Source organism: Phyllostomus hastatus, unplaced genomic scaffold (assembly GCF_019186645.2).
Source record: "Phyllostomus hastatus isolate PE091 unplaced genomic scaffold, TTU_PhHast_1.1 phas_contig_1, whole genome shotgun sequence".
NCBI lineage: Eukaryota > Metazoa > Chordata > Mammalia > Chiroptera > Phyllostomidae > Phyllostomus > Phyllostomus hastatus.
In genome coordinates, this window is record NW_025333498.1 from 15,233,608 (window position 1) to 15,377,786 (window position 144,179).

At 36.3% G+C, this 144,179-nt stretch overlaps 1 protein-coding gene across 1 annotated transcript; it reads right to left on the reverse strand.

The window, feature by feature from the left end:
* Positions 1–47,817: 47,817 nt before the first annotated feature.
* On the reverse strand, positions 47,818–107,731 carry MTX2 (metaxin 2). Its single transcript, XM_045831376.1, has 10 exons — positions 107,477–107,731; positions 81,858–81,905; positions 80,816–80,862; positions 61,216–61,288; positions 57,581–57,657; positions 56,213–56,305; positions 55,685–55,723; positions 55,173–55,298; positions 54,012–54,088; positions 47,818–48,281 (listed from the first exon to the last, which is right to left on the reverse strand). Exons 1-10 carry the CDS (start codon positions 107,514–107,516, stop codon positions 48,098–48,100), a joined length of 804 nt encoding a protein of 267 aa, XP_045687332.1. The 5' UTR covers positions 107,517–107,731; the 3' UTR covers positions 47,818–48,097.
* Between the last annotated feature and the right edge of the window lie 36,448 nt (positions 107,732–144,179).

Here is a 144,179-nt window from a genome sequence, read left to right on the forward strand (position 1 = left end):
CAAAGAACAATAAAAAAGTTCTTGGAAATGATAACCACTAAGATAAGGGGTACGGAGCAATAGAATGTTTGGAAGATAATGTTGAGAAAAATTCTAAAAAGATAAATATATGACCATGGAAGAAATAAGATGAAAATTTAGAAAATTTGTTCAGGAAGTCCAAACTGTGACTATAGCAGCTTAAGAAAGAAAGTTCAGGGAAAGAGATGCAGAGGAAACCACTGAAGAAACAGCACTAGAAAAGAACACACACAAGAGAAAGATGTGAGGTTCCATATGAAGAGGGCTCAAGTACCCAACATAGTAAATGAAAAAAAGGCTGATTTCAAAGCTTGTAATCACAAAATTTCAGAATTCTGGAAACAGTGAGGAAATCCTGGAAATCTGATGCAAGACCACATGCGAAGGATGGCACAGAAAATGTTAACAGCAAAACTGGAAACCAGAAGACAATGGAGCAATGCTTTCAAAATACTGAGGGAAAATCATTTGCATACTAGCATTCTATTCTCAGCCAAACTATTGATCAAATGTAAGGATAGAATAAAAACATTTCTGGAAATTCAAAGATGAAAAATGATCTCCTCCATATTTTCTTACCAGGAAGCTAATCCACTAGACACTTCACTAAGGGGTGATAAAACAAGGAAGAGGAAGATTTGGGGTCCAGGAAACAAGGAATCCAGCACAGAGAAAAGCAAAGGGAATCTACGAGATGATGGCAGAGGGAGCTGCTAGGGCAGCAGCCAGCCTGGACTGGAGCAAGGTGGAAAGGGGATTCTGGAGACACGTATCGGAGAAAAAAGCTATTTGTTTAATTATCATTACAGAACAATTACCCCTTTGTCCAGGATTTAGAACTAAACTACAACAAAAACAGAGAACTAAGCAAATGAAAAAGAGTTATTATTAATTTCAGGGGAAATAACAAAGTAGACAATAAAGGAAATGCTATCATATCATGTGGCTCATCTGTGAACAAGATGTACTTAGTCATAAACGTCAAATGCTGATCTAACCAAAGTGAGTGGAGGTGTCTAGAGAGAGGAAGGGTTGTCAGCCAAACCTCGTCATTAAAGGTAGGAAACTAATAGGTAATACCTAAAGCTGAAAAAAAATTAATAACAGTGTAAGGATGTGATTCAAAAACATGATCATAAATACTAAAGAACAAGTTAGAAGATTGAAAAGTGGTTGCACTGAAGGGGACTTGAGAGGGAAAGGCTGAGTCAGGGGCTGCTGTTCTCAATTTTTTTTTAGATCTTATTTACTTACTTATTTATTTATTTATTTATTTATTTATTTATTTATTTATTTAGAGAGGGAGAGAAACATCAATGTGTGGTTGCCTCTCATGCACCCCCAACTGGAGACCTGGCCGGCAACCCCAGTATGTGCCCTGACTGGGAATCGAATCGGCAACCCTTTGGTTCACAAGCCGGCACTGAATCCAGGGCTGCTGTTCTCAATTTTAAGTCTTGAAAATAATGTGCCTTTTAAAGCTGTATCTATGTACACCTTTATAAAAGTTTAAAAAATAAAGGGACCAAAATAAGTAGAATCAAGATATCAAAATAAATGCATATTTTAGAATCAGATGCATTTATGATAGTGAATGCATATTTCAAATTTAATGACAAACTTGTTAAACAATCAGATTTTACAATTTTAAGTTAATAAACTTTTTTGAGGAAGAAAAATGAGAGAATTATAATGAAATCACATTGCCACTATTAAAAAGTGCTTCTTAAGACAGGTTCATACATCAGGTCAATTCTAAAATCTTAAGTATTTTTTATTTTTTAATTACATATATCAATCGCTCTCCCCAAGCATGCGTTCACTGAGAAGCAGTACTGGGGAGAGGGTGTAGCACAGAATCTCCAGTCCTCGGAGGTGCAGGAAATTTACTTCCCATGTTCTCCAGGTGTCCATGTGGTAGAGTTCTCCATTGATTTTTTTTCAATTCACTTTTTGAATAGTTGTTCCCATTTGTAAACACAAGTATCCAAACAGTAGCTCACAACACATTTCAACTTAGACACATAAACATTTTGGTGGGCCAAAAGAATGCACTTTATTCAAACAATAGATTAAGGATGAAATAGTGGTTTCAAGGTCGCTTCTGACATTTAAAAAGGGCTGAAGTATTTTTATCCCTTTGCTGCCTGTAGTATCTCTAGATACCTAATAACTTTGAAGAGACGATCCAAGCATGTTATATACACTGAAAGCCCCTCCAATGCAAAGTCATATTTTCCTTTCTATTTTTCATTTCTGGATGCTGGCTGCAGTGAACAATATAATCGTGTTCTTTTATTGATTTTCTTATAAAAATGTATCCTTGTTAGATTCATTGATGACTATACATTACAGAGGCACCTGATAAAATTTCATTGTGTTATTACCACCACACAGGAAATGCTCTTTGTTGGATGAAAATAACTTCTTTCAAGGTGAAGATGAAACTGGGTTTAATGCCGAATTCCAGAGAGTGCATCCTTATTTGAAAACCAATCATCTAGAACTCCCACCCTCAAATCAATTCAGTATTATTTTCTGTTGAGAAGATACACTGTATCATTCTAACTTGACCTCAGTTTTTCAGTTTTAAAAAAAGATTAATTTTCCACTTTAAACATTTAACAATTTAAAGCTTTAGCTCTTCAAAAGAATTCTGATTCTCTTAGAACTGCCCTGTGCAATGCACCTCCTAAATCACTCTAGATAGTTTGTGGTGGCCTGTGTCTGATTAACTTGAATTGATTTGGGTTAGAAGACTTGTTAGAACAACTCAAGTCAAATAGCGACTTTGTATTTGCAGGGTTGTGTAAACATATAACCCATAGTTATTTTTCATTTTTTTATTTGAAGGATTATAATAAGAAGTCCTCATTTTTACTAAGAAATGCTAAAATATTCTCTTTTATTTTACCAGAATTATAGGCTTCCTGAAATTCCTAAAGAACCACACTAAAATAACAGAGAATATATTTTTAAAAATTTATTCAAAGGTTATGAATTATTCCTAGAGAGTCCAACTAAAAAGAAAAGAGAACGTTCCTACTGTCACTTAAAGACTGGATATGACATACTCTTACAACATCACTTACTTCTCAGTTGAAGTCTATCTCAGTCTTGCTGTTCTAATGGAGTAGATCATGGAGATAGGGTTTTTTAAAAATAAAGTTAAATTTTCTTCTTGGCGAAAAATGATTTTCAAAAAGCAATTTCTCACCTACAATTAGAATAATTATTAATTTTAAGTAATAAAAGTGTTTAGAATTCCACATAGAATAAATGACAGCAAATTTGTGAATACACGAAGAATAGGACACAAAGCCAGCGCTCTGCCCCACGACAGAGGGCCTGAGGAACCGCGACACCCCCAGTTCAGTCCCATCTGAATCAGAGACTATTTTAAATCAGTCTTTTTATTTCTCTAAATCACCCATGATAGCTCATTTGGCTCACAAGGCACTGCTCAAAAGAGATTATTTAGGGACCTGATTAACAAATAGAGAAATGATTCATAATTAGCATGCCAATTGCACATGACTGGCTGCTTCCCCAGATTTAAAATAGCATGCACACTACACTATGCTTTGTAGATTATTAATTTATTTAGCAAATCCTTTCTCCAGTCTAGAAGAGCCCACATTTCTTATCTTGATTTTCAGAGCTCTTCTGGCTAAAGAGGTTTCCCTGCAGCTTGTAGGCAGCACATTGGGTAGGTTTTCAAACAACCAGACCAGTCTCCTGATTACCCCACTGTCTTTGGCTTAAACCAGAATATGTTACTTGTCTATCTGCAAGCCTTAAGTGTTCCCACTTGAAAAATGGGAACAAGGGTCTGCACAAGTTCAAGTGAATCAAGAGTTCAAATCGAAATTGATGCTAAAAAAGATGACAGGCACAGAACAATTTTCTCCATAAATCATTTTGAGGGACTTCTGACCACAGTAACATCCCACTCGCCCAGTGTATAGAATGTGTATTTAAAAAGCTAGTCTTTCAGGCCATTCAAAAAAAAAGAATTCACTTAGAGACTTATACACAGCATATTTTATTCATTAAATTATTTTTACAATACCCTGTAAATGAGAACTTAAAAGTGCTTAAGAAAATATTATTCATTCTGCAAAAGAGTTCCTATGGCCTAGAATACAAACGGGTCCCCGGGGACTGACTTAAAGCTACAAGCAGAAGGAGGCAGAGGTCATGGCCCTCCTCCCTCCCTGACAGCCCAAACCCCTCACACTTGGCCTGTCCACTCCCGAGTCGAGTGGGGCCATCCACTGGGGCTTCTGCAGCCTGAACATGACCAAGGTACTTGGTTTGAACAAGGCAGAAAATCACAAAACTACAAACAAATTTGCTACAAGGAGAAAAAAATGTGCTTTGCTTTCCAGATTTTATTTTAAAACATTTATTCAGGCTTCTCTATGATTTCAAGCCCCACAGCCCAAAGGCATTAAACGGTATTGAAGCTTAATGGCCTGAAAAGTTGCCGTTTGAATTAAAGCACACCCAGTTACAAAGAGGGGAGGGGAGGGCATCTGCAACTAATCTGAAAATTCCATCTGATCCTGGACTTTGAGGACGCAAAAACAGTCAGCAAAATACAGTCCTTTCAAATCACATAGGGGAGCATATGATTTCTAGGAGCTGGGTTTCTATACCAAGGCCTAGTTAAGGGTATTTTTCCATTCATGAGGAATAACCTCTAATATAGAGAGGTTTAGATAGGTATTGAGAGGGAAAAAAATAAGCTTGTCCAGATTCTTTTCTCACTGAGCTATTCACTTATTATAGAGGCAAATTCTACAACCTTTCATTTTATAGGTACATGGAGCGTTTGTTCCCACCCAGATCAGTGGGCTCCAGAATAGGACCGATATACTGGGTAGAGGTAGAAAATTCTAATTTTTTAATTTATGTGTGCTACTTTGATCATCTTTTAAAATTTTGTGTTTGGTATATGTAAAATTCATGTGACATCTCCTAAATAAATAAATGTACTTATATTGTACTTAATTAAGTAAATCCAGAGACAACTTCTCTAAACACTGTATCTGAGGCACAGTGAAGTTGTTCTAAATCTTAGTCCACAAAGGAACCCCTTGAATGATGCAGGTGCAGCCCCCATAGCTCAAAGACCCTGATCAGCCAGACCTCTACCCACTGGATTTTCTCTTACTGCATCCTGCTCTTTTCCCTTTCACTTAAAAAAAAAAAGGTGCTATTGTGCATTGTTTAACAATGGAACTACAACAAAAGTACCAACAGTTGAGTCCTGTGCAAATCTTTATTATCAACTGTCACTGTAAAACATGTACATTTGTGTTAGTGCAAAAAAGAGCAACTCTGACATGAACGTGTTCCACCAGACATCCCAGTTACTATGGTGGCAAAGATTGTCTCAGGGCAGAGACATGCTCGCTCTCAAAGTGGACAGTTCTAATATCAACTTCAATCTGCTGTTTTTGAAGAGCTATTTTTGTCTTTGTATAAACAGGATATCAAGTACAACTTTCTTTTGTTGATTAAGTGTCAGTATTTCCTTTTTGGAGTGTAAGTGGCCTGAATGGTTATTTAGAGGTAAGAGAAACAATGCAGGGAGCAGAAGAAAAGTTCCAAAAAACTATAATTAAAATCCTTCATGGGAAAAGAGAAAATATTGCATCCATGAAATAAGAAGAAGCTACAAAAATGGAATAAGTAACAAGGATGAGTCTTTAGGAAAAAAAGTATATGACAGCCAAAAGAAAAAGTCCAGTAAGAGGACTGGAAAATAAAGTCAATAAAATCTCCTAAGGAGATAGACAAAGGAAAATATAAGAAAATTCAAGCATCAAGCCCTGGCTGGCATAGCTCAGTGGATTGAGCGCGGGCTGGGAACCAAAGTATCCCAGGTTCAATTCCCAGCCAGGGTACATTCCTGGGTTGCAGGCCATAACCCCTAGCAACCGCACATTGATGTTTCTCTCTCTCTCTCTCATCTCCCTCCCTTCCCTCCCTAAAAATAAATAAATAAAATCTTTAAAAAAAAAGAAAAAGAAAATTCAAGCATCAATGTAGAATATTGAACACCTGATAAATAAAGCTAGTAAAAAGAAAATAGTTGGGAGAAGATTCTCAAATAAATAGTATAAGAAACATTTCTAGAACTGAAGTTTATAAGTCTGAGAAATAAAAGGCCCTCTGAAAACCTAGCATAATCAATGAAAGATGTCCACATCAGGAAATTTTAGACTACCCAAGATAAAGGGAAAATCCTGATCGCTTCCATGTGGGAGACTGGTCCGCCCAGTACACACAAAGGATCAGGACCGAAAGCGGCATCCGACTTCTCAAAAGCTACCTTGGAACCTAGAGGACAATGAACCACTGAAGATCCTATTCAATTAGAACTCCATCACCAACCTATCATTCCAATGTGAGAGCAGAATGAAGATATTTGAAAATATGCAAAATATCAAAATAATTAAGACTCCTGTCATTTTTTCTCAGGGACTCTTGCTTGAGCAAATCAAGGAAGAGAAAAATAAACACTTAAAGAAAATAGGGAATCTGATGTAGAAAAAAGGCATGGACAATCCCAAGACCACAGGCCTCCAGAGCAACTGGCTCAGATTAAAGCAAGAAGACCCAGGAATCAAGGGAGATATTTCCCAGAAGTAAAAAAATCAAGAGGGAGGATATAGGGGGAACCTGACAGAGTATCTGATAGGTTAATCTTGAGGGAAATTGGACTGGCAGACTTAAGAGAGTATGGAAAAACATAATACTAGGCAAAAACATATTACTGGGTACAAAGAAAACAGATCCAATGAAAATCAAGAAAGTAGCTCTAGGGAAAGTGAAAGCTTCAGTGAGGAAAGAAACGTAATCATGGTACGCTCTTCGGCTGAGACAACAATATCCACAGTCATAATTTATAAACTCTGAATACTAATTTAACCTAGAATCAGAGAAAGAGTGGGTGTGGTGTAAGAGAACTAAGTCCCCTCTGCCAGAGAAACAGTCCATTGGTGGTGATGCCTCAGGAGAGATCCGCACACACGTACTTAGACCTTGTGGAAGTTATACCAAAAGAAACAACTAAAAGAATCAAAAAGCAGCTGAAGGGTGGGCCACATATATAATAGGTACATTGTTAATACTGAGAAAGTAAATAAAGTCTCTAACCTCTCCAAAAAGCATTATTTTCCCATTATTGCTTGATTATTCTTCTTTTATACATATTCTTTTCCAGTGTTTCCCTCTAGTTCTCATTTTAAAAATGAAAGAAAGTGGCTGCGAACCAAAACATCACAGGTTCAATTCCCAGTCAGGGCACATCCTGGGTTGCAGGCCATGGCCCCCAGCAACCACACATTGATGTCTCCCTCTCTCTCTCTCTTTCTCCCTCCCCTCCCTCTCTAAAAATGAATAAAATCTTTAAAAAAATTTAAAAAGACATAAAAAAATGAAAGAAAGTGACTCAGAACAGGTTTTAGCCCTCAGGGATCCTGGTCCAAACCATACTCTCCACAACTCACAGACCACACACATATACTCACCCCATGTGCACCTGACAGCTCCATAGTCAGCAGACTCAGACCTGAAGTTCATGGTCATACATGACCAAGGGCCATGGCTTAATATGGGCCAAGGCTTAATATGGGCTCATTCAGAAAAAATATACTAACCCTACAGTTAAAATTCTGCCTGAGGCAGGAAAGTGATACCTGGTTCCTGGTCCCCAAACACAGGACCTCATCCCCCTGAAAAACAATGCTATATCAGAAAGGTCAAGGTACTTAGAGGGAATGTCAAAGAGGGAACATTTCTTAGTATTTGAGAAACACCTGCATAGGACTTACTCTTTGCCAGGTCTGTTCTAAGTTCTTTACAAATATTAACCTGTGAGTTACATACTGTTATTCACAATGAAAGATGAAAAGATGGAGGCCAGAGTGGTTAAGTAACTTGTCTAAGATCACACAGCTGCAAAGTGATGAATTTGATCCATGCTGTCTGACTCCAGTCTGTGCTCTTATGCCTCTCTGCAAACTCCCTGAGCCAGAGATACAAAGCCTACTCTCTATCTTTCTAATTCCTAGTATAATTAATAAGCTGCTTTCATTATTTGAAGGAAGAGAGAGTATGGGTGGGGAAAGTGTTTGAGATGAGCCCAGAAGCTACCTTTCCGGGCAAGCAGAAGAGCAGAAACTACAACAGGGAAGTCGGGGAAGCGGGGTCTGGGGACAGTGAGAATCTGGTACTCCTTGGCCAGAACATGCTTGGGGACGGGTAATGCCGGTAGCCAAAGTAGGGGGAGATGACGCCAGGCCTGGAGGCCACTCATAAATAGGAAATGAGCCAGAAGTAGAAGTTAAAGTCTGCCTGAACTGGTAAGAGGATTCTCTGGCTGTCTGTGGATGCAGCACATTGGAAAATGAACCAAATCACTCTCATCAGAGAAGCACATAAATAGCATTTACAGACTTTGGCCTCCTTTCCCATTCAACTCAGTTATGTTCATAAAAGTCCTTCTGTGAGGAAAGGATCACATTCAACAGACTAAAATAAGGAATTTGGCCCCAGTTTTTCTCCTCTTTTTACATTGAACTTGACTGTGGGCTTAATATACGTGAGACGTTTGGTGGGGACCTCTGCCACCAAGGGCCCTTGAGAGCGCCTGACAGCACCGTCTGCAGAACTAAGAGCAGCAGCACTTCTCGGAAGCTCCAACAGTAGGGGGAAAGATAAATGGGGGGTTGGCAGTGGCGGGGTGAAGCAGAGGAGCCAGCATTAGTCAAGATAAAAAGAAATCCACAATAGGAAGGTCAGTCACGCTAAGAATAACTGTCCTGCAAAAACAAAACCAGGCCAAATATAATGTCTCCTACCTCAGCCAAAATCATCTGCCTTTTGAAGTCAGTGTTATGTTCCGGTATTTTTTTCTCTCCCTTATTCCCTATAGGTTGTTCTCAGGTAGGCCATTCTCTGAGAGAAGATATATGTGAACATGGTTTCATTTGACATCTGTTTTCCAACTATTAAATTTTCAGTGGTTATTTTTAGAACAAAAGATTGTTTAAGAAATAATTAGGTGCTTATGTATGATACAGATTAGACATTTTTAAATGTTTTTAGGATTATGTCTAAAAAATTCAAACTGATTGGAAAGTAGGGGGAAATAATGCGGATTTGAAGTTTATTAAAATGACCAAATATATAGAACTCAGCAATACAATGTATCCATAGGTACCTCGATTTCCCCATTTGCATACTGTGCTGCTGTTTGCAGAAAAGGACTCCCCTGACCCTCCCAGCCTGCAGCCTGTGAGGCCAGCACGATCAGCTGGGTTCCCAGCGGTGGTGATGGATTTGCTGCGATCCACCCTCACCCTTTCTCCCGTCCCCACCCTCCCACCCGTGATGAATGGGCACCATTACAAGATGGCGACGGGGGTTAGCAGTGCAGCCTCGGAGAGCTGCCTCCCACGGGAGAGACGGAGAGACGAGCGCCGGACCTTGGCCTCTTTTGTGTGATGCTTTAACCCACTGAACCAATCGGCCACAGGAAAGTAAGGACGCTTATCACTGACTTGCCAAATGGAAGTGCTGTGAGAATATACTTTTTTTACAAAAAGAAGAAGGACAAAGGAAGCTGTGAGAGGCTTTGCTTTCACCGTAAAACAGCTATTTAAATACCAACTGAATATTATAAATCAGGAACTGAGGCAGTGGCAATAAAAGCTGTTTCTTTAAGTCAACAACTGGCTAGAGACTACGTGTGTCTACAAAGGAGGTTTCTTAAGATCATGATTATTTGAGAATCATCAATACTAAAACAGCAGCAACAGAAAGTGTTTTTCCCTTAGTTTAAGCACTGCTTGAATATGCATTATATCCAGCCAAGCAATAACTGAACAAATTCCTCTCTCAAATTTCCCCAAGTTCAAGTATACGGCTTTGAGCACACCACACGCTTTATAAAACAGCTTAGCTTTAAGTGTGCAATAATCGCTCATTTCCTGGCCATTAATTCAGACATGATGCAATCACTCAAAGGCATCCATTTTCCTCTGGTACTATTTTGGGGACTGCTGCCCTATTGTCATCCCTGCCTTAGACCCCTGACTTAGTAGTCTTTTAATTAGAGCCCCCGAGAATGACAGGCAGAGGCAGCCTGCCGAGGGCGATCCATCACACGGCTCCCTCTGCTCCCTGGCCTCCTAGATGACAGTGTATAAACAGGACATCTTGGATATCAAGATAGCTGCTTAAGGAAACAGAAGAACAAATGGTGACCACCTTGTAAGCTACTTCCCTGAGATTGGAAATGCTGGTCTAGGGCTGTATTTACGGATACCGTATTTTGCTTAAACATCCAAATAAATTTTACCAATGATGTTTCTTTGAAAGATGTTTTCTCCGATCTCACCCTCAAACAAGCTGATGTCATAACCTAACAAGCTGATGTCAGGTCCAAGGTGTTAATTCATATACTTAAAACTGAGCAATTGAGCCTATTTTTAATGGACCTGCTTTTTAGCTAAATCCTTTCCATATTGGTCAACAGCTATAGTCCCAACCCTGGAAAAGAAAAAAAAAATCAACTCAGTACCAATATGCCCTGTCATTGCCGCTACAGAAAGCAGTACATATTAGCCCACAGAGTGTTACCATTCAATCATGTTTTTCAGGTAAAACTAAAGGAATTATTTATGCCTGACCAAATATAACCTTATTATTCAGCAGAGAAGACATATAAGACCCAAGTTATGTTAAGCTGGAATGCAACTCTACAACTGTGGAGGGAGCTGGTGCATGTGCCAGGTGCTGCATCACACACACTCAGCCCTGAACCGGAGAAACTCCTGGTCAGAGGGAGTGGTGCTGGTCAGGCTGAGGAAAGCAGCAGCGTGACACCTGTAGAACCCAAGTGTCTGCCCCAGAAGATGCTAAGGCTAGAGCTGCTCTGCCTAGATTTGACTCTCAGCTCCAACATTTAGTGTGGAGTGCAACCTTGGACAGTTTGCTTAACCAGCTGTATCTCAGGTTCATCACTATTTTGATGTGTTTCATTCTGTCCTCTGAGTGTGTCTGTATGTAGTATACACATATACAGCAGCAAAGTTGAAGTCATATTTTTGCATATTTAAATTGTTTTCATACACTTAAGATTGTATGAAAACATCAAAAGCATTTTGATCAGAAGCATCAGAAGCATTTTCCATATCAAAATTATTTCTGAAGACTTTACAGGAATACAATATATATACATTAACTTATTAAGCAAGTCCTTAATGTCAGATACTTATATTGTTTCCGTTTTCACTATGTATTCTTATCTTCTAAAAGAACTTAATAGCATTACATTAAATATTACATGAAACATTTTTAAACCTCAATAAAGTTATCTAAAATCCAATGGTTTAAGAGGTAATGATCCCATAACTCTTTTATTCTTGCTTGGATATGTCCTAATCTGGGTTTTTTTTTTAATAATAATAATGCAGACTTTAGAAATACCCTGCAATAGAAACTAAATTCAATGTCGAACAGTGAATATCAACTGACTTCCTAGTCTACTGCCAGGCACTGGTCTAGGTACCAAGGATACAGCTGAACAAGACAGACCCACCTCTGCTTTCATGGAGACAGAAAAACAAACGCACAAGTCAACATATAGCACATCAGAAGGTGATGAAAGCTTTAGAGGGAAAGGTTGAGAGGGAGACAAGTAATGCCTGAGAGGATGGGGGAGGTGCCTTTTTTCACAGAGTAGCCATGGAACACCTCACTAAGGAGGTGACATCTGAGCAGAGACCAAAGGAAAAGAGGCGGAAAAGTAGCCCAGGCTGAGTGAACATGAAGGAGCATGGAGGCCCACTTGGCTGGAGCCAAGTGAGTGGAGGGAATGTGGTAAGAGATGTGTTCAGAGAAGTAGCAGGTGCCAGATCCTGTGAGGCCTAATAGGCCTTTGTAAGGGCTTAGAGCTGAGTGGGTAGGCCTGAGTTCATAATGGGTGCTTGTATACATAATCTGAAAGTACCACTTCTAAGATATGATTCCCAAAATAACATTTAGTATGTGTTCTATTCATACCAAATGTATTTTTACAGACCTTCTTACTATTTTAAGCCCCCAACCCATGTCCTATTGGATTGTTCTTATCCAAACAGCTATTCATAGGTGGCAGAGCTCTGGTTTTAGAAGCTTCACTGTTTTGTCAAGGAGAGAGCAGTATAAAGGCTAAAGAGAAAAAGCTAGAGGAAGTATACATTTTCCAGGTTAAAAAAGAAAGAGCTTCCACAGAGATTAGAATTAGGACCATCTGGTATATTATAAGCGTCCTCCAAGAGAGCACAAGAGAAAGTTCCTAGATTATAGATGACACTAAGAGAGCCAAAGTGTGAAATGCCATTAGAAACATAATAGTAGAAGAGTCTCTCAAAACTGGGATTTCACATAACATTGAGAGATGAGTGGCAGCTTTTAGGAGAAGTCATGCAAAATGTCCCTATGAAACTCCAGGATGCGAGCGTTCAGTTTTGCCATAGAGTTCAAGGGCTTTCTCTACAGACACTGCTCCTCTGCCATCGATGTGTAAAGTGAATAAATATGGGATGGCCTCAGAACATCTAACAAATAAATATTCTTTATTTGAGTAAATATATACTGAACACAGATGTGCTGAGTGCTGTGCTTTCTGTTGAAAACACAAAGCTATCGTCTCACAGGGTGACAAAATGATAGAACGTGATAAATCCTTTTCTAGATAACACCACATGATGCCAAATAAACAAAGAACACATGGTCTAGATGGTCAGGGTCAAGTAAGGTAAAAGAGATAGGAGTTAGCTGGATGAAGGTGAGTTGAAAAGATTTGGTGTCCCAGAAAAATAAATTATAAGAGGAAAGTTCTGTGCAGAGGTAGAAGGTGTTGACAAGGCTGTCTGTGTGGTTGAAACACAGAGACAGAGAAACAGAGTCTGGAAGTGATGAGGGTGAAAAGGCAGATACTTGTTGCTGCCCTCCTGGGCTCCATGATTCATCCCTGTCTGGAAAGGTGCATGCAGTTCTGGTCCTTCCCCTCCAGAGGCACACATGGCCAGAAGGTTAGATGAAAGGCAACTAAAATAATCACATGGATAAAAGCAGTTTTCATAGAAAAAAAGACAAAAAATTAAGACTTCCTACCCAATAAAATCTAAAAAATTGTATTAAAACCTCTGGAGTTAAGATAAATAATGAGTAGGGTAACATGATGTACTTGCTCATCAAACCCCAGTGATCGAATTCTAGACAACATCCAGCCCACCCAGGCATGTCATGTATTAACCCTACCTAAAGTCAATTTCTCCTAAACTTGCAGAGCCTCAAAAATGGGCCTTGGAATTTGTATTTTAACAAATGTCTCATGGTTCTTACATTTAGGCAAATTTGGGAATAACTATTCTAAAAGTAGAGGCTTGAAGCTCCTAGGGTGAATAATATTAATTGCAAAAAGTTTTCCACCTGGCCTGCTGTTTACTTTGCATGTACCAATCATCACTGCATCAGAGAGCTTGGATCCCCCCCTAAAGGGTGGTACCGATGGCTGGAGCTCTTTGTGAATAATGCTTCTGACCCCAGATCTCACCAGCCTCACAGCCTATGGAGACCATATAGGTCCAAGCACCAGTGTTTGACTGTGACTAGTTCAATATCCCAAGCACTTATGCAAAATGTCAGCCTCCTTCAAAATGTTACCTGTGGTTTCCCCAAGTTGTCTCACAGAAACATGTCCATCCGAAGTCCTCCTCTCAAGAATCATCATGGAAGTTGTCAGTCCACAGGCCACTTAAGGGAGTCACCACATGGCAGCTGCAGCTCCTGCTGACCTCCTGTGTCCTCCTCCTCTCTCTCCAAATGCTCTTCTCTGAAGTGCCATTCCCTCCTTCAGACTTTCAGGACCACAACGGCTGGAGGGAGAGACTGGGACTGGTGCTGCATTCTCATTTCCCGACCTAAGTTTTCGAAGGCTTGATTTTTACCTGCTTGTCAAATATGGATTTTCACATTCATGACTCTCACTTTAGGTAGTATTCCCAACCACATGAGAGAGGCATTTTTAATTATTTTTATTTTTTAATTATAGTTAACATTCAATATTATTTTATATTAGTTTTAGGTATATAGCATAGTGGTTAGATGATTATATAGTTTACAAAGTGATTCCCCTGGTAATTTTGATACCCATCTGGCACCATAAATAGTTATTACAATATTATTGACTGTATTCCCTATGCTGTACTTTACATGCCCATGACTATTTTGTAACTTCCAATTTGTACTTCTTAATCCTTTCACCTTTTTCACCCAGCCCCCAACTCCCTGCCATCTGGCAGCCCTCAGTTTGTTCTCTGTGTCTATGAGTCAGTTTTGTTTATTCATTTATTTTGTTAAGAAAGAATTTTAAAAACCTATCTAGAGTAGAAATTTTTTGTCAAATTTCAGCTTGATAGCATTTGAAATATGGAATCAGTAAAATGATGGGGCTTCTGCATCCTCTGAAATTCTGGGAAAAGAGTATGCCTTTCCTGGTGTTTGTGTAAACCAACTGCAAGCAGAAGAGCTTTACAGCTTAATGAATAAAGAAAGCAGAGGCTGCTAAAATTTACTTGCATTGCGATAGTTTATAATAAATGAATATGCTCTAAAAGCTTAATTAACCAGAATCACAAATGCAACTGCTTTATAAGCCAAACCTAATACTCAAAAGGTTTAGGACAAGTCATATTCCATCCCTTGCTCTTTGGTCATTTCACTGCTTGCTAAAACCTTCAGCAAAAGGCAGAGGAAAGATTTCAAATCAATCAATGACAGATGTGGATTCCCCTACAGTGTGAGAAGTCTGAAAGAACCCCTTCCTGGATAATGTACAAGACCAAGGGAAGTTTCTGTTGGGCAAATTTTTTCATATGCTAAACAAGTGCAACAACTGTAGAAATGGCATTTACAATGGAATAAAGTTTACCAGTCAAGATCAGGACCAGCCCACTACAGCCAACTGACTTCTCAAAATAGATAGGTGAATTTCACCTTGGGAAAAGAAGCCATCGCCCAACAGAGGCACTCCCATGCTCAACCCGTTATCTTAAAACACATATTGCCCTTATGTGACAAGTGTGCAGGTCTTTGATAATGGTAATTCCCCCACTCCGATGCTTGCCCAGGAATGGGATGTGCTCACTCTATCACTTCTGTTTCTCCACATAATTAGAGTCTGGCCACTTGTGATATGGATCCTTATTTAGAAAAGGGAATAGTTCCCTAAAGATTTGGGCCCTGGTCAATAGGTACCTATCAACCACTTTTCATTATTCAACATTTTGTACTATAAGACCCTTTTCAAAATAAATTATGAGGCAATATATTTGTTCATCTGGTGTGTTTTTAGGCTCTAGACACATCAATGTTTTTCTCTTGTTTCCCCTTCAATTCACTGGATAATAGATCTTAGTGCTGAAATGTTTCTTTCAATTAAACTTGCAGTAGATCTAAAGATTCAGGATTGTAAACTCATTACAATGGGAGAACAATACCATTGCTGGTGGCCCTGGATACCCAGATGTAAGGGGGGAATTCCTTATAACAAGTTTCAAATTTAATCTTTGTGTGAGAGGATTCAATTCCTATGAAGAATATGAAGTCAGACATCAAAATTCAATAAAAGGCACTCTGGGCATATAGAGTCAATACTTGTGAAGTATTTAACAAAAGCCAAATAGTGAACTTGGATTTGGGGAAGAAGATTTTGTTCCCATTGTGACCTGTTGGAGGTGAAATGGAAACCCCTCGTCTCACAGGAACCAGAAAGTGGCCACATAACCAGCTCGGAGAGACTGTTAACGCCCTATGGATGGGGGGGGGGGGGGAAGGGGGGGGGAGAGAAGCCTGGCAGGTATGTGTGTGTTGGGGTTGGGGAGGATGTTCATTCCCAGAATATTTCATGATTATTTAAACACTCAGAAGGTTCTAAATGCTGGAGAGGTGAGTTTTACCAGAGCCTCGGGCAGCATTTCCATGCAGTTGTCTGTGAGAACAAACACACAGGTCTGGGCTTGTTTTAGGCACCCTTCTGTGCTAAACACAGATCTGTAAATAGGAGCACTATAAGAATATTTTTCCAAAAACAGCCCAACAATTAGAGTTGCCCTATTTAAAAAATAAAAATACTGAACACCAGTTACATGTGAATTTTAGATAAAAACTTAAATTTTAGTGTATGTCCCATATAATACTTGAGATATACTAAAAATATATTCCTTCTTTATCTGAAATTCATTTAACTGGGCATCCTACATTTTATCTGCTAACTCCACCAGCTCCCTACCACAAAAAAGAGACCACACTTGAGTCTACAGATAGAAAAGAAATTTGAATTAATTTACCTGGTTAAATATTACCTAAAGACCAGGAGTCCTAAGGTAGAAAGCAGACTTGGTACAGAGAAAAACCTTTGTTCTTGCCTAAAGTAGAAGGTCATTGCATGTTGGGATGATGCTTTTATCTTTGTTAAATTCTCTTGAATTAATACAGTAGAAAATCATACTACTTTGCATTTTGTAGTTGCCTGCAGAAAAAGGAGTAATTTCATCTTTATGGGAGTTTGTGTGACAAGGCACTAAGTATGCACCACAGCTGTATTTAACGTAGGAAAATAATGGACTGTCGACGTGGCCCTTATGATTACAGGTGGGCAAACTTGAGGTGGGTTTATTCATTGTTTGGGGTTTAAGGCTGCATAAATATAGGTGTTTGAGGGTCTCCCTCTTACATTAGAGCAAATCTAATGCAAACAAGCTATTTTTAAAGTCCTTGATAAAAATTATATATATATTGGACAATCAGAATATGTGTATCTTTTTTATATAAATAGCTGCCTGTAAAGGCACAGAACACCTCCGATTAAGTATTAATTTAAATTAAGAAATTAACTTGTACTAAAAATACCAAGGTGACTCAAGACCAAAGATTGTCATCTATAATTAATTCCCAAATACCTGGACTATCTTTGAGACAAAGGAAATTATCCAGCCATCTACTATACTTCTTGGTTATTCTGATATTTTTTAGTATACATAAAATCCAATTATTTCTAATTATGTTTCAGAAAATCAGAAACTGATCCTAAAATAAAAGTGAGATCGAACTTCTTTATTACTCACATTAATCTCCCTCTATTTATGTAGAAACCTCTTACGCACAAGAACATCACTACTTTTTCTGTCCCTGCAAACAGGCAGGGCCTGACTCAACACAGACCCACTCAACACAGGAAGTTGTGTTAAGTGGGTGATTCAATGATCCAAACAAGATTTGTTTGGAAAATAATTCAGATATAACATGCAATACTAAAAAGTGTCAACTGCCTTAAAACATTTTAGCATAGGTTTTATTGGGTAAGATTTGAAATGAGGTGGTTTTTTTCCCTATATATATAGTTGGCACCTACAAACAATAAAGGCAAGCCCTAACTTTAGATTTAACTTTTTAGATTCTACTTTTTAGATTCTAACTTTAGAATCTAACTTTGGCTTTAGACTCTAGCTCTAATATCTCCAGAATGGCGCCCTGGCTTTCCGCGCACCCGGGAAGGGTCCCATCTGCCTCTGTCAGAGAAGAGCAGCGGAGTCCCCGGATCCATTCATGTCTTCAGGAAGACTGCCCATGGAAGCAGGAGCCTTACCTACTGCCCTCCACTTGGCTGGCTCTTGTTACTAGTAACATTCTATAAAAAAAAAACAAATATGTTATTTTTATTTTACAGTAGTCTAATTCCAAATAAAATGAAATAGAAATTAAATGTGCATTTCTTCAACAACACAGTGGTAATAAAGCCAAGATCACAGCTTTAACTGCTGGTTATGTCAGTGGCACACTACAGAGAAAGAGCTCTCTATTCACCCCTGCATTAATGATGCCTTTGTAAATAAAAGACAGGGGAGAAGGGAGAGAGTATTAGGCACTTTATATCTAACCAGCTCAGCATCATATTAGAAAACATTACATGCTCATATTACAAATGCAGAAACTGACTCTCCAAGGTCAGAAAACTAGGAAGCAGCGGTGCTAAGGTTTGAACCCAGGTCTGATTGATTCCGAAGGCTGCGCTTTTGCTAAGGCATCATGATGTCCTCCCTCCACCAGGGGCAGATAGCTTGCAGCTGGCCATCACTGCTAGTGGCTAGTCAATTCAGTGCACATACCTGACTATGAAGGCAGAAGGGGTGTCATTTCCTGTTTGAAAGGGCAGCAAATTCTGTCTTTTATGGGATGAGAAGTGCCAAAGTGAGGACGAATCAGCTCTCTCTAAAATCTACAGTGGGGCACACAAGATCAGATTAGTACAAAAAGAAGAAGATATATAATTTCTTTCACTGTTATTTCTGGATTTCTGTTCTCTGCATTTTTTTATACTAGCTTGCTAAAACATCAAGGTTAATGCCGCAGTTAGGTTCCAACTTCCCAATTGACCTTTATCCCAACTATCTTTCCATGTAACACCCGCTTCAGAAAAATCAACCTTTAAAATGCTCCTGAAAGGAAATTTCTAAAGATCTGTACTCCCTGAAAAATCAGTACCTCCCACTCATCTTCCACACACTTCTAGAGTTAAATACATAAAAGAACTCATGTCCATAAATAGGTGAATGGACAAACTGTAGTACATCCATATGATTTATAAAATGGGTCTCAGAACATAAACAACTGATACATGTGACTACATGGATGAATCACACATAGTGGTTTTTTTAATATATTTTACTGATTATGCTATTACAATTACCCCATTCCCCTCCCTTTTATTCCCCTCCACCCTGCTCTCCCCCTCCCACTCTCATCCCCACCCCCGACCCCCAGTTCATGTCCATGGGTCGTACATATAAGTTCTTTGGCTTTTCCATTTCCTACACTGTTCTTAACCTCCCCCTGTCTATTTTGTACCTACTGTTTATGCTTCATTAATTGAGAGAAATCAGACACCGAAGAGAACATACATGATTCCATTTATATGCAATTCTAGAATAGGAAAAATTAATCTATAATGGGAAGCAAATTAGTTGTTGCCTGGGACCAGGCATTGGGTAAGGAGTGAGGATTGATTACCAAGATAAAAAAAAAACCTTGGGGGATGGCGGAAGTGTTCTATACGTTGATTTGGGTGGTATTTTTCTAAGTCGGAATACTGCACACCTAAAGTTTACATCACTGTACAGCAGTGCCCTCTTGTTCATGACTTCCTTTCCAGTTTCAGTTACCAGTGGTCATCTGAAGCCTGAATATATTAAATAGAAAATTCCAGAAATAAACAATCCATGTGTTTTAAATTGCACCCAGGTCTGAGTAGTAAAGATAAAATCTCTCACCGTACCGCTCCATCCTGTCCGGGACGTGGATCACACCTTCGTCCAGCACATCCACACTGTATATGCTGCCTGCCTCTTAAGTCACTCAGCAGCTGTCCTGGTTATCTGATTCACTGTTATGGTATCAGAGTACCAATTACTTTCATTCAAGTAATTCTTATTTTACTTAACAATGGTCCTGAAGTGTGAGTAGTGATGCTGGCAATTCAGATATGCCAAAGATAAGCTTTAAGGTGCTTCCTGTAAGGAAAAGGTATGAGTACAGTATAGTAAGATATTTTGAGGGAAAGAGACAACAATCATATAACTTTTCATTACTACAGTATATTATTATAATTTTTCATTTTATTATTGTTTATTGTTGTTACTTTCTTACTGTGTCTAATTCCTCAGTTAAACTTCATCGTAGGCATGTATGTACAGGAAAGCACATGGGTTTGGCGGCTTCAGGCAGCCACTGGGGGTCTTGGAATGTGTCCCTCGTGGATAAGAGGCGAATACTGTATGTAAATTTCATCTCAATGAAGTTGATTTTTTAAATGGGACTGAAATACATTTCTTATCACATTAGTAAAATCAAAGAGTTAGAACACATACCTTGTGGATGCAACTGTGAAGGGAGCAGGACTCGCATGCATTCCCGGGGGCAGCCACAGGGAGTGTCCCCAGTGCTCTCAGAAGACCTGCGCAGTTACCCCTGACCCACGTGTATCACTGCCTGAAATCTATTCCAAAGGCATATTAGCAAAAATATGGAAAAACATACATAACTTTTCATGAAAGCATTGTTTGCTCTGCAATAAGATGTAGAACAATGGGGAAAAACCTAAGTACCTAGGGAATATGGTATATTCAGGACAGAGATACAAGCCAGACTTCTCTGAATATGCCTTGTGCTTCATTTACACATGTATGAATAGTCTTATGTTTACTAGTTCTTTTCACTGAAAATGCCTAAAACAATGCCCGACCACAGTAGCCGTGAGCATCTCGATTGTATTCTCTAAACACCACTTTCCACCCCTCTCCCCCAAAGAGGCAGAGTTTTTAAGAGAGACAGCTGATCCCAGGTCTGGGAAAAGAAGTATATAAGTGGGTCACAATAAAAGCTGAGGGAGCCACCAAATACTGCCCCAGTCAAAGGGTCTCAGAAGCCAAACCAAACAACCTCCCATGGGCCAAAGATGTGACAATTTGATCATCAATTTGATGATGGTTAAAGCATGAATTGAAAAAGCCAATTTTTTAAATGATCATAGTGATACTAAAAAATAAATACTCATTGTACCAGTTCATTAATTTGAAAACTGGTAAATAAAAAGAAAGAAAATGCCATTGGCAAATCCAGAATGCAGAAAAGACTATAGGACAAACACCTAGTTTCTTCAACAACGAATGCCAAGGAAAAGTAAAGAAAGACAAGGAGGAGTTCCCTAAAGATAATACAAGAGTAAGTGGCTCATTAACCTGATAACAATATGTAGACCTTCATTTGATCTTCATTTGAATAAACATAATTTTTAAAATACATTTATGAGACAACCAAGGAATAAAAACATTGACTGTACATTAGATGATAGTAAGGTGCTGTTGCTGATTTTGTTAAGTGTTATAATGGTATTTAACAAGGTTTCAAAGGAGCCCTTATCATTTAGAAATACATATTATTTTTTTTCTTTTTATTATATTTATTGGGGTGGCATTGGTTCATAAAAGTATATCGGTTTCAGGTGTACAGTTCTATAATACATCATCTGTATATTGTATTGTGTTCACCACCCCAGTCAAGTCTCCTTCCAGCACCATTTACGCCCCCTTTATACAATCTTCTGCCTCCTGGCTCTCCTGTCCCTCTGGTAGTCACTGCATTGTTGTCTGTGTCTGAGTTTTTTGTTGGTGGCAGTAGTGCTTAATCCCCTCACCTTTTTCACCCAGATCCCCAAACCCCTCCTCTCTGTATCTATGAGTCTGTTTCTATTTTGTTTGTTAGTTTATTTTGTTCATTAGACTCCACATATGAGTGAAATCATATGGTATTTGTCTTTCACTCACTGGCTTATTTTACATAACATAATACTCTGCAGGTCCATCCATGCTGTCACAAGAGGTAAGAGTTCCTTCTTTTCTATGGCCAAGTACTATTCCATTGTACAAATGTACCACAGCTTTTATATCCACTCATCTACTGATGGTCACTGGGCTGCTCCTAAGTCTTGGCTATTGTAAATAACGCTGCAATGAACATAGGGCTGCATATATTTAAAGCTGATACAGGTCAGCTAGAATCTGATTCAACTCAATGGCACACAGAAACAGTGAGAGTGTATATGTACTAGGTCTGTCTGGAAGAAGCCCAAGCACTGTTAATTTAACAAGAACAGTTTGCATGACATCCATGTAACCTGGCAGCCAAGGATAGTGGATTGGAATGTGCATGCATGAAATGATGACTTCAGTGTAGTAGTCACTATAGATGCCACTGAGGGAGCACATGTACTATGTGGACAGCACATTCAAAATGACTGAGTGAGGAGGGCAATGAACCTGCATCAAATTTTGCATTAAGTTTCAACATTCGTCTGTGGACACTACTTGGATGATTGAGAAGGCCACAGCTGTGGGCAGCTAGTGACTGGCAGCTTCATCACAATGTGCCTGCTTGTACACCAAGTCTCATAACAGAGTTTTTTGGCAAAACTTCAAATCACCCAGGTGACTCAACCCCCCTATAGGCCATATTTGGCGCCCTGCGACTTCTGGTTTTTCTGAAAACTAAAATCATCTTTGAAAGGGAAAAGATTTCAGACCATCAGTGAGACTCAGAACATACGACAAGGCAGCTGATGGTGATTGAGAGAACTGTGTGAGGTCCCAGGGTGCCTACTTTGAAGGGGACTGAGGTGTCACTGTCCTACAAACAATGTGTCCTGTAGCTTGTATCTTCTTCAATTAATGTCTCTATTTTTCATAGTGTGTGGCTGGATACTTTCTAGACAGACCTTGTAGACAAGATCATTTGTGAGATCATTACTGTTAAAGCTGGGCAACTGGGTACGGGGAGTTCATCACATTATTCTTTCTAGATTTTTGTATGTTTAAAATATGGCATAATAAAACATTTTTAAGTACCATATGTAAACAGTTGAAAGTAAAAGAGAAATCAAGATGTGGACATGTGACTAAAAATAGATGTCAGGTACAAGAGTGAGCAGACTTGGTAAAAGCTACAACTCAGCATAAAGAACAACATTCTAAAACTCAATCTATGCAAAAAATTAATAAAATAATATTCGATAAGTCATGTTTGATCAAACACAAATAATCAAGCAAGCAAGCGATCACATGATAAGGTCATGAAGTCCCTGGAGCAGAAAGAGGAGAGCGGCCTGTGGGCAGCAGGGAAAGGTGCCCAACCAGAGCGGAGGCAGAGGCTGGAGACCAAGGTCCTGAGAGAACGGGTAGTAAAACATAATGGAAGAACAATGAGAATCTGAAACCAGGAAAAAGACAGTGGAATGGAGATGATGGGATAAATTCTAGGGATAATTCCTAAGAACAGTGGATAGTACTTGACATTGAGAGGAAAAGAAAGAAGAGCCAAAGATGATTCAATTCAATTCAAGAAATATTTACCAAGCACGTGTGAGCCTAACTTGGTCTCAAAGACCTGGCAGTCTAATTGAGGAGGTAAATAATGAAAACAATTCACTGTACTAAATACAAATGTTTTATACTAGACATTAGCATGAAAGTTGCAAGAGATCACAGATAAAGGAGCAAGTGAATAGATGGTGATATTAACTGAGATGGGGAAAGTACTGGAAGAACAGCAGTTTAGAAAGGAATGTAGAATTTGAGATGCTTATGGGACATCCAGTGAATAGTCTCAGTGGGAGGTTAGACACAGAATTCATACATCAGTATATAGGTAACAACTTCTAAAATAAATGGATTAGTTAAGTTTGTTGGAAGACAATTTTTAAAATGCCATCTTTACAATTTGGTCCTGTAAATACAATTTGATTTTATCAACATCTTCACGAAGTTTATATATTTTTATTTAAATCTTTCCAGAATGCTGAGGAAAAAAATTCTAATTTAATGCTACTATAAAGACTTGCTGAAATCATCTGAACCGAATGTCAAATTCCCTCATGCACCATTTCAGTGCATCATTTAAGATAAATTAAAACATTTCTTTGTAAATGTTTGCCTCACTGCACTTATCAGTATAGATGTAAAAGAGCATAGTGATAATGGTTACCTTCAATGAGAAAAAATGTTAGTTTGAAAATGGAAATGTAATAAATCTTTGTTTTAAGGGCTATGTAATGAGAGAAGACAGATGCAGCTCTGCTGATATACCTTAGTGGAAGTAAGTTGTCCAAATGAAAACAAATCATATTTCTCTTTAGCAATGTTTGTACTCAATTTCTGAATGCCCTGTTTTAGAATTTATCATTTTCTTGGAAACTAGGAAATTGAGAAACTGCCTCTAAAGTTCATTTATCAGTTGGTCCAAATATACACAACAGGGTAGCAACACTTAAGTGTCTACAACATTTGCTATGTATGGTTAAGCTGCAACATGCAGTTTTCAACATCAGTTGACATCAGGAACTCAATAAGTAAAAATGCCATGTGGCATTAAGTTCATACTATAGAAACAGGGAAAACACCATCTACTATTTCATCACCATTTATGGTCATTTTCCTAGGTTGAGAAAGAACTCTAATATTATCAATATACTCATACACTATACAAAATTTAAGGTGGCTATGCAATATCATTGAGCATTTGCATATTAACTTCTTAAATTTAATAGAAAACATAAGAAAAATTCTTAGGATGCACCATTTTCATCTTTTACCTGTCTATAAATCCTTATACCTGTCTGTAGATTCCCATAGTGAGAAGCGAAAGTCTATATTCTCAAAAATAACCTCACCAACTTGAACGATGAACTAAAGTTGAGTAATGGTATAGACGGGAAGGTTTATTTAACTACCACCTGACAAAGATATGCATGGAAGACTGCCTCAAGACCCCCATCCCCTATGATGCACGTTTTTATTTTTATCTAAGCAACGTGCATGATACAGTACATGACTAAACATAATCCAGTTTGATTTGTGTTGCCGTGGTTGTCCAAGGAACAAATCTGTAAAATGACAACATGTGAAAGCTTAACACAGTGATATAAAATGGCACTGGCATGGTTCATATCTTAAACTGACAGACTGATGGTGATTATTGCAAGGACAATGCCCTGCATATGTCAAACGATTTGCAAATAATTTATGTCACCTTCCCCTCCATTATTGTTTTTGCAGAGGACATAAACTGTGTCACCGATATTAAACTGTCTGCAAAAAGAGCCGAGCTCAGCTTTCTCCTCTCTGAGAACGCAGAGCCATCTGCACCCAGACAAACATGCATATGGCCATCATTTGTCCAACATCTTACACAGTGTGAAGGTTTTTTACTTGAAATGCCAACCTGGGTGGCAGATGATGTATGTGTTTCCTCAGTCCTGTGATTACCAGGCCCGCACCGCTGTGCCGCGCTCTCACCTCATCAGTTCCACAAGCTGCACTCCAAGGTGTGTGAGGCATTTGCAGCAATATGGCTTCTGACATGCACGGAGGTGGAGGCGTCCTGGTGTGAATATCTGACTCCAGATTTTGTTCCAATCAGGGTCAAAGTCTGACCCGCAGAAATTGGTGTGGGTAGAGATTTAGGAGTAAAAAACGGCAATTTGAAAACTGGAATGAATATATTTTGATAAAGGGGAAAGAAAGCAAAGGGCATTCCCAGCCCTCAGCTTAACTGCTGTGCCAAATGCCTTAGAAATGGCCTGCATAGTGTTCCTTTGGAAGAGAATGCCGTGCAGGGCATGCTTGTTAGCACCAGTTGTAAATAGAAAGGTTACACCTGCAACTAGAAGGTGTCATTAGTTTTGGGATTTGCCAGAACTGTGAACAAGAGAGAGTAGAAGGAATCGTCACCCTGCAAAACGACATGACAAGGCAGCTCTGCTCCAGCCCTATGTCACGTTTCAGGAGCCTGTAAAGAGGGTTTTCTTGTATGTGTATGTGTATGTGTATGTGTATGTGTATGTGTATGTGTATGTGTATGTACATACACCCACAGGATATGCGCAAGATCCTAAAATATAATTTCTGAACTATTAAGACCTTTTTCTTTTCCTTTAAGAGCTCTCCAGAATTCAGATGTGTGATTCAAGGCAGAATACAGTGTTTTCGTTTTGCTGTGACCCTCTGCTTTTATCAGGGATGGAGAGGGAGCGATAGAAGCAAACCAAGGCTTTAAACCAAGTTTAAAGATTGTCCCAAAGGGATCTGTTTAGACCTCCAGTAGCTTTTACAAAGCCACACATTTTGAAGAGTTACCTGTAAATTCCTCAGAAAGGTGTGGACTTATTTTCCTATAAGATTCACATGGACATACAATACCTCCTGGCCTCCCTTTTTCAATGACAGGTGGGTAAGAAGACTAAGGGAAAAGACGGCAATTAGTTCTCACCCTCCATCATTTACCATATTTGGACACAAAAGTTTTCAAGCATGGACTTTGAAATTCAACCTTACTTCAACCAAAAAATACCTAATTTTTAATAAAAAGAAATAATTGCTCAAAATAAATTTGCAAGAGAAAAAAGATCTCTGTACTTACCAAATGAAAACATACCCTTCCTAGGACCAGTTATGTTTATGAGGTAAAATAGAAGCCACCGAAACATCTTAGCAGTGACACAATATGATATGATTTCCAGAGGCTGAATTCTCTCAATTGAAAATAACAGGCAGTTAACAGTGTTTCCATCAATATTTGCCACTTCTGATTACCTGTAATTCTTTCGATTAATGACAAGGGGGAAGAAAATGGAAACATACCTATTTTAATAATCAAATTGTAGAGAAATAAGCATGATGGATTTTGTAAATCTACATTTGGGGGGTGGGTTGTAAGATGTGCTCAGCAGCCCCTCAGGAGCTTGTCCTGACAAGTGTGATGTGCACGGATTCCAATGACAGGGTCCAGCCTGGCAGAGCCAAATCACGCCCAGTTTACCCCGCTCCAGGCTTTTTGTTCTCCTATGCCCTAAAGATAGCAAGGGTATGGTCATTAAACCTCTCGCTTATGTACAGAAGATGTTTTGAGAGATTCATTAAATTAGAATTATGAAAATTGAATGTCTCTTTAAACTGCCTATTGGACCTTTCCATTTGAACGTCCAACTCCTCATGTCTGAAACTGGCCTCTGCCTTGTCAGTGTATCATGAATTTGCTTTTCTAACAACTATTCCTTTTCTGCCAGTGATGCTACTTTTTATTTTCTTTTTTTCTTTAGATTTTATTATATTTTTTTTAGAGAGGGAAGGGAGGGAGATAGAGAGAGAGAGAGAGAAACATTAATGTGCAGTTGCTGGGGGTCATGGCCTGAACCCAGGCGTGTAGCCTGACTGGGAATCGAACCTGTGACACTTTGGTTCACAGCCCTTGCTCAATCCACTGAGCTACGCCAGCCAGGGCTGTGATACTACTTTTTCTATTATCACATCTGATTAGCTATTAGCCCAATAACCTTTCCTTCCAAGTTTTCTTTGTAAATCAGACCTGCCCCCCTATTTCCTTTTTCTTGGCAGCTTCCCTATCCAAGTCCTCAGCACCTCAACTTAAATTAATGGAATGGCCTTTCATTTTTGTCTCCTAGTTACAGGAGGAAATTGTGCTCAATGGCTAATTTCATCATATCTTATTCTTCTCCCCAATAAAAGTAATATCTTGGATTTGTTGAATACTTCAATATCCACATTAATACATTTCTTTGAGCTTCACACCAAGCCGGTGAGGTGGGCAGAACAGGCGTTGACATTTCTGTTTGGTAGATAAGGAGGCTAAACTTGCAGAGAGGGACTTGCCTGAGGCCATACATAGCAACCAACTGAAGCAGGAACCCGAGTAAAGGCTTTTAACTCCAATCCCAGGCCAATTTCCATCACATCATTCTGTCTACGATAACTGCATGTTGCCTAAATGTGGAAATTGCTAAAGTGCACTCAAGACCTTTTATAATCAAGTCCAAATTTACTTATAATTTTATCTTCCGTGGCTACCCTACAGAAATCTTCTGATCCAACTGCATTGATTTATCTACTGCCCATAAATATCCTGGGCACTTCTTGCTCATTCTGTGACCTTTCAATAAAAGTCTTCGCCTAGTCAAAGTCTACCTACTTACCTGTTAAAATCCAATTCAGTTTACTTTCTTCAACCACTCCATTCCATTCTATAAGCATTCCATTAATTGTCAATTTTTCCAGATGTTTAAACTCAGTGTAATTTTTTTGAATACTAATTTAACCCTATTGCCCTTCTGAGGACTCCATCTGATGCCCACGTGTATCAGGTGATCTTTACACTCTGACTGGTGGGAACATAAACAATTTTCAGCACTCTATGAGCTCTAAAGATTGCTCTGCTTGTTCTTTTCCAACAGTAGTTCTTCTGCCCACCTCCCCCACCTCCCCTCTCCTTCTTCTCCTTCTCCTTCTTCTCTTCCTCCTCCTTGCCCTCCTCCTCCTTTCTCCTCCCCCTCCTTTCTCCTCCTCCTCCTTTCTTCTTCTTCTCTGCCTCCTCCTCCTCCTTCTTCTTCTATATAAATGTCATTCTTGGACTTCCGGCAAGATGGAGGAATAGGTGGACGCACCGTACCTCCTCGCACAACCAAGAATAGAACAACAATAATTTACAAATATAATATCACTCACAACTGTCAGAGGATTTATCTGAATGGAAGTCGGACAGCCAAGAAGTTGAAGTAGACCCATACATCCAGACTGGTAGGGGACGACGAGCCGGGCGGGCGCGGGGCTGGTGTGGGTCGGCGGCGCGCGGAGGTCGGGGGAAATTTGGCACAAAATCGGCGCAACAGCCAACCAGGGCACAAGAACGCAGCGGTGATCCCTGAGTACGCAAGCTGCGACTGGGGGAACCAGTGAGGCAGCGATTGTGGACCAGGGCAGAGCTCGCAGCCCAGGATCCCAGAGAAGGGTCTGAGCCCAGGAGAACGGAACTACCGCCATTGTTCCCACCTGTCCCCAATCCCACCCCCGCCCCCACATATAACATCACAATCTAGCGACTGGGGTGCTCAGCCCCAGTGAACAACTAAGGCTCCACCCCCCCACCGTAACAAGAGCGACCAGACCCGTAAATAAATAAATAAATAAATAAATAAATAAATAAATAAATAAATAAATAGGAGAGACAGGGAAAGACATGTTTCCAGCAGAACAGATCAGTCCCCCAGGACTCATCCTTTTGAGCGACCAAGAAATAGCCAATCTATCAGATGCACAGTTCAAAACACTGATGATCAGAAAGCTCACGGAATTGGTTGACTTTGGGCACAATTTAGATGAAAGGAGGCAGGTTACCATAAAAGAGATGCAGGAAGATATGCGGAGGAGAGCCAATAGTGAAAGGAAGGAATCTGAGTCTCAAAACAATACAGTGGACCAGAAGGAAGATAGAATCAACCAAGCAGGAAAGCATGATGAAATAAGAATTCAAAAAATCGAGGAAAGGCTTAAGAGCATCCAAGACACCTTTAAACATTCCAACATCCGAATTATAGGGGTACCAGAAGGGGAGGAGCAACAAGTGGAAAAGTTATTTGAACAAATAATAAAGGAGAACTTCCCCAATCTGGCAAAGGGAACAGTCTTCCAAGAAATCCCAGAAGCTCAGAGAGCCCCAAAGAAGCTGGACCCAAGAAGAAACACACCAAGGCACATGATAATTACATTAGCCAAGGTAAAAACGAAGGAGAGAATCCTAGAAGCAGCAAGACATAAGGGGACAGTCACCTACAAAGGAGTTCCCATCAGACTGTCAGCTGATTTCTCCAAAGAGACCTTACAGGCAAGAAGGGGCTGGAAAGAAATATTTCAAGTCATGAAAGACAAGGACCTACATCCCAGATTGCTCTATCTAGCAAAGCTCTCATTTAGAATGGAAAGGAAGATAAAGTGCTTTTCAGATAAGGTCAAATTAAAGGAGTTCATCATCACCAAGCCCTTATTTTATGAAATGCTAAAGGGACTTATCTAAGAAAAGAAGATAAAGAAAAGACGTGTATAGTAAAAGGACAGCAAACTCACAATTATTAACAACCACACCTAAAGCAAAACCAAAAGAAACTAAGTAAACAACTAGAACAGGAACAGAGCCACAGAAATGGAGGGCACATGGAGGGCTAGCAGCAGGGGAGTGGGAGGAGGAGAGAGGGGAAAAGGTATAGAGAATAAGTAGCATAGAATGTAGGTTGAAAATAGGGGGAGGGCAAGAATAGTACGGGAAATGTAGAACCTAAAGAACTCACAAGTATGACACATGGACATGAACTAAAGGGGGGGAACGTGGGTGGGAGAGGGGGTACAGGGTGGAGGGGAGTGAAGGGGGAAATGGGACAACTGTAATAGCATAATCAATAAAATATATTAAAAAATGAAAAAAAAATAAATGTCATTCTTTTTCTTTATGTAGTGAATCACATTTATTGATTTGCAAAAGTTGAACCGGCATTGCATTCCCAGAATAAATATCCCACTTGATCATAGTGCATGATCTTATTGATGCATTGCTATATTCAGTTTGCTAATATTTCATCTGAGGGTTTTAGCATCTATGTTCATCAGGAATGTTGGCTTACAATTTTCTTTCTTTGTAGTGTCTTTATCTGGCTTTTGAATTAAAATAATGCTGGCCTCATAAAATGAGTTGGGGAGCCTTCCTTCCTCTTGAATTTTATGAAATAGTTTGAGAAGGAGAGGTATTAGTTCTTCTCAGAATGTGTGGCAAAATTCACCCGTGAAGCCATTTGGTCTAGGACTTTTGTTTGTTGACAGTTTTTGATGACTGCTTCCATTTCACTAGGTATAATCTATCTATCTATTTGATCATATTAACAAATGCAGAAAAAGCATTTGATAAAATCCAGCACCACTAATGATAAAAACTCTCAGCAAAGTGGGATTAGAGGGAAAATACCTAAACATAATAAAGGCCATATATGACTTTCGCCAGCATCATATTCAACAGGCAAAAATTACAAGTGTTCCCCTTAAAATCAGGAACAAGGCAGGGAGGTCCACTTTCACCTCTCTTATTCAACATAGTACTGGAAGTCCTAGCCACAGCAATCAGACAAGAAGAAATAAAATGCATCCAAATTGGAAAGGAAGAAGTAAAACTACCATTATTTGCAGATGACATGATATGGTACAGAGAGAACCCCAAAGATTTCCCCAAGAAGCTACTAGAACTGATAAATGAATTCAGCAAAGTAGCAGGATACAAAATTAATATCCAGAAATCAATTGCATTTTTATGTGCCAGTAAAGAACAGAAAGGAAAATTAAGAAAACAATCCCATCCACAATTGCTACAACAATAAAATACCTAGGAGTAAACCTAACCAAAGATGTAAAAGATCTGTATATGGAAAATTATAAGGCACTGAGGAAAGAAATTGAAGAAGATGCAAATAAGTGGAAGCACATACTGTGTTCATGGATAGGAAGAATTAACATCATTAAAATGTCCATACTACCCAAAGCAATCTATAGATTCAATGCAATTCCTATCAAGATTCCAATGACATATTTCATAGAACTAGAACAATATTTCAAAAATTATATGGAACCACAAAAGGCCCCACATAGCAATAGCAATCCTGAGGAAGAAGAATAAAGTTGGAAGAATCATGCTACCTAGTATCAAATTATATTATAAGGCCATAGTGATCAAAACATCATGGTACTGGCATAAAAACAGATGCATACATCAATGGAGCGGTATAGAGAGCTCAGAAATAAACCCACACCTTTATAGTCAATTAATATTTGACAGAGGAAGCAAGTGCATACAATGAGCTAAAGATAGTTTATTCAATAAACAGTGCTGGGAAAATTGGACAGATACATGCAGAGAAATGAAACTAGGCCACCTTCTTATACCATACACAAGAAAAAATTCAAAATGTATCAAAGACTTAAGTGCTATACTCAAAGCCATAAAAACTCCTAAAAGAAAACAGGCAGTAAGATCTTGGGTATTGGTCATAGCAATATTTTATCGTATGTATATCCCCAGGCAAGGGAAACAAAAGAAAAAAAAAACAAATGAGACTACATCAAACTAAAAAGTTTTTGTACAGCAAAGGAAACCATCAACAAAATAAAAAGACAACACACTGAATGGGAGAACATATTCACTGATACATCTGATAAAGGGTTAATATCCCAAATTTATAAGGAACTTACAAAGCTCTACACCAGAAAACCAAACAACCCAATTAAAAAATGGGCAAAGGATCTGTACAGACACTTCTCTAAAGAGGAAGGGTCCATCAATAGATGAGTAGATAAAACAACTATGGGACATTGACACAATGGAATACTACTCAGTTGTAAAACAAGAAGAAAATTTTACCCTTTGTGACAGCATGGATGGACCTGGAGAGCATTATGTTAAGTGAAATAAGCCAGTCAGAGAAAGAAAAATACCATATGATTTCACTCATATGTGGAATGTAATGAAGAAATGGAACTAACAAGGAAAATGGGGACAGATGCATTGATGGAGAGCAGAATGACAGGTAGTGGTGGTGGTGGGAGGGGCGGTGTGAGGGAGCGGAGGGATTGAGCCCAAAGGGAAAAGGACTCTTGGACATGGACAGCAGTGTGGTGACTGCTGCTGGGAGGGAGGTGTGAAGGGACTACATGGTAATGGGAAAAGAATACAATAAAGATTAAATAAAAAAATAAATAAAAGTCATTCTTTATCTCTTCTGGGGTGAGAACAACTACACCAATAGTTGTTTCCTGAGTCTTGGTAGAGCCTTCACATGCATGTGGTGATCAATACTCAATTGAAGTCTAGCAGCAGAGCCCTTTGCAGCCCTCTCCAGTTCCTTCTCCACACAGTTCTCTCACCTCCAATGCTCTCTACGTGGTGAATTTCAGCCACCTCGGCCTTCTTGAACTCTGAACTCTTGGCTGGTCAACTCGGGGAATCTACTGGGCTTTGCCTGGTTCCCCTCTCCTGCGCCTGGAAATGCTAAAAAACGATGTTGGAAGAATTGAAGAGCTCATTTTGTTTCTCTCCATGCAAGGATCACTGTCCTGAACTATTGTTTCATGTCTGAAAACCATTGTTTCATATATTTCATCTGGTTTCTTTAGTTGTTTAAGGCAGGAGAATAAATCCAGTCCCTGTCACTCTCATCATGAGAGGAGGGGGACATTCTGAGATAGCACTCTGCATTGAAAAGATTTCTCTGGGAGTCACAATAAAAATAAGCTTCTCTTATTTGGAATTGTCAAAAAAATGAATGAACAAAAAACAACAGAAATGAAAATGTATCCTTTCTAAAATAAGCCCTTTGGCAACAGTATTTCATTCCAAGTAGAAAAAGTAACATGCATTGATCCTTTAGAGTGAAACCTTTAATTTATACACATATGAAGAGCTAATTCAATATTTTAAAGGTAATTTCCCTACTTAACCTGTTTCAAGCTCATTTTAATTTCTTAAAGGTTACAAAAAAAAAACATTGCTTCAAAAGCCAGAGATATTTTCTTATGTACTATTAAAATAGAAGGTATTTCTCCATCTGTGTTGTTTGGTCACACAAAAAAATATGTGATTGGATTTGTTCATAGCCAGAGAGAGAGGTGGGGAGGCGGGGGGAGAGAGAGGGAAAGGGAAAATAAACAGAAAAACTGGTCTGAGCAAGCTAGTACTGTTTTTTTTTCCTTACATGCCCCACTTTGTATTGGTAAGACCAGATAATGAGTAGCACTTTTTCTTTGTAACAATTCATTAATCAGAGAAATGATCCTTGCTAGTGTTTAGATGTTTTACTTAATTTGGTACCTCTGGCCTGCTGCCCCACTAGTGCCAAAATTATTATTTCTCACCCAGCAGGTGATAAATAACAACTCAGTCATGATTAATACTATGAATCCTTCAACCTGACTAATGCAAAAAAAAAAACTTGAGACCTACAGAACAAGTGGGTGATAATTGTTGTGAGAACTGTGGAAGCTCTGCTCAGCTTGTGAGGAAAGAAATCCACAGGAAATGGAGCGTTTGCTAGCAGTCCAGCTGATCCTAGGAGGCTTCATTAAGCCCATCTCAGCGACATTCACCATTTGAATACCAGTGTTAGAGTTTCTCCCTCCCAACACGAAGTTTTAAGTATCTTCAGAAAAAAGAAACCGCTAACTCATTTTTGCATATATTTGAATATTTATTGAACAGATGAATGAATAATAAATGAGAAAACAGGATTCTTGCCCAAGTACTCATCATTGTTACCATGGGTCATTTGAGAGCTACATACGGTTCTCTCTCATCATTTCTCTAACAATGCAATTGTGCACAAATGTAGTTTTGCTCAAGCCCATAGCAAAATTAACATTCTCTGCTGGCAAAAAGAAAACTTTAGGTAATGGCCAGTCACTAAGGCCACATGGCACCAGCATCTTGATTTTGTCACGTAGTAATAGGTACCGAGGTAGCCTAGCAGTAGTCTTCAATTAGGCAGGTGGTAAGAGGAATATGTATTGTTGGAAGAGCTTCCCAGGATATTCTTTGCCTCCTGAGAAACTTCTTTAAACGGCATAATAGATTTTAAGTTACAGGTCAATGAATGGCAGTCAACCAGTTGAATATAGCTTACAGACATATTTGTTTGGCAGGAAATTTGTTTTAATTTTTCATGTTATTTTAATGCTTTAGGTGGAAGCTTGCATTCTTCAGTTTGGCACAGCCCCACTATTTCTATTGTCTTAATACCCTGTCTGTATCATTCTAGTCATCACATGCCTGGCTTCTGAATTGAGTGTGTGATCCCTGGCTAAATGGGGAGGTGTTAAATAGTAACAACCAAGGTGGGGGAGTCAGGGGAGACAAAGAAAACAGCTTCGATGGATTATGTGGCTAAATACCGAGTGGGGAAAAATAGGTTTACCCTTGTGGGTGTTGTAAACCACCTTTTGCCCCACCCTGTATGTCCAGAGATTTTCAAGAATCACAAAGTATCTAAGTATCAATTAGTTCCTTCAAAAATATTTCACCTCTGCCCTTCATCTAAAGAAACAATGCCTGGCATGAGATCAAAGTCATTCAAAAACTGTAAGTGATATGGAAACACAGAAGGGGGAATGTAACCCAGCCTAGATCTCAGGGTAACTCGTAAGAATAGTCTTAACCAAGGTTTGAAGTACGTGGAGAAAAAAACAGAACCTCTTCCCTCTTTAACCAAGTATCTCAAAATTCTTAATAACATTTCTTTTTTTTTGTTTTGTTTTAATCCTCATCTGAGGATATGTTTATTGATTAGAGAGAGTGAAAAACACCGATTGGTTACTTTCCCAATGCACCCAGAAATCAAACCCTAACCTAGCTACATTCCCTGACACAAGGTTGAACCCCAACCTTTGGGTGTGCGGGTCGGCACTCCAGCCAGCGGAGCCACCCAGCCAGAGCTGAAGTAGTTTCTTAAACTGAAGTTCTAGACTAGTGATTTAGCACTGATTCTCTCTTTAAATTAAGAGGAAGCAGAAAACTTAAATCAATGACAAAAATATAAATTGAATTGGTAGTCAAAAATCTACTTCCCCCCCAAACACAGCAAATTTGGGAGAATAATAATCCCTATCTTATAGATTTCAGAGAACAGAAAGTGTGTCACCCATTTCATTTCTTTAACTCAAATTTATTAAAATATAACTTTCATAGAATAAAATGCAATTTGATGAGTTTTGACAAATGTATGTTGTAACACCAAAATTAAAATACAGAATTTCTCCATTCTCCCCCCAACAAAATATTCACTTGTGCTTGATTCAATAAAAAAAAAATTCCAAAATGAAAGACCTCATCACAGGTAACCATTGATCCGATGTCACCAAAGATTAGCTTTGCCCGTTCTAGAAGTTCATGTACACGTACATGTATATTTCACTTCTGGCTTCTTACCTTCAACATATGCAATAACCCAGGTTATTGCCAGTAACACTAGTTTGTCCCTTACTATTATTGAGTAGTATTCCATTGTTCGAATATACCATAACATCTATTCATCTGTAAATGGACTTTGGATATTTTTCAAATTTCAGGTTAATATTAAGCTGCTCAATATTCACGTACAAATCTTTATAAGGACATGGTTTCATCCCTCTAGAGAAAATACTGTAAGTGGATTTGCTCAGTGGTTAGTAAATGTACATTTAAGAAACTGCCAGTTTTCCAAGTGCTTGCACTAACTAATGTTCGTGCAGCAATGCATGAGAATTCTAATCATTCCACACCTTTGCTAACACTTGGTAATGTCAAACTTCAATTTTATCCATTCTAATGATGTGTCATGGTACCTCCATGTGGCTTAATTACATTTACTTGATGACTAATGATGGTAAGCTTGTTTTCATGTATTTATTAGCCATTTATACATTATTTTCTATAATATCCATGTGAGTCTTTTGCTTGCTTTTTAACCTGGTATGTCTGTCTCTTTATTAAGTTCTAAGAGTTCTTTATCTGTTCTGGATACATTTTATCAGATATATTGTTGCAAATATTTTCTCCCATTCTATGACTAGGCTTCATTTTATAAAGTGTTTTTAGAAGAGCATAAGTTTTAAATTTTGATGAAGACAAAAAGTTATTTTGCAACATTGTCTTTGTTCGTAAGTGCTTTCTGTGTCCTACCTACACAACCTTTGCCTATCTTTAGGGTCACAGAGGCTTCTCCCTGGTGTTTTATTCTGGAAGTGTTAGAGTTTTAACTTTTACACTAGGTCAGTAACACATTTTGAGTCCGCTTTGTGTATGGCTGAGGTAAGATTTGTTTCTTCTCCATTTGATGGTGAATTGTTTCAAAACAATCTGACTAAAAAACTATCCATACCCTTCACTGAATTATCTAGGATTGTATTGGTTTTCTGTTTCCTGTCCTTTTATTTTCTCTATTGTTTTTTATAATTCCTGTTTTATTAACATTCTTTATTATTTCGTTCATAGTATTTATCTAGGAGTTAATTGCTCTTCTTTTTCTGGATTCTAAAGGTAGAAGCTCAGATTAACTGTAAACTTTTTTTTTCCTTTTCTAATATGAACATCTAATCCGAAACTTTTCCCCCTAGGCACTGCTTAAGTTAAATCCCACAAATTTGGGTGTATTTTCATTCATCCTAAATTCAAAATATTTTCTAATTTCTTTTGTGATCTTGTCTTCCACTCTGGGTCATTTTGAAGTGTGCTCTTTAATTTCCAAATACTAGGGATTATCCATGACCTAAATTCACTCAGTTACTATGGGTTGAGCCCCTACTATAGGCTCAACAAGTAAGCTCCCAGAGATAAGGGGCTGGGAACTCGTCGGAGAATCTTTATCCAGACTATTTACCTTGCACAGTCCCTGGCAAACTAGAGATGTTTACTGAATGACTAAGAATAAACATTTTGGGGGATGTAAAGATAAAATTTTATTAGAAATTAACTCTCAAGAGTATTAATCTAGTGATGAAATAAGAATATACCATGAGATAAAGACTACATGGATATCCAAGAACTTGACAAAATAATGCTACTTGGGCTGTCCAATGAGAAATTCAACACTTCTAAATTCTCCAATGGAACAGATAACGTATACCTAATCTGTTAGTGTCTTTGGTCAGAAAACAACTTTCAACATCATATAATCAAATGACTGCCAGTACATGATACCCTGGGTTTCCTTATATGAACAACGTGTTAAAATTGTTTAAATAATTCCTGCTTTACATGCAGAAATACTATATCACAGATTATTAACTAATTTTCAAGTCTATTTAAAACATCAAGTATTTAGCATAAAAACAAGATAATCTTTCCTATTTAAAAGCTTGAACATTTAAAAATATTAATTGCTTTGACTTCATTATTAGCTTTGCATTTTCACTTTTAGACTCAAGGTGTGGTCCATCATGAGACTCTCACATGCTTTTCCTCATGCCATTTTCATTTTGTCTTTCAGTTTCTTTCCTTGTGGCGTACCTGAATATACTACCATGTGCCAACTGTACTTAAAGAAATTTTTTAAGTTTTCAATAATGTCCTTGAAATATACACCTTGCTTCTTTCAACAGAAAAAAAAATGGGAACAAAATTCAAACTAAATGTGTACAACAAAAAACTAAAAGTTGCAATATCCTTAGTGTTTTATTTTTAATTCTCTCTGTTTTACAGGTCTGAAATATTACACTGATGAATGTATTGTGTTAAACTTGGTAAGCCAACATTTGATTTAAAGAAAAAATGACGCCCTGGCTGGTGTAGCTCAGTGGATTGAGCGCGGACTGGGAACCAAAGTGTCCCAGGTTCGATTCCCAGCCAGGGTACATTCCTGGGTTGCAGGCCATAACCCCCAGCAACCGCACATTGATGTTTCTCTCTCTCTCTCTCTCTCTCTCTCTCTCTCTCTCCTCCCTTCCCTCTCTGAAAATAAATAAAATCTTTAAAAAAAAAAAACTACAGACCAATATCCTTCATAAAAGTAGATATAAAAATTATTTAAAAAAAAGAAAGAAAAAATGACCATAAAATTCCAATTTTTACAATTATTAATTTGGGTGTTTTTTTACACATTATTATTTTTTAAACAATAGTATCTTTGGTTTAGTATTAAAGCCAATGAAAAAGCTAGTCCCTAGGAACAACTTTATTCCTATGAAGGGTCTTTTGAATGTATGTTTAAACTAAAATGAAATAACTACATATTCAAAATTAACAAAATACACATCATATGGGAGCAGAGAAATTGACGTATGCCCTCCCCTCAGGAACATCAACTTCATAATTACTGAAAGTACATATATTAAATATTTGGGTGTGAAATTCATGAATGTACTAAATATCTAATATACCAAACTTAGGACATTGATCTAACATTCAGTGTAAATAACCTATCACCAAGATGTTCACCTAGGTAATATTTGTAGTATGACATATTTGGTAAAGTTTTCAAAATAGTATATGCAGAGTGTGTTTTTTAAGATACAGCCTTTTACTATCTCACAATGGGAGAAGGTAGGAGTCAGGAGGGAGATACATTGTTTTTCAAATTAGAAGCAATAATACTTTTTTATTTAATATAATCTGATCAGTAGGTAGGTGAGGGTAAAATGAACGCTATACATCTTTAGTTTTTAAATAGGATGTGAGTACATCAAATAAACTATGTTTCAGAACTTTATAAAATTAATAATTATGATATAAACATATGTATTTAGGATTCTAGCAAATAAGTGTATCAATTAACTGGCGCTAGAATTCTTCATTCTAATTATAACTGATTTTAATAAAAATAATCCTGAAGCATTACAATATTCTATAACACCTTCTAATTCATTCTGAGGCATTAAAATTATGCCTGATGCAATTTCACTGTTAATTACATTCTACTGTATTTTAATTATTGAAAAACTGATAAACCATGTAATAAGAAATACCATAACTTACTATAATAAGCTTACTATAACAATAGTAAAATTTTATGAAAATTTTATGAAAAATTTTTCAAGTTAGAATTTAGTATGAGAGATGTGGCATTTTCAGTCAGTGAATTTTCTGTCAACAGTGTTTCTTGATTTTGATAATTTTGAGAAATATATTGTCAAATTATCCTTTTAAAAAGTATATTTATACTTGTCCAAACCTATGGAATGTGCAATACCAAGAGTGAACTATAATGTAAACTATGGACCCTGGCACACAAGGATTGGGAGGATGTCCCAAACATGGCACAAAAACTCCAATCATAAAAGAAAAGGCTGCTCATCACTCTGCCTATATAAAAATCACAAACTTTTAGACATTAGAACACACCATAAAGGAAGTGAAAACACAAACCTTAAACTAAGAGATATTTGTAATACTTATTTAACCAAGTAGGCATTAATATCTATAATATAAATACAATTCCCACAAATCACTAAGAATAGTCAAACACCCCGATAAAAAATAGGCAAAGCCACTATTAAGTCATTTCACAAAAACAGGAAAAAAAGAAAAAGGAAATGGCCAATAAACATGTATGTGTGTTTGTGCATATATACACACACATATATACATATATTTCAGCTCACTAGTCATCTGGAAAATGCAAATTAAAACCACATTGAAAAAAATTTGTCCAATAATTCCAAATGTTGGCAAAGAGGTGGATAAGTGTAAGTGTGTAAACTGGCATGTGCATTTGGGAAAACAATTTGGAATTACCTAGTAAAGTTACACACAAACATGAAAAACCTGCAATTATACTCCTACACTGACACCCTAGAAAAATTTTTGCACACTTATACTAGGAGATATAAACAGGACTGTTCATAAGCAGCACTTTTTATAACAGCAAAACTCGGGACACAACCATAATGTTCACTGACAAGAGAACAGAGAAATAGTGTTGTATTTGCATGTAAAAGAATACTATGTAATAGTGAAAATAACCACTCCTAGATGCAACAAAATAAATAGGTGAAATTTAAAAATGTAATACTATGTGAAAGAAGCAAAACAGAAGAATATACATGGAGTGATTCCATATGCATAAATATCAAAAACAAAAATAATAAATCATGGGGATGATTAACACAAAATTCACGATGGTGGCAGCCTCCAGCAGTGGGGCAAGGAGCTGCGAGCAGACGGAAATGGCTCAGTAACACCGAGAGGGCTTTAGATACTAGTGACATTCTATTTTCTTTTTTAACCTAGGTGTGGATATCACCTACATAACACTTAAAAAAAGAAAACGTATATTACATCTTAAAAAGCAGACTTAAATGAACTTACTGCAACGGTTATTAAATAAAGCATATTTTTAAAAAATGGAAGGACAGCAGGAGTGGTTCACAGGTGCTTTTTTTATTTTCTTTTATGTTTGAAACTTTTCATAATGAAACCTGTTTTAAAAAACTCAGCACTTTTAATTCTAAATGAACACTTATCTCAAGAAGATAAAGCAACCTAGATTTCCAGGTTTTCCACTTTCAAATGCAGAAAGCTAACCTGCCAGTGAGGGATTCGAAGCCTGGCAGTGATCGTGAGGGAGAGGGTCCATTCTGACACGGGCGGAGCCGCGGAGCAGGACCCCGGGCATTCTCTGAGACCTTGGAGCCACACCCAGCTGACAGATGCAAGGAACTGAATTATGCCAACAACCTCAATGATCCTGGAAGCAGATTCTTTCCTCCAGACAAGAACTCAGTATAGTTGGCACTTAGATTTCAACCCTAGAAGACCCTGAAAACATTAATCAGCTATGCCAGGGCTTCTTACCTCGAGAACTAAGAGACAATAAATGGGTGTTGTTTCAAGTCACTAAATAATGATAGTGATAATAATAATAAAATGTAGAAAGCTGAAAAGAGTATTACTGATTCCATTCTAGCAATAATAATAAACACCAATCTGCAAATTCACCCATTTTTGAACTCAGGGGTTACAGAGCCAACTAACCCAAAGCCTGAGAGAAAGAACATGAGTACTTGTTTACCTAAAACAGATACTTAATGACAATGGTAAGAAGAACCTGGCTAAAACTTTTAATTGTTAAAAGCTGAGTGTGGACTAACCAAAAGACTATTAAAACCCTGGAGGCCACAGACAAAAGAATTTACACTCGCTCATTGATTCTTCTCCAAGGACAGGAAGTTCATGAAACAAGATAAAACAAAACTGGAGACTGAGTATCTTTTGTGGTCTCCTGGAGAAAAGCATCAGTTGGAAGAAAGAGACTCAACCCCACCTGATGCCTTCCCCTCTCTCTCACATATGGAACAAAAGGCACCAAAGAACTGACTCTTACCTCATCCCAAGCATTAAAATTAACTCAATGTGGATTATACACTTAAATGATGTAAGAGCTAAAACAGTGACACTTCTAAAAGAAAACACAGAAAATCTTTAGAACTTTGGATTAGGTAAAGATTTTTTAGATATGACAATAAAATCGTAATACATAAAAGAAAGTCTTGATAAACTGGACTTCAAAATTAAAAATTCTGGCTCTTCAAAAGACACCACAGAGAAAATTAAAAGATAAGCCATAAACTGGAAATAAAGTAGTATCAATTATTTGAACATAAGCTCTGATTAAAGATATATATATTGTAAACTCTGGGTAACCACTATAAAAATTTTTAAAGGCATAAATAATAAACCAATAGTAGAGATAAAATGGCCTCATTTAAAAATCTCAATTAATCCAAGAGAAGGAGGAAAGAACAAGTAGACCTTGCCAGGTGTCTCAGTTGGTTAGAGCATCATGCTGTGACCACAAGGTAGCTAATTCAATTCCTAGTCAGGGCACATGCCTAGGTTGCAGGTTTGATCCCCAGTGGGAGCATGTATGGGAGTCAACCAAAGGATGTTTCTTTCTGACACTGATGTTTCTTTCTTTTTCTCTCTCTCTTCCTCCTTCCCCTCTCTAAAATCCTTAGGTGAGTATAAAAAACAAACAAACCTAAAACAATCAGAATAGAAAATACCTGGAAAAATAGTTTAATCCACCTCTACCAATAATTACATTAAGTATAAACATACTAAACACACCAATTAAAAGACAGAAATTGCCAGGAAATCCAAGATGCAACTCTAAGCTGATTATAAGAAAAACATTTTAAATATAAGGATATAAGTAAGCTAAAAATAAAATGATTAAAATACACAGACCTTGCAAATACTAATCTAAACAAAGCTGAAGTAGCTCTATCAGATAAATAACTAAATTAACTGAAATGACTAAATTAATATAACTTCAGTGCCAGAGACATTACCAGAAATAAAGGATAGTACATATCAATAAAGAGATCAAGTTCCAAGAAGAAATTATATTCCTGAATATACATATAATTAACAAGATATCGTCAAAATGCATGAATCCAATTGTTAGAAAGGGGGAAAAAGCCACAATTCAACATTCCTTTCTTAGCAACATAGAACACTTCTCTCTCAGCAGTATAGAAAAAGTAGACAGAAAATTAGTAAGAATATAAAAAACCAGAACAACACTATCAACCAATTAGACCAACTTAACATTTATAGGATACTCCACCCAATAATAGCAAAATACAAAACTCTTTTCAACTGCATGTGGAATGTTCAACAAGATAAACCATATTCTGGACCATGATGTAAACTTTAACAAATTTAAAAGAACTGAAATGTGAAGTATGTCCTAGAAATAAAAACAAACCAGAAATCATTAAGAGAATATCTCAGAAACTCTCAAATATTTTCAAATTTTAAAAATATACTTATACCTGGCTGGCATAGCTCAGTGGATTGAGCTCGGGCTGCAAACCAAAGTGTCACAGGTTCGATTCCCAGTCAGGGCACATGCCTGGGTTGCAAGCCATGACCCCACAGCAACCGCACATTGATGTCTCTCTCTCTCTCCCTCCCTTCTCTCTCAAAAAATAAATAAAATCTTTAAAAAAAAAAGTAAATCATTTAAAAATATATATATATATACTTATAGATCTCTAAAACATATAAAGAACTCACATGATTCCACACCAGGAAGACAAATAATCCAATTTTAAAAAATGGGCAAAGGACCTGAACAGACACTTCTCCAAGGAGAACATACAGAAGGGGGCCTTAGACATATGAAAGGATGCTCAGCATCGCTAGCCATCAGAGAGATACAAATTAAAACCACAATGAGATACCACTTCACACTGGTCAGAATGGCCATCATAAACAAATTAACAAACAAGTGCTGGTGAGGTTGCAGAGAAAAGGGAACCCTAGTACACTGTTGGTGGGAATGCAGACTGGTGCAGCCATTGTAGAAACTGTGGAATTTCCTCCAAAAACTAGAAATAGAACTGCTTTTTGATCAAGTGATTCCACTGCAGGGCTTATATCCTAAGAATCCTGAATCACCAATTCAAAAGAACCTATGCACCCCAACGTTCATAGCATTATTTATAATAGCCAAGTGCTGGAAACAGCCTAAGTGCCCATCAGTAAATGAATGGATCAAAAAGCTATGGTACATTTACACAATGGAATACTATGCAGCAGAAAGAAAGAAGGAGCTCCTACCCTTTGCAACAGCTTGGATGGAGCTGGAGAGCATTATGCTAGGTGAAATAAGTCAGGCAGTGAAAGACAAATACCATATGATGCCACCTATAAGTGGAACCTAATCAACAAAACAAACGAGCAAAATAGAACCAGAGACATTGAAATAAGGAACAAACTGACAGTGACCAGAGGGGAGAGGGGATGGGGATAACTGGGGGAATAAGGGGATGTGCAAATCAAGGGACAATGTATTAAGGATCTATGGGCAGGGACAATAGGATGGGGACTGACTGTGTGACCAGGGTTGTGGGAAGTAGAACAACTGTAATTAAACAATAAAAAATTTAAAAAATACAGTTATAAATAACCCAGGGGTCAAAGAAATCACAACGGAATTAGAAAACATTTTGAACCAAATGAAAATAAAAGCACAACATCTGAAAATTCCACTCCAAGCAGTGCAGTGCTTGCAGGGGAATTTACAGTATTAAATCTTATATTAGAAAAAAAGTTTCAAATTGGCCTAAGCTTCCACACTAACTAACTATAAAATGATGAGCAAGTTAAACCCACAGCAAGTAAAAAGAGGGCGATAATGATACGAGCAAAGAATAAACTGAGAACAACAAACACAGAGAAAAGTCAGTGAAGCCAAAAGTTAGATTCTTGGAAAATAACAAAATTGATAAACATTTAACTAGCCTGACCAAGAAAAAGAGAAGACAAAGATTACAAATATGAGGAAGGAAAGGGAGATTACCAACAGAAAACCTCCAGGTCTCAACAGATGCATTGGTAAACTGTACCAAACATTCAAGGAAAAAGTAACACCAAATCTAAACTTTTCCAGAATATAGAGGAGAAAGGAGTACTTCCTGACCCACGTAGTGAGGACAGCATTAACCTGAAAACAAAACCAAGTAAAAGCATTACAAGAAAACTAGGGACCAATATCCATACAACAATCCTGGAAAAAATACGAAGAAATCAAATCTAACAATATATTTAAAATATAATATATCATGACCATATGATGTTTATCCCAGAACACTAAAAGCTGATTCAATGTTTGAAAATCAATTCAAGTTAAGTCATCATTTCTACAAACTAAAGAAAAAAACAGATCATTTCAATAGATAAAGAAGAACCTCTCATAAAGTACACCATTCACTCATGATTTAAACACTCACATACACACACACTTAGCGAACCAGAAATAGAAAGGAACTTTCTCAACCTGATCAAGGTCACCTACAAAAACCTACAATCATATTTAATGGTGAAAGACTGAATACTTTCCCCCTAGGATCACAAATGACGCAAAGGTGTCTATTTTCACTACCACTGTTCAACACTGTACAGGACGTCCTTGTCAGTGTGATAAAGCAAACCAAACAAATAAAACCCATAAGCAAAAGGCATATCAATTAGAATTTTTAAAAAACTTACTGTTCACAGAAAACAGAATTGTCTAAGAAAACCTCAGAGAATCTACTGTAGAGTCTTATCACAAATTCAATGACCATAATTTGGTAAAAATGTAAAAGAATCAAAAATAGAAATCTGATACATTTTTAGGAACTTAAAATGAACTAGGGGAATATTTCTAGTGTATCAGTCTAGATATAGTCAACTTCTTAATACTTTTTAAGAAAATAAAATTTACAAACAATAAGAAACAACTAGTTGTAATACTTTAAAAAATCAAAATAAGCTCAGTTATTTTATCTTCTCAAATTTTACTTTAGAAGTGTAGTATACCTTGAAATAGCTCAATGTACAGCCACATTTTACCCGTTCTCATTACATAACAATCATGCATATAAGTTAGAAAAATACTACTCCTCATCTGTTCATCCAAAAAGTATCAAGACATTATTAGTAAATCTCTCAAATTGACATTTCATAACTTCTACTTTTCCTGGATTGAGGGTACCTAATACAGTATCTACTTGTCTAATATATAACTGTATATTAGACAAGTACTGTATTAGTGCCAGCCTGCAAACCAAAGGGTTGCCAGTTTGATTCCCAGTCAGGGCACATGCCTGGGTTGAGGGCCAGGTCCCCAGTAGGGGGCACGTGAGTGGCAACCACGCACTTGATGTTTCCCTCCCTCCCTTCCTCTCTCTCTAAAAATAAATAAATAAAATCTGAAAAAGAATTCAGTACACTCACAGCAAAACAACATTTAACTCTTTGGTCAGCATTCTATAGTTTTTCAGTGAAAATTTTTAGCTACAGCGACTTGACTTCACGAACCGAAATTTAAGAGATAAAAAGCAGGTGATGGAATTACCATAATGAGATGTCAAGGTTTCTATTTTCTAATGCATTGTTTTGATGGTCATCCATTCACACAACAGGAGAGAAACTAGACCTCTCTGAGAAAGATCCATAGACATACAGTCTTAAATAACAGTAAATATCTCAACTTGCAATAAACAACCATTGTCTCCCAATGTTCCTCATATTAAAGAATATAGCCTGTTGTAATAATTAAGATTAAAATGTCACCAACCATGCTGTAATATCTTTAGATCCAAAACACTCAAGAAAAAAGTCTAGATTTTACTTGTTCAATTAAATGAGCATTATGGTAAAATATTTTTTAGAAAGCATCATTAAGTACAAAACAAATACCAAAATATATACAGAAAAAGCCTGCGATAAAAATTGTACAAAACACAGGTAATTTGAAAATTTTATTTTAATAATAATAAGATTACAAAATTAGCTCAGGAATGCTATAATAAATAAAAACTGTAGTCCAAAGAGAGGACCCAAAGTTTATGTGGGATCTAGACTAAGGAGAACATAAAATGCCCCTGTTATGGGATAATTTATAATCTTAAAAAAAAAGTACAGTGTTCCTTAAAAGCCAAACAGGTGCCAGAATGCACCTGAGTTGGATTTGAATCCCACCTCTACCACCTGCAACTCTATGGCCTCAGACAAGGAATTTTACCCTTTCTGCCTCCATTTCCTCCTCTGTAAACTGGGGATAAAAACCTTTGCATTGTTTTGTAAGGATCAAATGAATTAAAAATGCTTGGTACCTAGAAAGAAAATATAGAAGTACTATTATTCTAGACATTTTCAAGAAATTATTTTTATATCTGACTCTTTATAGAATCCCTGGTTTTATATAAAATATTAGAAAATTTGAAAGAGACAACATATAATCTTTAGTGTTTATATATAAACTCTTATTGATACTTCTGTAAAAACTATCCTCTCTTTCTCACAAAAGGAATAAGCCAGCATTATTAAAATATTCTTGTCTCAGGGGCTAGAAAGAAGTATTCAAAGTCATGAAAGGCAAGGACCTACATCTAAGACTACTCTATCCAGCAAAGCTTTCATTTAGAATGGAAGGGCAGATAAAGTGCTTCCCAGATAAGGTCAAGTTAAAGGAGTTTATCATCACCAAGCCTTTATTATATAAAATGTTAAAAGGACTTATCTAAGAAAAAAGATAAAAAATATGAACAGTAAAATGATAACAAACTCATAACCATCAACAACTGAACCTGGAAAAACAAAAGCAAAAACTAAGCAAACAACTAGAAAAAGAACAGAATCACAGAAATGGAGATCACATGGAGGGTTATCAGTGGGGAAGGGGTAGGGGAGAATGGGGAAAAAGGTAAAGGGAATAAGAAGCATAAACAGTAGGTACAAAATAGACAGAGGGAAGTTAAGAATTGTATAGGAAATCAGAAGCCAAAGAATTTATATGTACGACCCATGAATATGAACTAAGAAGGGGGAGGGATACTGATGGGGGAGGGGGTGCAGGGGGGAACATGGGACAACTGTAATAGCATAATCAATAGAATATATTTAAAAAATAAATAGTTTTGTCTCAAAATAAAGTTTCAAAGAATAAGGTCCTTGAAACTTTCCCTTTATCAAATGTAAATTATAGTTGCTCTGATGTAATGTTTTTAAATTCAATCAAGTTTAGATATGAAGAATGCTCTTAAGTGATAATCTGTTCCAAGATTTAATCACCTTGTAATCATTTTTGTCACTTTGTAGTCACATTTTCCAAGAGGATATGTGTTAAGAACATTTTTCCTATGACTAGGTTTACCATGTATCTAGCGAAGTAACCTTGGGAGCAGGAACAGAAATTAGTTGCCTTAGAAAAGACACTGTTCATTCCATGTACATAAAGTTCAGAGAGTGGCTTTCAGAAAGATCAAGTAAATATACCAGCCATACAGTTGTTAAGGGTTTATTTTTATATGCATACATTTCAAGAAAACAAAAATTTCAAGATACAGAATTTAACATCAAATGAAATCATTCGGAATTATTTCAGTGTATACATAAACAACAGTATAAAGTACATGTATAAGATACACTATATAACTTGTTTCTGAGGTTTCAAAAAGCAGTGTTTTGGTTTTAAAATTCTGATAGCATTATTATGTCATTCAAGTAACACATATTTCAAAAGTTAAATTTTTTATAATAATAACTAAATTAATACATAACTCTAAGACAATCTGATAGATGAGCTGCCTTTACCACGATCTTCAAAAAAGTGCTGTTCAATTCTTCTACAAAAAGCAAGAAGGTTGCTATAGTTTTTCACCTTCTCAGAAAGTTCATCATTGGTCAGCTGTGTGGTCAGAATAGTGTACAGATGGCCAAATACCAGTGCGTCTAGTTCGGTAGGCCTAGAACCAAAGTAGAAATGAGAGTAACATAAACAGTATACAACTTGTATGGTGGGATCTATACCATTTTTAACAACATTTATTCATCTATTTAAAAGAAAAAAAATCACAGAAAGAAATAAATCCTACCCCAACTTGATAGAATTTATTGTTTTAACTTATAGAGTTTTTTATAAGATTTGAAAAAAGTATTTTAAACTATTAATTGCTGGTTGTGTGACTTGCTTTTTGAAGCAGTAGTATTATTAAATGTCTTAAAATAATATTGGTATAATCGATCATATTAATTTTATTCATTAATTTGTTCACTAAATAAATACAGAAGCTCTCTAATGTGCCAGAAACTGTGCCAGATGCAAGATATAAAAACACCACATTCTCAGACATTGACACAAAACACAGATTAACACAACACAACTTAGTAAGTGCTTTAATCGACGCATAAACAAAATGTTATCTAAGCACAGACAATTTTGCTGTGGTGCTGGGACAACACAACTATACCTGATTACACAATCATATATTATAAAAATGATTACAATATGATTTCATTTGAATTTGACCTCTTTTAAAGTAACAGCTTTCTAAAAGAGACATAATCATGAAGACGGCTTCAATAAAAACTTGTCTAGAATTTTTCCCTCTAATTATGTATTACTGACAAAAATGTGAAATTTGTCTACCTCACTACTAATGATCTATAAATGGGGCATCACCAATCATTAAAATAATTGCTAGTACAATAAATATCACAAAAAGGAGAAAATCTCTCATAATTATGAACTAATTACTGTTGTTAGCTCCAAGGTAATAAGCTTTACAGAAAACATGTGTTAGCCCACCTGAATGAAAATATGCCACAGTAATCCTGTTTGGCAGAACAAATCTGGGGATCCATCAAATCTAGGTGTGAATCCTACTGCTGCCACTTACTGGCTGTGTGGCCTTGATCACTACTGATGAATGAACTCATGCAGTTCCATAGCTTTAAATGCCTCTTCATCCACTAATTCCCAGATATTTATCTCTAGTCCTAAACTTTCCCCTAAACTCCAGAGTCACACATTAAACAAATCAATAAAAGGTGATGTACTTCTCATACCACACTGCAACTGTGTTTATTTAACTATCCCTACCCCCGTTATACTCCAAGCTATTTAAAGGTAACACTGCACATATCTTTAAATTCCCAGTTCTTAGCAAAATATCTAAGAACTGAATCTGTATTTGCTGAATAAATAAATGAAACAGAAAAGAAAGCATCCTACCTAAGGTGTGTAGAATATTTACTTTTTCAATAATACTTATTCACAATTAAGAATACTTAATTTTTCAATAATACTTATCTTTCAAAGCCTTCTCTTTCTTTTGACACATTTATGAAGGTTTCATCGAAGTCAGAAATACAGTCTATGGCCATGTTTAAAAGGGAAGACAAAGGGATAGTTTAAAAAAAATCACAAGTGTCCTTGGACTTAATAGCACCAGGACCCTATCACTAAACTATCAGTAACAAATGGATCCCTGAAAAGAACCAAGGATGTAGAAGGTGGATAAATGGAGAGGTGAGACATTCTGTGAGAAGTAATATAAACACCAACTCTACCATATCCCTAAACAAATTTCTTAAAAGATAAATCTTATCTCACCAAAGCAGAATTTATTTCCCTAATCCTTCTTTTAGGGTTAAGTACCCTTTGCTTCTTAGACTAAAGGTCAATATATTCCCTGATGCAACTTCTAACAGTGTAGATGGGCATCCTTTCTCAGTAAGTGAAGGCACTGCATGAGTTCAAGTATACATGTACCTGTAACCTAGAGCGACCTAGAAGTGCCCCTGAAGTGGTCATAATGTTATTAGCTGAAAATATACATCCACATAACCCAATGGTGCTGAATTGCATATAGAAAACAAACATACAAAACTGATCTAAAGTAACTTAAGGTAGCAGCTTTGTGGCAGTTACTTCAGAACATCTAACAGGGAGCAGAATACAATATACAAAGTTGACCAAAACACACACACACACATTTTAATGCATATTTGTTTTCATCCTTACAAATCTCAGCTACTTATATATATTGACTCTGACATACATGTAAGTTACCAATTACCTCAAGTCTTTCCTATGGTAGTGGTTAACACAATTATATACTATTGCTAAAACTCTCAGACCTATACACATTAAAGTGTCAATTTTACTATATGTCAATTAGACTATAACAAACCTGACTTAAAAAAAGCAATAAACTCAGAAAAATATTTGCAACTGATGCAAAACAAGCACAAAACAACACACCTGACCCAATATTTTGACTGAATTGTTTAATCAAGCCAAGATCTTTAAGTACTTCCAGTTTTAATTACCTTTCCTATACCACCTGGAGAGAAAACATAACATTTCCGCCCTTCTGCTTGCTAAGTAGCTAGTGGATTGTGACTTGGATATTGATAGCAACTCTCCCCCTAAGACTTTTAACATCTTTCACATGTACTATTGGTGCATTTATCTTTATACACTTTAAAAACATTTTTTATCCTTTTACTGATTCTAGAGAGAGGGGGATGGAGGGAGAAAAAGAGGGAAAGCAACACTGACGTGAGAGAGGAGTATCAGTTGCCTCTTTCACTTGCTCTAACGGGGCACTGAACTGGCAACCCAGGCATGTGCTCTGCACAGGTGTTGAACCAGTGACTTTTCATATGCCCAACCAAACCAACTGAGCCACACCAGCCAGGGCTCTTTATAGACTTTTTATTAGATAAATATTCCAGGGTGACAAATATGTTTTTAAAGTCCAAAGCAATTTGTTGTCTTATCTTGCATTATTATTCCTTCCACATTTTTGTTCATTATCTAGTCTTTCACGTGAATATTAAAATAAAAACAATGCTGTAAATGTGAATGTTTTCCTAACCTTTCCCATTAAAAATCTCTTTTTTGCTTTATTATAATCCCATATTTTTTCCTTCTGACCTTTCACAGTCTAGTTTCAAAAATATTAATTTTGTCCAACTGTTCCCTAATCTTTTTTCCAATTACACTGCTAACCTGTTGTGTCTTCATACTACTAGAAATAATATACATATCCTTTATTTACATCCTGGCTACTAATCTTTAGGATTGTCATTCAAGTTTGTAAATCTAGCCCCTTGCCATCAAAGTTTTCCATATTTTGCCTTTGGATATTTTTTAACTATTTCCCATTAATTTTCTTAACTGGTGATTTCTTAATTGAATAAACCTCAATAAAATCCTATTCCTCCCTGAAATTCTTCATCTTCAATATACCTTTCCATCTATATATGAAGGTATCTTTTCAAATTTTCCCACTTACTTAATAGTTACTAGCAGTATTTTTTAACTCCTTTTCCAATTTGTCATTCAACCTAACCTAGTTTTAATCAAGGTTTGGGCTTCTTCTAGGTAACAGGTTCTGTCAGGAAAACACAGACTTGTGAGGAGCTCATAAATGCTTTAGAATAGTATAACTCTTTCTATCCTAATTATATTTAGAAAATATATTTTTCTATTCTTTCTTCCCCTTTATTAAAAAGGTCACACAGAAATATCACTTTAAGGAAAGTTTTATTTTTTCATTCCAACTCTATACTTGAAGGGGAAAAATGACTTAATAGTCTTTGTGTAGGCGTCTTACTAGATATCACATATCAGCAAGATAGCACAGTATAGATTTTGCTTTTGTTGCATTTCTGAAATACGATTTAATATGTAAAAGCTACCAATACTATATATTTTGAAGGAAACAAAGGCCAAATATTTTAGTATCTACCTTCTATTATTTCCAATATTTTTCTAATTTATTGTTCTTTTACTGGTCCACCATTTAGCTTTGTCCTCTTTTCCCAATTACTGTTCTCACTACAAGACATCCCTCCGCCACCTTTTCCCTTTCTCCCATGAAGTGAAGCTAGAGGGTTTCTTTCATAAGCCCTCTCAACATCCCCCGTAGGTAGAGAAGCTAGAACAAAAACTTATTCTAGTAGAAGAGGGTAAAGGGGGGACACACAGGAAAATAAAGTAACCTGCCACAGTTTGGTATATGCTAGAGCCAAGGACAGAAGTCAGGGCCTCTGACTTGGAATCCAATACCATCTGTCTTGACTTGAGCCAGTGCTCTTTTCACTGAGGTGTCACATCTCACAAAACAAACACTCCTGCCTCAAATAAAAAGAATAAGAAAAATTCTGCCACAACAAAGTGAAAATACCAAGTTACTTTTTCCTAAATAAAGTGTTTACTAGCATGCTAATATTAATGAACAATTGGGTAAAATTAAAAACAATCTATTCCATTCATTAGTCATAACTTTAGGAAAACTGTTTATCTAGGTTTCATATAAGATAAAATTATTGCCAAAACCTATATCTTAATATCAATTAAACAGTTTCTGAATAGGGAATTTTAGTTTTGTAACCATTCTAGATTTTAAATTTTTCATTACAAGTTTAAATATAATTGTGCCCTTATGAAGAAAAAATATTCTAATATTTCCACTAAATCACATGTCAAATGTTACTTTGACACTGAATTTAAATAAGAAAAATAAGTTAGTTTCATTCTGCTGGCTTCCCATGAAGGCAGCGTGTATAACAAAACTAACTCCTAACATAGAATGATGCACTTCAAACAATAAAACACGTTTCTAAGCTTTCAACTCATGGAGCTTTTGAACACTATCACCTATCTTGATTGATGAACAGACTCCAATTTTATTTTCCTACCAACTACACATAGTATAGACTAACATAACTTAAATATTCCAAACTATCAAACAGTCATTTTTGCTACAAATGTTAATCTCTCTACAAAATGATGTTGGATGTGGCTATAGAAGACCAATGCCTATAAAGATATATAATAAATAATAGCAAATAAAGCTTTATAAAACTTATCAATTTAAAAAGCAAAATATTTTATTAAAAAGCAAAGAAAAAGGTTAAAATTTCTAAGCAAACCACTGAGATTCAATGCTAATTTAAGCCTATCTTACACTGGATCACAGGATACACTAAATACGTACACAGGATATGCTGATTTTGATACACTAAAATTATAACTTGAAAATAAAAAAATTCATTCTTTGCCTATACTATTCCTTTCCAAATTACCAAAAAAATAAAATCTGTCTTAGTGAAACATAAATTAACCTATGTACATAAATATTTAATCTATATCATTTGTATTCATTTCTGTGCTTTACAAATACTTTCACTAACTTTTAAAAAATAAGCTCATGATTGTGCTTGTCCACCCAATACTATTTTTTTTATTGTTTGGTTGTGTTTGCTTTTCTAGTCCCTAGGGCATCACCCTATACAGACAATGTAGTTACACTTCACATTCTAATAGTACTTTGCAAGTTTAGAATTCTGTTAATTAAGGTGTCATATTTCCCTACATAGCACCTTGAACTACCTCTAGGAGAACCTCTATCCCGTGGTACACTAATGACTGGTTTACATATTTTTCCTTAAGAGAAATTCTTAATGGCAAAAACACATTTTAGAAATCTTAGTCTCCCAGAGTCTAGCACTACACCTGATACCCAAGAGGTGCTAAATGTTTAATAAAGGAAAAAAATAAGTTTAAATATAACAATCTTTTTCACAAACATTTCTTGATTAAACAATTCCTCTATGATAAAACAAGTTTGTAACTTAACAATATAGAAAAGAAACTAACTTTAAAAACTAAAATTTCTTACTGCTTATTGAAGAAATACGGTTGTGTTCCCAGTCTCTGGGAAAGCGCCTGACAGCACTGGTCCACGTCTTCTAGGACCTGACACAGCCACAGACCCCAAAGGAAAACATCTAAATTAGCAAAACAGTAACATGTGTCTAAAACAAGTTATAGTACGATTTACAACAAAAATATAAGTTTAGGTAATCTTTTACAATGTATTTATTTAAGTCAGGCTACAGGTCACATATAACATAAATAATACTTTCTATAAAAGAAATATGAAGAAAATTGGAGAGCTAATTTCCTGTAAATGAAAGTACAATTAAGTTACTTATAAGGATTATTATCAAGAAAGTTTTTACCTCAAAATTTCACTCCCTACAAAAACTGTTTCCCTGAATCCATATACTCAAATGACTTTACATGTATTTTTTAAAAACCTGCCTATTAAAGATGACACTGCTGACCCACCATGAGCAAAGCATTTCAGCTGTGTTCCCACTAGAGGAGATGGCTTTTATTTACTCCAGCCCTATTCATTTACCCAACCCCCCTTGTGGGTAATGGCACGCAGAAGTGAGTTGGCTGCCTAGCACTAGGGGTGGCTGTGGAAAAGAGACACTAAGTAGTCTAATGCTGTACAAGCTCATGACCTTGACAAGATTTTTATTTTTCAATCTTGCTACTTCAGTAAATTTAAGAACAACAACAACAAAAGAGATATATTAAGCACTGTATTTAACAGGGTTTTTTTAAAGCCCTAATGCTGCAGATCAATATTGATTGGCATAAAAGATACCCGCAATGTATTGTTGAATACATCAGGTAATAGAGTGGCAGGTATAATATGATCCCATTTAAGGAAAATGTTATCAAGAGACATCCAGAAAAATGTTTTCCAAATAGTTAACAGTGGCAATTTCTAGGTGGAAGGATTTCAGGCAATTTTTATTTCCTTTTTAGACTTTTCTCTATTATATAATTTGTTTTACAATAAACATGTGATTTTTATAAAAGAAAACTATTTCATATCAAAGAAAATGAGGGCAACTGTTTTGTTAGTTTTTTATTATGTTGGGATTTTTTAAAGTACTATCAATATTTAAAAAATTAATTTCTAATGCATTAAAGGTTTATCTTAAATGCATTAAGGGTTCTGAGAACTTCAGTCTGAACTGACCTGGTCCAGAGTCTTGTTACCCCATCCAATGGCTTTCATCTTGCGTTTGACTTCCCACTGTTTCTGATAGGCCAAAATGTGGTTCAGGGGCCAAGGGTAAGGAGATCCATACCTAGCATGTGTGATCTAAAGCAAAAAGATTTTGTTAAAAATGTAATTCTTTCTAAAAACAAAGACTCTTTTTACAAATAGAATTTCAGGGAAATAAATTGTCAGAGAACACAAATATAACAATCTGAAAAAATACAGAGCTCATAAGCTGAAAAATTAAAATTTTAAAACATTCCCTTTAAAAATATATAAACTTTTATGTACTTTGCAACCATTTATATCAAACAATGACACATAGCTTCCCTAAAATGTATGTGCAAGCAAAATTAAAGTAAGTGAAAAACTATATCACTAATGGTATAAACCCACAATGTTTCATTTATGAGCAGGGACTTACAATTCTGAGCAAAAGTGTTTTCTCATTAAATTTTAATTAAGATAAATGCTGCAGAACCACTCACCTCCCCTACTGTAGCTTCATCACACCACTGAAGATACAACTAGGAACAAAAGAAACAGTCACTAAACTTTAGAATACCAAAGAGAAAATGGGTAAAAAGAAAGTTATTTCTTACCATGGTGATTTTTTATAAGACAACTTTATAAAAGACATATGTATGAGGGTTTTCTTCCTTCACTACTGTTGTTATATATAATTATTAAATTTGATAGTGGTACTTGATAACATTTTTTATTCATATAGTACATCTCTAAATACCATTAAAGTATTTTATAACTATTACTCAAGTAAACTTCACATGCTGAAGTCAAGTAAGTAGGCAAGAATCACTCCTTTTTACAAAATTAGAACTGAAACTGTCAGGCATTCTGTTCAAAGATAATGATCAAACAATTTGGGTGAGCATCCTAGCCCAAGAACAGCTTGACTATTTTCCTATTTCTCAAGAACTTTAAAATAACCCATAAGAAAAGATTATCTTTCACTAAAAAACAAGCTTATTTTCAAGACCTATTGTTTTCTAGTATACCTCTGCAGTCAACAGCATATTGTTGACTAATTCCATGTAGGCTTTCATTTCTGCTTTTTGGACTTCATCCAGCCCATCACTAAGAGAATGGCCCTAAAGGGAATTTAAAAAAATTCAAGAGCATCATATTAAATATACAAAAACTTTCAGTTATCTTACTACCAAGGAATATAGCATCAGTCTTTTTGCAGCAAATGTTCATTGGATTAATTTCTAAACTGCCTTCAAAAAGATAATTATTTTATATGAAAAAATAGTTAATATTCTCTTGCCACAAAATATTAATAAGCAGTATGTACAATTATAAAAATAATGCTTTCAATGGATAAAATTATATTATCAATTATTTCACAAAAGAAAACAATAATGGTCAGTAAACTTTGTTATTTTAAGTAACCTTATTACTAATAAATGCCAAAAGATTGACATATGTTACTCATAAAGTGGTCAAAAATAAACAAAGGTATAGGGAAATAGATACTAATTTTTAAATTCTAATACACTATAGTAATAAGTGAATACATAAAATGGTATAACCTTTAATTCAATCTGGCAATCTGTTTTAAGATTTTAAAAATGCATACCCTATAACATCACAATATCTCTTAAGAATTTATCCTAAGGAAATAATCTGACAAGTGTACAAAGGTATATACAGGAATATTTATCTTAGCACTCAATAATAACCAAAAATTGGCAACAACTTGCAACAACTTAAGTGTCTATCAATAAAGACTTAATAAATTATAATACATCCATATAATAGAATACTACATAATTTAAAAGGGTAATTTATACATAAATATTTATATATATGTATATGTGTGTATGTGTGTGTATAGTCATTAACATGGAAAAATTTCCAAACATATTGATGATTTTAAAAGGCAGGTTACAAAATAACTAAAAATAATATGATCTATGCTTTTCTATGTATACAAAGAGAAAAGAAAGTCTTGAAGAATTTTCCCCAAAATGTTAATGGAGGCTGCCCTTTAATAACTATTAAAATCTAAACTGAATAATTCAAATGGACAAATTAATACATCTGACTTCTAACAGATCCTATGTCTCCCTTCTCAAAGGTTGACATTTTTTTAACAACCTAACAGTTTTCATTTATGAACAAAATTCTCATAAGTTAAAAAATTATCTACCATTTTATAAAGATCAAATTACCCTTTGGCCATTGATTTGCAGTATCTTTAAAAAATAACATTTTAGAAATATCTCTCCAATAGTTTATATTGGCACTTTTAAAAACCAGGTTAAAATCAATGTAAATGTTAAGTCATGCTAAAGAATGATGAATGACTGACTTATTTAAGAGTGGCTGTGATCAAATGCATTTAATATCTTTTTTATTACCTTGGCTTTAACAAATTGGACTATTGGACCAAGTTCTGATACTACTTGATTTCCTACATGAATAAATGGTACTTTACCTGTTGAGGAAAAAAAATGTGAGAAAACATTTTAATAAGTTAAAGGTTGTACTAATAAACATAGGAAATCAACACAAAACTGGGATTTGTTTCATTAATGCAGAATTTCACAACACTCTAACTTCTGAAAATTGCAGTTAAACGTGGATGTTAAATTCTATAAATTTTTAAACACTGAATATTGACTAATTTTAAAATGAAAGAAAAAAGAACAATTTGAATTATTCATTTCCAGAGTTCTCACTTATGTAAAATAACAGACCACAATATTCCCTTTTCAGAACTAACACTACCAAATCACTATATAGCTGTAAATATTATTTATTCAAATTACATAAGCCAAGCCCAGACACTGGTTCATGACCGCTGATAGATTTCAAAGAAATTCAACTAGGTCTTCTCTTTGGAGTATAATGAATCAATCCGTATTTAAAATTACATTTAAGAAGATTTCTTTCTACATCTTCTACTTCCAAGTCTCAGGTCCTCATTAAGGTCAATATTTTAAGCACATAATGATATATTAATAAATGTCTCTGAATCAGAAATATCAGGAAGAGAATTAACAATCCTTGAAGGTATGCTAGTTTATGAAGTATTATACAAAGTATGTTCCTAACATGGGGGACAAAAGAACAAGTAGGATGCTTATAAAAACTGGCTTCTCTAAATATTGATAAACACCACATTAAAAATTAGTACATTCCTATAAATACTAATAGTTGATGGAATTATGAGAGATGATGAGAACAAAATAGTCTCTAAATAGAAATAAAGTTTACCCCCAAAACTAGATAATAAACCTTGCTGTCAGGCCTAGTTCAAATAGAGTTCACATTAACAGCAGGCTTCTTCATGGTCCTTTTCAATACATTCACTCCTCTCTGGCTCAGTCAGCCTGAGGGTAATGGATGAGATGCAGAGCACCAACAAAAGCGTCATCTGCATCCATAGGATAACACACTACAAAAGAAAGCCAGGCCTTTTGGAACACAACAACTCAATAGATGTATTTAGAAGACATATCCATGTTACCAATACAGAAACACTGAATTCCACATTCTTTTCTTCTACTATTATAAATCTTGCAGTAAATAAAAAAAATTCTTATCTGTGCATTGTTTTTTAACTTGGGATAAAATCTTTATAACTACTATACTGCTAGAAATAGTTCAGGTCCTCCAACATAAAATCATCTGAAAATGAAAACTATTTATTAATGAATACCCAGATTGAAGGGTATTTCTGGGATGTAACATTCTGAGAGCAAAGTATATTTCTCATTTTCAATAACCAGTTTGTGGTTCTTGGAAGAAAGAGGTCCCATTTTATTTCTTTTCTTAAAAATACTTTGAGCACTGTAGGTTTTGAAACAGGGAAGTAGTGTTGGTAGTCAACGGAGCAATTATATACCTCTGAATCTAGAGAGATATACAAAAGGCAACAAATTAGAAGTGAATAATGTTTCCTGTTACCTGCCTGACTAAAAGTGGAGCCAACATCATATCCTTATTATCAGGCAAAAGCGTAATAAGACAGTTATTCTCTGGCACCAACCAAAGGTTATAAAAGAAAACAAATAGGCAGAATAATCACTTGAGGCAGAAATATCATTTTCAGAACTTTTATTTCTAAAGAAAGCAAGAAGATGTTGCCAAGCAAGTGTGTAGATTTCAAGAATATTAGAAAAAGAAAAGACCTTGGATGTCATCTAATCCAACCATCTCACATTACAGATGAAATCACTAGTGCTTAAAAAAGAGAAGTCAAATTTCCCAAAGAAACTGTTAGTATGTGACAAAGTCACAGAAAGATTAGAGTAAAAATTTCCTAAAAACTTAGCCAAGCAGTCTTCTGACTATTCCATGATGCTCTTTGCTTAAAAATTTTTCCACAAGGTCAAATAAACAAATAAAATGTAACACATTCCCCTGATCACTCCAAATTATATGATGAAAGAGAATACATATAGAGATATAACATTTAAATTTCTTAATAGAAAGTGCCATCTTCATCTACCTAGAAGATCCCTCCTGTGAATGAATATGTATTATTATAGTCTTTACAATACGTATCTGTTTGTCTTTTATTATCTATAAAATAAGATATCTACCTAGGTGATACTTTAGTATAGTTATTTTAGGAAACAGGTAGATATGGCTTCTCCTTATTTGCCTAAGAGATCAACTTTAGTATTAGATTACTAACCCTTTTATATGTATTTCTACACTCTTTGTATGACTACATAGAGGAAAAAGATAGATGAAACCAACACAATTCATTTCTCCAGAATTCAGTGAGGTTTATAAAACCTATGTATAAAATTAACATAAAATGAGTCAATAATGACCTTCAAGAATCTAAAATATCTATGTTTATAATTCTAGAAATTATCTCTTGTAAATGTCTTAAAATGTATATTCATAAACCTATAAATACAGGGTAGGGCAAAAGTAGGTTTATAGTTGTGAGTACATGAAACAGTTTATTCCTCAATTTTTTTTTAAAAGGTACTAAAATTTAATCATTCATAAAAGCTGTAATTATTACTGTATTATTAATTACATTATTAATTAAACAATATTAATTATTATATTATATTATTTCCCAGACAAACTACTATAAGCCCACTTTTGCCCCACCTGGTATAGACATATTCACTTAGAATTCCCAGTGTACATGGAGAGGGCATCTTCACAGCTTTTGACAATTATTACTAGCCTTAGTAACTTAAGATGAAAACCATTTAATACAAGTTATGATTACAATGAAGAGACAGATAAATGTTTCCCTAAAAAACAATTTAACACACTTATGCCCATCTGTTATATTCAACGAGATTTATTCATAAAGAAATAATTCTGTGTTACTATTGCTCCAGCAAAACCAGTTAACAATAATCCATATCAATTCTATTTAACATTTACTTATCAGCTTTGTGGCATTGTTTATGTTAAAATTATCTGAATCATATATATTTTAAATTGTGCTTTACTAATACATGACACACAGAAAAGCAATACTGATTATGAAAAATAGCAGAAAGGCTAAAATCTTAATGAAAAGTATGTTAAAGCCCGTTAAAACAAAAAGAACTGGAAACCAAAAACATTCAGGGGTGACATTAAGATCTATGACAAGTTAATTTAATTATTTCACAATCTTCTTCCATCTTTATAATGGGAGAATATAATTTAAAGAATATAATATAGAGAATATAACTGGATTCCTTAATATTAAAATTTGTTTTGTGAAGAGGAAACGGTCCTATGTAAATAAGAACAGCAAAATCTGAGATTTTGTATTTTCTTACTGTCTACTATTTAAAACAATTCCTTAACTTTCCAGTAACCACCCATCTCTGACCACAGAGCTGAGATGCACAGACACGCCCACCACAATACTGTCAAGTTTGCGATTGTTATTTTATAAAACTATAGGGAAATTCTTCAAAGGATAAACCAAAAATATAGGTATTTTAAAAATGTAGGTACAAATTGGATTAGCCCTGCAATCTTATCAGTGCATAATATTAATGGAGAAGAAAAAAAAACTTACCAGATGGAGACATATATTCTGCATTTGCCCTACAAACCACTTTGATAGGCAGATTACACATTTGCAAAAAGGCCTGTAAATCAAGAGAAGTATAGTAAGCCTAATGAAAACATATGCATATTTGAACACAACTTAAAAAATTTCTTTTCTAAACTTAAGAAATGGCTAATACAGTACCACTTTATTGGAAGAAAATAAATCTACCAAAAGATCTGTATGCCAAACAAAAATAAAGTGTTATTTCACCGCTAAAAAAATCAATATAATGTAGACATCAGTAAATGTATAAAGCTTAAGCATTTATATATATAAGGAAGAAAATGTAAATTATCCACATTTATTTTACTGTATTAGTTTATGCAAGTCAACAATACTTTATATTGCTTTAATTTTCTTAAACTGATGACAAAAGTTCACATTTTATAAGGTATTACTTAATTTCACTATTCTTGCCTTAGGAAAAACCTCTCAAAATGTTATTTCTGCTACTTCAAAGTTCTCCCCAATAATACTAAATATCCTAACATGTAGTTTTTATTCCTTATTAAAGATATAATTTATTTCTACTTTGTTTAGAGTAACAATAATGTTATAAGCAACTTAAATATCTAACAATAAGGAACAGGAACAGGTATATCATTTATGGTAAATATGAACCATGGAATATTATGCAATTAAAAAAAATCACTCTTTTAAATAATTTTCTATGACCAAAAAAATGTCCACACTACAATACTAAGTGAAAAAATATAAAATTCTATTGATTGTATATAGACTTTTAAATGTTTTATATATATAAACTTTTCTTATATATGAAATTTTTTTATATGTAAACTTTTAAATGTCTTTAAGATGTCAGTAAACTGCCAAACCTATATGCCTTCTGACTGGTTCTCTCAACTACTTTTTATAACTCTCAAAGCTTACTCCTCCTTCTCTCTTCTATGACATCCAGGCTTGTTTTTCTCACTAAATTTACCTACCTTCTTTCTATAAAATTATTCAATTGCGGAAAGCATAGCTTACAATGGTTTTAATTACCACATACAAATTAGAAAACAAACTTTTTATCTATTTTCAAAACTGAGGGAACTACTATAAATAGCAAATGTCAGCTGAGATAAATTAATAAATAACAAGGCTATTACTTACCTTATATTAAGATTATGAATAGACCAGCCTATCCTACCCAATAAAGATTTCTCACAGGGGCTGCCTATTACAATTCCTTCCTCAGTTCTAGATTGGAAATCAGTCTTAAGATTCTTGCAAAGTAGTAAGAGTGTTCAACAGTGATTATTATCTTATACAAAGTGCTCCATTTGCTTAAAGGTATGTCAATTCTCTTCTTCAAATTTGTCTTCCCAAAACTCCAGTCCTCTAGGAATGCTCCTCTCTAAAAATAAACTCCACATGAGTCTGATTCCTTCTACTTACACCCTGATTCCTACATTGCTCTGTAACTCATGTCTGCATGTCTGATGTCACCAAGTAAAAGTAGTATCTTAGCCGAAGAATAGATTTGAATTTTTTGTAATTCTGTACCCACTCCCATCTCCCTCATTTTCCTACAGCCACCATAAAGATAGTGCACTACTTATAATAAGCATTCAGGGTTTAGTGACTGAGTAACCAAAGCTCTCAGGGTTTATCGTGGCAGAGGCTCTTAATTATCCCCCTATACATGTTGCCCCCTTCTCTACAATGAACCCATGAATTATATCTTCACGTATGGCTGCCTGAAATAAGAACTTTATTTCCCTGGCTCCCTTATAAGTTGGTGTGGCCAACGTCTAAATTCTCATCAATGGGACTTATTTGGGTAACTGCTGAAAACTTTCCTAAACAGGAAACTTTTTTCCTTCCTGTTGACTAGAATGTGCCTTTAAAGGATGAATATAGTCAAACTAAACCGTGAAGTTCAAGTTCATTGTTGGAGATGGTAGAACAACAAGAATAAAGAAGCCTAAGTATCTGACAGCCATGTTGTCACCAAACCTGTATTACCTGTGTTTATCAGGAACAAAACAAAACTAACAATTTATATTTGAATTTTTTGTCACTCAGAGACAAACTTAACCCTAACTAACTGACCAATAATTACTTTTTCTAGGTTTAAGCACCACCTCACCCAACAAAAGCTGATTCCTCTGTGTCTGTGTAAGTGTACACACAGTCCTCTATCATGTGCACTCCTGATTTACAGTGATAATAGTGCGCTTCTTGATTGACCTGTAAGAACAGACTAGGGATGTGCTTCTCCAAATTCAGGTCTGCACGCATCAAAATCATACAGAAGGCTTGTTAAAACAGTTTGCTAGGAAGAGAAGAATTAGAATAAACAAAACAGCTCTTTCAAGAAGACTGGATGAGAAGGAAGAAGAATTAGGAAGGTCAGCTCCCTTCCATTACATTTATATCTGTACTGATGGTGAAAGGCTGGGCTCAGTAAAACGCAAGTGGGGAAAAAAAAAACAATGAAAATAGGCTGAAATGACGAGAAACAGGCAGAAAAGCAGACATGCAAGATCCCTGAGAGGATAAAAAGGTGCAGGGATTCCATTACAATGGAAACGAGACACTTTTTCCATTGTAATGTAAGGGGTGGTGGGCATCAGTGATGATGCCTGCAGTATAATAAGGGGGAAGATCAAGACAATGAGGATATGTTCACATTCTGTGAGAAATGAAAGGACAAATCATCTGCTAAGAATAAGGGACTTAGCGGGAACTGAAGCCATCAGAAGAACAAAAAGAATTTGAAAGAACTGCATAATGTATCTTCTCAAGGGTCTGAATAATATTCCATTGTTAGTTAACAATCATAATACTATAAAAAATAGTAAATATGATATTGTATCTTGCTAAACTATATGTATAATGGCAACTGTACTAATCAATATTCCAAAAATGTGTATTTCACTGAAAAGATTAAGCAAAATTATAATGTTCTGTAACCAAAGCCATACCTCCAATTCTATGAATTTTTTACCCCTTTACTGTAAATAACTGACTTAATTTCATCCAATAAAACAACACTAAACTTACCATATACTTCAATTGATGGCATAACTCTGATTAGCCAAAGATTATCTTTACAGTATTTATTATAATTACTTTTCATCCCTGACTCAAAAGAAATTTTCTGAATTAACCTGTACTTCACCAAGAAGTCTGATGTCACAAACACAGTACTTTCATCCAAACTTTAACAATGCAAAACAAAACATTAAAGAATATAAAAAGAATATAAAAAGTCTAAAACCAAACCAGGCTTTGATTCAAACAGTATTTTCCCTTTCTCTTATAGGATGGAAGCAAATCCCCAAAAGTTGCCAAAGTAGACAATATTTTCACCTTTCATTTTCATTTTAGATCTCTTATCAGTACCCCAAATACTCCAAATGAAACAGGCATAATATAACAACCTAAAACACATTTTACTTTCATTTCAGAAATTGTAAGCTGCATGAATTTATTCTTAGGTAAATACAAAGGAAAATGTAGTTTTACAATAATTATAATAATAAAACTGAGGATGACTCACGAAGTCCTATTCCTTAGTTGGATATTTTATTCCAAACTAATTCAAGTGACAGGCAATATAAAATATTTAAATCAGAAACTTAGTACATTCTATCAGAATAATAATCTATAAACTGTATTGTCCAAATGATAGCCCCTAGTCATCTGTGGCTATTAACTTAAATATAAATGAATTAAAGTTGCATAAAATTGAAATTCAGTTCCCCAGTCATACTAGCCACATTTCAACTGCTCAAAATCACATGTGGCTAGTGGATACCCTATTTATTGGACAGCACAAATAACAGAACATTTACATCATTGCAGAAAGTTCTATTGGACAGAGTGTGCCTGTAACAATGGTAAATTAGTGCACAAAAGACATCTTAGCAAGAAAGGCGGGCATCATCTCAAAGTGATTAGACTAAATATTATTCAAAACAACCTGCATTAACAGTACAGTGTCCACAAACCCTGCAAGTGATCAATCAACTTCTGTTAACAATGACACATTACACACTGTAACATTTTCAGTTTCAGAAATATAGGATTTACTCATTTGCTGAGCAACTCCAACTGCTAAAATGGTCAGCAAAAGCTAAGATTTAAAGAATGAATCAATTAAAACTACATCCTATATATTCATTCTTTGAATGTAAATTTACTGAATACCTAAGCACATGGCATGGTAGGTAATTCTTTTAAACACACACATATGCACACACAGAACATAATACCCAGTACCTGACTTCTAAGACTCTGAAATTTAATAAGCTTGATGTTTAAACACATTAAATAAATTAATCAAATTCTTAACATTAAAAAAATCACTGAAGAGGTAGGGTGTCAATTTTTTTTATTTTCTAAAAAAATAAATAAGTAAAGGGAAAAAAGTAACACCAGATCATTGATAACTGATTAAATATGATGGATCTGCCCCGGCTGATGTGGCTAAGTGGATTAAGCACCGGACTATGAACCAAGGGGTTGCAGGTTCAATTCCCAGTCGGAGCATGTGCCTGGGTTACGGGCTGGGTCCCCAGTGTGGGGTGTGCGGGAGGCAACCACACACTGATGTTTCTCTCCCTCTCTTTCTCCTTTCCTCCCCTCTCTGTAAAAATAAATAAATAAACTTAAAAATAAATAAATAAATATGAAGGATCAAACTTACACGTTTATCTCTGCAATCCTTCAAAAAAAAAACAGGTGAAGAAAGAGAAAACGTATAAACCAAGAAAGACACAAAAAATGGGAGAGGAACCAAAGCAGACCAGAGATATCAATCCATTTTTGTAAGATGGGAAGCAGCCACAGCAAGGCAGAGGACCACTGATAACTACGAACATACAGAGGAGAAAATCAGTTAATTTTGCATCATAGCAATAAGATTTGAAAACTGAAGAAATCAAGGACCACAGACAGCAGACATGAGGGAAAGAAATAAAAATAGGAGGATTGGATGAAAGTCTATATAAGCCTGAGATAACTCACTAGCCCACCCCCAATCTGGTAGGAGACAGAGAGGTTCAGTCTCTAGAATAAACCAATCAGAGAGACTTCTGACTTCAGACCCAAGCACAGCAGAGTGGGGAGAAGCAGGAGAAGGTGTCACACTGGAAAGAAGGTTAAATGAAAGTAAGTATACACTGACTTAAGAGATCCACAGCATCCCTGATGGTCAAGTCAAGGCCTTTCTGAATTTCTCTGTAGAAAATACCTACAAATATTGATGGTAGAGGTGGGGTAGGATTGGATAGTGGTCAAGAAAAATGGCAGCTCACTGTGCAATCAGTCTACAGGGAAGCCCACATGTCAAAAAGCCCCTCATCTCCCCATCAGCTTCGTAGTGCCTCACTCTTAAATATAAATTATTAGCAGAGATCAATAGATGTTTGAGAGAAGCCTCAAACATAGAGAGCCAAAATAAACCACAAAAAAAAAGGAATTGAGAGGAAACAGAAAATGCAGAGTACAGAAGATGTAAAAGAAAAATATTGGCTAATATTTATTGAGCACTAACTACATGCCAGGTACTTGCATTAGAGCTTTACCCTATGAGGTAGGTATAACAAATATCTTCATTTTAAGATAAGAAAATGGGTACAGAAATTAAGGAATCTGATCAAGGCACATATGAAGACAGGGAGGGAGGGAGGAAAGAGAGAACAAAAAAAGCAGCAGCAAAGCACACAAAGAACTGAGCAAATAGGTGACACAATGACTTAACAGCATCTCTAAAAGCTAGAATGATAACACAAGGCCTTCAAAATTCTAAGGAAAAATACTGTCAACCTAAAATTCTACATGTGGCCAACGTACCAGTCAAGTGTGGAGAAAGAATAAAAATATTATCATACAAGCAAAGTCTTTAAATTTTTATTTTCCATATACCCTTTCTCAGGAGGCAGGCTAATGAAGGATATGCTGCACAAAATAAAAATAACAAATCAAGAAGAAAAGGACATGGGACAGGCCCAGAAAATAGGGGTTACAATCTAAAATAAAAGCAAAAAGAGCCCTGGCAGGGTGGCTCAATTTGTTAGAGTGTCATCCCCATATGCCAATGTTGTGGATTCAATCCAGGTCAGGACACCTATAAGAATCAACCAATGAATACATGAATGGGCGGAACAAATCAGTGTGTGTGTGTGTGGCAAATCAATAAATAAAAATTAAAAGAAAAAAAGCAAAAAGAGTTCCCTGGGTAATGATGAATAGCAATCATAAGACGACAGCTCATGCCCTGGCTGGTGTAGCTCAGTGGATTGAGCGCGGGCTGCAAACCAAAGTGTCGCAGGTTTGATTCCCAGTCAGGGCACATGCCTGGGTTGCAGGCCATGGCCCCCAGCAACCGCATATTGATGTTTCTCTCTCTCTCTTTCTCCCTCCCTTCCCTCTCTAAAAATAAATAAATAAAATATTTTTTAAAAAAGAAGAAGACAGCTCTGAAGCCAGATAAGAAAGGAACTGCTCCAATTAAAGTAGTGACCAAAGGTTTCAAATGTAGTATTTCCAAGAGAAAGAGCAGGAGAGAAAGGACCTGATATGTGTGACCTTTGTAAGGGGGAGTTTTACAGTTCAAAGAGTTCAAGGGAGAAAACTACCCAAATGAATTAAATAAAGCAATTATTTACCCAAGGGGGTAAAATCATACAGAAAGAATATATTCATAGTATACTGAATACTGAATATTTTAAAATGAAATAATAACACAAGCATCTTACCTAGAATACAGAGGTAAATACCTGGAAAAATAACACAGCTGAAAAGATTGTAAACTGGTTGTCTCTGGGTATCAGCACTGAGGTGGGGTAAAGGTCGAATACTAGGCTGGTTTTTTGAGGATAAGCCTCTTATACCATGGTGGGAAGGTAAATCGATCCAACCACTCTGAAACTGTTTGGTAATATCTATTACTAAGCATAGCCTACCCTATCAACCAACAATTCCACTCCCCTTTATACTTATATACCAAAAAGAAATAGGGCATATAACCACTACCACACATGTACAGGAATGTTCATATCAGCTTAATCCATAATAATCAAATATTTGGGAACACCTCAATGTCCATTAAATGAGTAGCAAACTGACTCTAAAATTCCTAACACCAAGACAAAAAGGATATAAAATGTCACCAATTGCTATTATGAGAAAGGAAAAAGTAAACATAAAAGGACTACACATTTTGACTCTAACTTCTTTAGAAATAACATTCATTGAGAACTTTTAAATCAGAAAAAATTCTAGAACAGTCCCAGCAGATGACACCTGCAATACTCCATGAAGATTCTAAACTCTATTTTTCAGTAATCATTTCTGAATCACATCTTCTGAAAACTATGGCTCAGTTTTTTCATAAAAACTGGTTTTGAAAAATAAATATTTTATTTATATATAATTAAAATAAGGCTGTAAATCTAAAGTAACAAGAATAATCTGTTCAACCCTAACAAATATCTTAAATCTTAGATTCAAAAGTTGTTATTGTAGGTAACAATGCCACCGCCTTCATTAGATTATAAAACTAGCAGCTTATATGTTGTAAGAAACCTTTCAAACGTTGACGCTGACAGAATATCAAGAATATAGACAGGGATCCTATTACACAATCCTTCAGTAACATGGTACAAAGCTTCCTCCTGCTTCTCATATCAGATTCCTCTGTCTTCTGAAGCTAGCTTTACTGTTAAAATTCCTATTTATGTGCATGGTACATCACTGGCAGATAATGATTATTAGCTCAATGAACAAATAAACAAAATGAAAACTTGAACAATACATCAAATCACAAAATAAACAAAGAGTAGAGAACTCTAAAACTCAGTAAATCACCCTGGCTGGTGTGGCTCAGTGGATTGAGCACCAGCCTGCAAACCAAAGGGTTGTTGGTTCGATTCCCGGTTAGGGCACATGCCTTAGTTGCAGGCCAGGTCCCCAGTACGGTACACACAAGAAGCAACCATGCACTGATGTTTCTCTCCCTCTCTTACTACCTTCCCCTCCCTCTAAAAATAAGTAAATAAAATCTTTAAAAAAAAAGAAATATAAAGCAGTATGAGGGTATTGCTATTATGAGGGTATTCCTATTACATGTAGAGTGGTCAGATAAGGGCTTACCAGTAAGGCCACATTTAAGCATAAAACTGAAGAAAGGGAGCAAGCCATGTAGTTATCTAAGAGAAGAGCTGTTCAAGTTCAAAGATGTGAAGCAATCTCGTGCTTAAACTGGCATATGCGAAGAATAGCTTGAAGTCCAGTGTGACAACCGTGAAATAAGGAAGTGAGTGGTAAGAGGTGAGATCAGAGAGACAACCAGATCATGTAGGACTTACAGATAAATTTTAAGAACTCTGGCTTTTACTTTGAATAAGATGAACAATCACTAGAAGGGGCTGAGCTGAGGGCTGCTGGAATCTGACTTACATTAAAGGATTACAAACAGCTAACAGAAATTAGACTGCAGAGAGTAGAAGGGTGGAAAAAAGAACTAGTTAGGAGTGTTTTGCAATAATCTAGGCAAGAAGTGATAGGTAAGGCCAGGACCAAAGTGGGAATGATGGAGGTGGTAAGAAGTCAGATTCTGGCTGTATTTTCAAGGTAGGGCCAAAAGGATTTGATGATAACTGGATGTGGATACAGGAAAGAGAGAGGACTCCAATGATGACTCAAAGTTTGACATAAACAAGCAGAATGTCGGAACAGCCATTTACCAAAAATGGGATGAGCAGGCTTTGGTGGGAATAGGGGGACTCAGGAGTCTTTAGATGCTCTCCTCCAGTTATGACTTCTCTATTAAGAGTTATGACAGGAAATGACAACTCTGCTCTCTTTTCAAAGGCCTAGAGTTGCTAATGTACAACTATATTCTTTGAAACCAGACAAGTAAGTTCTATCCAAACATTGGGCGGCCTAATCTTAAAGGCCACCATATCTCTTTTGTGGACACAAGAGACAGAAATACATACAGATCAATATTATCTTTGTCAACACTTTCCTGCAGGTCTGTAATGTCAAGGTGTTAAGAAACTACTAGAGCTACAGATAAAACACAGAATAAAAACACAAGGATAGTTTTTATCTTTGGTCATTTCTGTCCCCTGCATCTACAGACCACCAAGTGAAAAGTCGGTTTAACTACCTAGTTAAAACAGAAGCTTTAGGAAGCTAAAAAAGCCATCTGATTAAAGCAAAAATCTCCTGAAAATTTACTGAGAAGTGACTGACACATGAAAAAGCCACTGTCGGCACGAGTCCTTTAAAATCTCAGCAAATATGGCTCAATCTTTAGGAGATTAAAGTTATACATAATCATGTAGGTCTCATAATTAATATAAGTAGGAAGGTAGAATAGCATTAATGAGCAAATCAAACAAAAACATCTCAAGTATTAGGCATATCTAGTTTCTTCAAGTCTTTATTCATGCAGAAATATGCTAATAATATTCCAGAAAGAAATCTGGGGATGAGTGAAATTAAATTTTTTTTAAATATTGCAGTGCTTATCTTTTTTTTTAAAGATTTTATTTATTTATTTTTAGGGAGGGAGGGAAGAGAGAGAGAGAGAGAGAGAGAGAGAGAGAGAGAGAGAGAGAGAGAGGGAGAGAGAGAAACATCAATGTGTGGTTGCTGGGGGTTATGGCCTACAATCCAGGAATGTACCCTAGCTGGGAATCGAACCTGGGACACTTTGGTTCCCAGCCTGCGCTCAATCCACTGAGCTACGCCAGCCAGGGCTGAGTGAAATTAAATTTAAAGTCAAAAACTCATTCACTTTTTTTTTACCGAAAACAAATATGATAGCAAGGAAATAGAATCTACAATATTAAAACATTCAAATATCAAATATCCTTTGTTTCAATTAATTGCATTATATTTTTTAAAGGTAACTAAAACACTCAGCTCAGAAAATGGTAAAAAGGGCTCAACCCCAGTTGAATGGAAACAGCGTGCCCTTGTCCCTACATTTGTACAGGGAGGATGCTGCCTCACTGAGACGCTATCCTTACCATCATTTCGAGCAACCGACTTTCTGTTGCTGACTCATAATCCACACCACTCTTACAACTGGACAGACCATTAGCACATTCCCACTCCTTAATTGTCACTGGTTAAGTGCCTTAGCAGAACTTAATGGATCCTAACAGAATATAGATTTAAGAAGCAAGTTGTTTAAATGGAAGACTAGAGTATCTTTTGAAAAATGGGAGTCCTCTGCATGTCTTGAGAGTTAGTATAGAACAGAATGGAGTTAGTAGAGCAGAAGCCTCCCAGTGAGATCTCTCTGAGTGGAATCTTGGTGACTGACTGTGTTAGCTTGAGAAAGTTCCTTTTCTTTATAAGCTTTCTGACTTCTAAAATGAAAACAATTTATTAAGCAGATTGAGGTGCTATATGTAAAATACTATTTATAATGAAAATAACAACAATTATACACTAAGATAAATATCTCTAAATAGATATTAAAAGGATATAATCAAAAGCACTTTTTATGAGAATAAAAAGTAAATATACATCTGTTTTCAATATGTACCTCATGATATAAAATATTTTCTAACAAGGTAAAACAAGTGAATAAAAATACTGACATAAACTTTTACTTTATGAGTAATTTCTCAAAGTAATACACGCTGATGAGACTGATAAATGAACTGATATAAGGCCTCCACCTCCAGAAGGCAACCTCCATTAACACATACTGACTGACCGTGTCTATCTTGTCCACTACTTTATCCTTGGCATAGAATAGATTTTCAATAAACATTGGCTTAATAAATAAGATATTGATATTCATAATAACAAATACAAAGATAAGTTAATATAAAACTAGTAACCTACAAGAAAGTTCATTGCTTTAGAAAATGAGGTGTAACTCCTATTAAGTTCAGAGGTGTTTTTAAAAGTCAATGAAATTACAAATATCAATAAGCAGATAATGTTTTAGAAAACCATAACAGGAATTCAACTTAAAAAAATAGCTGTGCAGAAATCATAAGAAACTACAATTCAACAAGCATAAATAAGCTTTAAATAGAGCAAATATGTTATCAAAAACATGAAATGCCATTGACAACACTGACTAAAACAGATCACATCAGAGGACCTTCCTTAATACAACTCTCACCTGAAAACTACTCCTGGAATATCTGACTCAGTTTTAGAAACATCAACATCTGACAGCTGTAGGAAAAAAATCAAATTCAGAAAGAAAGCAACAAAAACAATAACCAGAACAGGAAAAGACACAAGCTTTCCCTGTTAGAATAAATATAAATAAAAGTAAGTTGTAGAGTCAAAATTAAGCAAAAGAGTTATAAAATAGGCAAAAGAACAGAAAGAATAATTATTGTAACCCAAGAATCTAGTGCAATACCAGTTGCCTGGCTAGTAGTGCTCAATGAACAATTTGGGAGTAAAAAAAGAAACCACTTTTTTTCTGAGGTCCTATGATGAATGTCTTAACGTTTTGTTATTTACAGATAAATATTCCCAAAAGAGAAAAATAACAATAACAGAAAAAACCCACAATTTAAAATTCTTAGGATAAGCTAAAGAGTAAATGGGAAGGATATAAAATGTATTCCTTTCATTTTAATAAAATCATGGTAACTCAGCATTGAATCATTTACCAAAGAGCAGTAGCAATGATCTTCTTTCTTTTTCTTTATTCCAAAAACAAAATAAACATCAGTTTTACAAGTAAAATATATAACAATATTCCTTAATTGTACTTAAACAAGAAAGTCATATTGCTTCCCAATAAAGATATAAAAATAATACAAAATTTTAAAGAACTGTCTTTAATAAATCTTCAAAAAATTGGGTGCTTTATACTAATTAACACTGTAGAATTTAAGGAATTATAAACAAAGCTTCTAAAATGTACGTAAATCACATTAATAAAGCTATCCAAATTCTAGATAGTGAACAATCAATCTATTTTCATAGATAGTGAACAATCAATCCATTTTCAGTCCAACTAGGTAAATCTATCTTTAGACGGCAGACCTTAGGTTTTTTCGTTAGGACAAAGCTTCTATTCTTTTCATAATTAAATCTGAAATATTTTATATAAAGATCCATCAAGGACTATTCTAAAGCATGCAATGCCATTTTGAGGACACAAAATGAAAATGGTTCTGAATTTTAACTCATATCTTGTTTTACTAGGACACAAAGGAAAAGCTGTGATGACAACTGAAGAATTATTTTCCACCTTACTGAAGAGGCATGTTTTAAAATTAAAACCCATGAACAAATCTATCTACAAAATAATTCATTTTTATATCAAACAGCTGCAGACCCTGTAATTGAAATAATGTATCTAAGGTTACAAATTAAAAGTGTTAGGTATCATTCTTGAAGTGACAAATTAAGTACCTAATCCAGTTAAAGTAATAGCCATATTTGTAGTTTAACATAAATTAAGACCTTAATTATATTTGTGACTATTTTAAACAAAATAACAAACTCCTTTGTACCTGGGAATGTAATTTATAGCAAAGCCAGGTTCATTTTCCAAACCAATCTATTTCACACAGCAGAAGTACTGTGGTATAATGGTATAATGTAATTCTTGTTGTAGAATGTTGAAAGAGTAGATTCACTAAAAGCACAGAAGAGGTTTGAAGATAAATGAAGATGCTATTCATTCAAGGGTAATTTCATCTTAGAACTATATGAAAGATGTTTCACTCACACGGGGTAGTGTACGGCCTCAAATTTAAGTGTATTTTCAGCTCAAATACAATGCTGCTAGATCAATTATGTTGATACTGTATATCTAATAATGAAGAATTCTAGCCTTTTTCTGTTGAAAAAACAGACTGTCATTTTTTTTCATCCTAACTGCTTTATTGCTCCATTTAACAACAGATTTTAAAATCCTTCTTGATATTTACTTTTCAAGCAGAAAAGTATGCAATTGATATTCTATGGTAGCTTGCAAACTCTCAGAACTACAAGAACATGAATTTTTGCTAAGTTAAATAGATATTTATATTAGCAAACCATCACCCTGTATAACCAATTTCCATTATTTCACTAATTACTAAAAATAACAACTCTAACAGCCACCTAATTCTCTTTTGAATATTCTTCATTTTCACAAATCCAGTAAAACTAATTTAAATATTTTCTATAACCATACCATTTATGTGTTGGCAGATTAGTATTAATAATGAGCATTCTTTTACTCTGCTAAATTATTTGCAATTTAAGTTTTATATATTTAAATCATCCCACATATTTATTATAAGCATACATCACAAAAATGCTTTTATAGTTCTGGTATATAAAAGGTGATGAGGACAAGATATTCAATCTAAAAAAGATTAAACTCAGTGATATCAAGGAAACATCTGCAGCCTCCATTTTGCTCTTTAGAACACTGAAAAGGATTTTACAAACCCCCTTATGTAATAAATACTCACTAAATGCTCCCTACCCCTTAGTTTTCCTGTCCTTCTCCTAATCCTGAAAGTGAATAGAGCCTCATTTTGCAGAGCATAAACAAAGTGGGAGGGATGAACAAATGTTAAGAAACTAAAATTTTACACTTCATGAAATTTTTAAAAAGATATCAATTTTACAATGCTTTCCATAAAATAGTGTTCTATTAATAATTCTATATTAAAATAGATCCACTGGTATCACCCTACTTGTATTTATATTAGGTTTAAATTAAACTGAGACAAAAAAATGCATACAACCATAAACAACTTGTTTAAAGCAAAAAGGTATCCAACCAAATTGAAAATTCAAAATCATTCCCTCCAAAATTTTGTAGGTAAGCTGTCCACTGTGGCCATCTGCCATATGGCATTTTCACAATCACAGATGTTTCTCCAATGCAACCACCACCATGTAGTCAGGACAAATACTCCTCCCTCTGTTCTTCACCTATCAGTACACTAAGATATCACCATTTAGCCACTAATTAATACATCCACCTAAAAAGCATCATTTGCTAAAAGGAAAAAGCAAGGGTCAGCTAAGTATCAGCAGATCTGACATGTTAGTGTTCATGGCCCAGCATTAATGGAGCCTATAAAAATGCTGACTTTTTGTAATGATACAACACACTCGATAGTAAGAATAGTGTTCTTGTTTTCGGTTGTCTTCCCTTTCATTTTTAGACATAAAGGATTCACAAAGGGAAGGGGAAAATGAGATTATAAAATGAAATAGGATTATTTTCCTTAATCTGAGCTTAACTATTTTTCTTGCTTGAAGTAAAAACTGAGGAAGGAAAAACTAAGATTACTCTTTCATGCAACATTCTCATAATAATCATCAGCATGAAACAAATTCAAACTTTTACAATAAAGACATTAAGCCCTGGCTGGGTTGAGTGCTGGCCTACAAACCAAAGGGTCTCTAGTTCAACTCCCAGTCAGGGCATATGCCTGGGTTGTGGGCCAGGTTCCCCAGTTGGGGGCACACAAAAGGCAACTACACATCAATGTTTTTCTCTCGCTCTTTCTCCCTCCATTCCCTTCTCTCTAAAAATAAATAAATATTTTTAAAAGACATTAAAAATATACATGTATATATATCTTTAAAGTCAAAATAGGCACTAATTCAGCATTTAACATCATCTTATGCTTCTACTGCTTTTACTTTCTTCAAAAGAATTTTTCATTTATTACCAAACTTGAACTTCACAGTAACTCATAAGATAGGTAAGACTGCATTTATCCACATTTCAAAGATCCAAAAACTGAGGCATATTTATCTTTCATATCTTAATGTAATCTATAAATTGTAAGATATAATTGCTAGGAAATGTCAGAAATAATTTTTTAATTAAATACTTTTTTTGGATAAAAATTCAAAGATCTGTATCAAAGGACTGAACTGATATGCAGCAAAGTGTCATGAGTGTAGATTTTCAACTCAGCCTCTTTGGGTCTGCATTCTAGCTGTCCCAGTGCTACTTATATAACTTTGAGCCAACTGCTTAACCTCTCTGCCTCAGCTTCCTAATCTGTAAAATGGGAATAATAATACTACCTACTGGATAGTGTTGCTGTGTGAAGGTTAGCTATGATACCTAAAGTACATATAACAAGACCTGGCACACAGAGTTAAGTGCTATTTATATTCTAGCTACATTATTATTATTGTTCTTACTAACATGATCTGCATAATGGGAATTATAATAGCACCTACCTCATACAGTTGTTATAAGGATTACATGAGTTAATAAGAATTAAGTGCTCAGCACAGTGATGAGCAAATGGTAGGCACTCACCAATACTGTCATCTGTTTATCTCCACAATTTCTGGGCTCTATGGCCTTGAGTAGAACTTTTCTGAGCTTCAGTTTCCACATCTTTAAAATGAGGTTACCATACTGCAGTGTTAGGCTAAGGACTAAATGAGATACTTTACATAAAAGCTCTTAGTAGAGTGCCTTTCTCCATAAAAGCATTCAATAAATATTCAATTTTAAAACAAATCTTATTCAGTATTATTAGAATGATATTTTGTTTGATTTAAAGCATTCAATATTAACATTTTTAGGGTATGGAATGAAAGCATGATTACAAAAATTACTAATGCTCACACGAATTCAAATGTGTCCTAGCATTTATTTCAATTACTTCAGTGTTTTTAAGCATTATAAAACCTGCATGCTTCCCACTCCTTCTGCTGACACTGATTACGTGTACTTCTGTCAAAGAATCAGGAGAGAAGTAAATAATAACCAACATGCAGTGCATTTTTACAATATGCCAGATGCTTTTTCTAAGAGCTTTATATACATTAACACATTCACGACGTCCTCAGAACACCCAAGAGGACGGCTTCTATTATGTCTCCATCATCTATTACATCTAACACATGAGAAAACTTAAAACAAAGTACTGTTTAAGGTTTGCTGTATTTAGAGAAGAAACTAACTGCCCATTTCATTTGTGGAATCTACTATAAAAGATAGTATTTGAAGAAAGTCAAATAAAACTTTTTTTGCAAAAAACTTGTAGAGCTCATGTGTTTGTTCATACTGTATTTCTAGACATATGTTATCAATACAAGAGCCACCAGCTATATGTAGCTATTGAGCACTTGAATAGCACAAATTGCAATGCATTGTAAGTATAAAATACACATCAGATTTTGAACTTAATATAAAAAATGTAAAACATCCCATTAATAAATTTTGTATTGAATACATGTAAAAATGATACATGTGTAATATCTGGATATACTGTGTTAAATAAAATATGTTATTAAAATTAATTGCACCTGTTTCTTTTTACTTTTATTAATGGAGCTACTATAAAATTTTCAACTATCTGGATGATGCAGAAGGCCACAGCTAACGGCAACTAGTGATTGGCAGTTTCATCACAACAATTTACCCACTTGTGCATCATGTCTCCTGCAGAGTTTTTTGGCAAAACATCAAATCACCCAGGGGAGTCAGCTCCCCTACAGCCCAGATTTGTCACTTTGTGACTACTGACTTTTCCCAAAACTAAAATCATCTTTGAGAGGGAAGGGATTTCAGACCATCAGTAAGATTCAGGAAAATACAATGGGGCAGCTGATGGCGATTGGGAGAACTGTGTGAGGTGCCAAGGTGCCTACTTTGAAGGGGACTGAGGCATCATTGTCCTATGTACAATGTTTCTTGTACCTTGTATCTTCTTCAATAAATGTCTCTATTTGTCATACTACATGGCTGGACACCTGGGGTCTGGACAGATCCTGTGTGTATATCTAGTTAGCTGTATGTGCATGTGTGTATATATACATATACAGGTATACCCACACACACAGAATATATTATGAAAATCAGAGGAACACATGCTATACTAATACTTCATTATATTCAACACACAAGATTATTTTACCAGGCAAACACTTGAGGCAATACCAGTACTTTGTGGATGAAGAAAGGAAAGCAAATCTAAAGAGGAAATATAGCCATGAGAAAAATATTTATTTTCTTTTAAACTGAAATCATAAAGGCCCCTTTAATCAAAAAAGATCTAACCACTTAGTTTCAGGGGTATAATAAATGCCAAGTCTATGTGGTAAGCAAAATTTAAATTTCCTGATGGCTTAACTAGCAGACTATTAAAATATGTGATGTTTGATATCTGGTATCTTCTAGAAAATATCCAGTTTATGGATACCTGTCACATTGTTTTGATCAATTTTATACATTTAACTGATTCTTCTAAACAGATACTGGTCCACTATATAGATGAAAATTGTTCCATAAAGTTTACATCAGATATCTGGAAAAGTCACATTTATAGTCATGGCTACTATCAGCTGTCAAGCCAAAGAATATTGAGAAAAACCAAGAATTTTTAATATATGCTGGTTAATTTATCATCTAAGTGACATATGTAGGATAACAAAAAATTGAAAATGGTTATGCAAAATTCTGCATTTTAAAAGGTTCTTTTTTTTTCTGGTTTTATTTTTAATTGCAACTATGATTTGAGAAGCCATGGTGAGAAAGTAAATTAACAGGAACCATAAAAATAGAATTGCTAAATAGAGTACAAAGATATCTTTTTCCCTTCTGCAGATTATTTAAAGCATTAATTTTTTATCAATAATATACAAATATTTTAGTTTGTAATAAAAAATAGTTAAACCATCTATTCCAGGATTTTTCAACATTGACTCTATTTACATTTGGGGCTAGATAATTCTTAATTTGGAGAGACTGTCCTATGCATTGTAAGTTGTTTAACAACACCCCTGGCCTCTACCCAGGAGATGCCAATAGCATCCTCCCCAACAACTGTGACAACCAAAAATGTCCAAACATGGTCAAATGTCCTCTGTGAGGCAGAAATCTCCCTTTAAGAACCACTGGTCTATTACTACCCAAGATACCTTCCTACTTTGTGAAAATTACTTCAGTGTTTCCTAAACTACTATTTAGTTTTAAGAGCTCTTCATAGGGGATTCCCATACAGCTTCAGCAGAGATCAGTAAACTTACTGAAACCATATGCAGAATAGTCTGGATATGTTTTTATTTGCATGTGTGCACTGGAATGTGTTTCATCAGATCCTGAAAGAGTTATCCCAGAATAGGCGATTAAAAAAGGGTTAAGAATTAGTGCTGCAACTGAAATGTTCACTGTGCCCTGAGCTACCTTTTCAAAGCTAGAAAGATTTAAAATACTAGTTTATACACTGCAAACAATTTATCGGTGCTATCAATTACCGGGCAAGACTGCTCTTACCACACTTATAAACCCTTCATTCAACACTTACTGACTACATTATATATTCTAGGCACTACATCACTAGTATTTGAAAGCTAAACTTAAATTCCAGCTCCCTCACCAAAAATAAATAAATAAATAAATAAATGTTTTAAACTGAATAATATAAAATCCATATTTATTTCCTATAACCAACTAAAATTTCTGCTTCTCAAAAGCTGACATATGAAAATACACTAGTTATAATACTAGTGCCTAATGATAAAATAAAGGTAAATAAACTGAATAAATATAATTTATATTATTGGTAAAAAGATATAAATCTTCTAAAAAAAACCTTAAAGATACTCAGACTCAAATGAATAAATTATTGTCCAACACATTTCTTTCCACCTCTCTCTTTCCCTGCCTTAAACAGAACACAAATGTACTGAATGACATACTGTGTATAAGACATAGTTATTAAGCCCAGAGATTATTAAGTTGAATAAAAAAATACAATGGAATAACCAAGCACCTGGCATCTGTCCAGAACACAGGAAAAGCTCACAGTTCCTTCTCTTCCCTTTCTGTCCTCAAGATGCTCATAGTCTCATCTCCAATATAAGTATCACATGTTTTTACAGTTCTCTTTTATCTTTTGGATGCTAGACAAAAAAATCATCTTTTTGATTGAAAATATGTAAGCTAACTAAAAAAACAGCAGCTAAGTTAAAATATTTGAGTAATTATAATTCTACAATCTACATAAACATTTCTCTCTCTCTCTTTTAAAAAAGCAAACAATCCCCAAGTATCCTATTCTTCCTATAACGTAGTTTAAAGTTTACAGGGCCACTAATCTTTTTTGGATAACACAACTTCGATACACAACTTAAAGAACTATTGTATTCAATAAGTGGTTTGGGTATAATAGACACTAATATAATCAATAAGTATATAAAAAATGACTACAGAAGAATATGTCTGCTTCAAGATTACCAATGGATTAATGCTAGAATGAGTACAATGAGAAAATGATGTTTTAAAATATGTGGTGAATAAATCTTTACAAATAAGTTGGAAAATAATTCTGTGTCCGTAAATGAATATATCACCCCCCCCAAAATCAATACCATCATATCTAGCCCAAAACAAAACTACTAAGAAGAAGTGACTTTTTACAAAAAGAATGAATAATGAAGATTTTTATATTATCTACTGACAATAATTAACTGAATAATATTATATAATAAAATTAACCTTCAGAGAAGAGATGTTATATTGGTAATTGTAAATCACAGAAAAATTCTAAACAGACCGTATCAGATAGTCTGGGGGGAAAAAACTGCTACTCAAAGTGGAAAAATACTACATTATTTATATATTTACCTGTACAGCAAGAGAGGCTGCATTGTCAGAAAGCAAAATTTGCTCCCCTGCAGAAACACAATAAAAGGTTGGAGTCAAAAGTGTGATTGCTAAACAACATATATTTTCACTTTTAAAAATATTCCTATTTTTAAAGAGATATAGCCTTTCACTAACATAATTATGAAGTTCTATATCAATGTTATTGTGTAAGTATAATTTTGATTATATTATCATTGTATGTAAATAACAATAAAATAAGAATACTTCCTCTAAAACTGGTATTTTATCACATTTTATCAGCAATATGTAATTAAAATTGCTCATTTAAAAACAAATACATTTTATAAGTTTTCAAGATATAGTCCTCTTCCTTTCATCCAAATTAAGCATATTTTAAAACTAAGTACCATTTGTATGTATTTAAACCTCCCTAGTTAAAAGTAAAGCCATTCAGGACCACATAAAACCAGCTTGTACTTACTATTGCACAGTGTGTCTAGGTCTGTCACACAAAAGAAAGATGACAAGTTTGCTGCAATAAAAATTCCATGCTTAGAAGACTAGGGCCGCTGCCTATTAGTCTTCATTACTTTGTAGTCTTCTGACAATTGTAGCAGGCTGCTGAGCCCCAAATGGGGTCCATAATGTGATCTGATGATATATGAAGAGCTGCTAAAGGGAGCCTGAACCATCCTAGCCTATACATTTTAACAGTTCCTTTTTACTGAGAGCCCACTTTACCACAGGACTTCAAAAATCTGCTGTGTCAGCTATTGATGCAGTAAATCTGCCAACTGCTCCTGCAACCACATCATTTTACACTGCCTACAGCAGCCAATATAATGAGTCAATAATAAACTAAGGACCTTATAAGCCATGAATAGTTGGTTTACACTGGCAGATACAAGTTTAGGCAAAATCTCCTAGACAAATTACACAAGGGAATCTCCTTTCTTTATGTTTTACATTCTCCTTGTAGTAAATTATATTATTGGGGGATTTTTTGGGTAATAAATATATTTTTACGCAAAGCCATTTTTAATTGTGAACAAGTTCCTACCTTTCAATTGCTGATACAATGTAGCATTTTCAGGCCAAGGTTCTGTAGCTGTGGAAACAAGATAGTGATAATTAGGCACATAGGGCAAAAACACATGAATAACCTACCAAATTAATAAGCACAAACATTAGTCTAGAGCACTTAAACCCAATTGCCAAGGTTAACTTAACTGTGGCAAACAATCATACTTTAGGTTCTATGGTAACCTGTATAAGTAGGTTTGATAATGTTTTAAATGAATGTTTGGTTTATTGTTTGGTGGTAATTTTTGTTTTTTTATGGGGAGGAGATAGAAGACATCTTATCCAATCAAAATGAGATTTGAAAAAATAAAACAGCCTATATGCTACTATTCATTTACTCTCCCACAAGCACAGACATACCCAAAATATTACTTATACATATATAAAAATACTGAACCAAATATAAATGTTTAACAAAATAAATTTTCAAACAGACAATGCTGCATACATGAATCAAATATATCTGTATGATGCTGTGCATGTTGCCTTATAAATTGGTAGCATTTAAACATACAGAGGAATCCTGTTACATGCTAGAACATTTCATTCCCTTGACCCCACCACCACCACCCCACAAAACACAAACAAGCTGACATCAGCAAATTACAGCAAAGGCCAGTAGCATGATGAAATAGTAAGAACCGACAATGTCAAATAAAACTGGTAAAGCTAATTTTAGGCCTAAAGCTAGGCTTGACCTTGACCCTTAACCGTTCATCTTCAGAAGACTCTAGCTGGCTACAAATAGAGTATTAGCAACCTACCAGTGCTTAGAAAAAGCACTAGATTTAAATTTTGTCTAATCAACTGCACTTAAGAAGCAATGTCTCCACTGATAGGTTATACAGGATATCATTTGTTGAATTCTTCTTGTAAAAGCCATAAAACATCAGAATAACCAATTCTAACACAGTAACTACATTTACTCTCAAGAAAAAGGAAATTAAACATATGAAATCTGATAACAATTAGTATTTTCTTAATGTTTTAATTAATCTGGTTTCTGTGACATAGCAACAAATTATTTTTTAATATATGACTGTAGCTGATATTTAGAAGAAATTTATGTATGTGCCCTGGCTGATGTGGCTCAGTTGGTTGGAGTGTCATCCTGTAACTGGAAGGTTATGGGTCTGATTGTCGGTCAGTGCATAGTGCATGTATCCAGATACATGCACTATGGGTACAGGGTGTGATTCTAGTCGGGGAGTGTATGGGAGGCAACCAATCAATGTTTCCCACTCACATCATTTCTCTCTCTCCCTTCCTCTCTCCTTCTAAAAGCAATTTTAAAATGTCCTTGGGTGAGGATTAAAAAAAAATATGTATATGAAGCATTTTTTTTCTTATGATCACTTAAGATGTACTAAAACAGTCCCTGAGATAAGGGGACCCCTTAATTTGCTGTTATTTATACTTCAGAATGAAAAGGAAAACATACTAGTGGTATTATAAATTATAAATGTTATTTTTGCTTTTGTTTAAGCTATACAAAATTAAACTCATACTTGAGTAATACCACGAAATTATCTAGCAAATAATGAACCATACATAGTTTTGTATGCTATTAGCCACAACATTATACATATATGTGAAGGCTGCTGAGTTTCAACTCACATACAAAAAAGGCTGTGAAACAAAGTATGTGTTATGTTACTGTAAACTTCTTAACAAAGTAATATTTTAGTAAGAACTCAATTAACCTGTGTAACACAGTTTTATAAAAGTCAGGAAAACAAAAACAAGCTGACATCAGCAAATTACTCAGAAATAACCTTTTGGGATAAACTGTATGGTCAGCACCCCTACACTGTTTACATCTGTATGAGAAACAAAACAACAAGGTTCATTCGTTATCAGGTCCTACATTATCAAAGATTCAGTTATATGTATTATATTAATATTAAAGCAATAAAGCATAGAAATAAAATTTACAAAAATTGCAAATATATTAAAATTTATTGCCTTGAGGATATATACCGCATTTTCGGACTATAAGATGCACCCCCCCCTCCCATTTGGGAGGAATAATGGTTGTTAATGCTGCTGTTCAGTTCTGCTTACATTTACACTGGTGAAATATCATGTTATTTATGTTATTAAATATTTTACCACATTTTTTGCTTCAAAATTTTTTTTCCTATTTTCCTCCTCTAAAACCTAGGTGCATCTTATGGTCCGAAAAATACAGGTATGTTGGATGCATCTTGTGTATGCTCCATTGTACCATGTTGGGCATACAGTTGGTGTTCATTAACTATGCATGGAAAGAAAGAAAAGGGATATTTTAGCTAAACTTACCATTCTATTCCCTGAATATTCTGGCTAACCAAAATTTTACTGAACTTAATATTGTCAACTACATTAAAGAAATGAGGTGCTCTGATTAAATATTCTGGTACTTTTAACTGTTAGCTGTTTTGTATACATACTAGACATAAATTAAAAATTTTTTAAACAATGGAATAATGTATCCTTCACATTAAATACATGTTGAATATAGTTTAAATTCTATGATAAATAAAAAACTACCTCACTACTCTGCAATATAAAGAGTTCTCACATAAACAGTAATTTATGTGCTCAGTAATTCCAGTTAAAAGTTCATTTATCACTCTGGCTGGTGTGGCTTAGAGGGTTGAGAGCCGGCCTGCTAACTGAAAGGTCACTGGTTCAATTCCCAGTCATTGCACATGCCTGGGGTATGGGCAAGGTCCCCTACTGGGGGCAGACAAGAGGCAGCCAATCAATATTTCTCTCCCACTCTTTCTCCTTCCCTCCACCCTCTCTAAAAAATAAATGTTTTTTTTTAAGTGAATTTATTATCACCCCCATGGCTTCTCCAGATCTATTACATTAGACCTGTGTAAAAGTAAAAGAAATCTTGCAACATATTACCTGACTGAAAATAAGAATAAAGTTGCCTAGAATTACTACAAGCTCTGTTATTAAGGACCTAAAACTAAAAATGGGGGTGAAAGTAATAGGTTTTTCTTTTTTATTTTTTTTTAGATTTTAGTCTTTTATTTTTAGAGAGAGGGGAAGAGAGGGAAAAAGAGAGGGAGAGAAAGATCAATGTGTGGCTGCCTCTCATGCGCCCCCTACTGGGTACCTGGCCTGCAACCCAGGCATGTGCCCTGACTGGGAATCCTTTGGTTCACAGGCCAGCACTCAATCCACACCAGCCAGAGCTATTTTTCTTCATCCAAGATGCAAACTATGTTTCAATTCAGAAATTATTACTGAAAATAAATTCTCAGAAAGTTAACTGCAAAACATCTGATGTTACCTTCACAAATAGAATCTACCATTTAAAAAGAGAAGGCAAGAACACTGATAGAAACCTATACAATCATGTTATTGTAACAGCCTGCAATTCCAGTGCATCCATAGACCAGGAGGCAAGAAATAGTAAAGGAAGTGGGGAATGATCATTAGCCTTTCTCACACATGAGCAGCTCACAATATACAAGTATCACTGGTTTAAATGTGTCACCTACATAAACCAGCTCACATAATTACATTTTAATCATGACATGGGACAAGAAATGTCTAGCATGTTGTTCAACAGAGGGCCCAAAGTGAAAATTCTAAGTTGTGTGTGTGTGTGTGTATCTACAAATCGACCATGCAGGTTTCTATCTAGGAAATGAGCTCTTCAACTACCTTCACAAGCAAGTCCCTGAATCATGAGCATTATTATCCACATATAAAGTACAAAGCCTATTTCCTGGTTTGGGCAATACTAAATTAAAAACTTTTTCCTGAGAAAGCCTATAATGGGAAAGACAAAGTACAAAAATACTTCCCTATTTCCCTTTCCCAAGGTTAAGCAAGTCAATACCCTCCCCCTTGATTCTGACCATGTGAGAGATTAAGAACTTATACTGCTAACAACAGACCTTAAAAATCTGTATTTAAAAAGAAAAATCTTTTTTAAAAAAACAATAAAACATTTTAATCACATGTGAGTTTTACTTTATCCAACCTAAAATGTTTTGGACCACTATACATTCAATATTGAATAAAATTTCATAACTCATCCTATTCTCAATTTCTATCATCAAAAGCACTCTCTGATATGAAATGTCTTTTTATGCCTGCCTTAGGGAAGGGTCAGCCTTAGAATAAATATAGAAGGTGAAGCTCAAAGTTTCTGAAAAGAAGGCTGGAAGGAAATGCGAATTGAGAGAGAATGTGGATTAATGCTGCCAAGGTGCAAGTTACTGATATTATCAGTACATCAAAAGTAAACTTTATGCTTAAAGTTTGTATAGCTCTTAGAATAAAGGGCCCCACAATAGTTTGTGTGGCTCTTGGAATAAAGGTCAGAGTCATCATCTTGGCCCTACACATCACCTTCTCTACCTCTCTGGCCTCATCACACCTGTACCCCACCCACTCTGTATTCCAGCAACATTGGCCTTCATCTAGTTCCTGAATGCACCCCATTCCTTCCTGCCCTAAAGATGCATTTGTGCTGTTTCCTCTTCCCTGGAGCAATCTTCCCATCCCACTGTGTCCTCACATCTCTGCTCAAGCATCATTTCCTCCCGCTGGGCCAATTTCATGGACAGGCAACCTTAGCAGCTGTACAAGGCCTGCACTTAGAAAGGTCCACCCTTGGTTTTACATTCTGCTATCCCAGTCCTGAAATTTGTTTGAACCAGGGGCTTCCTGTTTTCATTTTGCACTGGACCCTACAGCCAATTCTGTCCTCAGGGAAGCCTTCTTTGACCTCCCTCAATAGTTCCAATACTCTCTTTACAAGCTTGAGTAGCATGCATACTCAGTTGCACCACTTATCACAGTCAGAAATTTGACATGGAAGTGAGGACTATTTGGTTGTTTATCTCCCTCAGTAGAACATAAAAGCACCATAAATCCAGTGTTCATATCTGACTTTTGTTACCACTTCATCCCTAGAACCCAGCACATAACAGACAATCAATCAATAGAGGTTAGCTGAACAAGAGTTTCTTTTTATTATTACCACTATCATTATTATTATTATTCTGTACCATTTAGGCTAAGAATGTAGCCTGGAAATAGAAAAACTATACGACATGCTCAAAAAAAGAAAACTTTACCCAGAGAACTTCAATACTACAACCAATACCACAACTGTAAGATTCTTAAAACAGCTGCCTGAGATAGTTGGCAGAATGTAATTCTATAAACTTACTTATGCACTGACCCTAACAATGGCAATTTGTTTCTATATTTTATATCAAATACATAGTTTTCACGAGATATTACTGTTGCAACACTCCTAAAGCTAATATAAGGCCCTCAACCATCTGATAAGTAACCTCACTAATCCCCTTCCCACATTCTGTAGCTAACCTGGGGATGACCATTATTTAAATTTTGTGTCTCCACCAATAAAATATTAGAGCATGCAGGTCCAAATAGATTTAGAAAGCATATGGTTGGTATTCCTGAGCTAATAAATTGCATACATTATAAAACATACACTAAAAAAGAAAGTAGAGTTAAAATCATTGAAATCCAAGTTCCAATATTTTTATCCCTATACTTCAAAGGATTGTCTTGTATAACACAAGATGTGTATGCCCCACCCCACTTTGGAAAACACTGACTGCTTTTCTGAAATTCCAGCAGGGAACCCAGCCATTCATGTACCCTTGAACAGACTCCTCCTCTAAGTCAGTGAAATTCTTCTTTAACCACAGAAAAAGCTTGGAAAGAACACATTGAAATTAATGGAAAGAAAAAGGGATATCTGCCTACCTTATCCACCTACACCAGGACCCTCGTATCCCATGAGAGTAACTGAAATATCCCCCACACATTTCGAACTTTCTCACATTTGTGACTTTGCTCAAACAGTTCCCCTCCGTACAGAATACCCCTTCAGCCACAAGAACTTAAATCTTATACCTGTCTGAAGACCACATTAAAATGCTAACTCCATCAAGAAGGCTTTTTTAACTAAACAAATCTAATTTATCCTTTATCTATACTGTCCATAGCAGTTTGTACTTGTCTTAGATCATATATTACTTTCTACTCTATTATTATGTCAATATCTTATCTCCCTTTTCAGGCAGTAAGTTCCTAGAATGTGAAAAATTCCTATGTTCCTGAGATTATTTATTAAAGACTTAGCTTTTCAATTGCTCCAAAATGAATATGGCATTTATAACAATGTATGCCAAAATATGAAATTAAAATTAAGATTTAAATTTTTTGGTCTAAGTATCATTTAAAGCTAATATCTTTATTACAAGAGTTCCAAAGTAAAACTACCCACCTTTCAAAAATTTATTCTTTCACAATAAAAAACTACTATATCATTTTCACCCTAAAGTAGTAAGTTGCTCTAAGGCACTCTTAGTGACCTACTTTAATTCATTCTTTAAAATTAGAATGACTTCTTATTCCTTAGCAAAAGACCACAAAAGTTTTTATCATTTCTATAAACAAGAATTATATTCTTACCCTACAGACATAAAGAATATCTAGAAATAAGGCGAGTATCAGAGCACCACATAACAGAGTTTCTATCAAATTAACATTATTAAAAGTCTTCAGCCCACTTAGTCCTTTACCTACTCTCCAATTCTGCCCAAGCAAAATGATTATTTTACATTTAGTGTCCTTTTACCAAGCGCAAAGAATTTGCCTCTTAAGTTTCAGTCTTCAGTGGAACAGAGAGGTTTTGGGGGGGTTTTTTAATCCAAACAAGTGTTTTTAAATTTTTCAGACATTTTCTCCACCCCTAACAGTATTTATGTTGGAGAACCAATGAGAAAAGACAGCAGGGATTTATATGCCTAGACTTGTGAAAGCCTTAAGAGAAACTTAATAATTCATAAATAAATGAATTAGTATTAGAAACACACACAGTAAAGCAACAACCACAACCCCAAAAAACATATATTTGCCTCTCATTTAATTATCTTTAAGGTACCTATGATTTTAACCTTTATCCGCCAATACAACAAAAAAAAATCAATATTCTTCGCTACTAACCCATTATAATTTTTAGAGAAATGACTACTGGCAAATAAATTGTAGGGATATGCACATCCCTAGATCTCTTAAAGACTCTACATTTCGCCCTGGCTGGCATAGCTCAGTGGATCGATCGCGGGCTGCGAACCAAAGTGTCACAGGTTCAATTCCAGTCAGGGTACATGCCTGGGTTGCAGGCCACAGCCCCCAGCAACCGCACATTGATGTTTCTCTCTCTCCCTATCTCCTTCCCTTTCCTCTCTAAAAATAAATAAAATCTTAATAAAAAAATATTTAAGTCTTTAAAAAAAAAAAAAGACTCTACATTTTTACCAGCAATATTCTCTCAAGTAAGATGATAGGTCATTGTGGTAGCAGATGATCTATCTATTCCATTCAATTCAGGGTATGTCACAGTATGAAAGTGCTATGACCTAGTAAATAAGTCTAATTCCAAAGTCCATATCTTGATGATCTAATCTAAGAGGACAAGAGAAAAGCCATGAAAAGAGGTGCCCTAGGTGGTGGTGTTGTTTTTTAAGTTCTGCATCCTTAATGTACAACATGACTCCTCTGGCATGTGAATGTAGGTGAAGACATAATTTGTAGAATAATAGGCACCAATATTACACACTGCTTCAGTGCTGTCATATTTCCAATCCATCAAATTGATTAATGTTATAATAACTCTACATAAACCTATCATTTGTGCACTAATGAAGTCAAACCCAGTTTATCCTTAAGCAACTGGATTCCAAAAGCTCATAGATGTCATCTCTTCAGCTTCCAAAGATAATGTAGACAGTGTCACACAAAAGGACTACAAAACACATGCAGCCTATCTCCAAATATGAATGGCTTCCTGCCAAAGGTGTAGATACAAATACTACTAATATAACAAAAAGTCCAGAGCATTTGACAGCTCTTAAACATGGACAAGTTACTGCAAGACATGTAAAAAAGAAGGAAATAAATTTACTAGTTTGACATAAATACTATCTTGATGATTTCAATGATATCAACAGTCATTAATTTCAAAACTTATCAAGTTTCAGTTATGATATAAAAGCCTCATTTAAAGTAGATTTTAAAGGTGTTTAGACTTAAAATATGATGTCCTGTAACTTTATCAAAATTAGAATTTAAGAGCTATGAATTACATTCAACAGCAATTCAACCTGCAAACTACAGAGCAACTTAAAGATAACACCACATCTCAGATAACACTGATAATGAAATGATTAAAGAGTGATGCCCACCCCTCTACTGTTTCATAGGGATATTTAATGATATTACACAGGATATGCAAGCAGGAAGTGATTCTTCCCACAAAAGGAGTTTAAAACCAACTGCCCATCACCTCAACAGTAAGAGAACAATGTTCATGTCAGAAAGTGGCTCATGTTGACAACTGGAGAAGCGCAGGGTAACAATGTCATTTCCATAAACGTAAAAACCTGGCAGGTAGCATTTGGTATCATTAGCAGTAAGGCTACTGTCTTAGTCCATTTGGGTTGCTTATAACAAAATACCACAGACTAGGTGACTTATAAAGAAAAGAAATTTATTTCTACAGTTCTAGAGGCTGGAAGTTCAAGATTAGGATACCAGCATGGTCAGGTTCTGATGAAGGTCCTCTTCCAGGTTGCTAACTGCTGACTTCTTGCTGTGTCTTCACATAGTAGCAGGGAAATGGAGCTCCCTGGGCCTCTTCTGTAAGAGCACTAATCCCAATCATGACCTCATCATTTCCCAATGGCCCTACCTTCTAATACCATTAGCTTGAGGAATGGGATTTCACACAATTTGGGGGAACACAAAAATTCAGATCACAGCGGTTACTTAAAGATTTATAATGAAAGCAAGCACAGATTCAAAATTAAAGACTACCTTAGATTGAAGTTAAGGGCCCTGAAGCAAGTAACAGACCTTCTAGGATAGAGTGGAGAGGTGTAAGACAGATATACAAAGAGATTCCCAGACTCTGGAAGAAGATTCACACCAGAATTATTCCCCTGGCTACAAATTATCATCAGTCCTTAAAGAGAAGAAACTTGTTGACTGACATCAAATCTACTATATATTCTTAATTGCTTGTTGTTTATAAATGTGTAGTAAATTGTACATAGTTCTCATTTTAAGAAGTAAATTTAACCACACTCTACAAATTTGTTTTATCACTCATTCAATAAATATCATAGAATATGTTTATATATTTTTTTCTATACACACACACATATATATTCCCACTGCCCTTCCCCCTACACATAAATGTGCCAGGCACCATTCTAAGCACTAAAGAAATAATTGTAAAGAAAATTAAGGCCTTTAGCTCTGAGTAGCTACTGGTTAGAGAGTCATCCAAGACACCAAGATTATGGGTTTGACCTCCAGTTAAGGCACATACATTTATAAATGCATAAATAAGTGGAACAGCAAATTGGTATTTGTCTTCCTTTCTTCCTTCCTCTCCCTCTTTCTCCCATCCCCTCCCCCTTTTTTTCCTCTCTTTAAAAATCAATAAATAAATTTTAAAAAAGAAAATTAAGGCACTTAGACTTTAGTGGTACCATGTGGCCTACCTAGCTTCATATTTGTTACCTTTATAACATTTCAAATGTAAAACTTTGACAAATACTGGAGTCTATCTGACTATGACAATAAAGATTATCTGATCTGCCCTAGCTGGTGGTTCAATTAGTTATAACACTGTCCTGTATACCAAAAGGTTACAGGTTTGATTCCCGGTCACATACCTAGGTTGCAGGTTCAATCCTCAGTTGAGCACATACCATATTTCTCTCTTACATTGATGTTTCTCTCTCTTTCTCTCTCTCTCTAATCAACAAAACATATCCTCAGATGAGGATTCAAAAAAATTATCTGATCTACCCATAACAATGCTTAATTCTGTTTGGTCTACATGTTGCATAAAACTAAGAAAAAAACTACATACAACAGTACACAACCTCCATAATACCAAATGAATACCAATTTACTGAGCCTATGGCAAATAAATCATACCCCACAAATCCCTCATCGATCTCCCCAACCACCCATTCATTTGTAACAAGGTGGTAAACAAAAAATTAAAATGACCCAAAGTGAGGGCACATGAATGAATGCTATAGTAGATAAACATCCAAGGCAAATGAATCTTAATATCCTCCCATTCATGAAGCAGAAGACAGAAAGCAAAACAGATTAAAAATTCAGGAAACTACTACAGGGAAGAACTTCCTTACAACCCAACGTTGGGTCCCAAAAGAGACAAGAGAATAATGAGAAATTATCTTTTTCTGGTCAAACACTATCCGGACATCTACCTAGGCATTTGATGATGATGATGATGATGATGATGATGATGATGATGATGATGTTGATAGTCGTTAAAACTTAATAGCTTAAGACTCTTAAAGCTTATATCCAGCATAAATGAATAACTTTTATAACTCAATAATCAAAAAGACAAATAACTCCAGAAAATTTTTATGGGCATAAAATCTGAATAGACATTTAAGGAGATGATGGCCAAGATACTCAATATCATTAGTCATTAAGGAAATACAAATCAAAATCACAACATGCCATTTCACACCCACTAGAATGGCTATATCAACAAAAAAGAGAAAAAATATTTAGAGGATGTAAAAAATTTGGAATGTTCACACATTACTGATGGAAATATAAGAAGTTGGTAATTTCTCAAAATGTTAAACACAGAATTACAATATGACTCAGCAATTCTACTCCTAGGTATTCACTCAGGAGAAATGAAAAAACATATATCCACACAAAGACCTATAAGTGAATGTTCACAGCAGCGTTATTTACAATATTCAAAGAGCGGAAACAACCCAAATGACCACCACCAAACAGTCAATGGATGAACAAAATGTGGTATATCCATACAATACAATACTGTTTTGCAATAAAAAGGAACCAAGTATTGATACATACCACAACACAGAGGAGCCTCAAAAGCACTATCCTTAGTGAAAAAAGCCAGACACTAAAGAAAACATATTGTGTGATCCCATTTATATGAAATGTTCAGACTGGGCAAATCTACAGACAGTAGATTAGTGGTTGACTCGGAATGGGGATGGGAAGTGACCGTAAATAGGCAAGGGATTTTTTTTTGGAGTGATGGAAATGTTCTGCAATTAAAATGTAGTAATAATCACAATTCTGTAAATATACTAAAATATCCTTAAATCTCAGGTAAATAGAAAAGTTTAAGACTCTTATTGTATTTATTATGCACATAAGTACTTGACATATTAACTATCTCACAACTTTATGAGATAGACACTATTGTTATTATCCCTATTTTGCAATAAGAAAATTGAAACACAAGCATAAGTAATTCGCCCCATTGTTAGTAAGTGACAAGTAATCTGACTCCAAAGTCAGTGAACACACAAATATATTAAGGGACATCTTCCAAAGCCCACAATAAACATTCTTGGGTAATAATTAATTATTAGAATTAAAGCAATTATAATCATCCCACAATTGTTCTCAACCCTTAGTGTTTAAGAATCACCTGAGGGACTTCATAAAATTGTATACTTCCACCAAATCCAAAACTCAGAGATTCTATTACTGTAGACTTGAGGCCCAAGAATCCAACCACAGCCACAAGCACCCCCAGTAAATCTGAAGCATACAATATGAAAAAAATAGACTGTATTCAGGACACAGAATATACTTGAAATAAGACAGAGTTGTTTTCACCTCTTTCGTTCATTTGCCTCAAAGAATGTGGTATTGAGGATCTGTGTATATTAATTTTATTCAAGAGTATTTCTGCCCATCTTATTCTACTTAAGTATTTGTGGATATGGCTTAAAGCCATGCTTTCACAACATGCCTTTGTAACATGTTGCAATTTTATATACTGTTCCAGACTAAGTCTTTAAGATTAATGAACTGAGGCCTCACTTATTTTGGAACCAAAGTGGCTAAATGTTACTTTTTCCATTAGACGTAATCAATAAGGAAAGTAAAATTAAGTTAGTAATTATGAGACTTGAACAAAGACCATCTAAATCTACCTATGTGAAACTAGAGATCAATTTCAAAATGGTATTCAAGAATCAATTTCATAAAACCAACAAACTTCTGGAGGTTAACAAGGGTCAAGAAAAATTTGCATCATCAACAAGCCAATAACTCAGGCTAAAGCGAATACAAGTTAAATTGAAAACCTTCCATTCTTTCTTTGTAGGTATGCATGTATCAAATGGTATGTTCAGACTTCTACCATTATAAAAGTGAAGAGCCATTTTTATTAGTTTCCAATAAAAAGCATGCCAATTACATATGATTATGAATAGATACGAACCTTGTAGCTAGGACTCAAAATTGGAATTCTCTTTTTTTTAAAAAGGTAATCTGAAATTCACAAGAGGAAATACTAACACCATGTCTGAGGTTTTCTAAGAAACAGAGATGAATATGAGATCAACAGCAAGACTATACAAAAACAGCTGGTTAAAATTAAAAGTGTAATTCTGCCCAAAAAACAGAAGACAAACAGCCCCCCACACAGGTATCAGACCTCAACAATGTTAACAATGTTAACCTTCAAGATTTAATGGTTCTCTAAATCTAATCCTAGGGAAAATATATTTCCCTCAAACTAAGGAGCAATTCTCCCACTACTCTAAGCCAAACACAATCATTGTAGTAATAACACCTATTTTTTTAGACTTATTTTGTTAAGTTTATTGGAATAATATCGGTTTACATGGTCATATAGGTCTCAGGTGTATATTTTTATGATACATGATCTGTATACTGCATTGTGTGCCCAGCACCCAAAGTCTAATCACCCTCTGTCATCAAATATTTGACCCCCTTTACACTTTACTACCCCCACCCCCACTCCCTCCCATAACCACCATGCTATTGTCCGTGTCTCTGAATTTCAGTTTTATATCCCACATGTGAGTGAAATGATATGGTTCTTAGCTTTTTCTGAACTGACTTAATTTGCTTAGCATAATATTCTCAAGATCCATCCATGTTGCTGCAAATGGCTGAGTAGTAGTATCCCAATGTATATAAGTACCATATCTTCTTTATCCAACCCTCTGTCACAGGACACTTTGGTTGTCTCCATGTGTTGACCACTGTGAATAATGCTGCAGTGAACATAGGGATGCATATATCTTTGCAAATAAACATTTTCGAGTTTTTGAGTAGATACCCAGAAGAGGGACTGCTGGGTCATATGGTAACTCTATTCATTTTTTGGAGGAACTGTCATGCTGTTTTCATAGTAGTTGTGCCAGTCTACATTCCCACCAGTAGCGAGTGAGGGCTCCTCCTTCTCCATAACTTCACCAACACTTCTTGTTACTTGTCTTGTTGATAACAGCCATACTAACAGCTGTGAGGTAGTACCTCATTGTAGCTTTGATTTGCATTTCCCTAATAGCACCTATTTTTTTAAGTATCTGCTATTTGCCCACTATTCTAAGTATTGTACTTGACAGTACAGTAGCTCTCTCACATCAAGCTAGGTTACCAAAAACTCTCCATTCTTCCTTCCTCACTCTTCCCAACTAGCCTTGAAATACACAATCCCTACAGAGGGTTGGATCTATCATTAAATCTCCTGAAATCCTGGCAGAACTGCAAGATACCTCAAGAGCAAACAAACAAATAAAAACGCAGTAACACAGCCTAATCATCACAGAATTCCTTCATGAATAGGAGTTCAGGAGTAGAAAATCCTCAGAAACATAGAAAAATATATACATTTATAGCATTTAAGTAAACAAATTATTACATTTCTAACATGTACCAAAAACTATAATAAAAAGATAGAGATAGCCCTGGCTGGCATAGCTCAATGGATTGAGCGCAGGCTGCGAACCAAAGTGTGCCAGGTTCGATTCCCAGTCAGGGCACATGCCTGTGTTGCAGGCCATGGCCCCCAGCAACCGCACATTGATGTCTCTCTCTCTCTCTTTTTCTCCCTCCCTTCCTCTCTAAAAATAAATAAATAAAATCTTAAAAAAAAAGATAGAGATGAATATAAAATTGTCATTGCTCTCTAGAATCTAATTTTGTTGAGTGAGTTGGGGGCCCAGTGGCAGGGTGGTGGAGAAGAGGACTGGGATACACATAACCATTTACAACACAGAAAGTAAATGCAGGTAGAGAGGGAAAAACATAGGTTTTCAAGTCAGACATACTTGGGCTCCAGTCCCAACTCTACAACTTATTGTCTGAGTCACCTTGGCCAAGTTGCTTAACCTCTTCTTGCCTCAATTACCTCATCTGTAAAAGGTGGAAATATTACCTACCTTATAAGGTTACTGGAAGAATAAAATTAGATAAATTATGCAAGTGCTATATGTAGTCTCTAGCTCACAGAATGTACTCAATCAATAATTATTAATATAAGTATCAGACCAGAAGTACGTCAAAAGCACTACAGGAATCCTCTTGAACAAATAACTAAATCTATCTGAGAAAGACAGGAAAGAATTCACAAGAGGAGATGAAATTTGAAATGGGTCCAAAAAATAATCACAAGTGTGACAGACAGAAGATGAAGGTGCAGGGAGAAGAGTTGAGATGTTCACTAAAAATCTAACACCCCTAATTCAATTTGAGAGAAGAAAGGTAAAATGCTTAGTAAAGGCATCCTAACTGAGCATTTCTGATACAGGATTCACCACTTTACATTGAAATTACACATTTCTTTCATTTTATTTGTTAATACATTTATTTATTTTAGACAGCGGGAGTGAGAGAAACACTGCTGTGAGAGAGAAACATCAATAGGTTGCCTCCCATACTCAACGCAACTGGGGATTGAACTCACAACCTAGGTATGTGCTCTGACCTAGAATCGAACCCCCAACCTTTTAGTGTAAGGATCACACTCCAACCAACTGAGCCACACAGCCAGGGCAAAATTATGTGTTTCAATGGATGTGTTCCATGCAAGACATAAGTTTATCAAAGGCAAGAACTGTGTTACCAGTTTTTGTACCCCTACACCTGGCAGAGTATGAAAATTAGGTATTCATTCTAACAAATAAATATATTCTGTAGAAAATATAAGCAAGTCTTTTGCTATCTAAAGATATCTGATAGTGAAAAATTTATCTAACTTTAGAAATAAAACTATCAAACCAAATTAAGGTATGACAACATCTTAATAATGTATATGAAGTTCATCAGTATGAACTCATAAAAGCACTTTCCTTCCAAACTGTTTAATGTACCTAACCAGAGGTACATAGCCCAATCATCTATGAAATGTTTAAAAAATAAACCTGCCTCCCTGGCCAAGTAGCTCAGGTGGTTAGAGCCTCATCAGATAGTTATATGCCTAGATGGCAGGTTCAATCCCAGATCAGGGCACGTAAAAGCAGCAACCAATGAATGCATAAATAAACAGAACAACAAATCAACGTTTCCCTCTTTCTCAAATCAATAAACAAAATTTTTTTAATATATATGTATACACACACACACACACACACTTGCCTTAGAGCTACCCTCAACCTTCATATATACTAGGCCTTTGGTGAGAAAAAAGAATGGGTGTGCTAGTGCATGCATGTGGGAAGACAAGCATGGCTCCTTTCAGAGAGCTCCACAGATAACTGACTGCAATGTGGAATACCACTCCCTACTACCCTTACACACTATTCCACCCACCCGACTTCCCATCTACCCTCATCCCATTTTACAGTAGAAAGTGTATTAGGTCATGAATGGGACTAGACAGTTCCCTTCTCCCATTAAGACTCACCTGGGCCCTCTACACCAATGTATCACCACTTGGGTTACTGTGGCAGACTGGATTTCCTAAAGATGGCTACAACAATCTCTCCTGTCCCACAGGCTCTTCTAGAACCAGAAGACTCCCCACCCCCATAAAAAACTGAAGTCTAATTCCCCTCCCCCTTGAATGCCCTTGTGACTCTCTTGTGACTGATAGAACATGGTAGAAGTGATGCTTCGAGACTTCCAAGGCTAAGGCCATAAAAGGTGATACAGCTTCTCCCTTGTTAGCTCAGACACTGGTCTTTGGAGAACTGAGTAAAAAGTCTCACTACCCTGAGACCACAGGCCCTGAGGGAGCCCAAGCCACAGGGAGAGCCCATGTGTAAGAATTCTAGAAGATCACTCAAGATGAGTTCCTAGCTAGCATCAATTATCCAACCTGAGTGGAGATGCTTCCAGATGTTTCCAGTTCTCAACTGTTGAATCATCTCTAGCCTTTAAGTCTTTCCAGCTGAGGATCCAGACACTGTGAGGTAGACACAAGCAATCCCTCTGGTGGCCTGCCTGACTTACTGACCCAGAGAGTCCATGAAAATAATAAATCAGATGTATCATAGCCATTAACTTGTGTCACTGTTAACACTACAACAGTAGCTGAACAGTTATGTTTCAATAATTACTATTAGTCACAGATTTAGCATTAAAGAGAGAATTAAATGCTGATTCATCTAAAGCCGCAGAATTCCCTCTGTTCATCTAAATCAATTATCAAACTGATTCCTGACCATGTTATATTTATAAATTCTACATTACTGTTTCAGGCATAGATTTTGACATTTCCACCTACCCACCAATCAGTTCCATTCTATTAATCCATTACCTAGAAACTACCTTCCTAAAATTTCACTCTCCAGTTTCCTGACCACAAAACAACAATTTGGCCTCTAGTTCCCAAAATTTGCCACCCAGTGACCACAATGGCTTACCCCTATCATAAACTCTGGTCTGATGGCAGTTGCTACAATATTCAGGAAATGAGGAAAAAAAAGGAGAGTCCAAGAGAAAAATGACTTAATGATGCTAGCTAAATTCAAATCTTACCCTAATCTTTTTATAAAAGATTAGTAAAGTCATTTACCAATACAAAGATAATCCAAAACAGTAAATAATAAAACATAATTAATATTTGTCTTTAAACTGCAATCCATGATTTCTAAAACATATCTTCCTTTTTAAATATTTATTTTAATATCAAAATTATTTTACCCTCTCCAAACATCCACCAAATGTTACACAATGAGAAAATCAGTATAAGTATATAGCCAGAAGACGAAATCTGTTTTAGGAGAAAATACATCAAGGATAATTCCCAATCTCAACTAAAGAACAAACATCAATTACCATTTAGTGAACTTGTAACTAGTTCTTATCCACTAGCCAGACCAGAATGTTAATTGATAAAAGTAAAAATAACAATGATAATGTCTAAGGAAAAACTACAGTAATTTTTTATTTTATACTAGTTCTCACTGATGTATCTTTTTAATTCACAAGAAAATTAGGAATATTACTTATAATTCATGATGCCAAAATATTTTCCTATGACATAAAGACTAACAATCCAAAGAAAAGGAGGTCAAAAAAAGGCCAGATCACTAAAGCATCATCTGTCAGCATTACCTTACAGAATAAATGCTGCAGTAATGATGGCTTCTTCATGGCTAACAAATTATACAATTTATCTGTATGAAGTTCTAGTCAGTGTTCTACTTTGACCGGGTAATGAAATAAGACATGAGATGGAAATCCATTATATCAATATCTAAGGATACTGTATTCGCTGAGATAAATATATGTAACTATATACAACGAAAGACTTTCTTTAAGAATCCAAAGGCAGGTTAAGTCATGAAGAAGCTTCCTCAGTTTAATACCAGTTCTTAGAAATAAAAATATATAATCAGCAGAAAAACATAGCTAAGTGTAAAAGCACAATGAAATGCCTTTTATGGTTTCTATTTTACTAACACAGAGTTAATGGGAATTGCCATGACAAAATGATTGTTTTTATGAAAAGAACCTTCTTTATTACTAACCAATCAAATTTCATTTTTATTACTGATGTAGAAAAGTTCAAAACCATGATTCATTTACAGAGCATACAAAAATAAGAAAAGTGTCCAAGAATAGAGGATCATTTACAAAGCAATAAAAAATTAAAACATGCATTTCTCTTTCTGGCAAGACAAATACTTCTACACAAATGTCTGTAGCTGAATTTGCTAAATATTATAACTTGTCTTTGAACAAAAAAAAGAAAAGCCTGAATTTAATATCTCCATTTGCTATCCAGTCCATCTGATAACTACTTATCAAGAAATTTTAAAAATGTTTAAAAAATGTTAAGAAGTTTGATGATACTTTCTTTCAATTTTCACTCAAAAATGAAAGGATTATTAATATTAAGGATTAATGAAACTAATGAAAGGATTAGTTAAAAATGAAAGGATTAATAAACTAATATTAATAACACAAATGCCTTCACAGAAATAAGAGTGACAAATTTCCTGGGGCCCCCATCACCAAAATCTTTTCAGTTAAAAACTAAAAGTCATTTAATTTCAGAGTATAAAATGTTAATAAAGCATACAATAAAATTAAAACTCACATTATGTTTAACTATGGACTATTTCAAGACCAGACACAAGCCTTTCAAGTGATCTTAACAGCATATCAACATTTTCTAAATTACAACAAAACACTGCCTCTAAGAATCTGGCTTCCAAACTATTCATAAATACAATATGATAAATTAAAATAGGCCACACTGCTGTCAATAAATAGTGCTTTGTCTCTTATCTGAAGTATAACCCATTTTGTCTTTGTTTAGCTTTTCCACCTGCCCCTTCAGTATCTACTTCACAAGTGCCAAGGTGATAAGCTCTACAATATGAGACTATTTATATAACCAATGTGAATCAAAGAGTCTCTGAAATGTGACAGGCAGCTCAGTAACTTCTCAATCATTCCTCAGTGCCATCCCCAATACAAGAGAATCCTCAGAATACTGAGTATAAATAACTAACAAAATATCTTTGTTTTCAAGACAAATGAACTAAATGCTTGTATTTTTTCAATTATCTGTTGCAATTACCATCCTTAGATATTCAGACACAGTTATAAGAGCCTTGATTATCATTTTCAATAAACCTTGTGAAGATTAGCATCCTCCTATTTTTAAAGGACTTTTAAGTTATGTTTTCCACTTTGCACCTCTAGAACCCTTTGAGTACCTTCCCAGTTCAGATTTCCCAATACTTGTAGGAGTTGGATAAAACAGAAACACTTTTTTACGAACACCTGTTTTGATTATATTTACTTTCAAGATGCTTACATATGGGTTCCCTGGAATCTGTAAAACTACTTTAGGGAACATATGGGTTCCCTGGAACCTGTAAAACTACTACTTTATCATACTATAAATTAGCACTACTGCTAAAATGAAGTTATTAACAAATTTAAATAATTAAGTACCCACATGCCCACAATGAGATAAATGAAATATTTGAAGTCTTCTTTTCATCCTTTATATAGTTTTGAGCTTCTAAATAAAGAACAGACAGATATTGTCCTGATTTCAAAAGATTAATAATTACAGTATGACAAAATTAACTGATATGCTTAAAATATAGCAAGGCCTTGGAAAGTAATAAGATGATTCAGAAAAGATGGTATATGAGTTAATGAAAATAAAGACACTTTGGACATTTTCTGCTATCCAAAATGGTAATGGGATAACATCCTCGAGAGCTCTTAGGTGATAAAAGTATAACAGAAACTACCATGTGTTGAACCTTCATCATGTACATACCATTCTGTGCTGTTTAATATATATTATAAAATACATTATCCCTCCTTTACAAATAAGGAAACTGTGGCCCAGAAGTGTCTGTCCAAGATCATAAAACAAAGAAAAGGCAGAGCTGAGCTTAGAACTCCGTTCTTCTGTCTTATTTCAGTGGCCTTGTTCCTAACCTTTTACTTTCTTACTAAGGGAGCCTCAATTCCTTCATCGATAAAAGAAGAACACCACCTATCTCATAGAATCAAACTGTTAATGTTAGCAATTATGTATATAAATTACCTAGCACAGTGGCTCAAAAATGAACACTTACTCTTAATATCAGTAATCAGATAATTATCAGCTAAGTTAAAGCTAAAACTTTTTGGCAATGTCTAATAACAGGCCTCTACTGAAAAAGACTCAGAATATATGTATATACCTATGGCCCATACCAAAAATTCTATTTTATAATAAAGATAAACATGGCTGGAGTTTACTAAATATATAATCTTGAAACAAATATCTTAGAATAATTTATTTTAGGAGTGATTTTAATAATTACAACTATATATTTTATATTATTGAAATAAATTTTGCACTCTATCTATAAATGATTTTTAAAAGCTTGACCAAACAAATCTTCACACAGGAAGTCAGAGGCAAAACTAAGTAGAAAAGAAAAACTGATAAGTAAATACCTAAAAATAATATTAATGAACAATTATTGAGTCCTTACAATTTGCCAGAAACAATGCTAAGCCTTTCATATCTTTTCTCATCTGAGGCTTAAAAAGGCCAAGGTCACATATTTAGTATGTAGTAGCTAAATAAGAATCCAGGTCTGAAGCCCTGGCTGACGTAACTCAGTGGACTGAGCACGGGCTGCGAACCAAAGCATTGCAGGTTCAGTTCCCAGTCAGGGCACATGCCTGGGTTGTGGGCCAGGCCCCCCAGCAACCACACATTGATATTTCTGTCTCTCTTTTTCTCCCTCCTTTCCCTCTCTAAAAATAAATAAAAGAAACGAATCCAGGTCTGACTCTCACTCCAAAATCCATAGGCAGTGTAAAAGCAAGGTGAAGAAGTAGTCAACACTGTTTTGCTTATTTGTGCTCAGCACCTCTCTCTCCTTCCTTTGTACATATCTGATGGCACTGTGGGGTGTAAAGTCTGGAGCCACTCTTGGCACAGGAATGGGCAAGTGAGTCAGGCCTGTCCATCTATGATACAGCACTCCACCCTTTTGGTGACAGGGGCTACTCCCAAATGTGGTCACACAACTCAAATGAGGCTACTCAGTCCCCCCCTAGGATATAATCACATTCAACTGAAAAAAACAGATACTCAAGTAATGTACTGGAATATCTTTTCATTAAAAGAAAAACAAAGCAAGTTAAAATTTAAAATACACAGGCCGTTATAAAAGATTTTGAAAACAACTGAATATACAGGACTATTTTTATACTTCTTTGAAAGTTCTAAATCTACCATATCATCATCTACTAATTCAAAATCATAATTTACCATTCCTCTCCATATTACTGAATTAAAAGAACAATTCAAATTCTCCTCCCACTTTAAGAAATGTATCCAAAAAACTATTCAGTAGAAATACGTCAATGCAGGCACTAATTTACATAGAGAAAAATCACATATACTTGTGATGGCTTTAAGATGCATTACTTGCCTAGATTGAACTTCCATCTGCCACAGTTCTCTTTCTACTGTATTTCTGATCAGAGTGAGCTACAAGAAATATCCTCTGGAAGACTCTGGTAAGACAGAGGGAGGAAACAACATACCACACACCTCCCAGTTATTCAAATGCACTGTTGTGAAGGGATTTTGCTGATAAAATTGAAGTCCCTAATAAGCTGACTTTACATTAATCAAAAGGAAGATTACCCTGGGTAGGCCCTATTTAATCCATTGGAAACCCTTTAACAGAGGCCCAAAGTCCTCCTTGAGATCAGACAGTGCAAGCAGCACCTGCTACATGAGCTCTCCTCCTCCTGGATTTCCCCTTCCTGCCTGTCTGCCTTGTGGACTTGGTACTTCAGTTGGTTAACCCACACAACTACAACATAAGCCAATTGTGTGTGTGTGTGTGTGTGTGTGTGTGGGTGTGTGTGTGTAGAGATAGAAAGAGGTAGAACTCCTAATTTTGCTTCTCTGGTGGACCTAATACACACCCTAAATACCTATCAGAATAAGACTATATAAGTAAATTATTATTTTATTACAATGTAATCCTATGCAACCATTCAAAAATGAGTATATGTTCATTCATAAACATAACATGCTATATGACAAAACAGGTTACATAAAAGTATGCATATTTTATGTCATTCCCCCCGCCTCCAGTTTTACAGAGAAAGAGCTTTGCTCACCAAAGTTTTAATGATGAAGATGGGATGAAGTCTTAATCTGGGTATTATGATTTTAGTTGATTCTTACTTTATTCTTTATTTATTTAGGATTGTTTTCATTTTCTACAATGGCCTTCTATCATTATTTTTCAAAAAAGAAAAATAAACCTTTCTCATTAGAGAGGAAATATGACAGGTTGTCTTACAGGTTAAAATGTGCCAAGAGCCTTAAAGGACAAAAGGAAGTTATTCAAGCAAAGTAGGCTTTTCAGGCAGAGGGCAACACATGCCTAAGGTGGACACTACCAGTAGTGTAGAAAAGGAGAATATTCAAGGAAAAGAGTGAGAAGAGATGAGGCTAGAGAGACAGATGCAACTAACTCATGGAGCGTCTTACATATCTCCCTCCACTTACTACAAAGGGGAAACAAGGAAGGTGTTTAAAAAAGGAGCCACGCCCTGGCTGGCATAGCTCAGTGGATTGAGCGTGGGCTGCAAACCAAAGCATGGCAGGTTCGATTCCCAGTCAGGGCACATGCCTGGGTTGTAGACCATGGCACCCAGCAACCGCACATTGATGTTTCTCTCTCTCTTTCTCCCTCCCTTCCCTCTCTAAAAATAAATAAATAAAACCTTAAAAAAAAAAGAGCCACATTTGCATTTTAGCAAAATAAAACACAAACAAAACCCCACTGGGGCTTGCAGTGTGGAGACGGTTGGAAAGGGACCAGACTGGAAGCAGGGAAACCAATTTAGAGACTACCACAGTAATCCAAGCAAGAAAAGCAGTAGAGATGGAGGGAATAAGCCATTGAGTCACAGTAAGAAATAGGACTGAGAGAACTTGGTGGGGGACAACTGGTAGTACAGACACAAAAGTGGTTCCCTTAAACTGGGGAGTTCAGAGGCACCTTTCAAAAAAGTGTCCTTATGAATAACTCGAGTATGTCACAGACAGTCTTAAAGGCAAGAGACTTTTAAATGTTTCCAAAAGAAAATATCAAACTGTGTTAACTCATGCCCATAGAAAGGAAGAATAATAAGCAAAGTGTTAAAAACATTAAAAATTAGAGCTCTTGACTGTAAAAACAGACTCACAATTATTTATTAAGTTAAAATAGGACTATGTATGTATATACCTCAAATCTCCTGAGGTTCAGTTCTTCCAACAAAATCATATTACTGGCAGAAATAGAATATTCTGAACAGTTGTTGGATTTGAGTCACACTTAAAAAGTCACTTCAAGTCAAAAGCAGGATTTCATATAAATTATTATTTCATCTGCCCTCTTTTCTCTACTTGCCAAAATAAAATCTTTTAAATCTTTAAAATTAGACTTGCTTAAATTACAGAAGTAAAATATTCTCACTACAGCAATTCAAACAATTCAGAAATGTAGTTCCTCTACCCTCTACCAATGCCCTACCCTGATTACCCTTAAATTACTATTTAAAATTAGCTGAATATTCTTGTGTCTTTTTGCTTACATAAGCATATACATGTTTATATAGGGTTTGTTTGTTTATTTAAATAATAATAGGTTGATACAATATATATTCTATAACTTGTTTTCACTTAAGATAATCAAAACTTTTAAGTCAATATATTTAACAGGTGTACTTCTGCATTTTTAGTATCTGTTAATAATGTGAGCATAGTACTTGATATATAATTAGGACATCACTGTTTTTTTGCTATTACAAACAATGTTACAATTAATATCATTTTGTATTTCTTTTCTTTTTCTGTATATTTCTTTAAATACTGGTCCTTACATGTTTATCAGATAAATTCCCTGAAGAAGAAAGTCTAGGTCAAAGGATTGTATTTTTTAAAATAATTGCTATATTAAGTTCCCCCAAAATAGCCATAATTTACAGACTTAAAAATAGTTTAAGGGTAACCATTTTCCCCATGCCCTTTGTCAATACTAGAAATTATCCTATTCATTTTTGCCCACAGGACTAGGTGAAAAAATAGTTATCTTACTTTTAGTGAAAAGAGCATCTTTTCCCATGTTCATGGTTCATTTGCATTTCCCCTTTTATGACTGATTGTTCCAATACTTTACCCTTGATTCTGTTGGGTGTCTTTTTATTTATTTATCATACAAAGCTTTTAAAATTTTTCTGCAATCAAATCCTCCAATTTTTTCTCCCATGAATTCTGGAGTTTTGCTTATGCCTCCTCTACCAACCAAGACTGTTAAAATAATCTCCAATATCTCCTAATTATTTTATTATAATTCAGTTTTGTTCTTATTTTACCTTTGGATCTTTAATTCATTCTTTTGGTGTTATGACTTAGGAGTTGTCTCAACACCATTTATTGAATTTTCCATCTTTAAATGCCTCCTCCAAGAGCAACAGATCAAAATTCCTAGAAATTCTTAAGCTTCACTAAATGAAGACAAATTCTAAACTTTAAAAGTTTACTAAAAGACATTCATCACTTTTTCTTTAAAAGAAAGCACATGTTGGAACACATGCATACAGTGTACCAATAACAGCACACACTGTGAAATGGTTTATATTTTTTAACACAGCAACAATCTAAATTAATGATGCATCTTTTTAAACATAAATGGTAAAAATAGAAAATCATTTGAAATCTCGAGATCATTCATTGATTCAGGTCACAAATATTTGAACACCAACTGACAGGTGCTCGGAATACAGTAGGGGACAAAACAAATATGATCCCTGCTTTCATGGAGTTTGCAATCTAGTGAGAGCTTCCCTCTCTCTAAGAAACAAGGTATTTATTAAAAGGAAGAAATGCAATGAAAAACATTCTGGCAAATTTTATGACACATCCACAATTTTCCATTTCCAAAATACTACCTTATTTCAATGGTACCTATTCACCCTAGTGACTGTCTCCTTACTATATTCATACTGAAAATACTGCTAGAAAGTTAAGATTAACTCCATTTAAAGATTAACTATTATCCATCAATATACACCTACAGTACGTATGTCTAGTTTCCTTTATCAACAATATTTCATTTCTTTCACTACAGTAAATAAAAACCTCAACAACAGAAAACGTAAGTCTATTTACACCAGTTACGTTCAGCCCATCAAATCGGTGTTTCTAAAAAATATAGGTAGATTTGAAGATGTTTCAGGGAAACCCTAGAGACCTAGCAAATGCCTATATTGTGTCGCCTGGAGATAAAACAAGAACTTCGGTGGCCCCTCGATGATAAAAAGCTCACAAGAGTGACTCACTGGTGACAAACAGCTTAATTTTAAGGTCCCACCACCAAGGCTGCTCCCACTAGTACACTGAAGCCTGGGGGTTCCACGTCCGTGTGGCCACACCCCTTCATTTCAATCACAACCCACCCCTTTCTCCACACACCCCTGCCTCTCCCGACCTATTGGGGAGCTGGACAAAGCACCGCCCAGGGAAAGCAAGCGAGACTCCTACCACTGCTGGGTGACCTTGCCCAACTACCTCTCCCTCAGTTTTCTCATCCGTGATATAAGGCCAGTACCCCGCGCCTGCCTCCAACCTCAGGCCTGGCTCCAGCATCTAATGCCACAAAGCCAGGGGAAAGCTGCAGCCCTAAACCCCACACTGCTCCCCGCAACTGTGCCACGCCAGTCCCCGCGGTCCGAGCCCACACACGCTACCTGCGATCTGCGAGACTAAGGCTTCCGCCACTAGAGACATGGCGGCCGGGCGGTCCTGCGCCCGTGGTTCCTGCTCTCCCCGGCCCGCAGCGTCCTTCTGCACAACCCCTACGGCTCCTGGCAGCTAACAAGCCTGGCCTAGGCCGAGACTGGGACGCGCAAAGCCCACCACCACTGCAGAGGTGGCAGTGAAGACCCCAAGGTTACCGCCAGGCAGAACCAGGAACTTCCGGCGCAGCTGACAGCGGCAAGCAAGTGCTTCCGCCGGCGCTGCCCCCACTCTCCTCCCAGGGCGCTGGGGTTCCTGCGAGTCCCGGGCTCCCGACAGCTGCCTGGCAGGTGGGAGGGGAGTTGGCAGTGCGGTTCCCGGTGACTCCACTCCCCAACCAAGGGCATGGGCAGGGGGACCCAGGAAGTTTTTAGTATCCTTTCTATAAACGAGAATATTGTAAGTACGTGACATTTTAAGCTCATACTATAGATATCGAGTACTAAAAAAAATATTCACAGCATTCTATTTAATTTCATCATCTCAATACGTAAGTAAAATGATATTGTTATCTCCATTTACTGATAAGAAAACAGGCTTAGAGGGTTTCAACTTACTCAGGGAGTCTGCTCAGGCCCAGATTCAAACCCAGGTTCATTTCCTCCGTTCTACTAGGTTGATTATCTGGTGGACAGACATTGGTATTTATTCCTTGAGTCAGACATATTTGCCAGAGGGAAGGGGACTCGAGCAGCACCTAAGCTGAGAGATACTTTGCCCTTAAACTCTATACACCCCAAATGAAGCTCATCTCAGAAAATATAGAATACTCTAGTTTCACACACTTCTCCCCTTTTGGAGAGGGGCAGGAAGAGAAGACACCAAGTCCCATAAGTTAGTTTTTATCCCTTTAAACTAATAACTTCTTAAGTTATAAATATACAATTAAATAAAAACCAGAATATGATTTAGAGGCATAAGATATAAGTGAAACAGACTTCAGATATCATCTGATGGACCAAAGCCCTCTCTCACTAGTGAGAAACAGGTTCAAAAAGGTGAAGTGACTCATTTTAAATCACACAGTAAATAAAAAAGATAGTGTACCAAGTTTTTGCAAAGGAAACTTGGTGTTCTAAAAATTATTGTCCCTGATATAACATTTAGGGAGTATATGCCCTTTCTGTATGTTTCCATAATTCTCCAAACTTCTATTACAGTTTATTATTTATATTTCTGCCTAGTTCACTAGTGTTAGTTTCATAATAGATTGCCCCAAACACAAATGTCTTGTGTCTCAGCTCTGGAGGCTAGAAGTCCAAAGTCAAGATGTCCACAGGGCCGTGCTTTCTCTTAAAGCTCTAGGGAAGAATCCTTCCCTGTTCCGTTGTAGCTTCTGAGGATTGCCAGAAGTTTTGGGCCTTTGTTGGCTTTAGGCATATCACTCAAATCTGTCTCCTTCCTCACATGGCATTCTGTGTGTCTGTGTCCAAATTTCCCTTTTCTCATAAGGGTACCAGACCTTGAACTAGGGTCCACCCTAATACAGTATGACATCATCTTAACTTTATTTCATGTGCAAAGACTATTTCCAAATAAGGTCACATTCACAGGTACCAGGGGTTAGAAACTTGAACATACCTTTTTTTGTAGGGGTTGGGAGTTCTATGCACTACACTAGGTAAATTTTTTAATGTCTTATTACTATTTGCATCACCCTTTACAACTAGGAAAGTGGCTGAATTAAATTAAGTTTACCCCAAAACTTCCATGAACATAAACACACCAGTGTTTTAAGAAGCAGAGTGTTCTCACTGGTTGAGATTCAGAGTTTATGAGACGCTGAAATAACAGGTTTTTCTTGTTTATGCTGAGTGAGGTAACACTGAGAGTTGAAGAGTAAGCTATGTCCAATTTCCTCCTCCTCATCCTATGCGTGATAATGACCAAGAGAAATTAAATGCTCCAGGTATTTCAGTGTCAATTGAAAGAAAAGCTTTCAGCCATGGCTGGTGTGGCTGAGTGGATTGAGTGCCAGCCTGCAAACTGAAAGGTGGCTGGTATGATCACCAGCCAGGGCACATGCCTGGGTTGCAGGCCAAGTCTCCAGTTGGGAACATTCAAGAAGCAACCTATTGATGTTTCTCTTGCACATTGATGTCTCTCTCCCTCTCTTTCTTCCTCTCTTCTCCTATCTCTGAAAATAAATAAATAAAATCTTTAAAAAATAAAAGAGAAAAGCTTTCAGTTCCTGTCTGTTCTGGGCACAGTGGAGAATTATGTATAACCTGTAAAACTGAAGATCCATCTGCTATTCATGCTCTATCACCAACCTTTGTTGGTAATCATTAAAAAGCTGAAGATAAAATATTTTGACTATTTGTTGGCACATGCAGGATTTTTTAGATTTATCCATATGGTAGAGCCTGAACCAAAGTCCTAAGAAAGTACTTAGAAATGGACTAAGGAAACCAAAACCTATCAAGTCCAAAGGGCAGAGGTGAGTTCCAAAGTGCAAGAGAATGGCAAGGGACTGGGCATTCAGGCAAGAGCAAGATGTGAAGCAAAGGAGACTGTGCCCTTGAAATGTGAGTAAGCATCTATGGCTGAACGTGGATGAACTGGACTGGCTCAAAAGTACTGGGTTGGGACTGACACCAACCCTGTTCTAACAAGCTTCTGAGAAAGAAATAGGGATCTGCTGGGGGCACTGTCTACGCTCAAACCTTTCTTCTTGTAGCCAGTTAAACAGAATCATCAGTGCCATATGGATTCACTTTTTCTCTCTGACCCACAGTTCTTTTGCTTCCCACACAGGCTAATTTAACTGGAAAGAATCTATAATGTGGGAGGTCTTTATTACTAAAAATTAAATCCAATAAAATGCAGATGTCGTGATGGTACCCACAAACAAGCTGTCTTTGTAATAAATAGCCAACTGGAGAAAATATTTTTATGCATCTGTATTAGAACAACTGGCAGCTTTAAAACTGGAGATTGGTTTGAGATCACCACAATTAAGGAAAATGCAAGAAAACAAGCCACTGGAATTTTTAAGAATGAGGTTGTAAAATAAAAGTGTTAGAGAATCCATATGTCCCTAAAAGGATAATCACACAATTATTTAAAATAAAATATTAATGTATAACATTAACAGCCTTATTGTTTACCCTAATATAATCACTTTTCTTGCAAAACTGTTTTGTCATTATTTTCATGGTTGTAATCTAGATTTTATATTACTATACTAAATAGAAAATATACAGCTATCATGATAATATATACTTTAGTAAGATTAAAATACCATAAAATACTGGTAGCTCAGTGGATTGAGCACAGGCTGTGAATCAAAGTGTCACAGGTTCGATTCCCAGCCAGGGTACATGCCTGGGTTGCAGGCCATGACCCCCAGCAACCACACATTGATGTTTCTCTCTCTCTCTCTCTCTCTCTCTCTCTGTCTCTCTATCTCCCTCCCTTCTCTCTCTAAAAATAAATAAAATCTTTATAAAAAATACCATAAAATACTAAGGCATTTTATTTGCATTTCATTTTTCCTCTGACAGAAATGTTAATATTATAAATGTAAATGTTTCCTTTTTTAAAAAAATGCCTGCAAGCCCTGGCTAGTGTGGCTCAGTGGACTGTGTGCCAGCCTGCAAACCAAATGATCACCGGTTTGATTCCCAGTCAGGGCACATGCCTGGATTGGTTGCAGGCCCAGTCCCCAGTGCGGGGTGCACATGAGAGGCAACCACACACTGATGTTCCTCTCCCTCTCTTTCTCCCTCCCTTCCTCTCACTCTAAAATAAATAAATAAATAAATAAATACAATCTTAAAAAAAATCCCTGCAAGAGAAAATATTGGGCTAAGATTCTGTCACAGTGACCACATGGGAGAGAAGAGGGAATTTCAGAAGACAATGGGAAGGGTTCACGGGAACAAATTTAAAGGACACATGGACAAAAACTAGGGGGAGGGTGGTAATGGGAGGGAAGTGGGGAGGGTTGGGAGGGTGGGCTGGATTGGGAGTAAAAGGGAGAAAACTGTACTTGAACAATGATTAAAATTAAAAAAAGATTCTGTCAAAATTATACTATTTATTTAACAATAATATAATAAATTCAGGCTTTTTTATTAGTCCACCTCCTTCCAGCCCTCATCAACAGAATTATATATCGTATATTCAATCAAAACAGATTGTTAACACCATTAAAAACACTAAGGTAACCATGTTATGCCCTAGAGCTTTTGTGTTCATCTGTTAACAGTTGGGTTTTTTTTTAAGATTTATTTATTTTTAGAGAGAGGGGAAGAGAGGGAGAAAGAGAGGGAGAGAAACATGTGCCCCCTACTGGGGACCTGGCCCGCAACCCAGGCAAGTGCCCTGACTGGGAATCCAACTGAAGACTGTTTGTTTCATTGCTCGTGCTCAGTCCACTGAGCTACACCATCCAGGGCAACAGTTTTTCTTTTTTTTTTTTCTTTTTAAAGATTTTATTTATTTTTAGAGAGGGAAGGGAGGGAGAAAGAGAGAGAGAGAAACATCAATGTGCAGTTGCTGGGGGTCATGGCTTGCAACCCAGACATGTGCCCTGACTGAGAATCGAACCTGCAACACTTTGGTTCGCAGCCCACACTCAATCCACTGAGCTACGCCAACCAAGGCTAACAGTTTTTCTTAAAAACAATGAATCTGTAGACGACTACAAGACGACTCCCCATTCTAATGTATGGGGTTTACAAAAAAATTTTAAAAGGTACAGAAATGTGGTAGCCATTCATCCTCCTATCTCTCAAATCCTCTTTTCTCCATTTTGTTTAATTCCTAAGAAATCATGACTAATCCAGGGCTAAGTTCTTACCTTTTTCTCACTTTCTGATGCTACCCTCTTGTATTTTAGGCTGGCACACCCTCACATGAGCTACACATATGTTAGACTACACTTTGGGAAATATTTACAATATTGATTATAGTGGACTTAGAGTCTTCAAATATTAACTGGTTTTCAAAAGAAATTAAAGTGCCTAATGTCCAAATTATACTGCCAGACTGGACACAATATGTATGTTGCCTCGCTTTCATAGCTGTATGTCATTATGGGGAGCTGAGTCTTTTAACTATATCTACTAAGGGTGGTCTTCACTGGTGGTTGACAAATGTCTTACAGAAAATGAATTAGTTTGGACTTTTCTGGTTGCAAGTTATAAAAACACAATGAGATCTAGCTTAAGGAAATTTAAGTTTATTCCCTCACTGTGACAGAAAAGACAGCAGGGTACTGAACGGAGAGCTCTAGGAACCGGGGCCGTGCTGCTTCAGCCCCCTGTCTCTCCCTCCACCTCTCATCCCCACTCGGCTTTATTCTTTTTAACCGAAGACACAACTTCTCCCAGGTGGTAGGAAAAATAGCTGCCAACAGCACCAACTTGATGTCTTCTTAGCCTGACAACCTCACCTTCCATATGTTAATTCCAGGGAAGAACTCTAATTGTTTGGATGTTCTCACTGCTGGATTGAATACTTTGTCAAGTGACTGGGTTCAGTGACTGACCAGGCCAGAGAGAAATGAAACCTGTACAAGAAAGAACTGGAGAAAAGGTGCTAGGCAGCTAAAACTGTAGCAGCACAGTCTACAATAAGAATCAAGAGTGCTATACTACCCTGCCCAGATAGCTCAGTTAGTTACAGCATCATCCAGATATGCCAAGGTTGTGGGGTTTGATCCCTGGTCAGGGCACATGTAAGAAATAACCAATGACTACATAAATAAGATGAACAACAAATCGATATTTCTCTCTCTCTCTCCCTTCCCTTTTCTCTCTAAAAAATCAGTTACTAAAATTTAAAAAAGTGCTATACTGTGGCTGTTACTTGTTTTAAAACTAGAAAAGTCATATAAGTTCATTAATATTTTTCATTTTGCTTCATAGAGAGAGTAATAAAACATCCCCTGGATGGAGGAGGAGGAGAGAGATTCAGAGCATTGTGTTAACTAAAAGGAACAGCTGAAGATACTTTTAACAGAATTATTACACTTATTATTTGTATATTTATTATATTTATGTGAAAATATCTACTGACACTTCACATAAATGTAATGGGCTAACTTAACTCTAAATACTATAGCAGAAAACTTACAGGTTTTCAAAACAAAACAAAACAAGAACCCACACAACTCTCTCTTGAGGTATATTCCAGAGCTGACTAACAAGTACATACATTCTCTGAATCTATAAATAATATGTGCAAATATAACAACATGGAAAACATGAATGATACAATGCTAAATAAATATAGTAGAATACAAAATGTATTTTATTATGAATACAACTCTGTAAAAACATGTATATGAGCAAAACTGGGTAGGGTTCTCAAAAGTGTTATATCAAAGAGGTGGGATTTTTTTTTTTGATGTTTTCTAAACCTTTGTGATATTTTTTATTAGGAGTAGGGTTTTTTTATATTTTATTTATTTTTATAAAGAGGGGAAGAGAGGAAGGGAAACACCAATATGTGAGTGAAACATTGATTGATTGCCTCTCACTTACCCCCAACCAAGGACCTGGCCTGCAACCCAGGCATGTGCCCTGACCAGGAATTGAACCAGCGACGTTTTGGTTTGTAGGCCAGCACTCAACCCACTGAACCACACTAGCCAGGGCAACTTTCTGTAATATTTTTATGACACTTTTATCATTTTTTAAAATGGTGTTTTTACCATACTGAGGAGAACTTCTTTAAAGGTGACAATTAGGAAGTGCTCTGACCTGTCTACATCCAAGCCTTGTGTAACATTGGCCTCATTAACCTCCAATTATACTGCTGAGAACCTATCTTAAATCAGCTTCATGTTCCATAGCAGAGAGTCGCTCCTACAGAAATAGTGAAAGAAGAATGTGTGCAGACAGAATGACATCTAAAATAATTATTGTTGCATTGTATGTCCTCATTTAAGACTGCAAACATGGGTGACTTCTGTTTAATGTGGAATGATGTGTTGAGCAGGGAGAAAACTGGCAGATGTTGTAAACCAGTCGTAGATACTCTTGCTTTTGATCATGGTTTGGCACTGGTTTCAAACTTTATCTGAGCTGATTTTTACCTTATCCATCAAACAAAGCTGAAGAGTTGGTGATGATGATTAAAGAGCCTGAAGCAAAAGTGTCTATGACATGTGCCTCACAAACAACTGGGGAAGAGATGGGCCTAAGCAGAAATTTGGAAGGACTCCTGAGAACCAGGAGCCATTTTGAGGAAAAGGTCTCCATGGTGGGGAAATAGGCCACCTCTGATGTAAAGTGGCATCTAAAAGGTTATGACAAATCACATAGCCACCACTGTTTTCCTTTGCCTTCTTTCCAAATTAGAATTTGTATTAGAGCATGAGAATTATACATTTAGTCAGTCATTCATCAGGTAATTATTGAACCCCAAATTGTAATGTTGAGCCCTCAACAAGATCATGAAGATACTATAATGACTAAATTCAGTGTCTACTGTGAATTACAATCCATCTGAGAAAATGAATCCAGTTGGAAGATGGGCAAGCAAATAAGCCATTTCAACACAAGGTAAAAAGGGCTCTGAGTGTACAAACCTATTTTGGCAATCTTACCTAAGAAATGTTTTAACTTCCTTTGTTACCATAGTTACCACCCTTCAGTAAAAGCAAAATGTTCTTGCCAGGATACCAAATGTCTTTCTGAAATTTAGATGAATGAAAAATAACTGCTAAGGCTGGTATAAAGTACACCTTCAGTGACCCAACAGCTCATCAAATATGTTAACATTCAAAGAGGTAATGAACGACCATATTTTGTCACATGTGTTTGAAACCCACAGTCTCTCAGAGGCATAGCACGCTTCTGTTCATGACAATTTCTCTTTTTATCCTTTCTAGGTAAAATTAAAAATATCCCTATAGAACCCTTCAAAACTAAAAGCAACCATCTTAAGCTGTTGCTCAGTTCAAATTTCAATGTGAACTATTTGCTATCTTGCCAGCTTCCTTTTTTTTCAAGTACTTCAGAAATAAAACACAGGAATTCAAAAGGAATAGGAACAATATTGGGTAGCAGCACCTCTTGCCAGTCACAGCAATGGTTCCCATTTTTTCTCTAGAAAGTTTTTAATAAGTGACTGAATATTCCTGCCTTCACTGGGTTCATTTATGTGACCCCACATGAGTTCTACCTAGATCTGCTTTTAGTTTTGTCTGTATTTTACTGTCAGTAAAGAACCTAATTCTGAGTATACAAATTGCAACAAAAATCTGCCTTTGCTTTGCTTCAAATTGTATTTATAATACTAGTAGTGTCGTCAGGCTACTACTTCAGTTCAAGAAAAAAAGATTCTATGTGAAGCACATTAGTTACATCTCAATTGTAATCTAAGGCTGAAGTATTAAAAACTCAAATAAAAGAATTTTCCCTAGCTTAAGAAGGGATAAAATAATTCAATTTCCTCACACAGGACTCCCAAAAGATATTGTATGTGAAGCTCTCAAAGTATGTTACTTGCATCTAAACTGTGACCTAAGACTTAAGTATTAAAAACTCAAATATGAAGAACAAAAGTAGCTTAAGAAGGGATAAAAAAATTCAATTTCTCCACATGGGACTCCCTCTCCAAGGGATTTGTAGCTAACTGCCCCACACCTGAGGAAAAAGAACCTGCCTATATAACACACCTGGTTGCACATATACATAAACACAAATATGAAAAACAAAAAAACCTCAGTATCTTAAAATGAGATGGAGACATTAAAAGAGAACAAAGATGATACCTAAGAGAATAAATCTTAAAATAATAATAATAAATCTACTTTGGTATCTAAAAACAGTTTAAAGGTCATATAAGTTGCCTATTTTTTTCTTATAATAACCTAAAAATATATCTTTTAGCTTTTTTATGCTCATTATCATGTTGAAGTGTATGTTCATGGCAAGACATAAAGCTTTTAGAAAAAGAATGGCATACTGCAAAACACTTTAAGCTCACCACACCCAAAACCATAAAAATCCAAGAAGAAAACATAGTAAAATCTCAGACATCACTCATAATAGCTATATTTTATTTGATGTATATCTTTAGGCAAGGGAAACAAAAGAAAAATAGACAAATGGGACTATATGAAGCTAAAAAGTTTTTCCACAGCAAAGGAAACCATCAACAAAATAAAATGACAACCCACAGGGACTTCTGGCCAAGATGGAGGCGTAGGTAGACACACTGTGCCTCCTCACACAACCAAAAGGACAACAAATTTAAAAAAACAAAGAACAACCAGAAATGACAGAAAATCAAACTGTACAGAAGTCCAACCACCAAGGAGTTAAAGAAGAAACATTCATCCAGACCGGTAGGAGGGGTGGAGACGGGCAGTTGGGTGGAGAGGACTCACTGCAAGGCGGCGGCTGGTGGACCCAGTGAGGCGGTGGCTGGTGGAGCGGGTGGTCCCACATTTGTGTGCAGATGGATCCAGAGGAACAACCGGGGAGCGAGACAGACTGCGCAACTGGGGTCCCAGCGCAGGAAAATAAAGCCTCAAACCTCTGATTGAAAACACCTGTGGGTGTTAAGGCGGCAGCGGGAGAGACTCCCAGCCTCACAGGAGAGTCCGTTGGAGAGACCCACAGGGTTCTAGAATGTACACAAGTCCACCCACCCAGGAATCAGCACCAGAAGGGCCCAATCTAATGGTGGATAGTGGGGGAAGTGACTGAAAACTGGCAGAGAGCAGAGCAAGTGGCATTGTTCCCTCTTAGATCCTTCCCCTACATATGGCATCACAATGCCTGCCAAGACAAAAAAAAAAAAAAAATGGCCCAAACGAAAGAACAGATCAAGGCTCCAGAAAAAATACAACTAAGCAACCAAGAGATAGCCATCCCATCAGATGCACAGTTCAAAACACTGGTAATCAGGATGCTCACAGAATTGGTTGAATATGATCACAAATTCGGTGAAAAAATGAAGGCTATGCTAAGTAAAATAAAGGAAATGTACAGGGAACGAACAGTGATGGGGAAAAAAACGGGACTCAGATCAACGGTGTGGACCAGAAGGAAGAAATAAACATTCAGCCAAGACAGAATGAAGAAACAAGAATTCAAAAAAATGAGGAGAGGCTTAGGGACGTCCAGGACTTCTTTAAACATTGCAACATCTGAATCATAGGGGTGCCAGAAAGAGAAGGGGAAAAACAAGAAATTGAAAACTTATTTGAACAAATAATGAAGGAGAACTTCCCCAAACAAGCAAAGGAAATAGACCTCCAGGAAGTCCAGGAAGCCCAGAGAGTCCCAAAGAAGTTGGACCCAAGGGGGAACACACCAAGGCACATCATAATTACATTAGCCAAGATTAAAGATAAGGAGAGAATCTTAAAAGCAGCAAGAGAAAAGGAGACAGTTATCTACAAAGGAGTTCCCATCAGACTGTCAGCTGATTTCTCAAAAGAGACCTTACAGGAAAAAAAGGGGCTGGAAAGAAGTATTTGAAGTCATGAAAGTCAAGGACCTACATCTAAGATTACTCTATCCAGCAAAGCTTTCATTTAGAATGGGAGGACAATAAAGTGCTTCCCAGATAAGGTCAAGTTAAAGGAGTTCATCATCACCAAGCCCTTATTATATGAAATGTTAAAGGGACTTATCTAAGAAAAAGGAGATGAAAACTATGAACAGCAAAATGACAACAAATTGACAGTTATTAACAACCATATCTAAAACAAAAACAAAAACAAACTAAGCAAACAACTAGAATATGAACAGAATCACAGAAATGGAGATCACATGGAGGGTTATCAGCATGGGAGGGGGAGAGAATGGGGGAAAAGGTACAGAGAATAAGTAGCATAAATTGTAGGTAGAAAATAGACAGGGGGAGGTTAAGAATAGTATAGGAAATGGAGAAGCCAAAGAACTTATATGTATGACCCATGGACATGAACTAAAGTGGGGGGAATGTGGGTGGCAGGGAGTGTAGGAGAATAAAGGGGGGAAATGGGATAACTGTAATAGCATAATGAATAAAATATATTTTTAAAAATTTTTTTTAAATTGTATCCCTGAAACCTACATAATTTTATTAACCAATGTTACCCAAATATATTCAAATAAGTAAATGAATGTCATTTTGGGGAAAAAATAAAAAGACAACCCACAGAATGGGAGAACATATTCGCCAATACCCATGGTAAGGGATTAATACCCAAAATTTATAAAGAACTTAAAAAACTCAACACCAAAATAAACAAACAATCCAATTAAAAAATTGGCCAAGGCCTTAACAGACACTTTTCCAAAGAGGACATACCAAAGAGCACATTCCAAAGATGGCCAACAGACATATGAAAAGATGCTCAACACCACTAATCAGAGAAATACAAATTAAAACCACAGTGTTGTAGCAAGAAAACATATTAAGAAAAGTGTACCTTGGATTAAAAGGCACTATAACAGGCTTAAAATAAAAATTAATATCATAGCTTTCCCAGTGCCTTTTAAATTTAAGTTCTTCAGTATTGAAGTAGATACTCCTGGTAGCTGAAGTTGTGTCCCATTTTATTTGTTTTTAACTCTTGTTTTGAATGTTAGACTTTTAGAAAAGTAGCAAAAATTGTAGAGTTCCCATATGCTCCACAGTTTTACATAATGCTAATAACTAATAGTAAAATGTAACTTTGTGTTTTATTTAAATACCAAATTGTATTTGCAAATGTAATGAATTCGTGTTTGTAAAATGTATGTGTACTTGTAAATGTAAAAAGAAAATTACTGAAACCAAGAAATTGACATTGATGTAGTACAATTAACTAATCTATAGAAATAACACTCGTTTCTCCAGTTTTCTCACTCACTTTCTTTTTCTTGTCCATGCTCCTACATTCCATTTAGTTGTCCTGTCTCCTGTCTCCCCTACATGTGACAGTTACTCAGTTTTTCTTTTCTTTGACTTCCATGAAGTTAATACTTTTGAAAAACACTGATCAGTTGTTTTGTAGAATGTTTCCCAGTTTGTGTTTCTCTAATATATCCATGATAAATTGAGGTTATGTGTTTTTGGCAAGAGTACCACAGAAGTGATATTACTTGTACATCATATTGGCATGTAAGTGGTATGTCTTACAACACATCACATAACTGTGCAGTGTAGAAAACTCACAAACACTACCTTAACTTATGTAAATTTGTTTCTCATGGGGATATGGGTTTGCAATTTTCAAACTACTTTATGCATATACTATGATTGAACAAATAAGAAAATATTTTGTAGATAACAAAAGCCAGGTGTCTCCTGTCAGAGAAAGAAGTTACAAATAAGGAAAAAGGGGAAGGCTACCATGAATTCTGTGGTGTTGGGTTAAAATTTTAGTTATAAATTTTTTTCTTTGTAATTAAGTACATTGTGAGAGATACTGGGACTATGGATTGAGACTATGCAAAATCCTCTTTCTAATCATACCTTTGTCCACTAATTTTAGTATCCACTGATGGCTCTTGCCTACAACAATTATTGCTTTGGTATTTACCTAATGTTGATTTTCTGTTTTTATCATTCCTTTTACATTTATTAATTAGACTCCTGCTAGAAGGAAGAGCTGTGCCTTCTCCCTTTTACTTAGTCATTTATTCAATTATTTATTTATATTAGTATGGGTTCAAAGGTATTTATTTTATTTGATTGGTTATAATTCAAAACTATTATTATTTTATTAACCAAATCTCTCCCAATTTGGCTGTTGGTACATTTTCCAAGCTGATTCCTGTGTCCTTTAAAATGTCCCTAATCGTTGTTTCAGCATTTCCTTATTTTCTGGCATTAAAAGATATTCCAGGATCACTTTGTATTTTCCCTGCCCCAGGCATGGAATCAACTATTTTCCAGGGTACCTGATTTGTTTTGGTGAAGCATGAATATTTAGAAATCAAGATCAGGGCACTAGGCATGCTCAATACTACTGGATGTCCTTACTTCCAGGCCACTCGGTGGACAAAGGTAGGAAATATATGCGTGTATAGTAACACATGCACACACACACATCTATATTTATTTCAGAAACTATTCTGTGTGTGTATGTATATCTGTGTGTATGCATATATAAAACCGTGGATTCATATTGGAACCTTCTATTTTAACCCAACACCACAGAATTCATGGTAGCCTTGCCCCTTTCCTTATTTGTAACTTTTTTCTCTGACAATGAGAAACCTGGTTTTCATTATCCACAGTGTATTTTCTTATTTGTTCAATCACAGTATATGCATAAAGTAGTTTCAAAATTGCAAACCCAAATCCCCATGAGAAACAAATTTACTAAGAGTACAATATTTCTGTGCAGGATTTTTGGCTTTAGCTTTACAGTTTATAGTCAAAAAACTATTTTCCAAAGTTAGTGAGGTTAGTTCTTTTCTTCACTACTCACTTCATGTGGTTATGTTATTCATTTAATACCCTGAGGTTCATGCATTACTCTTCGTGTTCCATTTGAGGTTCCCGAGTCCTAACTGATTTTAATTATTTATTTGGGAGGTGGGGAGCATGTGAAACACCACTGTGGTGCTCAGAGTCGAAGCAATATAAACAGACACACACAGAGGTGTCACTCCTCCCTCACTTCTGTTACATGTCCTTTCTATTCATTCCCTCCCGCTCCCTGTCTGTAACCGATCTCATTATTTGTGGTTTACCCTTCCTGCATTTCTGCACAAAAAAGCAGATAAAGGTTTATTTTCTTAAACTCTCCTTCCACTTTTACATGAAGTACTTTATCTTCTTGAATATCTTTCTTTTCTCATAGTTTTCAATGTTATCCTGGATATTTTTGCATGTTTAGTTTTATACATAAACTTTAATATCAACTTGTACTGTACAGCTCCATAAAAAAAGCTTGCTGGTATTTTTATAGGGTTTGCATTAAATCTATAAATTGATTTAAGGAACACTGACATCTTTATAATGTTGACTCATCCCATCCAAGAAGAGAAGATATCTTTCCATTTGTTCAAGTCTCCATATTTGGCTTTCAGGAGTGTTTTAAATTTTTCACATCTAGGCTTTACACATTTCTTAAGTTTATTCCTGAGTATTTAATCATCTTTATTGCTGTTAGAATGGGGTTTTCTCTGACTTTATGGATTGTAACTGGTTGTCATTTGTACACGTACACGAAAAGGGGACATTTTGTGGGAGGGGAAGTGTAGATAGACGTGATGAGTTTCAGGTGGCAGCAGAATATACAGGTGAAAGTGTTCTGGAGGTGTTTGGAGATACAGGCCTGGAGCTAGGAGCGATATTAAGGATTGACTTTTTTTTTCTTTTTAATCCACATATGGGTGATGATTGAAAGCAGGAGATGGCACATGATCCTAAAGGAAGAAAGTTTAAAAAGCAAAAACAAAACCTTGAGCCAAGGCCTGAGCCTTGGAGAATGCCCAGGTTTGAGACACTGAGAGGCAGTAGGCGAAACATCAGGTTAAGGGAAGTCACACAGACCAGGAAAGAGGAAAGGTCCAGAGAGTAAAAGTGGGGCTCTGTCGCGGAAAAGACAATGAGGACTGAGCAAATGCCGTTAGATGCAGGTCATTCTAGTGTTTTCCAAAGCTTGGTCCCAGCATTCTAGTTTCTTCAGGATGCTAATATGTATTGTTCAAGAGGTGTTATAGGGGTCAAATGGTTTGGAAAACACTGGATTAATCAAAATTAAGTAGGTTTCTTTACTGCAGGACTTCTCAGAGCTATTAACATGTCCCTATGAATTATGAATTTCCATAAAAGAGAATAGTATGCAGATTTCTACACATTTTTTTAAACCAACTAACCTTAGATTTTCTTAACCAATCTTTTTTTCCAAAAGGGTTTCTTGGTATACACTTTGGAAATTTTAAAGCACACTAAATTTTAGAGCACACAATTTTCCTTAACCTCTTCTCTGCCCTCAAAGTCAAACATAAGAATCTAAGAATTTCATTTTCATTTTATAGGAAACAGAACTTTCTATCTAACTCTGGAAGATTGCCACAGAGTCCTCCTAGTGTTTTCACACCGCAGCCCCCAGCTGAACAGCACACTGAAAATACTCTCAAGCAGGCATCTGAGAGCTGAAGACAGCAAGAGGGGGCTCTGAGGGAGGCAGGGGCCTCAGCTGAGAGGAGAACAAGGAGCCGTTTGAGTCAAAAGGCCCAGGAGAACTTGAACGCTCACATGCATTCTGGCAGCACAGGTCCCAAGGGCTCTGACCCAGGGGGTGAGAAAGACACTGTGGCTCTCAGAAACAGACCCTTAAGCCTTGCCACCCAGCAGCTGCAGGGAGCCGCCCCCGCCCAGACCCATCCAGCCTGAGCCTGCAGATGAGCAACAACAGGGCAGGGGATTAGGGCGGGGCAGGGCTGACTGGAATTCCATCTCTCAAACATTCCTACCTCAAAAATATTTAATTTCATTTTAAATTTTCAAAAATGAAAAAAAAATCACTCCTCAAAAAAATAAATTTTATCAGCAAAGGAATAAGTGGTTCTCTTAATAAACACTTTAAAAGAAATTATTGTGACAGTGAAAGCCAATAAGAAAAAGCCGAATGAATTTATCATAAATCTGTTCATTGAGATGTGGTATTAACTTAAATAGAAGTTATATTGTAGGCAAAAAGAAATACTTTACATGATATTTTGTACTAAAATAAAGGGGGTGACAATTAACAGATACTAACATAAGACTCTTCTTTAAGTCCTAAAGGTATTTCATAGCCTAAACATAAGTAGATATATCAATACAGTTAGATAAAGTTGCTAAAGTTCTGAGCAAGTCCTAATCAGGTCTGCCAGCGTACTGGAAACCCCATTCCCACCAGTATGTAGTGTCTGGAATTAGTCTTGTTATTCTAAGTCCGGTATCCAGGGCAATCATAGTTCAAATCCTAAACTATGTCTTCCTTGCCCCCTAAATTTGTACATGCCTAATCTGTATTACAGGACTTATTTTCCAATTTGTTTTATGACTCGTCTCTTTCCTAAGATATACATCTGCCCTACACTCAAGCCCTGTTGACTACCATCTTGACACTTACTCCTTGTCAATAGCCATCCTCCACCCCCACCAGCATCACCACCACCACTACCCTACACCCTGCCTGCTGGCTGGGGTCTTCCTTCCAAAGGGACAGATAGCACACAACCACTATTATGACATCATTTGACTTAAATGATCACCTCTTCAGGGAGATCCCTGCTACTGTGCCTCACCCGAAATGTCTGACATTCTTAGTATCAGCTTTAATTGAATAAGACGGAAGTTCTCACCACAATTTTACTGGAAGTAGAAGTGTCATTGTGCCTCTATAACAACAAAAAATTCAATCGGGTGATTCCATCAGTGTAATTATATTCTATTTACTATGATTTTTACATAAACAAAAAGTACCCTGAAGAAAACCTATACAAGACCTTAAAATGCTGTACTTCAGAGACTATCTCGCTGTAGTTTATGTTTGTTATAAATCAGGAGGCCTAGAATATGATTTCTGCTCTGTGAAATAATAAAATATAATTCATGTCCTATATCTTCTTTTTCCATAGTCTTTATATATCCACCACCACACTGGTTTAGGCCATTACCTGATGCTAAGATTTATGAAATAGACTCAATGAATTTTCCCACTTCTAGTCTCTCTCAGCTCCAAATCATGCCACCGATAACCACCGGATTATTCTTCCTAAAATTCTGCTCATTCACTACGTATCTCTGCTTTCTACGTATCTCTGATATTTCCCCATACAGCTTAGATATTTACTCTCCACATTCCTATACTGCTTGTTAATTCTTTCTTCTATTCATAATTCTCCTCTCATGTAGAATGCCCTTCTTTCTTCTCTCTGCCTTTCCTAACTCCTTCCCATTCTTAAATGTTCTGCATAAATCTGCCACTTTGTAAAGTTCTCTCACCTACCCCTCTCACTCTCAGGAGCAATCTTGGCCTCTTTAGTACACTGCTAGTGTCTAACATCTGAAATACTCACTGAGCATTTATCATATAGAATACAGAGAATCCCCAATTTACAAACAAGTTGTTTTTTAAAAGTATCTTTGTAAATTGACTGCTTGAAATGCTGAATTAAATTTCCCTCAGAAGTCAGATTACAAACATTGGTAAGATTTTGAAGCAGATTCACAGAAGTCTATTCAGCCCTGGACCAAAGTACTAATAGTACCAGTTCGAGATCTATAGGTCAAACTTTATGCTGTCTAGAAAAAGCAAAAGAATAAATATTAATTTATTCCTCCCTTTTGATAAAGCAATAATTTCCACTCTTGGGAAAATTTCCACATAATGTAACCAACACTTACTGGACAATTACTAAGTGTTAGGTACTTTAGAAACACAGTGATCAAGACAGATACATCCCTTGGCCACAGACTGGTCCCTTATCTCTACCTCCTTCATGTATGTAAACCTCCCCCATCTCATCATGCCCTTCTCCCAGGGCCCACAGTTTCTGACCTGGTGACTAGGTTATTAAAGGTAGTGCCATTCACCAAGGTGGGAATTGCCAGAGAAAAGACAGATTTGGTTTGGTTTGGAGTTTTTTGGTGGCTGTTTTTTGTTTCTTTGTGATGGAAGTGGTTTCTCTTTCGTTATATTTTGTTTGGGAGAGACGGTGTACTGGGGACAGATTCTATATTCTATTGGAACTTAAAGTTTGGCATGCTTCTTGGACACCAGGTAGAGATCTGCAGAGTAAAAAAAAATAATAATAAAGGAAATAGACTTAGCACTTATGTGAACAGGAAGTGACCTGGACCAGAGCTAGAAGTTTTGACTCATCTGTGTACCAAGGGAATCAATCTCATCATCAGAATGAATAAGATCATTTTTGTAAGTATAGGGTACTTGAAGGCTTATTTTTTCAGTATTAGGCTATGTGATCTAGCTCCTTAGTTTGTATTTTTTCCTCGAGGACATTTTAAAACAGAAACTAGTCTGCTCCCTTAGGGCAAAAACATTTCCAATCCAGATTTATGCTCCATGAAGACTTGTACACTATACATGGATTCAATAAATATTTGTCTATTGCTCCACTGTGTCAGTGTTAGATTGTAAGACACATCAATAATTTCCCTAGGGTTAATAAAAGTAATTGTAAACAGTTGGACAGTCTGATATACCACTGGCTGGCTAAATATAGCAATAATAGCTACCACATTTGCTAAAATAACAGCTAAGCTGCTATACATGGTTTGGGATTAAAGACTCATTAAATAATAATACAATTCTTTTCAGCCATACTAACCCACTCATTATTCCAAGACAGGCATTGAATAGTTCCACTCCCATGTTTGATCATTCCATTTATCCTACCTGAAAAGAACTTCACTCTTCTCCAGAGGTCCACAACTCTTCTTTTTTTTAACACCTCTGAAGTCCCACTTGTGAAGTCCTTCCTAAACTCTCTGGCCCCAGGTTATTTTTCCCATCCAGTACACATTACCCTGTTTCCTTAACTTTATCTATCTAACTTGTCCTCCCAGCCAGAATGAAGAGGAATCTTTTAAACTGGTAAAAGATTCTTTGTCTAGGCCAATCTCGTAAAATAATAGGCACCCCATAACTCCTTTGTTATTGATGATGACTGAAGGGTAGACAACAAATAAGTCATAGGATCACAGACTGTTGGAGCTGGAAGGAAATTGAGAATTCTGTAATCCCAGCCTATTATCTAGCAGACATTGCACCTTTGTCCTCAAGTTAACTACAAAAGCTATCCGGTTCCCAACTAGGAGTCCCCAGACACCTGCTAAAATGAGGTCCTCTGGTGGTGAAGTCAGAAAAACTATTCTAACCCATTTTTCTTACTTTGAAAATGAAGAAACATAGTTCTTAAGAGCCAAAATTATTTTTCCAAGGTCGCACAAGTGATAAAGTGCAAGAGTCTAAAAACCCAGTTCACTGACCCCTATCATGAAGGTTTATGTGTAATGCCAAAGAGTTTGGAGACTGATACCATAGTTATATTCTGACATAAAAGACAAACACACTTGACAATTTGTCCTTACTGCTTTCAATAATAATATTTTGAACTCAAAATCTATGGAATAATGGAACTAGGTGGTGACCGGATAAAAATTGTCCTTTGAGTTAACCAAAATAACTTCACGCTTAAAAACACCCCTTATGGTTATTACCACTGAAGCTCAGCTCTAAATGGGGTAAAGTAGGGGAAAGCTTCCACAATGAAACTGCTTCCACTATTCTGTCTTTGCTACCAACTCCCTCAAGGTCAAAGGTGCTCTGAATGACTAAATCCTCCAAAATACTTTTATAAGGTAGATATGGCTTCTCTGATGCTGTGAAATGATCATGCTTTATTTTGTTTTGAACATCCTAGATAGAATTCAATTGTCCTAAAATATGGGGCCCTTTAAGATGAAGTAAGCTAGAACCCTGTCAAAAAGAGAGTTTACTAAGTAAATGAGCATATTTAGCTTCCATTGCATCCTCTTAAAGCTCTGCAATGGGAGTAATCAATACAAAGATTTTTTAAAACAATATCTATGCTTCTTAAGAATTTGGGGGTACTACCTCAATAAGAAAAAATACCATTTACTAGAGGAATTAGCCATCTTGCACTTTCCCTTCCCCCAACTTTTAAGCCAGCAATAAGAAAGAAATATGAATTTTGCTTTTCAGACAATTTATTCAGTCTTGCTATTGTTATATCTCCAGAGACTAGATTTACATCTTGAAAAAATACTGTGCTATACAAATGCGCATACCCTGCTCAGCCAACATATCATAGATACTGTGTAATAACATGTGGGAATATTAAACTTTGCCTTTACTTGCAAGGCAATTGGCATCTTTAATTTACATTGCAGATGTTTTATACTGATGTGCTTTGGAAATATTTGAAGCATCCTTAAGACAGTATTCTGAGGTTTCTGCAGTGGTCCACTTTTGTCTTTTGAAGTTCTTTAAACAATAGGATACATACATAGCTTTTCCAAAACATGCTTTGGTGGAGAAAAAGAAAGAAAGAAAAGTTCAAGTTGGCATTATCCGAAGCTTCCCTGCATGGTCTGCACCTAATTCCTTTTTGGCACTGTTGCTTTAGCAGAGAGCTTTACCATACCTGTCTGATAAAACTGTTCCTGTTCCCAGACTGCTTCGTGGAATCTAAACCATTTTAATGCCTTGTGTTTACGAAACACTCATATTTCTAAAATACAGGTATAAAATTTTAATTCTGTTTCTGAGCACATTGTATTTTTGCTGTGCCCGATCCACAAGGTGATGCCCCATGGTAGAAGTTACTGCCTATGTGTGCGGAGACGGTGGACCAGCCAGCACGACGGTGAGTCCTTCCTGGGTGTTCCCACAGAGCAGTGTTCTTTCAGGGCCACTGCCACTTCGCGTGGAGCTTGCTCTGTTCCGCCACTGGCTCCTGAACTTGGGCACAGTCTGATTCTTGTTTAAAAGGAGCTGCCTTAACCATCTGTTGTTAGTGTTTGCCAGTGTTTCACTACTGTGCTACATGCTTAAGATGTGGACTTTGGAACATTTTTAAAGCAGAGTTTACATCTCCCTTCTTTATCTCCTTCTGTGATGGAAACAGCAATACCTTCCTGATCAGGCTGCAGTGAGGATTAGAAAAGAAGTGGATAGAACACTTTCCACAGTGTCAGAACCTCATTAGGGTGTGCAATTAACATTCTCTGAACTCATTTGGATCAGCAAGTGCTGAAATGCACAGTACTTCATTTCTTTTTTTTTATTATTGTGGCAAAACAATACATACCATGGACTTCCAGCAAGATGGAGGAATAGGTGGATGCACCATACCTCCACGCACAACCAAGATTAGAACAACAACAATTTAGAGCTAGAATAACACCCAGAACTGATAGAGAATTTATCTGAATGGAAGTCCAACAGCCAAGAAGATGAAGTAGACCCGTATATCCAGACTGGTAGGAGGGGCGGAGAGGACGAGCTGGGCGGGCACAGGTTGGCAGCGCACAGAGGTCGGGGAGAACTTGGCGCGAACTCGGAGTGTAAGCCATTTGGGGCTCGCAAGATCACAGCAGTGGACCCTGAGTACGCAAGCAGTGGCTGGCGGACCCAGTGAGGCTGCGATTGTGGACCAGGGCAGAGCTCGCAGCCCAGGATCCCAGAGAAGGGACTGAGATCCCAGGAGAATGGAACTACCGCCATTGTTCCCTCCCATCCCCGCTCCCGCCCCCACCCCCACATATAACGTCACAATCTAGCGACTGGGGTGCTCAGCCCCAGTGAACACCTAAGGCTCCACCCCCCACTGTAACAAGAGCTACCAGACCAGAAAAAAAAGAAAAAAAAAAAAGAGAGAGACAGGGAAAGACATGTTTCCAACAGAAGAACAGATCAGTCCCCTAGGACTCATCCTTTTGAGTGACCAAGAAATAGCCAATCTATCAGATGCACAGTTCAAAACACTGGTGATCAGAAAGCTCACGGAATTGGTTGATTTTGGTCGCAAATTAGATGAAAAAATGCAGGTTACCATAAAAGAGATGAAGGAAGATACATGGAGGAGAGCCAATAGTGAAGAGAAGGAAACTGGGTCTCAAAACAATACAGTGGACCAGAAGAAAGATAGAAACAACCAAACAGGAAAGCATGAAGAAATAAGAATTCAAAAAAACGAGGAGAAGCTTAGGAGCATCCAGGACATCTTTAAACATTCCAACATCCAAATTATAGGGGTACCAGAAGGGGAAGGGGAAAAGCAACAGATTGAGCACGTATTTGAACAAATAATAAAGGAGAACTTCCCCAATATGGCAAAGGAAATAGTCTTCCAAGAAATCCAGGAAGCTCAGGGAGCCCCAAAGAAGTTGGACTCAACGACGAACACACCAAGGCACATGATAATTACATTAGCCAAGGTAAAAACGAAGGAGAGAATCCTAGAAGCAGCAAGAGATAAGGGGACAGGTACCTACAAAGGAGTTCCCATCAGACTGTCAGCTGATTTCTCAAAAGAGACCTTACAGGCAAGAAGGGGCTGGAAAGAAATATTCCAAGTCATGAAAGACAAGGACCTACATCCCAGATTGCTCTATCCAGAAAGGCTCTCATTTAGAATGGAAGGGCAGAAAAAGTGCTTCTCAGATAAGGTCAAGTTAAAGGAGTTCATCATCACCAAGCCCTTATTTTATGAAATGCTAAAGGGACTTATCTAAGAAAAGAAAATAAAGAAAAAACATGTATAGTAAAAGGACAGCAAACTCACAATTATTCACAACCACACCTAAAGCAAAACCAAAAAAAACTAAGCAAACAACTAGAACAGGAACAGAATCACAGAAATGGAGGTCACATGGAGGGTTAGCAACGGGGGGGTGGGAGGAGGAGAGAGGGGGAAAAGGTATAGAGAATAAGTAGCATAAAATGTAGGTTGAAAATAGATAGGGGGAGGGCAAGAATGGTACGGGAAATGTAGAAGCTAAAGAACCCATAAGTATGACACATGAACATGAACTAAAGTGGGGAATGTGGGTGGGAGAGGATGTACAGGGTGGAAGGGAGTGAAGGGGGGAAATGAGACAACTGTAATAGCATAATCAATAAAATATATTTTAAAAACAATACATACCATACAATTGATCACTTTAACCATTTTTAAGTATACAGTTCAGTGGTGTGAATTACATTCATGCTGTTGTATAATCACCACCACCTTCACCTCCAGAACTTGCTCATTTTCCCAAACAGAAACTCTTTCCTCGTTACTCATTAGCTTCCCACCCCCTCCTTCCAGGGCCTTGGTAATCACCATTCTGCTTTCTGTCTCCGTGAATTTGACTACTCTAGGTATCTCATGAAAGTAAAATCATACAGTATTTGTCTTTTTTCTTCAATTCTTATAAACTAGTTATAATTTGGAACTTCATTGTTGGTTACCTTGTCTTGGCATTCACTCATTAGGTTAACATTACCATATGTGTATTGCATTCAAGATGTTGGGGTTCAATGCAGTATGCCTTTATGTCTGTGTATCTTACTATCCTTCTAATGAGATACTAGACTACATCCTGATGATGATGAGGATGATGACAATGGACAATGATGATGATGATTTATCTTTCCGCTGTTTTCTTCTCAGCCCTCTCCTTTTTGTCCCCTGGAACAGCAATTCCAATGTTAGCAAATTCCTCTCATCTTTAACCTCTTCACAAATTCTAACTCATCTATTGCCTATAGAGAAGTTGAGAACTTTCTGTGCCCCAGTGGCCCTGTGCAGCCTTCTGGAGTAAAGGCTACACATTTTCCATCCCTCATATTGAATCCCCCGGAGTCTTTATTGGTATTCTTCTAGTATTTTTGTTTTTAAAAGCCTTACTCTATGCTTTTTATTAAAATCTCTTTATCATTTGGGTCTCCTGTAAACTGAGATATCTAACAAAATTTGCTGAGGGGTAGGATATAGGGTGTGAGAAAAAAAAGAGGTCGTCAATGATGCCAAGGTTTTAATGGAATTAGAGAGGACTGAGAAAGTGTTTTGGGGGCACAAAAGAATATCTGGAGCATGTGAAGTTTGAGATGCTCCGATGCTCATAAAACATCCAATGGGAGATAAATTGGCAATCTGAGGTTCAGGAGAGAGGTCCAGGGAACTTGAGATTCATCAGCCTATAGATGGTATTTAAAGTCATGGAGTTGAATGAGATCATGTAGGGAATAAGGCAGACAGAAAAGAGGAGAGGTTCAAGGACTGGGTACTCCAACATTTCCAGGTCAGAAAGCCACCAAAACATAGGTCAGAAAAGTCAGAAGAAAAACAGCCTAGAAGAGTACCTGGAAGAAAGAAGAAATTGTTTCAAGGAACAGGATCATTAACTGTCAAATGTTGCCAGTGTGTCAAGGAAAATGAGGACTGAGAAATGATTATTGGTTTGGAAATGTGAATGCCGTTGCTGACCTTAAGAGCAGTTTCAATGAAGTGATAGGGGTGAAAGTCTGCCTAAAGTGGTTTCAAGACAGACTGAGGGAGAGAAGTTGGAGATGGCTGGTGTACGCAACAATTCAAGGAGTTTTGCAGAAGAGAGAAGTGAGAGTGTAGCTAGAGAGGGAGGGAGGGCCAAGAGAGGTTTTCCAAGATGGGAGAAATAACAGCATGACTGTATGCTGACGGGAATGATGCAGTGGGGAAGGAGAAGAGAACAATAACTCAAAAGAGAGGGGGAGAATTGTCACAGCAACATCTTAGAGTTGAGAGAGCATGAAACCAGTAAACAGGGATTTTCTAGAAACATGGTCATTCGTCCATAGTAACATGAGAAAGGATAGAGCATATGGGCACAGATACAAGTAGATAAGTCAACGTGATGGAGAGAGCTTGTGGAAATTCTCTTCTGATTCTTTCATGTGATCTGGTGAAACAAAGTCATCAGCTGAGAGTGGAAGAAGGGTGAGGAGATGGTGGAGGTGTGAGGAGAGAATGGTACAAAATAATCTAGCCATTTACAGTGGTACTACTCAAAGGGGGCTCTGCAGACCAGAGCTTTTTTTCTCTTCTAGAAAATTCTTTGTTATCTGCCTATGAAAATATAAGTACAAAAATTAAGAGTAAGCATTTAGAAGCATTAACAGTAAGTATTTATAGAATTTGGACAGAGTAATTTTATGGTTGTTGAATTTAATAAAAATTTAAGACTTGTACTTTCCATATTTTGTTTTATTTCATTTTACTTACAACTCATTTTTGTGTTTTTTTAACAAAAATATTATTCCAAGACAGATTTAAAATGATGAGAAGCTGGCCCTTTACCAAAGATTGTTTGAGAAACACTTGTTTAAAGAGCAGGAAAGGACTTCCAGCCAAGATGGAGGCGTAAGTAGACACACTGTGCCTCCTCGCACAACCAAGATAGGGACAACAACAATTTGGAAATAGAATAACAACCAGAACTGACAGAAAATTGAACTGTATGAAAGTTGAACAACCAAGGAGTTAAAATAGACATGTTCATCTAGACCTGTAGGAGGAGTGGAGTCGGACAGCCAGGTGGAGAGGGGTCTCGGCATAAAGAGCGGTGGGACGGGGCAAGTAAGACATCCCAGGTGCACAAGACTGCAGCGGGTGGACCCTGGGCACGCAGGAGGTGGCTGTCAGAACCAAGGTGGCGATTGTGAAGCAAGGCTCTGCATGCAACCCAGGATCACAGCGCTGGGAAATAGAGCCTTGGGACACTGATTGAAAACACCTGTGGGGGTTGAGGTGCAGGGAGAGACTCCCAGCCTCACAGGAGAGTTCGTTGGAAAGACCCACAGGGTCCTAGAACGTGCACAAGCCCACCCACATGGGAATTAGCACCAGAAAGGCCCAATTTGCTTGGGGGAAGTGGCAGAAGGGACTGAAGTCCGACAGAGAGCAGAGCAAGTGCCATTGTTCCCTCTCAGACCCTGCCCCCACATACAGTGTCACAACCCAGCAACTGGGTTGACCCGCCCTGGTGAACACCTAAGGCTCCACCCCTCATACATAACAGGTTCAACAAGACAGAAAAAAGAAAAAATGGCCCAAATGGAAGAACAGACCAAAGCTCCACAGCAAATACAACAAAGTGACCAAGAGATAGTCAGCCTATCAGATGCACCGTTCAAAGCACTGGTAATCAGGATGCTCACAGAATTGGTTGAATTTGGTCGCAAATTAGATGAAAAAATGAAGACTATGCTAAATGAAGGAAAATGCACAGGAAATCAATAGTGATGGGAAGAAAACTTGGACTCAAATCAATGGAGTGGACCAGAAGGAAGAAAGAAACAACCAGACAGAAAGGAATTAAGAAATAAGAATTCAAAAAAATGAGGAGAGGCTTAGGAACCTCCAGGACATCTTTAAATGTTCCAACATCCAAATTATAGGGGTACCAGAAGGGGAAGAGGAAGAGCAACAAGTGGAAAAGTTATTTGAACAAATAATAAAGGAGAACTTCCCCAATATGGCAAAGGAAATAGACTTCCAGGAAGTCCAGAAAGCTCAAAGAGTCCCAAAGAAGTTGGACTCAACGACGAACACACCAAGGCACATGATAATTACATTAGCCAAGGTAAATACGAAGGAGAGAATCCTAGAAGCAGCAAGAGATAAGGGGACAGGTACGTACAAAGGAGTTCCCATCAGACTGTCAGCTGGTTTCTCAAAAGAGACCTTGCAGGCAAGAAGGGGATAGAAAGAAGTATTCCAAGTCATGAAAGGCAAGGACCTACATCCAAGAGTGCTCTATCCAGCAAAGCTCTCATTTAGAATAGAAGGGCAGATAAAGTGCCTCTCAAACAAGGTCAAGTTAAAGGAGTTCATCATTACCAAGCCCTTATTATATGAAATGTTAAAGGGACTTGTCTAAGAAAAAGAAGATAAAAAACATGTATAGTAAAATGATAGCAAACTCACAATTATTAACAACCACACCTAAAACAAAAACAAAAACAAAAACAAAAATAAACTAAGCAAACAACTAGAACAGTAACAGAACCACAGGAATGAGATCACATGGAGGGTTAGCAACAGGGGAATGAGAGGAGGAGAGAGGGGGAAAAGGTATAGAGAATAAGTACCATCAATGGTAGGTAGAAAATAGATGGGGGCGGGGGGGGTAAGAATAGTATGGGAAATGTAGAAGCTAAAGAACTTATGACAAATGGACATGAACTGAAGTGGGGGGAATGTGGGAGGAAGAGGGTGTACAGGGTGGAGGGGAATGAAGGGGGGGTAATGGGACAACTGTAATAGCGAAATCAATAAAGTATATTAAAAAATGTTTTAAAGGAGCAGGAGAGACTGGGTAAGCAAATACAGTGTAACTGCTGGGAAGCATGAGCAACCCCTTGGCGTGAGCAATCACGAATTTAAAACACAGGTGGTTAACATAGCCGTTTTTGTTTCATCATATTCAATAGCACAGGTAAATTTTTATTAGTTGGAGAGTTGGATTTAAGCAGGATCGTGATTTCTCTAGGTGAGTACAATAAAGAGAGAAGAGTAAAGAGAATTGGGGCATAGTGACTCAAGAAATGTTAATAAGATTTGTGCATTCCTTTGTAGGTAAATTTTACATCCAAAGAAGAAAACTATAAACAATATTAAACTCAATTATATACATGCCAAAGAATTTAGGGAGAAAGTAGAGATGTCTGTAATTCATTTTAAAATGCATGTTTAAAAGTTAAAATGATGGACGGATAAAGGAATGGCTAAGTGGATTATTATGTGATAAAACTTAGTGGTAGGTTTAAGTGATGGAGATATGGGTGGTCCCTATAAAATTCTTTCCATTTTGTTGTTTGTTTGAAATGTTTCAAAGTAAATATTGGGGAAAATATTGCTTAGGATTTTTTGTAATTGTTCATTTTATCTTCCCAGCCAGGTTATTAGTTCCCGAAGGACAGAGGAAGTCATATACAGAAAATTATGTAGTCTGTGCTTCTTTTTTTCACAGATGAAAAAACCCAGTCCTGAAGATGCTGAGTGACTTTATCAAGATCAGATGGCAAATTAGGGGTACATTTGACACCTACTTGGTTACTTCCCAATATACTAGGGATAACTGAAGTACATAACTCACTTTAGATCCACAGAAGAATTTCTGCGAAGCTTTTAAAACCCAAAACCAAATGTAAAATGTTGAGTGTGTATTCAAATGTGCATTTTCTAAGGGAAAAAAAATCATAGCTTTCCAAAGATCCTTAAGTAGTCTATGACTCAAAAGAAGTTACTGTCTCTTTACAAAGTTACTAGGGTAAATTTTATTTTCATCTGTGCTTCTTGAAAGTACTGAAGACATCCAAGGAATATTTTTAAGCTGATAGTGTTTTACTGATAATCAGTGTTATACTGATAATATTTTAAACTGTTTTGTGACCATAGTATTCAAGAATGCATTTTATAGTTCCAAGATTGTGAGAGTGTTTATAATTTAAGACACTCAAGCCCTTTATAGTTTTTAATCATTTTGAACTTGTCCCTTAGCAAACCACATAAGGCTGGCTAAGCTCTGGCAAAAATTTGTTTTTCTGTTTAATTTCTACTTCTTTGACATTCGCAGGTCACTGTGCAGTTTAACAAAATTCCAAGGCTTTCAGTTCTTAATTTCCAGTACAATACTTTTTATGTAACACCCTTGAAGTTCAGGCTATCAGTTATCTGCCTTTGAGTATGGAGTAAGTAAGGAGTTGCCTTGAGAATAGGGTTAGGTAGGCTTTTGTGCTCTCCTCTGGTCCTGTGCTCTACCACTAGCTGGAGGAAAACCATCTTCCTGAGCTTTAACTTTTTTTTAACCTATAAATTAAATATTTCCTGAAGTATGCCACAAGTTTTTTTCACTTCTAAGTGAATTATAATTTTTAAGTAGTTTGAAGAATATGAGACAATAATAGAATATAGGGTGTCATGTTTGGTCAAGTCAAGGGAAAAATGAATATAGTTTGTATACTTCAAGATACTCAAAAGCTGTAGATTATTAAAGAATGAAGTGATTTGACAGAGCCGCTTCTAACATTGAGGGGAAATATTCGTGTCGAGTACACATTGTTCCAGGGTGACTCTCCCATCCACATGTGCCTGGGTTTGCCATCCCTCTATTTTTATTATTTGTCAGCTCTGTCAATGCCTACTTTGATCTCCTAAAATCCACACTTGTTAGCTAAATATCACAAAAGCTGATAAACACCAACTGCAGCAGGTTTCTCCTGCATGTCCCAGGGATAAACTGAATGGATAGGTTGGCACAGCTAACACGGGACTGTCTGTAAATTGCCTTGGGCTGTCAAAAGAAAGAAGAATTGTACAGGAAGTAAAAGAGTCAATGAGACAAATTAAAGGAAATAAAGAATTCTGGTGTGGATTGAACTGACAAGCTCAAGAACAAAATGATAAAGACTTTTAATCACTTCAGAAAGTCTATAAAACTGTATTAAGTACAAGGCCTACATGTTAATTCTAAACCTTATCCTATTATGTAAGAGACAAAATTAACTGCCAAAGTTTCAGAAAGATTAGCTTTATTATATATTGTATCTGTATTGAATGCTCATACTGAAAACTAATGGGAAGTCTAATGAAGAATTTGCTTTGCTAAAAAAGAGCAATCTTTTTAATGGGTCAAATATTTCAAATATGGAAGCCTCTTACATCCCTGTAATTGCCATGAGAACATGCGTAGGCTAGCATGCTATGGGATGAGACACAGAGTCCATCCTAGATCCAACCATAGCTGGCCAACTAGTGAGTGAGTCTTAGCTGAGCCCAGAAAAATTGCCCAGTCCAGCCCAGAGCTCAGTCCCTCCATGGAAAATATCACTTACAGTATGGGAGCAAGGGCAAAGTGGGGAATACAGTGAGGAGGCCACTTCAATATGCTATGCTGACGGCCCTCAACTACTAATCAACACTAACACACATCACAAAGGAAGAGACCCCAAGGCATTATGTGCCTTCTGATGTGATGATGTGATGTGATGTAGTAGGGCGTACACAATATCACTCATGAAGTTGTTTTCAAAAAAAAATAAAACTTGCTCTAAGTATCCAAATCTAACTACTAACTTATGAGAAATACAGGGGACAGAAAAAATGTTAAACAATAACAGGGGAATGCATTCAGCAAAATCCAGACTATTTGAAACTCCCATGATACACATTACCTGATTTCTTCAATAAAGAGTAAGAAAATAATAGGGAAAGGGTAAAAAGGCAATCTATACTCCATACACAGTCAGCTGTAAAAGAAACACATTTATGAGGCAATCAGGGAAGTTTTAACAATAATTTGATATTTGATAATATTAAGAAATTCCTAAAGATTTTTTTAGATGAGATAATACTGTGGCTACTCTTTTAAAAGCCCTCATGGAAATACATACAGAAATATTTATGGATGAAAAGATATGATAGTTGGATTTGTTCCAAAATAACTCAGTAGGTATGGGGGAGAACCTGACGGTATAAACAAAACAAGATTATACATCAACTGATCATTGCCGAAGCTGGTTGATAGATACATGGGAGGAGTTCATTGTACAATTCTCCCTGCCTTTGTGTATTTTAGAATTTGTCCATTTAAAAAAATGCTGCAGAAGTGTGAAAGAGTATTACTTACATATAACATATGACAGGAGAATGTTTGTACATATAAGCTCTTCCTCATGATTGACAAGCTCTGCTATTGCAAAAAGTTCTTCCCTCAATGACATTACCAATGCGAAAATTTCCCTGAGCCAGAGAGTGGCTCTGCTCAACTCCAGAATGAAACTGAAACCATGGTACAAAGTCACACACACAGTCAATGTGTGCCTGTCAACAACAGCATGTATTGTAGGGAAGACTCGTTGAATGGCTACCCTTTTTAATTAGCTGGCTTTTAAACGATTAAAATAAAATCATGTGTCCTGCAAAAAAATTCAAATAGTACAGAAGAGTGGGCAAAGGCAAACCCAATCTCACTCCCAGAGATGTGGAACCATGTAACCAACAAGCTCTTGAGTAGTTTTCCAGAAAAGTTCAATACGTAATTGTCGTGTGTGTGTGTGTGTGTGTGTATTTGGAAAAGTTATTTTTAGGAAATATTTGATTCAGTACAAGAATTATCTTGCTTTAGTTAATTTTATTATGAACAATTATTAGTGAATATACAGTAAATCTTTATTTTGCAGCAACACTTTTATATTCACAAAGCTGTGTATTCATATAATTTAATCATAGCCCTCTTGTCACACATGATTTTCCATGTCATTCTAATATAGTTATTTATATTTCTATTGATCATTTGAAAATATAGCTGAACTTTTCACCCTAATATAAAAGAAAATATTATACATTGAAATTAAAACGAATTAATAGTTTATTTATCATCATTTCCTTAAAAACCTTTCAAATTGAACATGTTTTGGCAGTTTTCCCTTTGGGGCTATTATGGTGCTCTCATCAACAAAATAATACAAAATGTTAGTGTATAGAAAGAAAAGAACAAGATTGCTCTCTTTGCTTATTCTATGTCATCTGCTTCAATTAGGAGTAAAAATGGCTATGTTGTAGATATATGCAACAAATTTTTCAAACCATATTCAAATTGTGAGATTAATTTGTTTATATTATCTGTCTGTTGCTTTTAATCTTTATTTTTAAAGTGGAAAGTTTTGAATCAATATACAAAAATGTCTTGTTCTTTAAAAATACTTTAATCTCACAATTTTCCTCATGACTATGAAATTATTGCACTTAAGATGAACCTCAAATGAACATTGACCATAAATTCTTTTTTTCCTATTAACTTGTTTATGATATTTCAAGATTTGTCTCAGGCATGTGTTACCCATTACCATGTCACCGTACCATATTGCTCAAGTTGGTACATGCTCATTTTGTTGGTGCTCGTCCAATAATCACTGATTTTTGCAAATTACTGAAAAAGAAAAGATAACTGCAGCCTTGGTTATATGCAAGGCTGGCTTCAAAGGTGTGTGATGTGCACAGGGCCCCACGTTCAGAAGAGCCCACACTTGGTTTAATGCTCTGCTGTCACCGTCTTGAAGTTCGTAGTAATTTTTTGTTATCCTCACCTAAGGATATTTTTTCATAGCTTTTAGAGAGAGAGACAGAAAGAGAGGAAGGGAGAGAGAGAAATACTAATGTGAGAAGGAAACATCCATTGCTTGCCTCCTATACGTTCCCAGCCTGGGAATGGTAGGTGCCTGGACCAGGGATTGACCCACAACCTAAACATGTGCCCTGACTGGGAATTGAACCTGCAACCTTTCAGTTATGTGATGATGCTCCAACCAACTGAGCCATACCAGCCAGGACAAGTTCATGTTAAGTTTATCTTTGAACTTCTGTTTTGTAAGTAAAATCCAAAGGGACAACAAGGCGCTGCATGGGCAGATGTACATGTGTCTGTTGTTCATGGCCACCCTGTTTGCATATAGCATTCCTGATGCTGCATAAGCACAGACTTCAGTAGACCCAGCATGGAAGTTCAACAGGACTCAGGTCAGCATTTCATGGAAGCCACTGGTTTCCATGAAGTGTTGGTAAAATGTGTATATATCAAGAAATGAAATAAAAAATAGTCAAGTTAGTTTTTGCATTTCCAGTGTTCTGGTAAGAAGATACATATGTATGGTATGTGCTACAAAATATAAACTGTGTAATTTCAGTGATTCTGCATACAAATTGAATTTTCTTATATTTGTACTTAAAACTGGCATTCCACAATAAAAAAATGAATTCTAAAAATCATGCCAGTATGTTCTTAATTTCAATGTCTCTGGTTATATTTTGCTTGTCTTTTTTGTTGTTGTTGATTAGGTTCCACTTATAGATGAGATCATATGGTATTTGTCTTTCACTGCCTGGCTTATTTTATTTCTAGTATTTTAAATCTCTGGAGAACAAGTTTAAGCACTTGTTTCTTAAACTTAAAATAGTTCTTAAACTCTACAGAAAACCCATTACAGTATCAAAGGCTGATCATAAGTATACATGAAATACATTTATAATAGAAATAATTTTTCAAATGTGAATTCATCTATTCACATTTGAAATCATCTATTCTCTTTGAAGTTCTTGCTTTCACTGCTGGGATTATTTCCCTTAGCATAATGCTCTCCAGATCCATCCAGGCCATTGCAAAGGGTAGGAGCTCCTTCTTTCTTTCTGCTGCATAGTATTCCGTTGTGTAAATGTACCATGGATTTTTGATCCACTGACAGAAACCAGAGGGGAGGTGGGAACGGATATTGGGGGCATTCAGGGGAAGGGTTGTCAAGGAACATGTTTAAAGGACACATGGACAAATCCAAAGTGGGGATAGGATCGAGGGTGGGAGGTGGGGATGACTGGAGGTGGGGGGAGTGGTGGGAGGAAAATGGAGATAACTGTACTTGAACAACAATTTCAAATAAATAAATAAATAAAGCAAACATTTCTCAATTTAAAAAATCATGCCAGTAATTTAGGATTTTTAATTTTTCTTTACTTAGGGACGCACTAAATAACAAAATAACAATAACAACAATAACAAAAACACCAGGACAAGTCAAGATAGAAACTGAAAGACAGGAAAAAGCTCCTATTTTAGTATCTTTAATGGCACTTTTTTTTCCTGACTTTTAAGCAAGGGGCCCCACGTTTTCATTTTGCACTGGGCCTCACAAATTCTGTAACTAGTGCTGATTAAATGTTCTTTGTCTGCCCAGGGAACCCTCCTGCAGGAAGTATCTGTCTTCCATTCTGAAGTCGTTAATTGACTCTCTTACAGCTGGGTTTGGCTGGAGGGAGAACACCTTTATTTTGGCAAATGGGCAAAACTTGGCAAACAGAAGTAGCAAAAGGAATAATCTTGTGTCCTGAAAATCTAGTATGGCAAAATGCTTAGACTCAATGATTAGGTTTTGGTTTTTTGTTGTTTGGTTTTGTTTTGCTTCATTGCAGCTTACAGCTGATGGTTTTTCCCACTGAAGAGCATTTGTCAAATAAATATTTTCCTTCATCACTTTTTTACAAAAGCACAAGACTTCCCAGTGCTGTCTTGCTGTGAATTTTCCTTTCTGTTAGAACTACGAAAAATAATGCAGACTAATCAAACGCTGTGTTGTTAATTTTTATGTGCTTTTCTGTCATTGTCTATGATGAATCATCTTCAGATTATTTCAACGAATATTTATTAAGAACTAGTTTTGTGAGAGCCACTCTGCTAGGATACCAAGCAAAATAGGAAGCATCCCTGGCCTCCAGAGATTTAGCTCTAAAGGTCCTTCAGAAGGAACAAGTGAGGCCAGAGTGTGCTGGTGTGAGGTCCAGTTGGTTGAGGGGGAAAGGTCTTTTGTTTCATTTCTGATTTCTATGCAAACTGGTGAACTCTAGTTTTCATGGCACATAAATCACTCTCCAACAGTGAGTTAAGAACTATAAGTTCATTTGATGACCACAAATTTGTGAAGCGTTCTTTATTTTTCTACAGTTTTGTTAACCAATGTCACCCCAATATACTCAATTTTTAAAAAAAGAACAGTAAGTTAACTGAGTAAATATCATTGCTGCGAGAAATCAAAAGAAAGGGTTAAAACTGACCCATTTGGGAGGAAAAATACTGCTTTGGAAAAAAATCATTGTCATTTTGAGTTGAAATCTCAGTTTCTCTGATTTGAAAATCTAAGTGCAGAAATACTGCCTAGGAGAGTCCAAAACTCCCCAAGTCCCAAATCTGTGATTCAGAGTAACTCTACTGACAATGATCAAAATCCTTCCTCAGCCAGTGACAGGCTGCCATTCTACTTCTAGAGTCCATTTATTGCTAAGTCTCTGAGGTTTTTGTTCTCCACATTCACTCACTCTTCTTCATTCTCATCACCCACAGCAGGAGTAATAACTGATGCACTTCTAAACCCAAGCCCTTGAGAGCTGTGCTTGTGGCTCTGTTATAAAAATGTTCCTGAAAATGATTTAACATGTATTGTGACTATCTAATATCGGAAGGTAGAAATTCTTTGGGACTTGTTTTCATGAAATGCTTATGGATCTTTCTACCCAAACAGTTCTCAGTTACATTATATTTATCTACTCCCCAACATCCATTCTTTTCTTTTTCCTTGCAGTAGTACTCCTGATTTTTAGCTGGGCATGTGGCCACCTGGTGTGAAGACATTTTCTAGCTTCCCAGAAACTAGGTATGGCCATATGACTAAGTTTTATCTAATGTGATATAAGCAAGGTATGTTTCTAACACCCATCTTTCCTGTTGGCTGTAATACAAATGTGACAGCTGGAGTTTCAGCAGCCACTTTGGACCATGAGATACAACACTGAAGATGGTTAAAACAGGCCCTGGCTGGCGTAGCTCAGTGGATTGAGTGTGGGCTGCAAACCAAAGCATTGCAGGTTCGATTCCCAGCCAGGGCACATGTCTGGGTTATAGGCCATGGCCCCCAGCAACCGCACATTGATGTTTCTCTCTTTCTCCCTCCCTTCACTCTCTAAAAATAAATAAATAAATCTTTAAAAAAATAATTACTATTAATTTAAAAAATTACTGAAAAAAGAAGACAGTAAAACAGAAAGACAGGAGGAGCTGGAACCCCCAATGGCTTCAAAAACTGCCTATGTGTAGCCTTTTACATGGAGAGAAATGAAGCTCCATCTTGTTAAAGCCACTGTTCTTTTGGGTTTCTGTTACTTGCTACTAGATCCAATCATAACTGATATTTTTTATAGATTCCTGGCTCATTCTTCCTTAGGTGAACTCAGTATTAATACTTATACCTTCTTCCTATGCTAAAAATTATTGCCCCTTCTGCTGAAGATTCCTTAAGGGAAGTTATGCTTTTCACAGTTCCAGTTAATTCATCCTAGCTATTTAAAAGATTTAAGCATCATAAAAGTTATAAATATTAAAGTAATAGCACAAATATCAATTATTGGTTTTCTGCCCAAGAATATTTCTAATTCTGCTAAAGCATTCTATCTATTCTATATTCCTCTATTCTAATTCTATAAATCATCCATCCATAAACTCACCTTTTGGTTGGTTTCAGATCTTATCCATCCCACCAGCTTCCACTAATGCTTAGTTAGCTAATAGTTCCTTTCTTTCTCTCTTTCTCTTTTTCTCTCTTTTCCTTCCTCCCTCCCTCCCTTCCTCTCTCTCTCCTTCCTTTCTTCCTTCGTTCCTTCCTCCCTTCCTCCTTTCCTTTCTTGCTTCCTTGCTTCCTTTCTTTCTGGAACAAGGATCTGGATTGTACCTCAGGCCTGGAACAAGTTTGACAGAAGCACTATTTCCCTTCCTAAGTGGAGCTTAGGAGAACATTCCTGTGGTACCCAGTAAACTTGTTGTTGGAAGGAGGAATCAGGAGAGGTCAGAGCTGTAAGCCAGAAGACAACTGATATGCAGTGAGTCCATAGGACAAGGTGAGAACTAGATGCATACATGAACTATAGACATAAACAAGGTACAGAGTTACTAGTGGAATGGGGATTGAGTCTAAGAGAGCACTTTAGTCTAGCAGCAGAGGAGGCAGTAGAGAATCCCTTTACCTACTTCCTTGTAGACACAAATGAAAGAAGAAGTTCCAGTGCCTTTAAAGTTCAAAATAAAGGCTGAGATCTTGAGCAAATTACTACAAATATGAGCTGGACGTGCTGGCTAGTTAAGGTAACAATTTAAGGAAAAAATCATAATTGTGGTTAAGATGAACAAAAATTAGCCCTGGCTGGCATATCTCAGTGGATTGAGCGCGAGCTGTGAACCAAAGTGTCGCAGGTTCGATTCCCAGCCAGGGTACATGCCTGGGTTGCAGGCCATAACCCCCAGCAACCACACATTGATGTTTCTCTCTCTATCTCCCTCCCTTCCTTCTCTAAAAATAAATAAAATAAAATCTTTTAAAAAATGAACAAAAATTAAGGTACAAAAATAGATAATAACATAAAAATAAAAAATTTGAGGAAATGTGTTAATGCTATTGTAATTGATTTAACTCTTCAATTTGAATATTTGGGGATCCAGATGAAAGGGGTGCTGTTAATACCTAATGATAGTGACCAATATAAAAGCTATTGTGTGTTTAAAACTACTTCATTACCTTGCAAAGAACAATTTTCATCATGTAACTCCTGCTGCATTTAACAAATAAAATTTGTTTTAACTAAAAATAAAAATACCAAGAATGTT

Coding starts and splice junctions, on each gene's coding strand:
- MTX2 (XM_045831376.1), bottom strand. CDS start 107,516: ATGTCTCTAGTGGCGGAAGCCTTAGTCTCGCAGATCGCAG. Junction 61,289..80,815: donor CAGCCTCTCTTGCTGTACAG/GTAAATATATAA, acceptor CTTGATTTACAG/GCCTTTTTGCAAATGTGTAA. Junction 56,306..57,580: donor TCCAATTTGTTAAAGCCAAG/GTAATAAAAAAG, acceptor AATTCCCTTTAG/GGCCATTCTCTTAGTGATGG.